The following is a 131,364-nucleotide window of genomic DNA, read 5'->3' on the forward strand; positions in this document are numbered from 1 at the left end:
TGAAAAGAAAAATAGATTTTTTTTAATGCCGAATGCTGTTTATTGAAGGAGGAAAGAGGTCTTAAATACAGTCTTACAGCACAATGGAGAACCCCAGAGGGCAGAAGTTCACTACCGATGTTTTACAATCTTGCATCTAAGCTGTTAACGCCCATTATGCAGAATACACAGACAAAGAACTTCCCTTAAGCATTCAGGAGGATGGAACCTGGCAGGGAATTAACATAGGGAGGATATCAAGATCAAGGTCAGCAAGCAAGGCAACAGTTACCCAAAATGGGGGCCAGGACCCTACAGGTCCCCCTTTTACTAATAAATGAGCTTCTGACTTAGATTGCATGGGAAGTCAGCAGGTCACCTTACCCATCATGGAGACGCCAGCCCAGGCCACACAGGTGCTCTGTCTTAGGTTGGAATTACCCATTTCTGAATACTCATTATCATACAGGCTCAATCGTGTGTGAGTTGCAGAGTTAACTGCTGCCAAAGATCTCAATGTGGCACTGGGCTTGCAATAAGTGTGTTTGACACAGAAAAGACCAACAGAGGTCCTATCCCACTCATAGCCAGTAGGCTAAAGGCAACTGAGCCATTCCCTTCCTTAACGAGCCTTACTGCCAATTGGAGTCCTTGTAAGATGGTATCCCAAAAGCAAATGGAACTTGAGTTTATAAATTTATATTTTTCAAAGCCAATCAAAATGTATATAACTATTGAATTAAATTTATCATGCCAATAGAATGAAAGATTAATTAACTGTTGTAACTACTTTTGCTGCCAGGGTCTCCACTGTGCTAGCTGTAGTAAGCAATTGTAAGATGGTAATCCCAGAAACAGTAGCAGCAGTGGCCGCCACTTCTATAACAGCGACAACAGCAGTAGCAATGTCAAATTCTCTTCTGGAGCATGTGGACATCCACCGGCATGGATAAAACTCCAGGAACATGAACCGCCAAGGCCCATTTTTCTTGATCCCAGCACAACTTAGGCTGGCAGCTCTTCTGGAGAAACCAAAAGCATGGCTACAGTTCCTAGGCTTATGTTAATGCTTGCCAAAACTGGCCATATTGGGCTCTCAATCCCCATTGGCATCAGAAGTGGAGAATTTTTCATTAAGGCCCAATAGGTCTCTGTCATGTTGGGTTTCAGCAGCAGTCACAGGGAGAACACAGCACTCAGGAATGCAAAGAGGAACCTCATTGTCCTGAGGAAAGACATAAACAGAATCCCGGGCCTACACCAACACCAGATTGGTCCTCCTTCAAGTGCTAGTAGAAAGATCCTTCCATCGTTCCAGAGGGTGACTTGCAACAGGAGACCTCCAGTGCTTATCTGCAGTGGGTACTCCAGCAGAAACCACCAATAAAAAATTTAAAATATATAAAACAAGGGAAAGAAAAGTATGTGGAGAGGAATGATGAGTACCCAGTTCCCCCACTTTTTTTTTTACTCCAGCAAAATATGTTAGTTTGGCTCCTTTTTAAACAGTTCAATTTTTTCATTTTTTGTTTTTTTCATTTTTCACTTTTTCAAATTAATCAATTTATCCACCTTTCTATTATCAGCTTGATACAGTATGTATTCCCATCTTAATTGTAAAATATTTCATTGAGTCTTGCTTAGTAATTGAGTAAAACCAAAACTTATTATAAGCCACAGTCGTCCTAGGGTCCCCCATGCTATATACATATAGTCTCCACGGTTGTGTGAGCTGTAGTCTGATTGTTCTTTAGAAAATTAGATTTTCTTAAATCAAATACACTGTACTTGCTAGTAACAGAGGCAAGTTATCTTTCAACTGTGTATGTGATTGTGACTAGAACAGTGACTTTGCTTCCAAGAAAAGTACTCTTGTTTCTAAGCAAAGAGGCAACATGGCTTTCAACTGTGTTTATGAATGTGAATATAACACTAAGTTTCCTTACAAGAAACAGCCTATGTTTTCAAAAAAGAGGCAATTTCTCTTTGAACTGCATTTACCAATGTGACAAGAAGAGGGACTTTGCTGAGGTAAAAATCACTGTGTTTTATAGTAAGAGAAGCTATTTCTCTTTCAACTCTGCTTGGCAATGTGGTAAGAGCAGTAGAATTTCTAAGATCCAATGCACTATACTTGCTAGTAACATATGCGGGTTGTCTTTAAACTGTGATTATGATTGTAAATAGAACAGTGCCTTTATTTCCAAGAAAAGTATTGTTCTTTCTAAGCAAAGAGGCAGCATGACTACCACCTGGATTTATGAATGTGAAATCAAGAATGAGTTTACTTACAATGAGTTTTCAATAAACAGGTGACTTCTCTATGAATTGCATTTACCAATGTGACTAAAACTGGTAGTTTTCTCAGGAAAAAACACTATGTTTTCTACTAACAGAGGCAATTTCTCTTTCTACTTTGTTTAGGAATTTAAGAACAATGGGTTTTCTTAGATCAAATGCACAGTACTTGCTAGTAACAGAGAGAAGTTATCTTTCATCTGTATACCTGAATGAATGTGACAAGAATACTAACTTTACCTCCATGAAAAGCATTGTTGCACCAGGCAGTGGTGGCGCACGCCTTTAATCCCAGCACTCAGGAGGCAGAGCCAGGTGGATCTCTGTGAGTTCGAGGCCAGCCTGAACTACCGAGTGAGTTCCAGGAAAGGCGCAAAGCTACACAGAGAAACCCTGTCTCAAAAAAATGAAAAAAAAAAAAAGAAAAAAGAAAAGCATTGTTGTTTCTAAGAAAATAGGCATCATGTCTTTCAATTGTGTTTATGAATGTGAATACCACAGTGAGTTCCCTTATAAGAAATATTCCATGTTTTTAATAAACAGGAGAGTTCTATTTGAACTGCCTCTACCAATGTGGCTAGAACAGGGAGTCTGTTCCAAAGGAAAGAACTGTGTTTTTCAGTAACAGAGGTGCTGTCTCTTTCAACTTTGCTTAGAAATAAGATAAGAACAATGACTTTTCTTAGATCAAATGCATTGTACTTGCTAGTAACAGAGGCAAGTTAGGTTTTGTCTCTGTAAGTCAATGTGACTAAAACAGTGAATTTGCTTCCAAGAAAAGCTCTGTTGCTTCTTTTTTGTGTTGTCTTTTTTCTATTTTTTTATTTTTTATTAAGAAATTTTCTATTCATTTACATATTAACCACAGATCCCCTCTCCTCCCTCCTTCTGCCCCCCAGCCTTCCACCACAACCAACTCTCCATTCCCACCACCTGCACGGAAAGGTCTCCCATGGGAAGTCAGCAGAGCCAGGTATATTTATTTGAGGAAAGTTCAAGCACCTCTTCCCTGCACCAAGGCTGCTTAAGGTGTCCCACCATAGGCACTGGGCTCCAAAATGCCTGCTCATGCACTAGACACAGGCCCCAATCCCACTGCATGGGGGCCCCCTAAACAATTGAAGCTAAACAACTGTCTCACCTAAACAGAGAGCCTAGTCTAGTACCATGGGTGCTCCACAGCTATTGGTCCACAGTTCATGCATTTCCACTAGTTTGGTTGGCTGTCTCTGTACATTTTCCCATCATGATCTTGATATCCCTTGCTCAAAGAATCCTTCCTCTCTCTCACGGACTGGACTCCTGGAGCTAGGCCTGGTGTCTGGCCATGGATCTCTGCAACTGCTTCTATCAGTCACTAGATAAAAACTCTATGATGACAGTTAGGGTAGTCACACATCTGATTACTGGAGTAGGCCAGTTCAGGCACCCTCTTGACTATTGCTAATAGTCTAAGTTGGGGTCATCCTTGTGGATTCCTGGGAACTTCCCTAGCACTCTGTTTCTCCCTATTCCCATGATGTTTTCATTTATCATGGTATCTCTTTTCTTGCTCTCCCAGTCTGTACCTGTTCCAACTTGAACCTCCCATTCCCCTATGTTCTCATACCCCATCCCTTGCCCTTTATTACCTCCTCACCCCCAATTTGCTCATTTACATCTCATCTATTTCTTCTTTGCTGGGTGATCCATGCATTCCTCCTAGGGTCCTCCCTGCCAGCTAGCCACCTTGGAGCTGTGGGTTGCTGTGGGGACCTGCCCTGCTGGGAACTTAGGTCACCTGTGAAGGGGTGGCCTGGAATCAAGGAAAAGCAAATGCATGCCGCTCGCCCATTTCCCAGCCTCCCTCTTACCGGGAGACAATCAGACGCAGCGGGGAGTCAAGTCAAGCAAAAACTTGTTTATTGATAGGCAGTAAGCTTCTTTTATACCAGAAAACCTCCAAACCTTAGGAGGGGGTAAAGGAAAAAACCAATAATTTTAAAGGGCACCCTATTTACAAGTTGTTTATGTCCTGACACTATCTCTTGTTTTTTAGTATCTTATCTTAGCATAAATAACTTGAGCTAACTTTCTTTCTCACCATTTGTATCCACTCTCTGTATAAACACCTTAAAGCCTAAGCTCTATTTATCTGAATTTCTCTTGGCACCCTCTTTGCAGCCCATGTATGCCCCACAGGTTGCAGTCTGGTTATACTTTGATTTACATCTAGTATCCACTTATGAGTGAGTACATATCATATTTGTTCTTCTGAGTCTGGGTTACCTCACTCAGGATGACATTTTCTAGTTCCATCCACTTGCCTGCAAATTTCATGATATCATTGTTTACTGCTGAGTAGTACTCCACTGCGCATATGTACCATATTTTCTTTATCCATTCTTTAGTTGAGGGGCATCTAGATTGTTTCTGGGTTCTTGGTATTATGAATAATGCTGCTATGAACAAAGTTGAGCATGGGTCCTTGTGGTATGATTAAGCATTCCTTGGGTATATGCCCAAGAGTAGTATAGGTAGATTGATTCTCAATTTTTGGAGAAACCACCACACTGATTTCCAAAGTGGCTGTACAAGTTTGCACTTCCACCAACAGTGGAGGAGTGTTACCCTTGCTCTGCATCCTCTCCAATAAAAACTGTCATCAGTGTTTTTGATCATAGTCATTCTGAAAGGTGTAAGATGGTATCTCAGAGTCATTTTGATTTGCATTTCCCAATGACTAAGGATGTTAAGCAATTCCTTAAATGTCTTTCAGCAATATGAGACTCTTCTGTTGAGAATTCTCTGTTTAGCTCTGTAGCCCATTTTTTAAAATTGGATTGTTCAGTATTACAGTGTCAAGTTTCTTGAATTCTTTATATATTTTAGAGGTCAACCCTCTGTCAGATGTGGAGTTGATGAAGAACTTTTCCCATTCTATAGGCTGTTGTTTTGTCTTATTGACCACGTCCTTCATCCTACAAATGCTTTTCAGTTTTAGGAGGTCCCATTTATTAATTGTTGCTTTCAGTGTCTGTGCTACTGGGGTTGTATTTAGGAAGTAGATTCCTGTGCCAGTGTGTGCAAGAATACTTTCTACTTTCTCTTCTATCAAATTCAGTGTAACTGGATTTATGCTGAGGTCTTTGATCCACTTGTACTTGGATTTTGTGCATGGTGACAGATATGGATCTATTTGCAATCTTTTACATGTTGACATCTAGTTATGCCAGCACCATTTGTTGAAGATACTTTCCTTTATTCAATGTACAGTTTTGTCTTATTTTCAAAAATCAGGTGTTCATAGGTGTGTGGATTAATGTCAGGGTCTTCCATTCAATTCCATTCGTTCACACATTGGTTTTTGTGCCAGTACCAAGCTGTTTTTATTACTATAGCTCTATTGTAGAGCTTGAGGTCAGAAATAATGATATCTCCAGAGGCTTCTTTATTGTATAGAATTCTTTTAGCTATCCTGGGTTTTTGTTTTTCCATATGAATTTAAGTATTGTTCTTTCCATAACTGTGAAGAATTGTGACATGATTTTTATAGGGATTGCACTGAATCTGTAGATTGCCTTTGGTAAGACTGCTATGTTAATCCTACCTTTCCATGAATATGGGAGATCTTTCCATTTTCTGAATTTTCTTCAATTTCTTTCTTCAGAGACTTAAAATTCTTATCATACAGATCCTTCACTTGTTTAGAGTATTTTATATATATATATATATATATATATATATATATATATATATATATATATATATATATATATATATATATATATAAGTATTTTATATAATTTGTGACTATTATAAAGGGTGATGTTTCTCTGATTTCTTTTTTAGCCCATTTATCAATTGTATAAGAGGGCTACTGATTTTGTTTTTAGTTAATCTTGTATCCTGCCACATTACTGAAGGCGTTTATCAGCTGTAGGACTTCTCTGTAGAATTTTCGGGGTCACTTATGTATACTATCATATCCTCTGCAAGTAGTGAAAATTTGACTTTTTCCTTTCCAATTTCTATCCCCTTTAATCTCCTTTCATTGTCCTATTGCTCCAGCTAGAACTTCAAGTACTTATAATGAATAAATATGGGAGAGTGGACAACCTTGTCTTGTTTCTGATTTTAGTTGAATTGCTTTGAGTTTCTTTCCATTTAATTTGATGTTGGCAGTCAGCTTGCTGTAAATTGCCTTTATTATGTTTATGTATGTTCCTTGTATTCTTGATCTCTCTCCAGGACCTTTATCATGAAGGGGTTTTGGAATTTTCAAAGGTTTTTCAGCATCTAATGAGATGATCATGTGAATTTTTCTTTCAGTTTGTTTATGTGGTGTATTACATTGATAGATTTTCATATGTTGAGCCATACTTGTATCCCTGGGACGAACCCTACTTGGTCATGGTGGATAATTTTTGATGTGTTCTTAGATTCAGTTTGCCAATATTTTATTGAGTATTTTTGCATCAGTTTTCATGAGGGAAAATTGTAATCTCATTGTTGCCATCTTCGTGTGCTTTGTGTATCAGAGTAACTGTAGACCTCACAAAAGCTTTTGGGAATGTCCTTTGTGTTTCTACTGTGTGGAACAATTTGACAAGTATTGGAATTAAATGTTTGAAAATCTGGTAGAATTCTGTGTTGGAACCATCTTGTCCTGGGCTTTTATTAGTTGGGAGACTTTTAATGACTTTATTGGTCTATTTAAATAGTTTGTCTGGTCTTGATTTAACTTTGGTATGTGGTACCTGTCCAGAAAATCATCCATTTCTTTCAGACTTTCCAATTTTGTGGAGTGTAGGTTTTTTAAGTATGACCTGATGAGTCTCTGGAATTACTCATTGTTGTTATATCTCCCTTTTCATTTCTAATTTTGTTAATTTGGATACCCTTTCTCTGTCTTTTGGTTAATTTGGAAAAGGGCTTGTCTATCTAGTTGACTTTCTCAAAGAACTAACTCTTTGGTTCATTGATTTTTGTATGGTTCTCATTGTTTCTATTTAATTAATTTCAGCCCTCAATTTTATTATTTCTTGGCGTCTATTCTCCTGGGTGAGTTTGCTTCTTTTTTTTTCTAGAACTTTCAGATGTACTGTTAATTAACTAGTGTCAGATTTCTCCATCTTCTGTATGTGACCATTTAGTGCTATGAATTTTTCTCTTAGCACTGTTTTCATGGTGTCCCATAAGTTTGAGTATGTTCTACTTTCATTTTCATAAAATTATAGGAAATCTTTAATTTCTTTCCTTATTTCTTCCTTGACCCATTAGTGATTCAATTGGGCATTATTCAGTTTCCCTGTGATCGTAGGATTTCTGTAATATTTGTTGTTGCCATCTAACTTTAAGCCATGGTAGTCTCCTAAAAATACAGGAGTTTATTTTAATTTTTCTTGTGTCTGTTGGGATTTGCTTTTGACCCAGCATGTGGTCAATTTTAGAGAAAATTCCATGGAATGCTGAGAAAAGTGTTTACTCTTTTGTGCTAGTTTGGAATGTTCTGTAGCTATTAAGTCCATTTGAGTCATATTATCTATTAATTCCCTTATTTCTCTGTTAAGTTTCTGTCTAGAAGACCTGTATGTTGGTGAGAGCAGGGTGTTGAAATACCCCACTACTAGTGTGTGGTGTTTAACGTGTGATTGAAGCTTCAGTATTGTTTCTTTTATAAATGTGGGTGTCCTTGTATTTGGGGCATAAATATTCAGAATTGAGACTTTATTTTGGTGGATTTTCCCTGTGATAAATATGTAATTTTCGAATCTCTTTTGGTTGACTTTAGTTTGAATCTATTTTATTAGATAATACCAGCTTGCTTCTAAAATCCATTTGATTGGAAAGTCTTTCACTAGCTTTTTACTCTGAGGTAGTATCTGTCTTTGAAGTTGAGGAGTGTTTCTTGTATGCAGCAGAAAAATGGATTATGTTTTCATATCTATTTTGTTAACCTGTGTCTTTTTATAGGTGAATTGAGACCATTGATATTAATGGGTATTAATGACCAGTGATTGTTAGTCTTATTAATTTTGGGTGGTAGTGTTCTGTTTTTCTCTTTTTTGGTATTTGTTGGTGTGGGATTATCTATTGCCTGTGTTTTCATGGGTGTGTCTAATTTCCTTAGATTGGATTTTTTTCTTCTAGTGCTTTCTACAGCTCTGGATTTGTGGATATGTATTGTTTAAATCTGGTTTTCTCATGGAATGTTTTGTTTACTTCATCTATGGAGATTGAGAGTTTTGCTGGGTATAATACTCTGAATTGGCATCCATGTCTCTTTCTGTCTGCACAATGTCTGTCCAGGAACTCTTTGCTTTCAGAATCTCCAGTGAGAAATCAGGTGTTATTCTGATGGGTCTGCCTTTATGTGTTCCTTGGTCTTTGTTCTTTGCTGCTCTTAATATTTTTTCTTATTCTGTAAATTAGTGGTTTAATTATTATATGGTGAGGGGACTTTTTTTGATCCAGTCTATTTGGTGTTCTGTAGGTTTCTTGTATCTTCACAGGCATTTCCTTCTTTATGTTGGGAGAGTTTTCTTCTGTGGTATTGTTGAATATATTTTCTGTGCCTTTGAGTTGGTATTCTCCTTCTTCTATCTCTATTATTCTTAGCTTTCCTGTACTTTGTTAGATTCAGTGTTTTCTTTGACTGACTAATCTATTTCCTCTATCATATCTTCAATGCCAGAGATTCACTTTTTCATCTCTTGCATTCTGTTGGTTATGCTTACATCTGTAGTTCCTTTTTGTTTACTCAGATTTTTCATTTCCAGCATTCCCTCAATTTATCTTTTTTATTGCCTCTATTTGATTTTCAAACCTTGAACTGTTTCCTTCACCTCTTAATTGCTATTTCTTGGCTTTCTTTAAGGGATTTATTGATTTCTTCCAATGTTTGGTTTGTCTTTTTCTCGATTTCTTTAAGAGAATTTTTCATCTCCTCTTTAAATACCTCTATCATCTTCTTAAAATCATTTTAAGGTCAATTTCTTCTGCTTCTTCTGTGTTGGGATGTTCAGGTCTTGCTGATGTAGAACCACTAGGTTATGATGGTGTCATGTTGGTATTTATGTTGTTAAGTATATTTTTGCACTGACATATACTCACCTCTTCCTCCACTCAGTGCAAGTTGTGTCTGTGTCTGAGGGAGCTACTCTTGGTCCAATTGACACTGTTGGCCCAATTAGAGCTCTTGGTCTAATCAAAGCTCTTGATCTAATCAGTGCTGATAGACTCTGTGCCTAAGGAAGCAACTCTTAGTCTAATTGGTGCTAGTAGGCTCTGTCTCAGGGAGCAGCTATTCCCAATCAGTGCAGGGAGGGCTAATGGCTCTGGTGGTCACTGGTGCTGCAGGGAAAAAGGGAGCTTCCTGGTCCCTAGGGCTCCAATGGATGTGGGGAAGGTCAAGGAATGTGTCCCTGGGACCTAGGGCTAGAGACCTTGTCTGCCCAATGCTGACATAGGGCCTTACCTGTTTCCAGTCAGTGCAGGGTGGAGCTATGGTTCTGGTGGTCACTGGTGATGTAAGGGATGATTGCTTTGATTAGTAGGGTGGGGAAATAATCTGCTGCCCAGTCTCTAGGGCTGCATTGGTTGGAGGTGGGGGTATGAGCACAGAATGTGCCCCTCAGGCTTAGGGATTAGAGAACTGCTCTGCCCAGTCTGGAGGTGGGGCCTTACCTGTCCTAATTGGTGCAGGGTGGGCTTATGCCTCCAGTGTTCACTGGTACCACCAGGGATGATTGGTTTGATGAGTGGGGTAGGGAAAGAATATGCTGCCTAGTCTTTGGGCCTGCACTCAGCTCTGTTGTTTCTAAGCAAAGAAGGAAAACGTCTTTCAACATCATTTATGAATCTGAATACTACAGTGAGTTCCCTTACAAGAAAACACTGTGTTCTCAATAAAGAGGTCACTTCTCTTTCAACTGCATTTCCTAATATGACTAGAACAGAGAGTTTACTCAGGAGAAATGAGCTGTGTTTTTTACTAACAGAGGTGATTTTTCTTTCAACTTTGCTTAGGAACATGATAAGAACAGCAAGTTTTCTTACGCACAGTGCATTGTACTTGCTAGTGACAGAGGCAAGTTGTCTTTCAACAGGCTATTTGAATATGACTAGAACAGTGACTTTGCTTTTAAGAAAATTACTGTTGTTTCTAAACAAAGAGCCAACATGTCTTTCAAATGCATTTATGATTGTAAATACAACAGTGAGTTCCTTTATAAGAAACACTGTGTTTTCAATAAATAGGTGATTCTCCTTGAACTGCATTTACCAATATGTCTAGAATTGAGCATTTACTCAGGAGGAAAGCACTGAAATCATGGTTAAGTCTTAGTAGAACTAGCTGCAACATTTGTAGTTAGTTTCTGAATAATGGGTAAAGCTTATATGAAGTTCTGGCTGGAGTGGTACAGGACAGTGGACCATCTCAGTTAGCCACCTTAGAATTGTATTGAGCAGTTTGTAGTCCAAAACCAATCTTTGGATGGTGTTTAATGGCTTAAAGGCATTATAGTGATTCAGGTAGTATCATTGTTGTGGGGTCTCATTATCCTTTTGTAGACTTCAGAGATCACTGTTAGGAAAATTTATTGTTCACTGTGGAAAACTTAAACTTCACTAATATCAGAGTGGAAAGTTTAATTTTTAAGATAGTAATATACCTAAATAAAAACTTTAAAGAGTCAAATTAAATTTGCAAGCAAAGAGATTTGTGACAACAATAATTCCTAGATTTTGGTTTTCACTTATCCCATACCAAGCAAATCCTCTGATGTGAGACAGGGACTCTGAATTTTCTTTTAACAAAATGCTTGGGTTTAAAGGAGAGAACTACACTCTAACTCTAAAGCCACTTTTAGTTTTCAATTGAGTTGGGAAAATAAATATTTCAAAAGGTAAAGAGATTTTAACCTGTAGAAGTAGTTATACCATCATGCCAGATTTTTTCTTCTCTTAGTAAAGTTTTCAGACAGTTCTCCCTCTTTCTTTAGATATCTATCTGTCCAAAGGTACTTAACATCTTTAAGATGTAATTTCTATTCTTCCATAAAGACAAAAACAAAACCCTGTCTTGACCCTAATTTGGTGAGTTTTTCCTTTCAACACAAATCACCATATTGGTTGATGAACAATCACTTCTCCTAATCAAGAGATCTGTCCTGTTCAAATCAAATCTTCATTAATTTTGATAGTATCCATAACTCTTCTTTGGAAACAAAAGCAAAACCCCTACCTCACCATAACACATATCCTGGTTTCCATTCTGAGGTTAACACATCTTTAAAGAACACAGGCTGATTTAATTCAGTCGTTTTTTTTTTCCTATTGCTCAATGTCTCTCCACAGCTTTTGTTCCTTTCTCAGTAGCATTTAGAAAATTTAGAGTTAATCAGGAATTATGTGATCTGTCTCTGTGAGGTTTTATTACTCCTTTCTGCTTATTTAGCATTTCTTTTAAAGTTCAATTTGATCTTTATACAATTGCTTTTCCTGTTGGATTCTGTGGTAAAACTATAATATGCTTTATGTTGTAATATGCAAAAAATATTTAATTTTATTAGAGACATATGATAAGGCATTGTCAGTCTTAATTTGTACAGATATTCCCATGATAACCATGACTTCTAATATATGTGTAATTATAGAACCTGCCTTTTCAGAATTCAAAGCATTTGTCCATAGAAATTCTGAATATACATCTATGGTATGGTGTACATATCTTAATTTTCCTAACTATGCAAAATAAAACACACCCATTTGCCAAATCTCATTTTTGAGTACCCTTAAGGTTGCACTCTGCATAAATTGAGTTTGATTATACAAGGAACAAGTAGGGCTATTTTTTCACAATTTCCTTAGCATATTGCCAAGTGATGGAATAATCCCTTTTCAAACCGTTGCTATTGACATGGTGTTTCTCATGAAATTTTGAGGCTTCCAGCACATTTCCTACTAATAGCTGATAGAGTTCATCATTACCTTGTGCTAGAGGGTCCAGCAGGAACATATGGGATCTGATATGGTTTTATATATATATATATATATATATATATATATATATATATATATATATATATATATATATATATTTCCTGTAATTATATAAATAGTGAAGTTAATTCTGATTCATCAAGAATAAGTTCAGCGGTTTCAGTGTGTAAAATATCTCTGTCTGCATATAGGGAGTCAGCAAGTATATTAAGAGGTGCTGTAAGGTAGATGAATACCATAAGAATAGCATATAATTCTGACTTTTGGGCAGAATCCTAAGCGCCTTGAGCCACTTTACTTAAATTTTCTGATTTTTATTGTGCCTTTCCTGATTTATTTATATCAATATAGAATGTAGGAACTCCAGCTATTAGTGTTCCCCATATAAGGTGAGAAAGGACCCAACTGTTTCTTTTTATGAGTTGAAGGCTCTTGCATTTGGGATATCTGTTATTAATCTCTCTCAAAAAATTACTGAAAGCTCTTTGCCAATGTTTGTTTTCTGCCCATAAAGAAGAAATTTCAGCATTAGTAAAAGGTATTACAATTTCTTCTAGGTTCATTTCTGTGAGGTTATACAGTCTTAATTTTCCTTTTAGAACCAACTCAGAAATCCTTTCCATATGTCTTTGATTTTTTACCCTGTTTGTGCAGTAGAAATATCTATTCTAAGATAATATCTTGTCTCTACATTAAAATCCCTGTAGTGAAATGCATAGACATTAATATAACCAGAATACAATCAAGCTCTGGATCCAAACAATTCACATGTGCATCCTATAATTTCCTTTACACCAAAGCTAATTCTCTCTCAGCTTCTGCTGATAATTCTCTGGGACTATTTAAGTTGTGTTTCCTTTTAAGGCTTGAAACGTGTTACTCAGTTCTTAAGTTGTTACTCTCAGAAATTTTTTGAAGTTATTAAGAGTTTGTCATTGATTTCTTCTAATTTGTACCTTTTAGGGTTGAATTTTTGTAGACCTATTTTATATCCTAAATAATTAATAGAATACCCTCACTGTATTTTTCAGGAGCAATTTGTAATCTCCAGCAAGGTAAAACTTTCTTTACTTCTATATTTTCTAAAGTGTCTACATTTGCATCAGCTAATAAGATATCATTAATATAATGGTAAATTATAGATTGAGAAAACTGTACATGAATTATTTCCAATGGCTGTCATATAAAATATTGTCCCATGGTAGGGATGTTTAGCATGTTTTGTGGGAGAATCTTACATAGATATCTTTGAAGAGGCTGAGAATTATAAGTAGTCACCATGAAGGCAAATTTTTCCTTATCCTTTTCTTGTAGTGGTATAGTGAGGAAAAACGTCCTATAAATCAATAACTATAATACGCCATTCTTTAGGTAACAGAGAGGACAAGGGAATTCAGCATTCTCTATTTTCCAGATTTCATTTTAATAACAAATGCAGGGGAATTAGAAGGGCTGGTTGATTCTCTTTAATTTTTCTGATGTCAAAGGCCATTGTTCTACCCAGACAAGCTTGTCAGTTAACCATTTTAATGGTAGGGCTGTTGATACTTTTGAAAGATCAACAGCTGTTGTGCTCTGTTTTTGTACAGCCTGAATGGTCAGTGACTGTTCTTTATAATACCTTTTAATATTTTTCTCAGAAACTTGTATTGGTTTATGGTCTGTTTCTGAAATTGGAAGAATATTAATTTGAGTATTCCATTGCTGTAAAAAGTCATGACTCCATAAATCCATTGCTATATTAACCCCATATGACTTCAATTTTCCTCTCTCACTTTCTGTACCTATACATTCAACCTATCTTGTACTTTGTTTTATCTGAGATAAGGATTAAATCCCTAAAAACTGAACATCTACCTCCTGAAGAGCCCCAATTTGGAAGCCATGGTTCTGATGTAATCATAGTTCCATCTGCCCCTGTGTTGAGAAGACCTTCAATTACAATGTCATTTATTTGTACCCTTAGCCTTAGTCTTTGATCATTTATTGAAGTTTCCCAAAATATTTACTTTATGGTTTCTCCTGGAACTTTTGCTTCATCATCTAAAGCCATTGTATCATTTAGAGCAGTATGATTTTCTGCCATAGGCACTAGGTCCTTCAATTGCTCTGGAAAAGTGTTTCCCCCCATGGTAACAGGAAATGACTGAACCATGTTCCACATGGGGGCCTACAAGAGGCCCAAAGGGCATTTCCCAAAGGTAAATGCCTTGCTTGTCCCTCAATGATCTGATTCATTGGTCCAGTGTTGGCCACTGCAGCATCTTCTGCATAATCTAGAAGATTAGAGCCTTCTGTTTGATTCATCCCTGGAAACATTGCCTACAATGCCCTGCCTACAATTTTTTCTGAGATGACCTTGTTTATCACAATTAAAATATTTGACATTTTGATTGTTCCTTATGCTGAAGCATTATCATAGTCAAGAGATTCAATATTGACCATGTCTTGGATCCATTCTTCTGTGGGTGCTGATCTGACTTTTAATGCCCAAAATATCCTTTTTCATTGCAAATCAGCATTCTAAAAGGCCAGAGATTGATTCAGTACTCACCTAGCCTCTGGGTCTGATATTCTATTTATGACTGAAGTGAATCTTTGCAAAAATTCAGTGGAGGGTTCTTTTGAGCCTTGCATAACCTTAGTATATGGCTCAATCCTCTTTCCAGATTTTTAAATATTGTACCAAACATTTAAGGCTGCTGTATGGCACAAGGACAAGGTATGTGCATCATATTTATATCAGCATAACTGCCTTCACCAAGTATTTAATCCTGGGAGATCTCAAAACCTCTAGCATTATCTTGCTATTCAATGGCCTTAGCTTCTCTAAGGCCATTCTATCTGAGGACCATATCCTAGCTGAGTACTGCTATGACTACTTGTTTCCAGTCCTTTGGAGGAATTTTGTTCTGAGAGGACCATGTATTCAACATCTGCCTCACATATATTGAATGTATATCATAGGAAACTATTGTTTCCTTAATACTAAGTCTAACATTGTATAGGATACCATTTATATTTTGTATATCCTTGGGGATACTTGTCACTTAGTTGCCTTCCATAATGGTAACAGTATAATGCTGTGGGATGGTCTGTATGTCAAGTGTGTTGCTGATTGGTCAATAAATAAATCACTGATTGGCCAGTGGCCAGGCAGGAGGTGTAGGCGGGACAGGGAAGAGAATAAAGCTGGGAGGTGGAAGGCTGAGTCAGAGAGACACTGCCAGCCACCATGATGAGAAACAGCATGTGAAGATTCTGGTAAGCCACGAGCCACGTGGCAAGGTATAGATTAGTGGAAATGGATTAATTTAAGCTGTAAGAACAGTTAGCAAGAAGCCTGCCACAGCCATACAGTTTGTAAGCAATATAAGTCTCTGTGTTTACTTGGTTGGGTCTGAGTGGCTGTGGGACTGGCAGGTGAGAGAGATATGTCCTTACTGTGGGCCAGGCAGGAAAACTCTAGCTACAGTATAAATATAACGGGTGATGTAGTAACCACCTTAGGCCACTATTCTGAAATTCTAAAAGGTAATGGTGTGGTTGATTCTCCTCTAAATTCTTCTGTTTGTGTTTGAATGTTTTTATTATAAGTTCTAATAAATTTTTCTAAGGCATGAAATTTTCCAGCAATTGTCTTTTGTAGGGTTTGTATCTCCTGACTAGTAAGCTGTTCCATAGCTTGCATATTATCAGTTACTTTTTTGTTCTCCTTGTTTATAAATAACTCTAAAGGTTTTGGCTTATCAGTCAAAGCTGTTTTATCCTTTTTGATGACTATCTGTAAGGCTTGCATATTATATTTCAAGACATGTAGTCTTTCAGCCCATTTATCATTATCATTTTCCAAGTTTTGCACTTTTTCAGTTAATTTCTCATGTTTAGCACTATTATCAAACCATTTTTAAAGAATAAGATATGAATTGCCAGATGAATAACAATTATGACTCAAAGTGTACTGATCCCAGCTATGTTGTTTATCTCTTCAGTAAGTTTTTCTAGCATCCTGTCCATAGGAACAGTGAGCACGGCCTAATCTCTTGCATTGTGATATTCATAGCCATTGACCTGGGAAGGGTTTTAGGATTGTCCTATCTCTTTATTGTTTCACCTTCTTTTTGTCTTTTTTAATTAATTAGTTAATTAAGTTATATACTTATTTGTTTATTAGTTTACCATTTAAGAGTCACTTACTACAGGTCAGATCCTTGAATAATTGTGGTAGATGTAACTTGATGTTTGACCAGCAGATAGAGTGGGAATGCTGACATCCACCTTTAAATGTTATTCTGCCAAATAATTTTGAAATGTTCTGCCAAGTTGCTATGTAACCAAAAACTCTTGGAAACTCCCTAGCACACAGTTTTTGTTTTTTGTTGTTGTTGGTTTTTTTTTTTGTCTATATAAGCCCATTTTTTTCTATGTTCAATGTTATTTTCTCAAATCCCATTTTAGGTTGAAAGCCCTGGCTGACAGAAAATAAAGCTTGCACATTGTTAATCTCATTTGGTTAACAACAACAACAAGACCTAAAGGAAAAAAAATAAACCAAAACATATAGTAAATTTACAACTGCAAATATTTAGAATATCGAACTTACTTATTTATTATAGCTGGGGTAGCCATTCTACCTTATCCAGAATATTAGTAGCTGTCTTAGTTAGTTTAATGCTATGAAGAGACAAGATGCCTATGGAAATTCTTATAAAGGAAAATATTTAATTGGGGCTTGCTTAGAGTTTTAGAGGTTTAGTCCATTATCATCATAGCAGGAATCATGGCACCATGCAGGCAAACATGGTGCTGGATAAAGAGCATAGACTTCTAAGATCCATATCAGCCAGCAGCAAGAAGGGAATGTGACACACTTCCTCCAACAAGGCCACACCTCCTTATAGTTAGGGAAGACTGCACCAAAGAAAGACTGATATACAAGGCAAACTGTAGATTTAATTCTAAATGGTCTTATTAAATAAGAAACACAGAGCCAAAAAAAGAGTTAAAAGCCCAGAGATTGAGCAGTAGCCAAGAGGTAAAACTACCTTATCTTACAACTCGCTGCTGTCCTTCCCCTGAAAGAGAGCCCTTATTCCTGTGTCCCAGCTTTTTATTGCCTTTCTGTTCTGCCTTCTCATTGGTTCTCAACCCAACAACATGACTTCCTCATCACTGCCTCTCTATACAGACCTCTAGATCTCGATGGTTCATACTGAGATTAAAGGTTCAGGTCGCCACTTGGCTGTGTCCTTGAACACACAGAGATTCTGCCTGCCATGTGATCAGATTAAAGGCATGTGCCACCTCCACCAGACTTCTGCTAAATGGCTTGCTCTTAGCTCTGATCTCCAAGAAACTTTATTAACATACAAATAAAATCACATTTCAGCACAAATAAAATATCACTATATTTCCCCCTTCTATTCTAATAAAAAGAAAAATTTATAACTAATATAAAAAAACTATATACAATAAGTACAATAACTATACAAGCAATAAACACCTAAACAATGTCTAGTCCATTTGCATTTGACAAATTCAGAGAAAGTAATTCCATTATCTATCCTATTTTGGTAAGTCCAAAATTTACCTGATTCACTATCTATCCTAACTTCTATGATTAACAGAACTATCTTATATAGTCTTTCAAATTTATACACTTACACCTCTTTAGTATATATATATATATATATAAATCTTCTAAATTTTGATATAAAATTCATACTTCAAGAAAAGTTTAAAGAATCAGAATAGAATCAAAGAACTGAGATTAGTAGTAATAGAATAGTCCCTTAAAGTGTTTTGTTTGTTTTCTCCTGTCCCATATCAGAAGATAGCTCTTTCCTCTGGCATAATACAGAGAGTTTGCATTTTCCTTTTAACAACATGCTTGGGTTTAAAGAAGGAGAGAGCCATTCTCCAACTCCAAAGCCAGCTTTAAATTTAATTTAACTGGGACTACAAGAAGACCATTAGTGTTAAATGCATTTAGAGAAGAGCAGAGACAAACATTTAGGAAGACTTATGAAATTTTAAAGATGATATACCAGTAGGCAATTTTACTCTTTTTCTTGGGAAATTTTTAGATGATTTCTCCTTTTTCTTCAGTTGTCTTATTTGTCCAGTGTTCTTCAGATTTCTTAGCCTTCATTCTCCTAAAAGACAAAAACAAAAACCTTCCCCCAAGACTAACTTTGGGGAGGTTCCTTTTTGGCAAGTTACATCTGATTAAATGAAAAGGCATGTGTTAATGATATAAGTTTAAATTGGATGGTCACTCGTTGATGAACTATCACCTCTTCTAATTAAGTGGTCTCTCTTTTTCAAATCAAATCTTATCAATTTGATGGTATCCACAGATTATCTTCTCCTGTAGAAACAAAAGCAACACCTTGTCCCATATGTAACACATATCCTGGTTTCCATTCTGAGGTCAGCACATTTTTAAAGTATATAGGCTGATTTAATTCTATAGTTTTTTTCTATTATTCAATGTCTCTCTGCAGCTGTTGTTCCTTTCTCATTAGCATTGAAAAAATTCAAAGTCAATAGAGCATTATGCAGTCTATTTCTGGGTTTTTTTATTACCCCTTTCTGTTTATTTAGCATATCCTTTAGCATTCTGTTTGATCTTTCTGTAACTGCTTGGCCTGTATGATTATGTGGTATACCTGTAGTATGCTTTATATTGTAATAAGCAAAAAACTGTTTCATTTTAACAGAGACATATGCTGGAGCATTGTCAGTTTTATTTTGTGCAGGTATAACCATGATGGCAATACCTTCTAGCACATGAGTGATTACAGAATCAGCATTTTCAGAACTCGAAGCAGTTGCCCACTGAAATCATGAGTAAGTATCAATGGTATGGTGCACATATTTCAATTTTCCAAATTCTGCAAAGTGAAACACATCCATCTACCAGATTTAATTCCTCTGACTACCCTTTGGGTTACATCCTGGTGGTAATGGCATCTGAATGTAAAAGGAACAAGAAGGACATTTCCTTACAATTTTTTGGCTTGTTGCCAGGTTGTAGAAAAGTCCCCTTTTAAACTTTTACTATTCACATGATGTTTCTTATGAAATTCTGAGGCCTCCAGCACATTTCCTATCAATAATTTATCAATCTCATCATTACCTTGTGCTAGAGGCCCTAGCAGACACATATGGGATCGGATGTGAGTTATATATAAGAACAGATGACTCCTATTCCTGATTATATCTTGTAACTGAATAAATAGTGAAGTTATTTCTGACTCATCAGGGATAAATTCTGCAGTCTCAATATGTAATACCACTCTTTCAGCATACTGAGAGTCAGTAACTATGTTAAGAGGTTCTGGAAAATCTATTATACCAACAGAATAGCATACAATTCAGATTTTTTAACTGAATTATAAGGACTTTGAACCACTTTACTTAAATTTTCTGATATGTAACCTGCCTTTCCTTGTTTGTTTGCATCTGTATAAAATGTACAAGCTCCAGATATGAACTCCCATACAGTTCAAGGCAAAATCCAATCAGCTCTCTTTATAAGATCAATACTACCACTTTGGGGATATTTGCTGTTAATCTCTCCCAAAAAATGACTACAAGCTCCTTGCCAAGGTTCACTTACTGCACATAATTTTCAATGTTCTCCTTAGTTAAAGGTATGACAATTTCTGCTGAGTATATTCCTGCTAATTGACGAAGGCTCTGTTTTTATTTTGAAAAAATAAAGTCAGAGATTTTTTCCACATAAGTTTTTAATTTTTTTACTCTTTTTATTTGGTAAAATTATCCATTCCAACATAATATCTTCCCTCTGCATTAATATTCCGGTAGGAGAATGCCTAGAGGGTAAATTAACCAAAATGTAATCCAGCTTTAGATTGATATGATCCACGTGTCCTTCCTGCACTTTCTTTTCAACAAGGCCAATTCTTTCTCAGCTTCAGGTGATAATTCTCTTGGACTATTCAAGTCCTTATCACCTTCTAAGGTTTTAAACAAATTATTCAGTTCATCATTTTTTACCCCAATAATAGTTCATAGATGAGAAATGTCTCTAAATAATCTTTGAAAGTCATTAAGAGTCTGTAGTCTATCTCTCTTAATTTGCACCTTTTGGGGTATAATTTTTTGTAGACCCATTTTATATCCTAAATAATTAATAGAATCTCCTCTTTGTATGTTTTCAGGAGCAATTTGTAATCCCCAGCAAGGCAAAAATTTCTTTACTTCTTCAAACGTTCTTTCTACAGTATCTGAATTTGAGTCAGCTAGTAAAATATCCATATTATGATAAATTTTGGATTTAGGAAATTTTTTTATGTATCACTTCCAATGGCTGTTGTACAAAATATTGGCACAGGGTTGGGCTATTTAACATTCCCTGTGGTAGGACCCTCCATTGATATCTCTTAACCAGTTGAGAATTATTGTAAGTAGACACCATGAAGGCAAATCTTTCTCTGTCTTTTTCTTGTAAGGGTATTGAAAAGAAACAGTCTTTTAAATCAATAACTATGAGAGGCCATGCTTTTGGTAACAGAGTAGGCAAAGAGGTACCAGATTGTAGAGAGCCCATTGGCTGAATTAATTTGTTAATTGCTCTAAGGTCTGTTACCATTCCTCATTTACCAGATTTCTTTTTAATAACAAATACAGGGGAATTCCAAGGGCTGGTTGATTCTTGAATATGCTGAGAATTTAACTTCTGCTCCAGCTGTTCTATAGCCTGGAGTTTCTTTGTTGTTACAGGCCATTGTTGAGCCCATACAGGCTTGTCTGTTAACCATTTTAAAGGTAGAGCTGTTGGTGTCTTTGGAAGATCATCAGTTGTTGTGCCTTGTTCTTGTACAATCTGGATGGCTGGTGACCACTAATTAGAATAATACTTTCTAATATTTCTCTCAGAAATATGTGTTAGTTTATGATTTGTTTCTGAGGTTGGAGGGATGTTAATCTGAGTATTTCATTGTTGTAACAGATCTCTACCCCATAAGTTCATAGCTATGTTTGGCCCATATGGTTTTAATTTCCCTCTATGTCCTTCTGGGCCTATACATTCAAGCCATCTTGCATTCTGTTTCACTTGAGATAATGTTCCAATCCCTAACAGCTGAACGTTTACCTCCTGATGAGGCCAAGTGGGATGCAAAAATTCTGGTGCAATTATGGTCACATCAGCACCTGTGACTTCCAGACCAGAAACCAAAATATCATTTATTCTTATTGTTAATTTTGGCCTTTGTTTATTTATGGAAGTTTGCCAAAAATTTTTCTTTATGGTTTCTCCTGAATTTTCTGTTCTCTCTGTCTCAGCTGTTCCATCACCCTGAGCAGCTTGATTTATTCCAATAGGCATTTGGTTATTTAATTGCTCTGAGAAGAGGTTTGATCTATGACTGCAAGAAATGTCTGAACTGGATTTGCTGTGGGGGTCTGCCTGAAGCCCCTCTAGGAGTTTCCTGATGGAGGCAAAGGATTACTGTCCCTTGTTGATCTATATTCTTTGGTCCAATGTTTACCATTACCACACTTTCTGCATACTCCTGAAGGAAGGGGCATTCTATTGCCATTATTCCTTAAAGAAACATTGTTTCTAGGAATGCCCTGTTTACAGTCCCTTTTCAAATGACCTTGCATTCCACATCCAAAACATCTGACATTCCTCAAACCTCTTGAAACTGCTTCTCCTATCCACATATCATCATGGCCATGAGACTCAACATTAATTTTGTTTCTAATCCAATCTTCTAAGGGTGCAGATCTTACTTTTAATGGCCTGATTATTCTCTTGCATGCTGCATTTGTGTTCTCAACAGCCAAAGATTTGATTGTTATCTGACTAGCTTCTGAATTGGGGACTATTCTATTTACTGCTGAAGTCAGTCTTTGTAAGAAATCCATGAAGGATTTTTTTTGGCCCTTATAACTTTTGTGAATGACTCAGTATCCTTTCCTGCTTCCTCAATTCTGTCCCATGCATTCATGGCTGCCATTCAACGTTGAATTAGGGTTTGGTTATCATATAAACATAGTATTTGTATTTCAGCATATTGGTCTTCTCCAAGAAGCTGATCCTGGGAGATTTCCACACCTCTAGCCCTCCACTAACTTTCTACGGTTTTAGCCTCATCTCTGAACCATATGCGCCACCGCAGTTGTGCTCCAGGTTCCAGGACAGCATTTACCAGCTCTTTCCAGTCCTGGGGAATAATCTTATTACAAGTTGACCAGGAGTTTAACATTTGCTTTACAAATAGGGAATGCATGCCATAAGATATGATTGCCTCCTTAAACCTTCTTAAATCTAACATTTCAATTGAAGTCCAATTATTTTGTACATTCACTTGGCCAGGTAGCTGCTGTACAGTTACCAGATAAATTAAGTGTGATTGTTTGAAAACAGGCTTTCTTTCTATAACCTTATAATACAATCCTGAAATAATTTCACCCTTAAATTCTTCTGTCTGAGTCTGAATTTCTCTATAATTCATTTTAACAGGTTTTTCTAAAGCTTTTATCCTGACACTTAATTGACTATCTTTTTAAATTTTAAAATAAGGATAAATAAAGTAATAATATGCATAACTGGTGTAATGTACATCCCATCAACATTAATCTTCTCATATAATTTTTCCATTTTCAGACTGCCTAAAGTTTTATCAAACAGAGATCAGTTTCCTTTTATTGTACAGATAATACCCATTTTTATGTGGACAAAATTTTCTCTTTTAAGTAATTTTTCCTTTTAAAATATCTGATATCTTAATTATCTTACCAAGTCTGTGTAGAACAGTAGAAATCCCAGGGTATTTCAAAACAGCTACCTAGTGTCCAAAATGGGAAGAGAGAGAGAGAGAGAAAGAGAGAGAGAGAGAGAGAGAGAGAGAGAGAGAGAGAGAGAGAGAGAGAAAATGAAAGAAAGTGTAGCCACAAATTCTGGCTAAAAGCTGAAATCCAGCCATGTGCTCCCACTTGAGCCAATTGGAGCCTAAGCTCTGGTGTGGCTTCCTTAAGCTCCGACCATGTGAGTTGGTGATTAGGCCATAAGCAGCTCCAGCTATAGCTGCTGCAGCTACAGTCAAGTGTAGTCAGACCAGTAGCTCCAGCTGGGTCTGGGGCCTATAAACTCTGGCTGAGCTGGGTTCGAGCTGGGGCCAAGCTGGGCTGTAACCACCAATAGTTTTTAATGAATTCTTGCCATGTGGGCACCAAATGTAAATGTAATTCTAAACAGTCTTATTAAATAAGAAACACAGAGCCAAATATGGAGTTAATAGCCCAGAGATTGAGCAGTAGCCAAGAGGTAAGACTACCTTATCTTACCACTTACTGCTGTCCTTCTCCTGGGAGAGAACCCTTCTTCCTGTGTCCTGTCTTTTTATTGACTTTCTGTTCTGCCTTCTCATTGGTTTTAAACCCAACCACATGACTTCCTCATCATTGCCTGTCTATACAGACCTCTATAGTTCTATTCAGGTCTCTATAGTTCATACTGGGATTAAAGGTTTGGGTCACCACTTGGCTATGTCCTTGAACACACAGAGATTCTGCCTGCCATGTGATTGGATTAAGGGCATGTGCTACCACTGCCGGACTTCTGCTAAATTGCTTGCTCTTAGCTCTGATCTCCAGGCAACTTTATTAATATACAAATAAAATCACATTTCAGCACAAATAAAATATCACCATAGCAAACACTGAAACAGAAGTTTTATTGTTTCAGACAACTCGGGCTTTAGTTTCAAAGTGTTAAGATAGCTTTTTCTGCATGCAGCTTCTCATGTATTTTCTCTTTGGTCACTTCCATTCCTCCTATGCAGTTCTTCATAGTAGCAAACCACCAGAATAGCCTATTCTCAGAATTTAATGGAGATGACTATAGACCTTGAATTATTGATAGTAATCTTTAAAATGAAATTTAAGTGTGTACATGTATTACAGTGTTATATAGGTATTATGTATATGTTATGTATGTGTATATTTGTTAAGTTATTCTTAATTATTGTATTGTGGATATACTTTTTCTTTAAAAAATCATTTTTATGCTTATGGTTGTTTTTCCTGCAAGCATGTCTGTACAGTATTGAGTATATCAACAATTATTAACTTCAAAACAGAATGGACAAGCTGGATGTGGTGACTCACACCTTTAATCCCAACACTCAAGAGGTAGAGAAAGGTAAATCTCTCAGTTCAACACCAGCATGGTCTCTGCACCTAGTTACTGGTAAGACAGAGGTACACAGAGTAAGACTGTCTGAAACCAACCAACAACAAACAAAGAAAAAGATGGAAAAAACTTGAGGTCTCTCTGGAGGTTCCTCCAAAGAGTTGGATGTTAACTCCAGTTTTGTACTTATTTTCCAGAAAACTGGAGTGGCCAAGTTTTAACTGTAAACCAATAAGAACCTACTAAAAGGGGATTTTTTTAAGTTAAAGCCTGGCAGATGGAAATATTCTCAAAAATATTAGCAAGGTACATGCTGATCTATAAGAAAAACAAACAAACAAAACACAAAAACTGGTCAGGAAAATAGCTCAGCAGTTAAGAGTACTTGTTGCTCTTGCAGAGGACCTGTGCTTAAATCTTATCACTCCATGGTATTTTACAATCATCCATAGCTCAAGGTGCAAGGAAGCTAATGCATTCTTCTAGTTTCAGTGAACACAGAACACACAGTTATTACACATCCATACATACAGGGAAATGTTACACATATATTTTAAAAACATTAAAATTAAATTCATACAGAAACAGTAGGTAGAATATTCTACAACTACAATTCCATGAACCAGGAGTCTGCAGCAGTATTAAAATCATGAATACAGGTCATCCTGTTAGAAAGGATGATAACTTTTGACAAATTTCAAAATTCAAGATATGGTTGAGGCTCAGTCCAACAGCATATGCTTGGACATGTAAATCATAACAACAACAAAATTACACTCAATGCCTATCAGCCAAAAATATAAAAAATAAATACAGGTGTTACAGAAAGATGGCTTACCAAGGAAAAGCAATTGGTTCTATTTTATATTATGTTATCTAGGTATAGAGTCTACAATGGTAATGAAGGCATGGCAGCAAGAAAAGGAAGATGGATGATCAGTTTCAACCATAAGAAAGTAGACACAAAGAACAGAAAATAGGGTGAGTCTATGTCCCAAAGCCCATCCCAAGTAATGTACTACTTCCACAAAGGCTCTCTCTCTCTCTCCCAAGCCACCTGAAAGAAAGACATAAACCAGAGACAAGTGTTCAAATGCCACTTTTGAGAATTTTAATTCAACCCAGAACATTCTTACAAAGGTCATGAAAAGCTCATGGTCACCCAGGATGCAAATGCACTTAGTCTAACTTCAAAGATCTTGATATTCTGTAGCAGTCCTAACATTGTTCCCAAGTCTCTTCTGATACTCAAGGCAGTCTCTTGACTGTGACACTTGCTAATTAAAAAATAAATTATATCTTACCAACATATAACAGCATAGAATATACATTTCCATTCCAAAGTAGAGCACAGGGGACATAGTGAGTGAAGACTGGACCAAAGAAAGACTGATACCAAAGACAAGACAAATACCAAAACAGAAGCTCTGTTTCAGACACCTGGGACTTCTGATTCAAAGGGTTAAAATATCTCTTTCTCCATGAAACCTCTCATACATCTCTCTTTGGTCACTTCCACTCCCTATAATGCAGTTCTCCACAGTGGGAGTCTCATAGCTTGGGTACCTCAGCATCTTGTTACCTGAAAAGGCAGCCCAGGCTTCACATTCACAGCTTGATTCAATAAGCTCTCACAGTCTCCACACTGAGGATCAAACACTACTAAACAAAGATGGCTGCAACAGTGCTGAACTGAAACCAAGAGAAAGAATCCATTACCTTTAAATTTGGGGTTTCCTTTCTTTGCAGAACCCATGTTGTAAGCCCCTGGAGTTGCAAGTGGCCAGGACCCACCCCAGACTACTCCAATGGCCATTTCCAGTCCCTTTCAACAATACAGGCCATCAAGCTCCACCCTACATAATAAAAAATCCCAATATAGGGCCACCGAATCCCAACAATCCCTGAACTTGCCTCCAAATCAGGCCACAACATCCTACCAATTCCAAGCCACCCTGCAAAGACCCACCATCTCACCAGTAAGAAACCCTATATAAAGCCTGCCACCTGCTCAGTTCTTTGCTTCTTCTCTCCCAAGCAAAGGCAGCCACCCTCTTGTGTCTTTTCCGATAAATTTCTTGTGTTAGTTTTATTTTTCAGTGTGATTTTGTAGTATTTATTGGCTCTCAACTGCCAGGATACCTTTCCTTTCAGAGCTGTAACACTTACATTGATTCCATGACTTGATAGCCTCCCCTCATGCCTGCACTCCCACTCATGGTCTGAGATACACTGGAAACCTATCCCTCATCTCTAGTTCCAGCTCATCAATTGCTCAGCATACCATCCACCAGTGGCAATTCAGTAAGTTCCCCCTTTGATCAGTGTATATTCTTCCCTGAATCTGAGGAAGTAATCATTGGATGTCCTGCACTCTCTGGTACTTGTGGAGACAGACATAGCCCATCCACAGTCATTATAGCCTTCTTCATCTGATCCTATGCCCCAACCCTTTGATCTGTAATCGTGCATTTTCCATAGACCCTGCCTGGCTATTGTTTCCCTTCCTGCCTTCTTTCCTCACCTTCCCTTTGGAGGTGTCCATAACCCAACAGCTCCTCTAGGCCCTGAGCTCAATTTTTCATTGCCTCTAGGCAAGACTTCAGACCTCGCTGAAACCTCAGAACCAAGAGCCAAGCCTGTTTATTCATTGAGTGTGGTGATGACCCACTGGATAGCCTGGTCCTCTTTCAGTCTTCCCTGAGCCCGGGGCAAATATTTTACTAAAGGCTACAGTGACCTTTTCCCCTCCCCCATTCTCATCCATGGCAATAGTGTCTTCCATAGCTTTTCATTCCTCCTTGGATGACTTTTAGAAAACTTGCAACCCTTCCACTTGACACCCAACCTGAAGGACCTTATACTTGCTTGGCTTGTATACAAATTTTGTATTTTTTTTGTAATTTTTGTAATTAATTTTTCTAACCAGAGGAAAGTTTCTGTCCTACCAGCAGCTCCCAAATACCTAGCAGCTGCTTCCCAAATTACCACACAGAGGCTTTCATTAGTTACAAATGCTCAACTAGTAGCTCAGGCTTATTAATAACTAGTTTTTACACTTAAATTAACTCAGAATTTTTATCTATATTTAGCCATGTGGCTTGATATCTTTTCTCAATATGATGTTCTCATCTTGATTTCTCTGTGTCTGGCTGGCAACTCCCAACTCCATCCCAGCATTCTCAGTTTGTCTTCCCACCTAACTTCCTGCCCAGCTACGGGCCTGTCAGCATTTTATTAACCAATGTAAGTGATACACATTCACAGCATACAGAAGTGTTCTTCCATAGCAAATTTTGGCCTCGATACCTTAGTTAATCCAAATAGCCACCTAATAGCATCTTAGATCCCAATATTATTCAGGACTTTCACAAATACTGTGAGCAATCCAGGAATGGAAAGAGATTCCTTATGTCCAAGCTTTCTCTTATGTCCACTCCAAGCTTTCCATTCTTCCTGTTCTCTACTCAGCTCCTTCTAGTTATGAAGCCTGAACAAGATGATTTCTTCACCACTTTTGATTCAGCTAATGAACCTTCCCCCCTATTGGTCTCAGCCCACAGCACCCTCTTCTTGTCTAGCCTCTCTGGTTTTCCTTTTGTCCTCCTTCATGATAAGCCACCCAAATCAACCCTCCCTAGGGCCTATCTTCAGTCCTGCTACTCACTCCTACTCTGACACGAGATCACCTTTACTTGCCCCTACCCAGCTTAAACAGGACATAATTCTCCCTTTGCAGGGGGTTGCTGGGATGAACAGCTTGGTAAGGATACATGTCCCCTTCTCATTAAGTGAACTCTCAGATGGAAAAGATATTGGGGTCCTACACTGCTAACTCCTCCACCTTTATTAGAGAATTCCAGTATATTGCCCTATTCTTATAACCTTACTTTCCATGATGTTTATATGACTCTCACCAACAGTTTCAGCTCTTTTCCCTGAGAAGCAAAGATAAGTCTGGGACCAGGCTAGGGAACATGCAGACAAAATCCAAACTAATGTTATCCTCCCAGTCAGAGCTAATTCCTTCTTTGAACAGAACCCTGAATGGAATTACAATACTCCAGGGGACATCCTTGCTAGGGATCAATTTTTAACTTGCCTCCTGACTGGTCTGAACAAGGCTATCCTTAAAGCAGTAAAATGAAAAAAATCTAAGAGGTCACGCAGGACAGATATGAAAATCCATCTCAATTCCTAGACCACCTTAACAAAGGCACTCTTACAATATACCAATCTAGATACGGAGAACCCAGATAGAAAACAACTCTTTATGGCAACTTTTTCTCCATTAGTTTTATGGATATTAAGGCCAAACTCAAATGCCTAGAGAGAGGATCCCTGACTCCACAAGTCTTGGTGGTGGTCTTCAAGGTGTGCCATGGGAGAGATGACAAGGCCCAAAAACAAAAATACCTGATGTTGGCTGAGGCCTTTCATCTGGCCATAGCAACTGCCTCGGCTACCTAGCCTCCCAAAGCCTAAGAACCTCTAGTACTATGCTTTAAATGTGGACAAGAAAGTCACTGGGCTCAACCCTGTCCTAGCCCAGATAAACTACCTCAACCATATCCAAGATGCCACCCAGAAGGACATTGAGTTATTGAATTCTCCATGGTCCTCACAGTATGGGGACAGTGAGCACAGATCACCTTCTAGCTGACCTCCTAGGTCTAGCTATGGATGACTGAGGAGGCCTAGGATCCCATAGTCTGACCACTCTCATCTCTTACAGGAAGACTCAGGTAGCCATCACAGTATCAGAGCAATCCATCATCTTCCTTCTGGACACTGGAGCTACTTTTTGAGTCTTGATGTAGTTTTTGGAACCTACCTCTCCTTCTCATTTCTCTAATGTCAGAGTATGAGAATCATCTTACCAGCCTCACCAAATCCCACTTAACTATATCTTTAGGCATATTACTTTCATCTTCTCCTTAATGGTACCAATTATGCCCAGTCCCCTTTTTGGGAAGGGATCTCCAACTAAAGTGGGAGCCATTATTTTCTTCATACTCTCATCCACTTGACCCAAAGCTCACCAGCTGTTTCACTCCTCCTCCTCCAAACCACAAAATCTGATGCACCTTTTGCTTTACTGGCCTTACAGGTAGATCTCTAAATATGGGACACTCAAAACACTTCTATAGCCAAACATCATTCCCTCCTTGTCATCCAATAGCAAAACCCTACTACATACATTACCCAGTCTCAATATTGACTCTCCAAAGCCTCAGGGGACTTAAGCATCTCTGATCGCTTAAGAAAAGGCCTTCTGTACCCCTTTTCTTCCCCCTTTAACATCCAATATTCTTAGTTATAAAAAAGTGACCAATAGAGGGCTGGAGAGAGCTCAGCAGTTAAGAGCACTGGCTGCTCTTCCAGAGTTCAATCCCCAGAAATGACATGATAGCTCACAACCATAATGGAATCTGATGTCTTCTGGCATGTAGGCAAACATGCAATTGGAGCACTCATATAGATAAATAAATAAAACTTTAAAAAAAATCAATGGAACCTACTTCTCGGTTCAGGTTCTCCAAGTTATCAACAGCCAGTGGTTCCCTTCCACCCTGTAGTACTCTGCTCTCCACAATCTCCTAAGAGACCTCCCATTTCTTTGTCCTAAACCTCAAAGATTCTTTCTTTTTTAATAATTTATTTATTTGTATGTGCATTAGCATTTTTGCCTGTATGTGTGTCTGTGTGAATGTGTCAGTCCCCTGGAACTAGAGTTACAGACACGTGTGAGCTACCGTGTAGGTGCTGACAATTGAACCCTAGTTCTCTGGGAAAGCAGTCAATGCTCGTAAACTCAGAGCCACCTCTCCAGTCCAAAAGATGCTTTCTTTTTCTATTCCTCTCAACCTCGAGTCACAAAATATCAGACTTTACTTGGACTGACCTGAATATATACATTTCTGCCCAACTCACTTGGACTATCCTACCCCAGAGGTTCCATAGCAGCCCAATCTACTTGGCTAGGCTCTGAGCTTTGACCTCTCTTTGTCTGTTGCTAAATCCAAGCTTATACAATACATAGATGATCTCCATTGTACTATCTCTGAAAATTAGACAGGCTGACACCTTATTAAAGTTGTTATTAAACTTTCTGTCTGGCCATGATACAGGTAGGGTCTCACCCTCTAAGTTCCATCTGTCTACATATTGGGTAATTTATCAAGGACTAGGTATTATTCCAACTGACAAGGCCATTACCTTTGATAGAAAACACTTCATTCAGGCTCTCACACTTCCCACCACCCAAGACAAAACTAAAACTCTGTCCTTCCTAGTGATGGCTGGCTTCTTAAGCCCTTGAATCTCCTCTTTCTTTTAATCTGCCCTTTTATGAAGCAGCCATTAGCTCCTCACAAAAGTCCCTCCTGGATCCCATTGCCAAGCCCTTTCATAAGCTTGGATAGGCCCTGCTCCAGGTCCCACCCCTAAATCTTCTAGACTTAATTCACTACTTCTCTTTATGTTACAGAACAGGAGTACTATGCCTCAGGGTTCTGTATCACTAAATAGGAACTCCCTTTGTGTGTGTTTTATACATATAAAAAAAATTAGACCATACTATCCAAGAATGGGCACCTTGCCTGCATGTTCTGGCCAAGGCCTAAATTCTTACACTCAAATAAAAAGGGCTAACCTTCAAGCCACCTACTACTGTCTTCTCTTATGACCACTATCCATCTTCTAACATACAGGGGTCTCCAAAGACTATTCCCTTCTCAAGTTATCTCACTTTAGATAGCATTGGCAGAGAATGCCACACTTACCTTTCAATCCAAGTGTAAATATAATTGTGGGACCTCTCCTGCTTTTGGAGACTTGAAAGGTCTCTGTTAGGAATGGTCTTGATTCACTGCAGAAAATATAAACATTTTAAATGTCATATGCAGCAGACCTTGAAGAGGTTAAAGGACCACAATTTGTTAAGTACATCCAGAGTACAAAAACTTAATATCCAGTTACCTGATAGATTCTCAAACCTGAAATCACTTAGAGGAATCTAGATGAAGCCTTTGCTAGAATTAGCCAGTACTCTACATAACCATTAATATCATGACAGAAATTTATTATATTATTATATATTATATTAATTTATAACTCTTGAGGTATTTATACCTTAAGAAAAGTTTTAAAGAGTTAAAATAAATCAAAGAATTATGAGATTAGTGACAAGAGAATGCTTAATTTTGTTTTTTCTTCTGTCCCATAACAGGTGGCTCTTCTGACATGAGACAGAGATTTTGGATTTTCCTTTGACAAACAAGCTTGGGATTAGAGAAGAAAGCCACACTCCAACTCCAAAGCCAGCTTTGATTTTTAATTGAGTTGGAAATACAAAAAGTCCATATATTTTATATGTCTGAAGAAAACAGCAGAAACAAACTTTTGGGAAGATTTATGAAATTTGATCCTGTTGGAAATGTGAAATACCATTAGACCAATTTACTCTTTTTCTTGGTATATTTTCTCCAGATGATTTTTACTATTTTTTTTTTTTTTGGTTTTTCGAGACAAGGTTTCTCTGTGTAGCTTTGCGCCTTTCCTGGGACTCACTTGGTAGCCCAGGCTGGCCTCGAACTCACAGAGATCCGCCTGCCTCTGCCTCCCGAGTGCTGGGATTAAAGGCGTGCGCCACCACTGCCCGGCTTGATTTTTACTTTTATTTCAGATGTCTCATTTGTTCAGTATTCTTCTGACTCCTTAGTTGAATGACTTCATTCTCCTGAAAAGACAAAACAAAACCCTGTATCAACCTTAACTTTGGCAACTTTCCTGTTTGACAGGTTACATCTGATCAAATGAAAAGCAATTGTTAGTCTTAGAAATTGGTTTAGATTGAATGGTCATGTTGTTTGAAAAACTATCAACTCTTCTAATCAAGAAGTCTCTTCTATTTGAATCTAATCTTTATCAATTTTGATTGTATCCATAGCTTTTCTTCTCCTGTGCAAAGAAAAGCAAAATACCTTCCCCAATGTTACACATATCTTGGATTCCATTCTGAGGTCAACTCATCTTTGAAATATACTGACTGGTTTAATTTAGCAGTTTTTTTCTATTATCTAATGTCTCTCCACAACTGTCATTCCTTTTTCATTAGCGTGCTAAAATTTTAAAGTTAATAAAGCATTGTAGAGCCTCTGGGATCTACTCCCTGGGACACAACCAGTCCCTGGGAACCCCACCCATCTCTGTCCTAGGTGCCAGCCAGCAGTTAAGATTCTTGCTGGCAGTCTCTCCCACCAAAATACCCCATTGGACCCTGCAATCTACAAGACCCATGCCCTACCCCAAACATACCCATCCTCATGTAACCCCAGTGGCTTCCCAAGACAAAGAATCTACCAGCTCTCATTGGAACAAGAAGTGAGTGACTCTTCTCCCACCTAGAATCCTGCTTCTAGGACCTAGGCCCTGGGACATGACCAGTCCCCAGGAACCCCCACCAATTTCTGCCCCAGTTGCTGGCCAGCAGAGAAGACACCTGTGGACAGGATCCCCCACCAACACTCCCCATCAGACCCTGCAATCTACAAGACCTGTGCTCTACCTCAAACCTACCCAACCTCCTGTAACCCTAGTGGCTTCCTGAGACACAGAATATGCCAGCTCTCATTGGACCAAGAGATTTCATTGGACCAAAAGAGGCTCCCTAAGACACAGAATCAGCCAGCTTGAATTGGGCCAAGAGCAGCTCCCTGAGACATAGACACAGCAAGCACAGATTGTACCAAGAGCAGCTCAATCACACACAGGCAACCTCTTGCACCTATTGGAGGAAGAGATGGGGAAATGCCAGTACAAAAATACACACAACAACATAAATAGCAATACAGCATCACCAGAACATAGCAATTCTACTACAGCAAGACTTGAACATCACAACGTAGAGTAACCAGAAGAAAGAGACCTTAAAAATAAATTTTTGAAGATTGCAGAGGCCTTTAAAGAGGAAATAAAAAATTCTCTTAAAGAAATTGAGGAAAATACTAACAAAAAATAGGAAGGAATAAAAAAATCCCTTAAAGAAAGCCAAGAAATGCATGAAAAAGCAATTACACATGTGAAAGAAACAGTTCAAGACCTGAACATTGAAATAGAAACAATGAAGAAGACATAAACCAAGGGAATGCTAGAAGTAGAAAATCTGAGTAAATAAACAGGAACTACAGATGCAAGCATAACCAAAAGAATACAAGAGACAGAAGAGATAATCTCTGGCATAGAGGATACAATGGAAGAAATAGATTCATCAGTCAATGAAACATCACAGCCAAAAAAAAAAAAAGTCATAACACAAAATGATCAGGAAATCTGTGAAACTACAAAAAGACCAAACCTAAGAATAGTGGGGATAGAAGAGGAAGAAGAAAACCAACTCAAAGTCACAGAAAATATATTGAACAAAATCTTGGAAGAAAACTTTCCCAACTTAGTGAAGGAAATACCTATGAAGATAAAAGAAGCTTATAGAACACCAAACAGACTAGATCTCCCAAAAAAAGTCAACTTACCACATCATTATAATTAAACCACTAAACATACAGAATACAGAAAGAATATTAAGAACAGCAAAGGAAAAAGACTATGTGACTTATAAAGGCAGACCCATCAGAATAACACCCAACTTCTCAATGGAGACTCTGAAAACCAGAAGGTCCTGGACAGAAGGTCCTGGACACCAAGAGACCACAGATGCCAATCCAGACTTAGTTCACACATGAAACCCCACACATTAATAGTGGGAGACGTCAATACCCCATTCTCACCAATGGACAGACCTGCCAGACTGCAACCTAACACAGAAATAAGGGACTTAACAGATGTTATGACACAAATGGACTTAACAGATAACTACAGAACATTCCACCCTAACAAAAAAGAATATGTCTTCTTCCTAGCAACCCATGGAACCTTCTAAAAAATTGACCACATACTCAGTCACAAAGCAAATCTCCACAGATATAAAAATATTGGAAAACCTCCTGTATTTTATAGTACCACCATGGCTTAAAGTTAGATTTCATAAATGACAAAAATTACAGAAAGCCTATAGTCACATGGAAACTGAATAATATTCAACTAAATCACCAATGGGTTAAGGAAAAAATAAAGAAAGAAATTAAAGACTTCCAAGAATACAATGAAAATGAATGTACTACATACAAAAACTTATCAGATACTATGAAAGCAATGCTAAGAGGAAAATTCATAGCACTAAATGCCCACATAAAGAAGTTGGAGAAATCTCACACTGGTGACTTAACAGCACATCTGAAAGCAGTAGAATAAAAAAAAGCAAACTCAACCAGGAGGAGTAGATGCCAGTAAATAATCAAATTGAGAGCTGAAATCAATAAAATATAAACAAAAAGAACAATGAAAAGAAGCAATGAAACAAAGAGTTGGTTCTTTGAGAAAAATCAACAAGATAGACAAGCCCTTATCCAAACTAGTGAAAAGGCAGAGAGAAAACATCCAAATTAACAAAATCAGAAATGAAAAGGGAGACATAAAACACACATTGAGGAAATCCAGAGAATCATCAGGTCATTCTTCAAAAACCTGTACTCCACAAAATTAGAAAATTTAAAAGAAACGGACAGATTTCTGGATAGATACCACATACCAAAGTTAAATCAAGACCAGAAAAACAATTTAAATAGACCAATAACCCCTAAGGAAATAGAAACAGTCATTAAAAGTTTCCCAACCAAAAACAGCTCAGGACCAGATGGTTTCAGCACAGAATCCTACCTGAATTTTAAAGAAGAGCTAATACCAATACTCTTCAAATTATTCCACACAAAAGAAACAGAAGGAATATTACCAAACTCCTTTTACAAGGCTACAGTTACCCTGATAGCCAAACCACAGAAAAGATTCGACAAAGAAAGAGAATTACAGACAAATCTCGCTCATCAACAGTGATGCAAAAATATTCAATAAAATATTAGCAAACCAAATCTAAAAACATATCAAAAAATTATCCCCTATGCATCCAAGAAATGCAAGGATGATTCAATGTTTGAAAATCTGTCAATGAAATACACCTTATAAACAAACTGAAAGAAAAAATCTATATGATCATCTAATTAGATACTGAAAAATACTTTGAAAAAATCCAACATCCCTTCATGATAAAGGTCCTAGAGGGACCAGGCATACAAGGAACATAGTAAACATAATAAAAGCACATGGCAAGTGAACAGCTAACATCAAATTAAATAGAGAGAAACTCAAAATGATTCCACTAAACTTAGGAACAAGACAAGGCTGTCCATTCTCCCCATATTTATTCAATACAGCACTTGAAGTTCTAGCTAAAGCAATAAGAAAACAAAGGAGATCAAGGGGATATAAATTGGGAAGGAAGAAATCAAACTTTCCCTATTTGCAGATGATATGAAAGTATACAAAAGTGACCCAAAAAATTGTACCAGGGAACTCCTACAACTGATAAACTCCTTCAGCAATGTGGCAGGATTCAAGATTAACTCAAAAAAAAAATCAGTAGCCCTCCTATATACAAATGATAAATGGGAAGAGAAAGAAATCAGAGAAACATCACCCCTTACATTAGCCACAAATGATATAAAATACCTTGGGAAAACTATAACTAAGCAAGTGAAAGATAGGTATGACCAGAACTTTAAGTCTCTGAAGAAAGAAATTGAAGAAGATATCAGAAAATGGAAAGATCTCCCATATTCATGGAAAAGTAGGATTAACATAGTAAAAGTGGTAATCGTACCAAAAGCAATCTACAGATTCAGTGCAATCCCCATAAAAATCTTGTCACAATTCTTCACAGTTATGGAAAAAACAATACTTAATTTCATATGGAAAAACAAAAAAGTCAGGATAGGCTAAAACTATCCTGTATAATAAAACCACCTCTGGAGGCATTACCACCCCTCACTTCAAGCTCTACTACAGAGCTAGAGTAATAAAAACAGCTTGGTATTGGCTTAAAAATCAACAGGTGAACCAATGAAATAAAATTGAATAACCTGCCTTTCACCCACACACTTATGAGCACCTGATTTTGACATAGAAACCAAAACTGTACAATGGAAAAACAAAGTGTCTTCAACAAATGGTGCTGGCATAATTGGATGTCAACATGTACAAGACTGAAAATAGATCCATATCTAATGCGATATACAAATCACAAGTCCAAGTGGATAAAGGACCTCAATGTAAAACTACTTACAATGAATCTGATAGAAGAGAAATTTGGAAATAATCTTGAACACATTAGCACAAGAGAATACTTCCTAAATATAACACCAGTAGCACCGACACTGAGAGCAACAGTTAATAAATGGGACCTCCTGAATCTGAGAAGCTTAAGTAAGGCAAAAGACACAGTAAATATGGCAAAACAACAGCCTACAGAATGAGAAAAGATCTTCACCAACCCCAGAGCTGACAGAGTGCTGATCTCCAAATCATATAAAGAATTCAAGAAACTAGACATCAAAGTAATGAACAATCCAGTTAAAAAATGAGCTACAGAACTAAACAGAGAATACTCAACAGAAGATTCTAAAATGGCCAAATGACATTTAAGAATTGTTCCACATGCTTAGTCATCAGGAAAATGCAAATCAAAATGACACTGAGATACCATCTTACACCTGTCAGATGGCTAAGTTCAAAAACACTGAAGACAGCTTATGTTGTAGAGAATGTGGAGCAAGGGGAACACTCTTCCACTGTTGGTGGAAGTGCAAACTTGTACAGCCACTTTGGAAATCAGTGTGGTGGTTTCTCAGAAAATTGGGAATCAATCATCCTCAACACCCAGCTATAGCACTCTTAGGCACATACCGAAGGAATGCTTGCAAGGATATATGGTCAACTATGTTCATAGCAGCATTGTTCATAATAGCCAGAACCTGGAAACAACCTAGATGCCCCTCAACTGAAGACTGGATTAAGAAAATGCAGCATATATACACAATGGGTTACTATTCAATAGTGAAAAACAATGACATCATGAAATTTGCAGATAAATGGATGGAACTAGAAAATATCCTGAGTGAGGTAACCCAGTCTCAGAAAAACAAACACGATATGTACCCACTCATAAGTAGATACTAGATGTAAACAAAGGATAACCAGAGTACAACCCATAGCTCCAGAGAAGCTAGATAACAAGGAAGACCCAAAGAGGGATGCATGGATTGCCCTGGAAAGGGAAAATAAATGATATCTCTATGAGTAAACTGGGGATGAGTGATGGGCAATGGAAGTTAGAGGATGGGGGATGAAAACATAAGGGAACAGGATGGTTGAGGTAGAAAAGGAATGGAATGGGAGAACAATTAAAGAGATACCAAGATATAAAGTGATTACATGGCAATAGGGAGAAACCAGGTGCTAGGAAAGTTCACAGGAATCTACAAGTATAACCCCAGCTTAGACTACTAGCAATAGTGGAAAGGGTGCCTGAACTGGCTTACCCCAGTAATTAGATTAGGGAATACCATAACTGTGATCATAGAGTCTTTCTCCAGTAACTGATAGAAGCAGATGCAGAGATCCACAGAGAAATACCAGGCCAAGCTTCAGAAGTCCAGTCAGAGAGACGAGAGATTCTATAAGTAAGTACATCAAGATCATGATGGGGAAACCTCAGAGACAATCAAACCAAACTAGTGGGAAATCATGAAATTTAGACCAACAGCTATGGAGCCTGCATGGGACTGGACTAGGCCCTCTGCATAGAGAGACAGTTGGGTAGCTTGATCTGCTTAAAGGGCCCCTTGATTGTATAACCAGAATCCATCCCTGGTGCATGAGCAGGCTTTTTAGAAACCCACTACCTATGATGGGACACATTGCACAGTCTTGAGGCAGGGGGGAGGAGCTTAGACCTGCCTCTACTATATGTACCTCCCCATAGGAGGCCTTACCTTCTTATAGGAAGGAATGCGGGATGGATTGGTAGGGGGAGGCTGGAGGAATGAGGGGTGGGAGAAGAGTGATTTTTTATTGGTATGTAAAATGAATAAATTTTTTTAATAAAGACAGAAAGAAATAAAAATAAAATGTCTTTCAGAAATATTAGTTAAATCAGAATAAAATGTTGAAAACAGAGGGGGGGAAATATTGTGCTATAGCTGGAGAGTTTTCTCTCCGGGTCTCACCAAGCCCCGGCAGTCCGACAGCCCATTTATAAAATAAACACATAGATGCTTATATTATTTAAACTGTTTGGCCTAATGGCTCAGGCTTCTAGCTATCTAGTTCTTACACCTTAAATTAATCCATTTCTATAAATCTATACTTTGCCATGTGGCTCGTGGCTTACCAGCATCTTCACATGCTGCTTGTCATGGTGGTGGCTGGCAGTGTCTCCCTCTGCCTTCCTGTTCTCTCAATTCTCCTGTCTGTTAGTCCCTCCTATACTTCCTGCCTGACTACTGGCCAATCAGTGTTTTATTTATTGACCAATCAGAGCAACACATTTGACATACAGACCATCCCACAGCATTGTGCCATCTATCTCTGAGGGTCTTTATTACCCCTTTCTGTTTATTAAGTATATCTTTTAGAGTACAATTACATCTTTTTTCAACTGCTTGTCCTGTAGGAGTGTGTGGTTGTAGTAGGAGTTTTTTCCTGTACCACTCAGCCCATGGTCAGGACAAATCTCTCTCACCCACCAGTCCTGTAGCCGCTTGGACCCAAGTAAACACACAGAGACTTATTTATTTATTTATTTATTTATTTATTTATTTATTTATTTATTTATTTACATATTTATCAGTTGTATGAATTCCTTGGTAGAATTTTCAGGGACACTTATGTATACTATCATCTCATGTGCAAATAGGGAAAGTTTGACTTCTTCCTTTCCAATTTGTATCCTCTTGATCTCCTTTTGTTGTCTTATTGCTCTAGCTAAAACTTCAAGTACTATATTGAATAGATATGGGGAAAGTGGACAGCTTTGTTTTGTTCCTGATTTTAGCGGAATTGCTTTGAGTTTCTCTCCATTTAATTTGATGTTGGTTGTAGCCTTGCTGTAAAATGCCTTTACTATGTTTAGGTATGTTCCTTGTATTCCTGATCTCTCCAAGACCTTTATCATGAAGGGGTTTTATAATTTTCAAAGGTTTTTCAGCATCTAATGAGATAATCATGTGAGTTTTTCTTTCAGTTTGTTTATGTGATGTATTACATTGATAGATTTTCATATGTTGAACCACTCTTGCAGCCTTGGGACGAACCCTACTTGGTCATGGTGGATAATTTTTGATGTGTTCTTAGATTCAGTTTGCCAATATTTTATTGAGTATTTTTGCATCAATTTTCATGAGGGATATTGGTCTGTATTTGTGGTGGTATTGTGTTTCCCAAAATATTGTGCACCCTAATAAACTCATCTGGAGTCAGAGAACAGAACAGCCACTAGATACAGAGGATAGAAAATGGTGGCACTCACACCTTTAATCCTAGCATTCCAGAGGCAGAGATCTACCTGGATCTGTGTGTTCAAGGATACAGCCAAGCATGGTGACTCACACCTTTAATCACAGAAAGTGAGAATTTAATCCCAGGGAGTGATGACAAAAAGCATAAAGATATATAAGGCGTGAAGCCAGAAACTAGAAGCTTTTGGCTGGTTAAACGTTTAGGCTTTTGAGCAGCAGTTCAGCTGAGATTCATTCTGGATGAGGATTGACAGGATTCCAGTCTGAGGAAACAGGATCAGCTGAGGAAGTGGCAAGGTGAGGAAGCTGTGGCTTGTTCTGCTTCTCTGATCTTCCAGTATTCACCCCAACACCTGGCCTCAGGTTTGATTTTATTAATAAGTACCTTTAAGATTCATGCTACATGTATTACTCCGTCTTTGGTGATTGAGAGTTTTGCTGGGTACAATAGTCTGGGCTGGTACCCATGGTCACTTTGTGTGTGAATAATGTCTGTCCAGGATGTTCTAGTTTTCAGTGTCTCGATTCAGAAGTCATGTGTTAAACCAAACTAGTGGGAACACATGAACTTTGGACCAATAGCTGTGGAGACTCCATCAGCCTGGACTCGGTCCTCTGTTTAAGTGAGACAGTTGTGTAGCTTGATCTGCTTGAGGGGCACTGTGGCAGTGTCATTAGAATCCATCCCTGGAGCATGAGCTGGCTTTTTGGAGCCCACTTCCTATGCTGGGACACTTTGCACAGTCTTGATGCAAGTGGAGGGGCTTAGACTTGTCTCTACTGAATGGACCAGACTCTGCTGACTCCCCATGGGAAGCTTTACCTTATTGGAGGAGGGAAATGGGGTGGCTTTGGGGAGAAAGACTGGAGGGGTGGAAGTAGGGAAGAGATGGTGATCTATGGTTGGTATCTAAAATGAGTAAAAACTTCTTTAATAAAAAAAACAAGAAGTCAGATGTTATTCTGATAGGTCTGCCTTTATCTGTTACTTGTCCTTTTTCTTTTTCAGCTCTTAATATTTTTTTCTTTATTCTGTATGTTAAGTGGTTTGATTATTATACTGTAAGGGGATTTCTTTTTTGTATCCAGTCATTTGGTATTCTGTAAGCCTCTTGTATCTTCATAGGCCTTTCTTTCATTAGATTGGGAAAGGTTTTTTTTGTGATTTTGTTGAATATATTCTCTGTGCCTTTGAGCTGTTATTTTTTTCTTTCTTCTTTCATTATTATTCATAGATTGGTCTTTTCTAGGTGTCCCAGATTTCCTGGATAGTTTGTGTTATGACTTTGTTGGTTTTAATGTTTTCTTTGACTGAAAAATCTGTTTCCACTATTGTATCTTCAATGCCAGCAATTCGCTCTTCCATCTCTCACATTCTGTTAGTTATGCTTGCATCTGTAGTTCTTGTTTGTTTACTCAGATGTTTCATTTCCAGCACTCCCTCAGTTTGTGTCTTCTTTTGTGCCTCTATTTCAGTTTTCAACTCTTGCATTGTTTCCTTCACCTGTTTGATTGGTTTTTCTTGGTTTTCTTGGCTTTCTTTAAGGCATTTATTGATTTCTTCCAATTTTTTCTTGTCCTACCTTCACTTTCTTTAAGAGGGTTTTCATTTCCCCTTCAAAGGCCTCTATCATCTTCTTAATGTAATTTTTAAGGTTATTCTTCTGCTTGTTCTATGTTGGGATGTTCAGGTCTTGCTGATGTAGAACCACTAGGTTCTGGTGGTACCATAATGCTCTTTATGTTGTTGAATATATTCTTGAACTGGCATCTACCCATCTCTTCCTCCAATCAGTGTAAGTGGTGTCTGTGTCTCAGTGAGCTGCTCTTAGTCCAATTGGCCCTGGAAGTGTTTTTGTTTCAGAGAACCCCTGAGATCTTGGAGGCCAGGTGGGTTTGTGGAGTTGAGTAGGGCTTGTAGGTTACAGGGTCCAGTGTGGGATGGTGGTAGTCATGTCTGCCTGCAGAAGTCCTGCCTGCTGGCTTGCAACTGGGGTTGCTATGGGAGTGGGCATGAGGGCACTGGTTATGCTCCTGGACCTAAAGCCTAGAGGCTGGGGTGATCAGCTAGGAGAACAAAGACTCACCTCTCATTCTAATTGGAGCTGGTAGAGTCTATATCTCAGGGAACAGTTGTAGTTTTGGAGGATGAGTAGGTTTGTTGGATGGAGTGGAGCCTATAGGTTACAGGGTTCAGTGGGGGGGGGGTAGTTAGGATTGCATGCAGGAGACCTGCCTGCTGGCCTGCAATTGAGGGGTTGTGGCATTTTCTTTGAGCCCTGTTCTGCAGCCCTTGAAGCTGGGCTCCACAGACTGTAATAGACTTCTTTCTGACTCAGACCTTGCAGGTGTAATTTTACTTAAGAGAAAGAAAGGGGGATGTCTGTGTTAGAATAGGCTATGATGCAGTGGTAAAGGACAAGGGAGAAGGGGAAGGGGACAACAGAAAGTGGGAATGGGTGTTTGTCCCAGAGTGAAAAAGGATAGCCTCTGGATTGAGGGGAAACAGACATGGCACATAGGCAAATGGAGGTTTATAAAGGTAAAGAGAAAAATCCCATATCGGGATGAAGTGTTTAATTTTAATTGGGCATGTTAATTAAGTGAACCAAAGGGGTTTTTGATTGCTGGGCTTTGGTAGTCAGCTTCAGAAATAGGAAGTGGTCAAATAAGGGAATAGACCTTGGTGACTAGCTTGAAGACTGTAATCTAAAGGTTTTTAGTAAGTCAAAGAGAATGGGGAGAAAGACAAGTCCTACAAAAGCCAAATGTTTGAGTGGGCTAATGTCCATTCACGTTGCTTGCCTCCATTTTATCCCACATGGGCACAGTGTTGGCTGAGAGCAGATGGATCTGTGATCCTTCATGTGGGCTGAAACTTAAGACTTTTGCAAACCAACTTGTTAATATAGTTCATTGTAATCTTGTGTCACACTATTACCCATTTAGAACAGCATCTGCTGCAGAAATCCATGGCCAGGCACAAGGCTGAGCACTAGGAATCCAATTGATGAGAGAGAGAAGGGATTCTGTAGGTGGGGGAATGTCGAGATCATGATGGGAAAGCATGCAGAGATGACTGGCCACACTAGTGGAAGTCCATGAACTGTAGACTAGTGGCTGTGGAGCCCCCATGGGACTGGACTAGGTCCTCTGGATACAGAAGAAAGTTATTTTGGCTCAAACTGTTTGGGGGTCACCCAGGCAGGAGGATAGGGACCTATCCCTAGTGCATGGGCAGGCTTTTGGGAGTCCAGTGCCTGTGGTGTGATGCCTTGGTGCAGTGGGAAGGGGCTTGGACCTCCCTAGGCTCAGTGTGCCAGGCTCTGCTGACTCCCCATGGGAGATCTTGATTTGGGGGATGTGGGGATGTATGATGGTTTGGGAAGGAGGGCTGGGGGTGGGAGGAGGTGGGACCTATGGGTGGTATGTATAGTTAGTAGAACATTTCTTAATAAAGAAATAAAATAAAATAAAAAGCATTTGTTAAATAGCATTGTGTAAGGCAGTCAGAGTTACTCACACCAAGAGCCTGCCTTTGTCTTTTCCATCAAATTTGATCCAAGGTTTCCCAAGTTCTCTGAGGAAACTAGGTAAGGGAAAGATGGGATAATGCCATGCCCACAGAAAGAAGAAAATAATTTAAACATGAGTGTGGGAGCCTGCTGTTGTTCCATTTTTATTTACAGGGGTTGGCAGTGTCTACATCAGCCAGAGGAGTTGGTTTCCTGTATTTGGAGGAAATGTTTACTTTCTTTGCTCTGTCTCTTTGGAGCTCTGTTTACTGAAATTATGTTCTCCTCTGAGGTACTACTTCAGATGAGCTAGGTTACTAGACTGAGCCCCCAAATTGGTGAGATAAGTTCAGGGTCACAAACAAAAAGACCTCCTATTAAAGTATCTATACAGACAAACTTTTTTTATAATCAAAAGAATGTTTTCATAGAGGTTGCCCACCTAAACTAGAACTGCATTTGGTTTATGTTCTAAGGAAGGTGGTGACTGTGGCTTTCCCCTTTTTATGTGGTCTAACCTAAATCTTATTCTATTGGCTAGTCTAAAAAGAATTGACACATAGAAATGGAGGAGGAAGTGGAAGCTAAGCATTGCTCCAAGGTTGAAAGTATCACTGTTCCAAGACCTCAAATACCTTGAATAGAGAAGTGGGCCTGCGAATGAATGTTTCACTGGCTTGAGAGATAAAATTGCTTGAATTCCTTGTTCCCGGAGTTTTGTAGTATTTGATAAATAAAACACATATTTTATATTTCTCAAGGTAATCAGTGGGGCTGGGGTTTCTTGAAACCACAAGGGGAAGTGTGGGTTGCAGAGCCATAGTAGGCCTTTCTGATCACCTGTGTGTCCAGAGAGAGCTCTAGAGAGTGGGTACTCTTGGAGAAAAATCACCTGCTGGAGGTTCAGTAACCTAAGGGTTTAAGGCTCACCTTTGAGTTAATTATGTGAGAGTTATGATGTCTGTTTGTACTAAATTTCAACATATAGAATCATAGGTAGTTGGGTAACATTTTTTCAAGACCCTATTTTTCCTGATTGAGTTTCCTTTGGTCACTTTTTTAAAAACTTGGCTTTATATTTGTGCTTTGATCTTGGCTTTTCTCTTGATCAGTTCATTCTTTCACAAAGTTACTGTTCTTCTGCACTTTCCCCTGTGTTCTTTTTTTAAATGGCTGGCTCCTTGGCTCCTTATCTCTATGGGTTGCTCTTTCCCCTTCATCCCTGCTTGAGTTGCTGCTACATTAGGTCACCACCTTGACACCCACTCCAGCTTCTATTGTTGTTGCAACCACCATGCATTCTCAGCTTACAACTACATGTGAGCAACTGCAGCTGCCCTCAGCCAGGCTATGCACAATCTATGTTCTCTGCCAAAATGTGATGTGGAGCGACATCCAGCCTCACACTTCACTGTCATTGTCAGCAGATTTGGTGAGATAACTGGGAATTCTTAAACGTGGGAATTATATTTAAAAAGAGGTATTTTTCCCTCACTAAAAATGACAATCAGTATTATGATGGAGGGAGTTAAGTCTCTGTATAATTCCACAATTAACAGTTTGAAAATGGCATAATTAAAAGAATGAATAATTAACTTAACTAGGATTTACATACTGTCAATTATAATCACTATCAGTTTGCTAATTCATGTTTTATGCCTAAAAAAGTTGTTTGATTTAGGTGTCAAATATGAAAAATTAACTGATATGATACAATCCTTAGAAAGACATATTAGGCCGGGCAGTGGTGGCACATGTCTTTAATCCCAGCACTTGTGAGGCAGAGGCAGGCGGATCTCTGTGAGTTCGAGGCCAGCCTGGTCTCCAAAGCGAGTTCCAGGAAAGGAGCAAAGCTACACAGAGAAACCCTGTCTCAAAAAAAAAAAAAACAAAAAAAGACATATTAATGAAACTAAAAAGAAATTCACACACCAACAGAGCAGAAACCACCACATCCTTGCATTCTGAGACTAAAGAGGAGTAGCCCAAGGTTATTAGAAAACCAACCTTAATTTATCTAGTTACCATTCAAGAATGACTACCACATGATAGGCATCCCCAAAGCTGTAGAAAATGAACAATTCAATCTTAGAATTGAAGAGTTTTAAGGAAGCAATAGTTTTATATGGTATGCATTCACGTTTTGTGAAGCAGATGTTAAATTCATGGGCCACTTGGAACAGAATTATTCTACAAAACTGGAAAGATTTAGTTACAGCAGTATTGGAAGCTGGTTTCAGTTACAGTGGAGACCTTGGTGGAGAGTTGAAGCTATGGCTATTGAACAATGAGGTAGGCTTACAGGTTGTGAAATTTCCCAAGATCAAATCCTTGGTGAGGACTATTATGCTTCTGTGGAAAGAAAGATTACATTTGATGATCACACTTTGGAGTTATGTCATATAGCCACTTTGGATGATTGGGACTAAACTGAAGAATCATGGAAAAGGACTGAGCCATTTACTAAAATTATACAAGGCCCAAAAGAAATCTTCACTGAGTTTTTTTTTAAAGAAAGATTGACTTCAGCTGTAAATAGAATGATATCAGATTCAGAAGTTAGATGCATATTAATTGAATCTTTGTCTTTTGGAAATGCTAATTCAGAATGTAAAAGTGTGATCAGGCTTTTAAAGCCAACATCAGCACAGATAGATGAATGGGTTAGAAATATAGCTGATACTGGTTCTCACACTTAGGAAGATATTTGGATAGAAGTGAATTCTAAAAATTTTAAGAAAAACTAAAATATTAGATGCTTTAATTGTCTTAAACCAGGTCATCTGAAAAGCGATTGTAGGTAAGGCTTTCCTAGAAACAATCTTTTTTCTAGGGAGAATCCAAACAGTTAACCCAGCCTTTTGGAATATGCAGAAGGTGTGGCAAAGGGTGACAATGCTTTGCTATTAGGAAATGCCATAGGGGGTCCCTCACAGGCCCCAATGTCAAATTTGGTTGAATCATTCCCTGTCAGCATTGGGGAATCTAATTCACAAAGCAATTAAAAGAGTTAATGCCCATTATGGAAAACCATACTGTTCTGGATGACAGAACAGTTTTGGAAGGTAAAATTTTCAGGAGAAACCATAAAGCAAATGTTTTGACAAACTTCTCTAGATGATGAAGGACAAAAGTTAAAAATACAAATAAATGGCACTGTAATTGAGAGTTTGGTAGACATAGGGGCAGATGTAGCAATGATTGCATCAAAATCCTGGCATCCAAATTGGCCTCTTCAGGAGGTAAATGTTCAGCTTTTAGGGATTGGAATTTTATCTCAGGTAACACAAAGCACAAGATGGGTTGAATGTATAGGGCTGAAAGGACAGAAAGGAAATTTCTGGCTAATAGCAATAACTGTAATTCTTGCTTGATATATGTAATTTTACTCAGTTAAAGTTGAAACCTTCCTTTTGTTTAGAAAGAAAAGGGAAAAGTGATTGGGGGAATGTTTTTTGTATGCTGTGAAAGTATGTTGCTCTGATAGGTTGATAAATAAAGCTGTTTGGCCAATGGTGAGGCAGAATAGGGTTAGGCAGGACATTCCAACTAGAGAGGAGAAAGAAGAAAAGCAGAACAGAGAGGATGTTGTCAGCTGCAGCCATAAGAAACAAGAGGTAAAGATACCGGTAAGCCACAAGCCACATGGCAAACTGTAGACTTAAAGCATTCCTCCAATTTCAGAAACAAACCACAGCTAACATGTTTCTGGGGAAAATATTAAAAGGAATTACAAAGAACAGTCACTGACCATTCTGATTGTACATAAAAAGGGCACAATAGCTGCTGATCTACCTTTAAAATGGTTAACTGACAAACTTGTCTGGGTGGAACAATGGCCTTTGACATTTGAAATATTACACTCCTTAGAACAGCTAGTACAGGAGCATCTAAATGTTTGACATGTTGAAGAATTGACTGGTCCTTGGAATTCTCCTATATTTGTAATTAAAAAAAATCTGGAAAATGGATGATAACAGATCTAAGAACTATTAATAAGGTGATGCAACCAATAGGATCCTTACAGCCTGAAATTGCCTTGCCTTCTTAATTACCTAAAAGATGGTCTATTATAGTGATTGATTTCAAAGACTACTTTTTTACTATAGCATTACAGTAAGAAGATAAAGAAAAATTTGCCTTCACAGTGCCTACTTATAATTCCCAGTCTGTTAAAAGATATCAGTAGACTGTTTTTCTAAAAGGAATGTAAAATAACACTATATTGTGTCAGTATTTTGTACAACAGCCATTGGAAATAATTTGTAATCAGTTTCCTCAATCTATAATTTACCAGTACATGAATTACAGCTTACTGGTTGATTCATTTGCAGATACCCTAGAGAAAATGTTTGAAGAAGTAAAGAAAATTTTACCTGGTTGGGGATTACAAATTACTCCTGAAAAAATACAAAGAGGAGATTCTATTAATTACCTAGGATTTAAGATAGGTTAACAAAAATTTCAACCACAGAAAGTAGAAATTAGGACAGACCAATAACGAACTCTTAATATCTCCCAGAAATTTTTGAAACCATTAACTGGCTAGAGCCCATAATTGGATTGACAACTCAACAACTCAATTTATTTTAAACCTTACAAGGACTTAAATAGTCCAAGAAAATTATCAACTGAGGCTGAGAGAGAATTGACTTTGGTAGAGATGACATTACAGGATGCACATGTGGATAATTTGGATCCACAATCTGATTATATTCTGGTTATTTTACCTTCTATGCATTCCCCTACAGGAATTTTAATGCAGAGAGAAGATAATGTCTTAAGATGAATAATTTTACCACACAGAATAAAAATTAAAGAGCCATATAGAAAAGGTTTCTGAATTGATTGTTTCTGAATTGACTGAAAATTAAGATTTGTAAATTAGCAGGAACAGGCAAATCAGAAATTGTGGTACCTTTTACTAATGTGGAAATCATTGGCTGCTGTGGGATGTCTTTCTGTATGGTTTCTGTCATAATTCATATTTTTTGGAAGTCGCTTGTTTGTACTTCCTGTTTTTCTAAATAATATTATTTCCTTCTTATGTCTCTGAGGGAATTGAAGATTGGATAGTTATAGTTATAGTATTCCTTGTCAACAATTTCAAAAAAGAAACTCACTAAGAGGTGTAAAGTGTGTAAATTTGAACTATTGCATAAGATAGTTTTTGTTAGGAATAGGTAGGATAGTGAGTGAATTAGGTACATTTTAACTTATCAAAATAGGATAGATAATGAAATATTTTCTCTGAATTTATAAAATGCAAATGGACTAGATGTTTTGATGTATTTATAGCTTATATATATTGTATATAGTAATTGTACTTATTGTATATAGTTTTCCTTATATTAGTTATAACTATTTTTAAAATTTTATAAAAAGGGGAAATGTGGTGATGTATTGCATCCCCCAATAAAATTTACCAGATCAGAGGAAAAAGCCAGCTACTATAAGTTAACATAGAAGTCAGGCAATGGTAGCACATGTCTTTAATCCCATCATGTGGGAGGCAGGGATCTGTCTGGATCTCTGTGAGTTCAAGATCACACCAGGGAGCAGAGCCAGGCATGGTGACACATGCCTTTAATCCCAGCCCTAACCATAGAGGTCTAGAGGTCTGTACAGAGAACAGGAAGAAAATACCAGAAAATGGAAAGATCTCCCATGCTCATGGATGGGTAGAACCAATGTAATAAAAATTGCAGTCTTACAAAAAGCAATCTACAGATTCACTGCAATCACTATCAAAATCCCAATACAATTCTTCACAGCCCTCAAAAAAACAATACTCAACTTCATATGGAAAAACAGAAAACCTAGGACATCTGAAATAATCCATTACAATAAAGCAACTTCTGGATGCATTACCATCCCTGACTTTAAGCTCTACTATAGAGCTATAGTAATAACAACAGCCTGGTATTGACATGTAGACTAATGGAATCAAATTGAAGATTCTGACATTAATCTACACAACTACGAACACCTGATTTTTAACAAAGGAGACAAAACTGTACAATGGACGAAAGAAAGCACCTCCAACAAATGGTGCCGGCATAACTGGATGTCAACATATACAAGATTGCATATAGATATATATTATCACCATGCACAAAACTCAAATCCAAGTGGATCAAAGACTTTAACATAAATCTAGTTATACTGAACCTGAAAGAGGAGAAAGAAGAAAGTAGAATAAAATGCATTGACACAGGAGACCACTTCCTATATACAACACCAGTAGCGCAGATATTAAGAGCAATAATTAATGAATAAGACCTCCTGAAAATGACAAGCTTCTGCAACACAAAGAAAACAATAAATAAGACAAAACGACAGCCTACAGAATGGGAAAAGATCTTCACCAACTCCACATCTGACAGAGGGCTGATATGTAAAATATACAGAGAACTCAAAAACTAGACAGCAAAATACTATACAACCCAATTAAAAATGGGGTACAGATCTAAATAGAAAATTCTCAACAGAAGAATCTCAAATGGCTGAAAGGCTTTTAAGGAATTGCACAACATCCTTAGTCATCAGGGAAATGCAAATCAAAATGACTCTAAGATACCATCTTACACTGTCAGAAGTGCTATGATCAAAAACACTGACAGATTATGTTGAACAGTATGTGGAACAAGGGGAACTCTACTCAACTGTTGGTGGGAGTACAAACTTGTACAGCCACTTTTGAAATCAGTATAGTGGTTTCTCAGAAAACTGGGAATCAATCTACCTCAAGACCCACTCTTGAGGATATACCCAAGGGATGCTGTAACATGAATTTCTAAATGGTCTTATTAAATAAAAAACTCAGGGTAGCCAGGTATTGGGGTGAATTCTGAAAGGTCGGAGAAGTAGAACAAGCCACAGCTAACCTCACCTCACCAACTTCTGAGCCAATCCTGTTTCCTCAAACTGGAAGCCTCTGAGTCCTCATCTGAATGAATTTCAAATGATTTGCTGCTAAAAGCTTAAAAGCCTAAAAGCCTCTAGTTCCTGGTCCCCATGCCTTATATACCTTTCTGCTTGCTACCATCACTTCCTGGGATTAAAGATGTCTTTCCCAGGCAAAGACATGAGATCTCAAATATTGGGAATAAATGTGTACCACCACACCTGACTCTGTTCTTAGTGTGGCCATGAACTCACAGAAACCCAGATGGATCTCTGCCTCCCAAGTGATAGAATTACAGGCTTGTGTGCCACCATTTTCTGGCCTCTCTGACTAATCTAGTGGCTATTCTGTTCTCTGAACCTCAGATAAGTTTATTAGAATACACAATATATCAACCACAGAATGCTCAATTATACCACAAGTACACTTGCTCAACTATGTTTATAGCAGCATTTTTTTGTAATAGCCAGAACCTGGAAACAATCTAGATACTTCTCAACCAAAGAATGGATAAAGAAAATGTGTTACATATATACAATGGGGTATTTACTGAGCTATAATAAACAATTACATCATAAAACTTGCAGGCAAATAGATGGAACTAGAAAATATCATTCTGAGTGAGGTAACCCAGACTCAGAGAGAGAAACATGGTACGTACTTGAAAAGGAAAAATCAGTAGCCATCTTGAGAGATGCTTCCTCCTCCCCTCCTCCAAAGGTGTTTGCTGATCAGTAGTTTTAGAAGTGAGCAGAAGTTGAACTTATAAGGCTGGGAAAATAAATCTAAGTATCTTGGACTTGGCAAAACAAGATATGAGAAGTAATGAGCTCAATTGATCAGAAGTTGACCTCAGAGGAGAGTAGGACTGGAACAATAAATCTGAATGTATATATCCTAGGTTCAACAAAAGCAGGACATAGGGAGTAAAAATTTGTCTCTGTAGATACCCTGAATTCTGTTAGCCATCAGTAACCTCATGCTTATAGTTCAGCCAGTAACTTCAAAGAACTGCCTCAGCCCCAGCCCCCTCATCCAATCCCAAGCTGCACATAAACTTTTCCTGTATTGTCCCCTCAAAGTTAGTGCTTGGGGCCATTCTCCTTCACCTGCTGTGTTGGATGTTGGATGTAGACCAAGCTTGCTTGTTTTGTTATTAAAAAGCTCTGTGTGCTTGCATTGGCTATTAGCTCTGTGGTGGTCTTGCTCGGGGTTCTTGCAACTTGGGCACAACATACTCATTCATAAGTGGATACTATAGGTAAAACAAAGGATAATCACACTACAACCTATAGCTCCAGAGAACCTAGGAAACAAGCAGGACCCTAAGAGGGATGTATGGATCACCTTGGGATGGGGAAACAGAGGAGATCTCCATCAGTAAACTGGGAATGAGGGGGAGCAATAGAGGAGAGGGGATGATGGATGAGAACATGAGGTAATAGAGTGGTCAAGCTGGGGTAAGGATGAAATGGGAGAACAAAATGATATGAAAGAGATATCTTGATAGAGAGAGAGACATTATGGGGTAAGGAAGAAACCTGGTGCTAGGGAAAGTCCCAGGAACCCATGAGGATGACCCCAGATTAGACTACTAGCAATAGTAGTGAGAGTGCCTGAACTGGCCTACCCTGGTAATCAGATTGGTGAATACTCAACTGTTCATCATGGACCCTTCATCTAGTAACTGATGGAAGCAGATGCAGACATTCACAGGCAAGCACCAGTCCAAGCTCTGGGAGTCCAGTCAAAGAGAGGGAAGGGGCATTATATTAGCGGGGGGGGGGGGGGAAGATCATGATGAGATCTGCAGAGACAACTAAACCAAGCTCAAAGGAACTCATGAACTTTAAACAGACAGCTGTGGAATTTCTAACACTCAGTAAGCACTTCCCTTTCTTTCTCTTGGACACAGGGTCCCTATCATGCACAGAACATTACAAAATGTGTAGCAGAGAGATCCTTCTGCACCACAGCTTGAAGATACCCAGCCAACCTAGGGCAACTTTAAATCATCTGATTGTTATTTACCAGGCATCAGCAATTTTTAAAAAGCACACCAATGTTGGCTCATGCTTCTCAGCTATATGTTGGTAGCCCAAGAATCAACAATTTCCAAGTGGGTTGACACTGTCCAGTCATTCCAGCCCTTGGGAGGTGAAGGCAGGACATCAAAAGTAAAATCACCTTGGGCTATAATTGGAAACCCCGGTAATTAGGGTCCCTATTAGTGTGCAGGGGAAGGATCAGGCTGAAAAAGAAAGTTTGGGATCAGTTGAACCTTGTATAAACTGATGACTCAGGCCCTGAAAGTTTTAATAAATATAGCTTCTAATATATTATTTACATAGAAAGAATGGGACAGAGTTAGCACCAAGCTAAAAAAGCAATGTTGCCTAGAAAACAGGATACTTCAGACTGAGCACATAATGGCCTTGGGACAGGTAACAAGAGCCCTTCAGGGGTAAGAGACCAGATCTAAAACCTTGACCCCCTTCAAGGCCCTATCCACAGCCCCAAGCCTGGCCTTACTTAGCCTGCACCTGAGCAAGGAAACAGAGCTAGTGCTCCCTTTGTCATTTCATCAGGGCATATGAGAAAGCCTGTGTCCCAACAAGCTACAATAAACTGCCCACCTCCAACCTAAACAAACAAAAACACATCAAAATGGAAACAAAATATTAATGCATGGAAAAGTAGAGCTTTGAAAGAAAGAATAGTGGAGATTATATGGGCAATCCACATAAGAGAGAATAATAAGAAACTATTAATGAGAGCTAGGTGATGGTGGTACACATCTTTAATCCCAGCACTCAGAAGTAAGAGGTAGAGATCTTTCTGAGTTCAAAGCCAGCCTGATTTACAGTGCAGCCTTTCTCCAGGACAATCACAGCTACATATAAAAACCCATCTTAAAGAAATGAAAGCAAAAATATTAATGACACTAAAAGTTGATTTTTAAGAAACATAAACATAATTGATATACCTTAAGCTATATTACTTTAAAAAGAAAAGCAGACTGAAATTGCCAATTTCAGACAAGAATTTAGAGTTGAGCTTAGCAGTGCAGCTCTGGAATCCTACCACGTGGTAGGTTGAGGTGAGGCAGGAGGATCTAGAAATTAATGCCTAGTAGGGCTACAAACTGAGTTCAAGAAAATCTTGGGCAACTCAACCAGACCCTACCTCAAAATAAAATATTTTTAAAGGTTCAGTGGAAAAATGCTTGCTTAGCATGTAAGAGGCTCTAGATTAAATACTCAAATACCCAGTACTAACTACCTACCTATACACATACACACACACACACACACACACACACACACACACACACACACACAAAACAAACAGAGCTACTACAATCAATCATACTGAAACAGATGGATTAGAAGAGAGTGCTATAACATGGACCAGCTGATTAGCTCAGTGGGAAAGGAACTTGGAACCAAGCTTGAGGACCTGAACTTCATACTCAGGAAACAATCCATTCCTCCAAGTTGACCTTCATACATGTGTCCACCAGTCCAAATTCAGAATTCCTTAATTGCTCACTATATGGTAGTACAGCAATTGATCACAAAAGAGCTTCTCTCACCACACTGCCAGATGACAATGGCAAACAAAGCATTCATAATTAACTCCCTATCAAATTATCACAGGACAACTTCCTTAGGGTAAAACAGAAATTAAGGATGAATTTATACATAGAAATTCATATATTTTAGGCACTTCCATTTTTGAGTAAACAATTACCTCTACTCTAAGTTACAGAGAGAATAAATAAATTAGTAGTAAAGTGAATAAGAATCTCGAATGTAGGGTCTGTCAAATGAAACCCTTAACAGTATGTATCAAGGTCTCTGCCTTGCCCAGCTAGGGCAGTTCTTACACAACCTCCAGAGTGACGATAGAGTCTGCTCTATTGCCACTCACTCATTATTGAACTCTTTTGTGACAAGAACAGTTTATTGTCAGCACTTTTTACCTTTGATAATCTCAAACCTCAAAGGTGGGCTGTTCATCACACATCTAAACCATGACTTTCCTCTAGGGCATAACATACTGGATGTCATGTATGAGTCACCCTCCACACTGCTGACTTGCTATTGGAACATCCCCACAATTGCCTGAGAGATGGCAACTACCCATTGCTATAGGTTCCTCATACTGTGGTGCTATGTGGATGTGAATGTCTTGCCCACATGCCTTCCAGCTGACATCCTCCTCACACAGCAGTACTATAATTCACCACCAAGAATCAGCAAGCTGTGCCATCTTACAACCACCACATCCTTAACTTTTACAATTCACTACAGTTGACCCTTATATATAGGCTATGCAAGTCTCAGGGACCTCTCTTTTCTGCCAGGTGAAGTGATTCCTCACTTTTCTTTCCAGCTCTGCTGAGTTCAATGACCTGTGGCTCTAGCACTTGATACATTAACTCCTAGATGTTGTGGCTAACATAATGAGGAAGGCCTTCCCAGTACCTGTAGTCTTAGGAGAACAGAACTCAGATATTTCCAGTAGGGCCAGAGTAGTGTCTTGTATGGGAGACTATAGAGATGGCTCAGCAGTTAAGAGCATTGGCTGCTCTTCCAGAGGACATGGGTTCAATTCCCAGCACCCACATGGCACATCACAACTGCCTGTAACTCCAGTTCCAGGGCTCTGACAACCTCACAGACATGCATGCAGATAAGTAAGTAAGCAAGTAAGTAAATAAATAAATAAATAATAAATAAATAAATAAATAATATGAAAGTGTCTTATATGGCAAGAACAACCCTGCTACCAAGATTCCTGTAGTACTATGGTAGTCTACACAATGAGGTGAAGGACAGTTGGGAAAATTGAAACCATATATGGCAAATATAAGAATGAATTTATAGGGATGAGACTTATTGTAGCAATGGAAAACACAGAATAACATTTCCCCAATCTCAGAAACAAACTATAAAATAAGGAACGCTTATGAAAGAAATATCAAAAGATACCATAAAGAACAGTCACAGACCATTCAAGTTGTACATAAGCAGGGTACAAAAACTGTTAGCATTTCAAAAGTACCAACAGCCCTACCTTCAAAATCGTTGACTGACAAACCTGTTTGGGTTGCCTTTGTCATTGGCAAAATTACAGCCCTTAAAACAGCTACTAAATGAGCAGTTAAATGATGAACATATTGAACAATCAACCAGTACTTTGAATTATCCTGTATTTGTTATTAAAAAGAACTCTGGAAAATGGAGGATGTTAACAGATCTAAGAGCCATAAATAAGGTAATTTAGCCAATGGCTCTTTACAGTCTGGAATACCCTTGCCTTATTTATTACCTAAGTGATGACCTACTATAGTGATTGATTTAAAGACTGCTTTTTTTACTATACCATTACAACAAGAAGATAGAGAAAAATTTGGCTTCACTGTGCCTAATTATAATAATACTCAGCCTAGTAAGTGATATCAATGGAAGGTTCTCCCACAAAAGATGTTGAACAGCCCCACCCTCTACCAATATTTTGAATGACAGCCATTGGAAATAATTTGTGTACAGTGTCCTCAATTTATAATTTATCATTATATGGATGATATCTTATTTGCTGATTCAAATTAGAAAATCTGAATGCTGATATGTTAGAAAAACTGTTTGAAGAAGTAAAGAAAATTTTGCCTTGCTGGGGATTACAGATTACTTCTGAAAAAATACAAAAAGGAGAGATTCTATGGATTACTTAGGATATAAAATAGGTTTACAAAAATTTCATCCTCAAAAAGTACAAATCAGGAGAGTTCATTTTGTAGAATTTGGAAAATAAAAGTATATATACCATACCATAGATACATATTCAGGATTTCAATGGGTACTTGAGTACTTGAAAGGCTGATTCTGTAATTATACATCTATTAGAAATCTTGGCTATTATGGGAATACCTGTACAAATTAAGACTGACAATGCTATAGCATGTGTCCACTAAAATGAAATAGTTTTTTGCATATTATAGCATAAATCATATTATAGGTACACCACACAACTCTACAGGAAAAGAGGTGTAGAAAGGTCTAATCGAACTTTAAGGAAGTGACTAATAAACAGAAGAAAGTAATGGAGACCCCCAGAGATAGATTGCATAATGCCTTATTAACATTAAATTTTCTAAATGCTAATGAGAAAGGAATGACAGCTGCAGAGAGACATTAGACAGAAAAAAACTACTGAATTAATTCATTAAAATGTTTTGTTAACTTAAAAGTTTTTCATGACAATGAGACACAACTGCTCCTGGCAGCACCAAATTATCTCAGAAAAGATGAGTCATTGAAGAAACTCCTCATGGAGTTTGCTTTCATTATGGCAAATTTAGGGGCAAAGAAACTCCTTTGACTCCTGACTCCAGTGCTGTGCAGACTGGACATGAGGGCACACAGGAAGAAGATATTGAACTTTGGCCAATACAATGCAGGACAGTCCTTCAGAATTTCTGCTTCACAAAAGAGTCTGTCAGATATTCTGCAGGACACAGAGAAAGGTGACTGATGAACTTTGCTAAAACAATGCAGGACAGTCTTTCTGCAGGACACAGAAAAATGACTGATGAACTTTTCCAATATAAGGCAGGACAGTTCTTCAAATTTTTTGCTTCACTGGGAATTCTAAAAAATACTATGGGCCTGTAGGCTGAAGATAAGATGTCCAATGTTGCAGAAGGAACTTTGGGTGACTGTCCAGGCAGTTAGATGTTTCTGTCATTGCTAGAGTTTTGGATGTTGTTTGTAATGCACTTTTTGTTTACTCAAATAATATTCTTCTAGGGTCTTTCAATGGAGCTGAAGACTGCTGTGGGATGTATGGCAAATGTGTTGCTAATTAATCAATAAAACACTGATTGGCCGTTGGCTAGGCAGGAAGTATAGGCGGGGCAAGGAGGAGAAAAAAGCTGGGAAGTGGAAGGCTGAGAGAGAGAGACACTGCCAGCTGCCACGATAACAACCAGCATGTGAAGATGCCGCCGGTAAGCCACGAGCCATGTGGCAAGGTATAGATTAATAGAAATGGATTAATTTAAGCTATAAGAACAGTTAGCAAGAAGCCTGCCACGGCCATACAGTTTGAAAGCAACATAAGTCTCTGTGTTTACTTGGTCGGGTATGAGAGGCTGTGGGACTGGCAGGTGAAAGAGATTTGTCCTGACTGTGGGCCAGGCAGGAAATCTCTAGCTACAAATGGCGTCCAACATGGTGGCAAGAGTTTCCACCTAAAAACTGAGAAAAAAAGATTCTAAAACCAGCTTCCTAATTGTCTCTCAAAAATGAGCGGCAGCTGCCAGTTGGAGCTACTGGCGGGAATGAGGCCTCTGCAAGTGGCAAATTAAGCTGCATGGTGGATTTAGACTTTGACAGTACAAAACAAAAAAAGAGGTTTCTGGACTACATGCTGCTTGGATAAAAGCATAGACCCATGATAGCTCCCAGAGCTGGTGGTAAACGTAGCCATGCTGGGAAGCTGAGGTGTGTGACGACCGTCCGCCATTACAAGATGGCGCCGGCTTCCTCTCAGGGTGTCGCCCTAAGTTGTTTGCCACATCAGCTCCGCCGTGCTGTTTGGCACTCTTCCGCCCGCCAGTCTGCCTAGCAACGCCAGCTGACCAATCCCAATAAGCCTCGGGTGTCAGGCCAGCTAGACACGCCTACAACCTGCATATAAGCACGCCGACATCCGTGGTCGGGGCCCCTCACCTTCAGCTCTCCCTCAACCGAGCAGCGCTTCAATAAACCGTGATTGAAGAAGGATCCTCGAGTCGTGGTGTTATTCCCTGCTGGTCAGGGCTCGCCGCAGCTGGTGCCGAAACCCAGGAACCTCCGTGGCAGCACCACGGTGGGGGGCCGAAGAGGATTCAGAACTTCACACGGGAAGCGGACGACGTCGGTAAGTCCCCCGGGCATGTTGATTGCGGGAACTGACCCTCTTATTGTTGCTGGACTGCTCCCTCTGATTTTTATTGCTGTTCTTTTGTGCTGTTTTTGGCTCCGGTGCCACAAGCCCGGGCAAGAGTGCCTTTGTTGCTGTGTCTAAAGCGAAAGTAAGTCCGCTGTAGATAAAGCGGCAGCGCACGCCCATGGATAAATCTTGTGTAGATAAATAAGTATCATGGGTAATAAGCACAGTTCGAATTGTGAGGCTTTCATACAGCCAGCCCAGGCGATTTTACGCCAGAGAGATTTAAAAATCAGTAACGGTACCCTTAGACAGGTTTTGCAGGATATCGATCGGACGGCTCCGTGGTTTACGGTCTCTGGAGACTTAACTGTCCCCAGCTGGGACAAACTAGGGAAAGACCTAGCGAGGGCCAGAGAGGAAGGTACACTTAAAGCAGGGACTTTTCCATTCTGGAAGCTGATGCGATCTTGTTTAAAAGACGATCGAAATATGGAGGCGCTCAGGGCAGGCAGAAGGGCATTAACGGCATATCAGGACAGTCTCTCAGGGACAGACAGCAGGGATGATGAGGAAAAAGGGGAAAAAAGGAAAAAGAAAAAAGGAGAAAAACAAAAACAAAAGGGAAAGACAAAAGGGAAAAAGGATGAAGGCACACTAGGGGTAGAACTGAGTGCACCGCTCTACCCGGTATTAGATGAGTTTGCTGCAATGCATCTTTCAGATGAGGAAGAGTCAGAGGACGAATTGTCAGAAGGGGAAGAGATAGATTTGGAAGAGGAAGCTGCTAAATATGAACAGGATAGATATGGTAAATGGGAACCGCCACTAGGTAGTAAGGCGCCACTGCCTGGCGGGCGGAAACCGCCACCATATGATGAACCGAGTTCCGGATGTCACTTTATTCGGGGAAAAACTTGGTCCAAATTAGCTTCTGCCTTCCCCGTATTTGAAGATCCTCAGACAAATAATAGATGGCATGAACCAATTTCTTATAAACAGCTTAAAGATCTAGTGCAATCGGCCCAAACATATGGCCACTCAGCAAGTTATACGCAGACTTTGTTGCAGAGACTGACTACTCAAGCTATGACTCCATCAGACTGGATGGAGGTAGCAAAAGCATGTCTTTCCACGGGACAGTATTTGGATTTCAAGTCCATTGTCACCGATATGGCCCATGCTCAGGCACGCATTAATGCTCAGCAACTTCAACAGCCTGCCTGGACAGCTGACATGCTACTCGGCCAAGGGCAATGGGCAGCTAATCAGACAGCATATCCAATACAAGTGTATAGCCAGATCAATGAGATTTATTTGAAAGCATGGAAGACCTTACCTAAGAGGGGGGAGGTGTCCGGTAACCTTACAAAGATCATACAAGGACCAAATGAGCCTTTTTCAGACTTTGTGGCAAGAATGATGGAAGCTGCAGGGAAGATCTTTGGCAGCTCAGAGGAGGCAATGCCCCTAGTTCAGCAGCTAGTATACGAGCAAGCTACAAAAGAATGTAGGAGAGCCATTACACCATGGAAAAGTAGAGGGCTTGAAGCCTGGCTGAAAGCCTGTAGAGAGATAGGTGGCCCTCTTACCAACGCGGGCCTTGCGGCAGCCGTTATGGCTGCTAGCAGACGAGCAAACAAAGGAACAGGAGCCTGCTTTAGATGTGGACGGACGGGGCACGTAAAGCGTGACTGCCCACAGTCCGGTCCTGGAACTGCCAGCAACAATGCCAAAACTCCAGGAACTTGCCCTAGATGCAAAAAAGGGAAACATTGGGCTAATGAATGTAGATCTGTCAGGGACATCAATGGGCAGCCCATTCCTGACTCAAACCGCTCCCCGATGCCAAAAAACGGGCAGCGGGGCCCCCGTCCTCAGGGCCCGAATGTATATGGGGCAATTCAGGAACCCAATCTGCGCCCGCCGCCGAAGTCAGGCGAGCAACCGCAGGCTCCGCAGGGCTGGACCTCCGTGCCACCTCCGGATTGGTACTGACTCAAAGCATGGGAGTACAAATACTTGACACTGACATGTCAGGACCCCTTCAAGATAATACTGTAGGAATAGTTTTAGGGAGATCTTCTAATACTATGAGGGGTCTGACAGTCTTGCCTGGAATAATAGACCCAGACTATCAGGGTATAATTAAGGTCATGTGTCACTCCCCTTTTGGGATCATATCGATTGCCCCTGGAGACCGCATTGCACAATTGTTGATAGTCCCTTCCATACATGAAAACTTTCCAACTAAGGCTAAACAACGAGGCTCTCAGGGCTTTGGCTCGACAGGTGTAGATCTAGCCTGTCTGTCCTTGGACCTTGGCAGCAGGCCAATGCTAACATTAAAGATTGAGGGCAAAGAGTTCTCGGGCCTTGTGGATACTGGCGCGGACAGGAGCGTCATGCGCCGGGAGGAATGGCCAAGGCATTGGCCTCTACAGGAGGCATCCCAATCTTTACAGGGCCTGGGTTACCAAGAAACACCTGAAATTAGTACAAAAACACTATATTGGCAGACTCAAGAACAACGAGGTACTTTTCAACCGTTTGTAGTGCAGATTCCTATTAATCTATGGGGCAGAGATATCCAGCAGCAAATGCAATTGAAGTTGACTAATGAATATTCAGAAGTTAGTAAAGAAATAATGAGAAGGCAAGGTTATTTGCCCGGGAGAGGGCTAGGACAATCATTACAAGGAAGGACTGAGCCCATCTCCGAGAAATTTAAAACAGATAAGAAGGGTCTGGGTTTTTCCTAGGGGCCACTGAGGAAATGTTATGCATTCCATGGACAACTGATAAGCCGGTATGGGTGCCTCAGTGGCCCTTAACATATGAGAAACTTTCGGCTGCTAAAGATTTGATTCAGGAACAATTGGAGTTGGGACACATCGAGCCCTCACTTTCTCCATGGAATTCCCCCATATTTGTTATTAAAAAGAAATCAGGAAAATGGAGATTATTACATGATTTGAGAGCAATTAACAATCAAATGAAGATTATGGGCCCAGTGCAAAGAGGGCTACCTTTACTTTCAGCCCTTCCTCAGGGCTGGCCTGTATATGTAATTGACATTAAGGATTGTTTCTTTTCTATTCCTCTCGCTTCGAGGGATAGAGAAAGATTTGCTTTTACTCTCCCTTCCATAAATCATGAAGAACCAGATAGGAGATATCAGTGGAAGGTTTTGCCTCAAGGCATGGCTAACAGTCCCACTATGTGCCAAATTTATGTAGCCAAGGCCATTGCTCCTATTCGGCATAGCTTTCCCTCTGTTCGTATAGTTCACTATATGGATGATATTTTGTTAGCTGCCTCCAATGTTGAGTTGTTGGACAAATCTTTTATAGCACTGCAAAAGGGTCTGGAGCAATGGGGACTGTTTTTCGCCCCAGAGAAGGTGCAGAAGACAGAGATAGTTCACTTTTTAGGAGCCCAGGTAGATGGCAAAGCCATAAGGTCTCAAAAAATATGTATAAATACCTCCCATCTTCATACCTTAAATGATTTCCAAAAGTTATTAGATGACATAAATTGGCTTCGCGGGTATCTAGATATACCTCGGCATGTCTTACAGCCCTTGTTTAAAATTCTTGAAGGAGATCCTGATGTCAACTCTCCCTGAAATATGACTCCCGAGGGAAGTCGAGCTCTGGCTATAGTGGAGGAGGCTATTGGTCGAGCACAAGTCGCTCGACTGCAACCTAAAAAGCCTTTGCTGTTATGCATCTTGCAAACAGCAGGAGTCCCCCTAGGAGTCCTGTGGCAGGATGCGCCTTTACTGTGGATTCAAGGACAATCCCCCGGGCTGAGAACACTCTCATATTATCCAGACTTGGTTGCTCACCAAGCCTTTGTGGGAATAAAATTAGCAATTCAACATTTTGGTAAAGAGCCTGACAAACTTATTATTCCTTATACTCAAGAACAGGTTCAAATTCTAGTGGCCTCTACAGAAAATTGGCCAGTATTAATAACCTCTCATTCTGGAGTAATTGATAATCACCTCCCTTCTGACAAATTACTTCTTTTCGTAAATAAAAATGAAGTTTATTTTCCAAAACAGGCTGCTTCATCACCTATTGTAGGTGCAGTGACGGTGTACACTGATGGGTCTAAAACAGGTCATGGTGCATATGCCCAGACAGGTCAAGATCCAAAAGTATTCCAGTTTACACCTGATACACCTCAAGTGGTGGAATGCTTAGTGGTTTTACAAGTTTTTCAGGACTTTTCAAACTGTGCTATAAATGTTTTTTCTGATTCTCATTATGTGGTCAATGCAGTTGCCCATTTAGAAACAGCTGCTGTTATTCAAATGCATAGCTTGGCAGCTCCTGTATTGGTACAGATTAGGCATGCTCTTTTAAAACGCAACCACCCTTTTTATATTGGCCATATAAGAGCACATTCCTTGTTGCCTGGACCTATGGCTGCCATGAACGATTTGGTTGATAAGGCGACACGCCTTGCATTTCTGTGTTTGAATGATTCTGTTTCTCAGGCAACAGAGTTTCATCGTCTTTATCATGTTCCTGCTAACACCCTGCGCTTGAAATTTTCGATTTCTCGTGAGCAAGCGCGTGCAATTGTTAAGCAATGCACTGGGTGTGTCCAATTTCTGCATCCCCCCCATGTGGGGGTCAATCCCAGAGGTCTTAAACCTCTTACCCTTTGGCAGATGGATGTAACCCATATTCCTGAATTTGGAAAGCTTAAGTATGTACATGTTTCCATTGACACCTATTCTGGGGTCATTTTTGCCTCACCACTGGCTGGGGAAAAGGTGATTCATGTGAAAACCCACTGCCTGGATGCCTGGGCTGCTTGGGGAAAACCACACATATTAAAAACTGACAATGGCCCAGCATATACATCCCGAGGGTTCCGCGACTTCTGTACTCAATTACAAGTCACTCACAAAACAGGACTACCTTATAACCCTCAGGGTCAAGGCATCATTGAGCGTGCCAACCGCACACTCAAGGAATTGTTAATTAAACAAAAAGGGGGAATAGCAGAATACGCTACCCCTAAAGAAAGGATTGCCTATGCCTTATTTACTTTGAATTTTTTAATTCGAGATGCAGACAATAGGACGGCCGCTGACCGTCATTCATGTCTGGCCTCTGCCCATCAACAACTGGTATTGTGGCGTGATGTGCTTGATGATAAATGGTATGGCCCGGATCCAGTTATAATGAGATCCAGGGGAGCTATTTGTGTTTTTCCACAGGAACGTCCGGATCCCATCTGGGTGCCAGAAAGGCTCACCAGGAAAGTGAAAGAAGCGCCACAGGATGATTCCATGGAAGATTCCAAGCTACTGGAAGATGGGCCTGCTGCTGTTCCTGATGACATGGAGCGTAGGGAAGATGGAGCCGAGATGGGGGATCCTGTCAGCCTACCCGAAGCCCATGCCAGTCCGCCATAATGCAGCTGTGTTTCCTAGATTCTTTACTACTTCTAAAGAGTTGGGCCTCCCCTCTTTATCATTAGACAAACAGATTGCCCCTTTAGGAGAAGATAGAAAATTTCAGGAAGAGGGTTCACTTTGTTTTGTGTTAACTGATGTAGATCCAGACAACGAACCCTGCCTGGCCTTTAGGAAACAAGGTTTAGCATGGTTTAAAAATGAGCAGCAACTTCGGAATCTTACTGGGGGGGATATTACATGTAATGCTAATCAAACCCAATGTTATTATCTCACCTATGCCGCTGTGTTTGAGAAGGCGGTTTGGTTCAACGGCACCTTTTTAAGCTCAAAGGATAATCTCCCGGATTCCGAGACGCCACCAGCCCAGCAAAGATTTGCCCCGCATTGCTGGGGTACTTATGAGCAGGAGATTTGGCCTTGGTCTGATTGTCAGTCAACCGCAGTTGCTTGGGCTGATGCTAGCAAAAATTTTACATTTTCACCTGATATGCGAGGTCCTAAGAGGGGTAGGGTTATGTATAATCAAGGTCTTTTCATCCAGAACCCACGAATGAAACCCTATGATAAATGGATACTCTGTGGTGTTAAGGGTAGTTGTACTGAGTTGAATGCCTTTTCCCTCCTACAAGGGGGAACAGCAGGTCTTTCTAATTTTTCAGGTACATTTGTTGTAAATTCGACCATGAAAGCGCAGGTTAGCGAGGAGGGCAATGTTACAGTTTTTCAGCCAAAGGGGCCACCAACTGGTGGATATAAAACAATAGTAGAACATCTTTATAACTATACATATTCTCCTGCTCCTGTGTGTGTTTATTCTCCATTTTTGTTTATATTAAGCAATTCTTCCTTTAGCAATTGCACTAATCAAACATGCTTTCTTTCTCAATGCTGGGATGCAGAACAATTTACTAGAGCCTTGGTGGCCAGAGTCCCACGGTGGGTCCCTGTGCCAGTGGAAGCACCTAGCACCATGACACTGTTTAGACCTAAACGAGATTTTGGTATCACTGCAGCGGTTATAGTGGCCATCTCCGCCGCTGCCACAGCCGCCACGGTTGCTGGCATAGCCATGTCTACTACAGTCCAGACAGCTTCCACCCTCAACAGTCTTTCTCAAACAGTGGCACAAGCTCTGGACTCACAAGCTGTTATTGATACACGCCTCAGAGGCGGAATACTAATTGTAAATCAAAGAATAGATCTTGTCCAAGAACAGCTGGACATGACCTGGCAACTAGCCCAGTTGGGCTGTGAATGGAAATTTAATGCCCTTTGCATTACCAGCGTTCCCTATGATAATTATACTAGGGCTGCGAATTTGTCTCGCTCTCTATCTCTTCATCTTGCAGGCAATTGGTCCCAAGACTTTGACGCTCTTCTCGCTCAACTCCGACAGGCAGTAGTGACCATTAATTCCACATGAATGGACCTTAGCCTGGCGGAGGGAATGACTTCTTGGATCACCTCAGCAGTTTCCCTGTTTAAGGAATGGGTGGGGGTTGGCATGTTCGGTTGTGCACTTGCTGCGGGCGTTATCCTGGCGCTGTTCTTGCTGTGTCGGATATCTCGAAGGCGTAAGGTGGAAAAAATGGCGATTGCTAAGGCTTTGGCAGCTTTGGATGCGGGCAGTTCCCCTAAAGCCTGGATTGCTGTACTCAGGGATGCATAGTGCAGTGCCCTTGCACCTGGAGGCGTTCATGCCATTGCACCCAGAGGGACTGTACTATTGCTCCACTAGTCCTTCACTGCCTTTGCACCTCCAAGGGTTTACACCCATTGCACTGGAGAAGGAGTGTTGGCTAGCTAAGGCCTCCTTCGATCGGTCTACGCATCATGAGGTGGAGACCTGAACAGGAGTAAGTCCTTTTCTGCCATTTTCTAATACAATATAGGGGGAACTGTGACGACCGTCCGCCATTACAAGATGGCGCCGGCTTCCTCTCAGGGTGTCGCCCTAAGTTGTTTGCCACATCAGCTCCGCCGTGCTGTTTGGCACTCTTCCGCCCGCCAGTCTGCCTAGCAACGCCAGCTGACCAATCCCAATAAGCCTCGGGTGTCAGGCCAGCTAGACACGCCTACAACCTGCATATAAGCACGCCGACATCCGTGGTCGGGGCCCCTCACCTTCAGCTCTCCCTCAACCGAGCAGCGCTTCAATAAACCGTGATTGAAGAAGGATCCTCGAGTCGTGGTGTTATTCCCTGCTGGTCAGGGCTCGCCGCAGAGGTGGGCAGAGCCAGCAGCCACAGCTGCTGCAGTTTAAAGCAATAGATTCACAATAAGACAGATTCAGATGTAATAGTTTAAATGTGTGTAAAAAATACGTAGGCTTGAAAGAGACAAAAAAAAAGGTGGTATATACAGTTATATAAAGAAATACATAGTTTTAAAAAGTAAAGTCTTTAAAGAGACAGTAAAGGTAGTATTAAAAAAAGCCACGTAAAAATGGATATTACACAGAGAATCTGGATTGTGTTGTCTTTGGGATTTTTAACTGCAGAAAAACATTTGATTGTAAAAGCTGTTGAGTTATGCCAAAATGTATATTTTAAAGATACCTTGACTTCAAAATTTGGATGTAAGGATATGTTACTTTGGAAAGGAGTCTCTGCTTTTGTTCCCACAGAAAGCCAAAGGCTCTGGATTTGTTCAAGATTAAGATACATCAGGTTTGACCAGCCAAGACCCCCTGAAGGTCTCCAATGACACCATGGCCCAGATGATCCAACATCCAGAATGGTTTGAAGGCATCTGGCTCAGACGATACAGCCTCATGGACTATTCCATAATTCTAAAATTTTCTTTGTTTCCCCATAAGATACAGCGCCCCCTTCCAGCAGGAAGTAGTAAGAGAAGCTACGCCCAAATTCCCAAATGATATGTAATTTTACTTTGTTAAGGTTAAAACCTTCCTTTTTGAAAAAAAAAAAGGGGGGGGAAGTGCTGTGGGATGTATGGCAAATGTGTTGCTAATTAATCAATAAAACACTGATTGGCCGTTGGCTAGGCAGGAAGTATAGGCGGGGCAAGGAGGAGAATAAAGCTGGGAAGTGGAAGGCTGAGAGAGAGAGACACTGCCAGCTGCCACGATAACAACCAGCATGTGAAGATGCCGCCGGTAAGCCATGAGCCATGTGGCAAGGTATAGATTAATAGAAATGGATTAATTTAAGCTATAAGAACAGTTAGCAAGAAGCCCGCCACGGCCATACAGTTTGAAAGCAACATAAGTCTCTGTGTTTACTTGGTCGGGTCTGAGAGGCTGTGGGACTGGCAGGTGAAAGAGATTTGTCCTGACTGTGGGCCAGGCAGGAAATCTCTAGCTACAGAAGACTAGTTTTTTTTTTTTTTTTTTTTGTTTTTTTGTTTTTTTTTTTTTGGTTTTTCGAGACAGGGTTTCTCTGTGTAGCTTTGCGCCTCTCCTGGTAGCCCAGGCTGGCCTTGAACTCACAGAGATCCGCCTGGCTCTGCCTCCCAAGTGCTGGGATTAAAGGCGTGCGCCACCACCGCCCGGCGAAGACTAGTTTTAGTTGCAGTTTTCCTTAGTTATGATAGAGAGTAAATTTGGTATAAAACTTTACCTTCATTAAGATAGGATAGATAATGGAGTATTTTCTTTTAAGTTGCCAAACACAAATATACTGGAATTCATTACATTGTTAATGCAATCTTTCCTTGATAATTGTTCTTATCTTGTACAGTCTTATGTTAAAGTTAAAACTTTTCATTTTTTTGTTTGGACAAAAAGGGGGAAATGTAAAATATTATTTCAAGGTGTGTTATTTTATTTATGCTCTGGAATGTTTGTGTAATGATGCAAAGACGTGTTTGATTAAATAAAGTTCACCTTTGGTCAGGAGACTGAGTCAGCAACTAGCTGACAAGAAGTGGTAGGGAGGAGCCAGGTGAGAAAGGGTTTATAAAGAGGGGCAAGGTGAAGCATGAGGTCTTATTGGAGGATGCAAGTGAAGAGAGAAAGTGAGATACTTACTATTCATCCTCTGAAGAGCAGAATTCTACCTTAACCTTCGAATCTTGAGTTCTTTAGAGAGAGAGAGGTTTAGCTAAGTTCCCTTCATAGCTTTTCAAGAGTTGGAGCTAGAGGGAACAGATTTCCCTCCAGCTATGGTGCTTGCAGTCTAACTGCTGCTAGTAGCAGCAGAATTGCAGTTGCTGATTCAGACAGCTGTGGCTTAAAAGGCAGCAACCATTTAAAGGACAACAGAATTCCCATGAGATTATTCCACCCTGGTTTTTGGCATAATGTCCAAGTTTCCCTGTTTTGACACCCTATCAACGATGGTGCTGAAGCAGCAGCCAGGAGCAGTAGCAATGACATGAAGAATCCCTGTCCAGATGGTTTTGTATAGGGATTTTATCCGGTGTCTTGCTTGTAAAGACTCCACTGAGATTTCTTGCAAAAAAATACTAATATTTGACTGGCACATTCCATCTGATGTACTACATTGTTTTCTGACTCAGGTGATCCCAGAACTACTCATTTCTACCTGTTTAGTTCCCAGCTATGGAAATTAAGTGATGAGAATTTGGAAAACAGCAGGTGGAGTCATGTGTACTGGCTATAGTGATTAGAGAAACGTCTGGACAATTGTGATAGCCTGTGGAAGCTGACAAAGGTTTCCTAGTGAGGTCTAAGCTTGCTTTACCCATCAGAGCTGCACTAGAGAATTGCTTGATCATATGTATGGTTACTAAGTGATTGGAAAGGTTTGCACTTATCTGTGCTAGGGGGAGGTCTTTTGCTCCACCCCTTGGCATTCCTATAAAAAGCCTTTTAGAAGAGACAGAAGGGGCCAGTAGATAATGATCCAAGCCCTCCCGAGGCTATCTCATGTTTCTATCTGTCTCTCTCTCCTTTTATTTGTATCTAAATCTCTTATCTTTCACTCCCCAAAAGCACCCTGGGGGAAAAGCGGGAGCTGATCTCCCACAATAGTCACTGGATAACCCAAGGTGCAAGTGGTCCTATTGTCACATCTTTTGAGTGATTGCTAAAGTGGAAACTTCAGGTGATGGATAGCAGAAAATAACATTCCCCTCCAGGAGAACACTACTGGGGTTGAGCATCTTCACACTCTTGCACACTGAGCCATCTAACAATTTCACCATCTTTCTTGTGAACATAAGAGTATCCATGATGATGACAACCTAGAATGCTAGTGACTCTTGTTCTTTTTTAGGGTACATTGAGTTGGATGCTTTTTGGCTGACAACTTTTCATCATTTGGAAATAAAAGTGAAGCAAAATATCATCCATGGTACCAGCTCATCAGCTTCAGAATCCTTCAGTGGTTACAGAGATGGCTCAGCAGCTAAGAGTTTGTGCTGCTCTCACAGATAATCTGAATCTGTTCTTAATATCCGGGATGGTTGGCTGACATTCCCACATTGGCTCTGGATCTGAACCCCTTTTCTGCCTGAAAACTAGGCAAGCACATACATGCAGGCACTCATATGACCTATATAGTATAAAAAGAACTCAAACAAAAACCTGTAAAGTACAGATAGTGTTAAAAAGGAGCATGTTAAGATAGTAAATTTACTTGATCTCTATAAAATAACTTGTTTTATTTACCTATCAGATTTTGGCATTTCTATTGAAATGTTAAAGATTATAAATATAATCAAGTATGGTGGAATATGCCTCTAATCTTAGCACATGGGTGTCAGAGAATAAATTTTTGAATGTTGGAAAAAATAAACCTGTTATTGCAAAATTACGAAAGTTTAATACTTTGTGTTTTGGGGCTGGAGATATGGCTCAGCACATACTTCTTTTTCAGAGGACCCAAGTTGGATTCCAGCACCTATATAAAGCAGCTATATAGAGAAACCCTGTCATAACAACAAATTGCACAACTATGGATACTTTTTGTAAATTAATTACTTTTTTTTTCCTTTTGCAGATAGGGTCTTACAATATAAACCTAGCTGGATTCAAATTCAGAGATCCACCTTCCTCTAACTGCCACAGTGCTGGAGTTAAAGTCATGTGTCACCAGGTCTGACCAATTTTTGTACTGTTTGAGTCATTTTCATTGAGTTTTGTACCATTTGAGTGATTTTCACTGAGTTTTAATTCCACAGAATTTAAATTTTACTTCACATTGCCATTACAATCTCTGAATGTGGAAGGAAACTCATGTACATATATATATGTATATATATATACACACAAATATATATTTATATATACATAATTTTACTCAAATTAAAACACTTGATGTTTATTTCAATTTCAAATACTATTTTTAAGTGACAGAATCTTATTTGTAGTTGAATTCAATGGTTAAAATTTGATTTTTCTACACAGAAAACCAGGGTTGCAATTCATGTGCTGTGTGCTTGTGCATGTGTTTTCCTTTCTTGCAAATATTATTACGTAGCCCAGGCAGGTGTCAAACTTGTCTTCCCACATCAGCCTCATGGCTGCAGGAATTATACACATGGGTCACCACTACAGTCTGGGCTGTACTTTTTATTTTGGAGCTTTTTTCTCTTCCCTTGTCATATTTTGACTGAGGAGAAATTCTATACATTCATGTTTGTCTGAATATGTTGTTGGCATGTCTTCATGATTCCTTAAAAAGTATCATCTTTGCTAAAACATTTTCTACTCCATCTCCACTCTGAGGGACACTATTTTAGTTTTTTGTTTGACTCTCTCTTGCTAGTTTGCATATGGTTATGTTTTGTTTTACTTTGTGTGTGTGTATGTGCGTGTGTATTTATATATACTATATACATATATATGTATGTATAATTGTTCATGTCACATGGACGACACTGGAGTTGGTGTGGCATGTATGTAGGGAAGCTAGTATTATTTTAAATATAAACTACTTCAATTTGAAAAGCTTAGCTGGGATTTAAACTGCCCTTGAATTTGATATTAACCAGCTGATGAAGAAGAAAGAGAAATTGAAACCTCAAACAGTAGAATACACACACAAAAAGTGAAATGACATTGAATCTGAAAATGAAAGAGAAATAAAAATGTACCCCCAAACCATCCAAAACTCAAAAAAAAAAAAAAAAAAAAAAAAACCCTGGTACTGGTGAAATGGCTCAGCAGGTAAAGCATCTGCCCCACAATGTGAGCAAAGTTCCATCTCCAGAACATAAGTGAAACAGGAAGAGAGAACTGATTGTACACAGTTGTCTACTGACCTCCAAACATGTATAGTGACATGAGTATGACCATGTCATAAATAAAAATAAGTGTGAAAAATAGTCTCATTCACAGGTAAGCTTCTAATAAAAACACACCCGAGAGTTAAAGCTGTCCTTCCTAGGGCCCCTCAGTGGAAAACTCTGTAATACAGAACTTCTAATTATTCTTAACCACATTAACCCCAGTTTATTTGTATGTACCCTATAACTAAACAGCAAACTGGCATTGTGTCAGAACAATGTATTCTGCCACACTGAAATGATCAGAAACACAATAGTTCTTTCTCCTACCAGAATTCTGGATTGTGGCTCCATTTCTGTAGAAGTTTTCTAATGAAATTCAAGTCGTTCTGTTGACAAGTGAATAATAATGAAAGGACAGTTTATATAGATACATACAGAGAAATGGGAGGGGGTGCTTTTTATGATCACTACTGCTAGCCAACACAATGGATTCTCTCCTTCCTGTGTTCAAGAAGAAAAAACAAACACAGCCAAGACAAATAGATTTTTTTACTAACAGGAGGCAAGGAGATCAGGGGCAGCATTTCCAAATCAATGCTTTTCCTCAAGAGTCTGAAAAAGTTCATGTAGAGGTCTGCCTAATCTTAACCATGTTCAAGTCCACTTTTGAACATGGTCACAAGGCAAAAGCACAAACATGTTGGGGTGTGCTTAGCTCAAAGTGATGCAGGAACATATGTAAATTATAACATGATTAACAGAAATGCCTATAGTATGTTCAGCATGCATCATGAGGTCTTAGCTGAAAATCAAGTAAAGGATACTTTGAAAGAGGATTGCTTAGGAGCCAATGCCACTTGTTAATCAAAATGTATGTTATAAAAAGTAGATTTATCAATGTCAAACTTCTCACCAATCTAAAGGACCAGAAAGAGTTCATTTTCATGATCCCTGGCTGCTGTCTCCAGAGTTGTGATATCAGTATAGAAAATCCCATTCTTTTTGTTTTTAATTTAAATTTATTTTTAAACATTTTCCTTAAAACACACTTGCATACTCATACACTCATAGATGTGTTTGTGGACTTAGACAAATAAATAAGTGTAGTTTTAAAAGATAAAACAATAAACAAAAATAGCAGGAGTGTGATGTATAATGTAGTGTATCCACAGGGAGGGGAAACAAAGAAACTGTCCTCAGAAGCATCTAGGGGCTCCTTTTACTGGGTGTTTCTATTGTAGGCAGAAGACAGTGTTACAGTGTCACACTGTCCTGGTTGCTTAGGCTGTATCTGGCAAGACACCTGTGGGCTCCTATATAGATTGCTATAGCCTAATGCCCATAACCACACCACACACAAACACTACAGAAAGGTTTGATAAAGTAGAAATCACATCAGCAGTGTGATGAGATGTACAAGTGAGTGATGAATATCCCACTTTGTTACCTACCAGGTAAGTGAAAATGCTGCTTCAGCTACACATGAGATAGTCATTGTTACCGGTATCCTGCTATTAATCATTTCAACATTTACATTATTAAAACTGGTTGAAGAATCATAAAATATTGGAGGTACAATTTTGGATCATAAATTCAAACGTAGCCCTGAGTAAATACTGACATCTAAGCCAGACTGGAATACAAGAAACACCATCTCAAAGGAATTAGTTAAGATAGAAAAAACAAAACCAATAAAAAAAACCCACCACTTTTTCAAAGACATTACTGGTTGAATAATATTACCTGGTAATTACATAAAAACTAGACCACTTTGATGATGGGCATCCAATTCTATACACTGAAGCAGAAAAATACCCATTACCAAGTAAAAGTGCAATAGAAGAACAGAAATCATAGAAGGAATATAAAAACTTCCAAATAAACTTCAGTAAATGTATGCTGCAGGCTGAAGGAATATATCATAAGAACTCAGCTGGTTATGGCAAAGTCACTACCTGGAGGGATCAAGGATTTCCTCCGGAGGAAGCCAAATTCCAAAGAGCTTTTGGTGTTATTTGGCTTGTTATATATCAGCTGTCTTCTGTTATGAAAATCATGTGTGCCTTCATAGTTTTCCCAATTGACTTTTCCCTAAGAAGGGCTAACAGTGTGGACTGATCACTCTCTGGACATACACATTCCAGGTGTTTGGAGAACAGCCTCAGGAAAGGCTTTCTCTGGAATCAGATATCTCCCTTGGCCACTTTCAAGAACTAGCAGTAATAACAGTCCACATGCAAGTCTCCTGATTTAAGATAAATTCCACAAGGAGACACCACCTAGATCAGGTGGACGTTATGTAATAGCTTTACACAATGTAGCTCGGACCCTCCTTTCTTACATCCTTACTAACTTTATAGACCTTTAACTCCTTACTAACCACTTCTAGGAATATTTAGATATATTTCTGTCCTGACAGCTATGCTCAGCCAGAACCCCAGTTCAAGCCTCCCTGTAATTATCATCATTGGCAGCATCCGATCAGGTCCATCCCCAGATGGAGGAAAGTACCTTATCAGAGATACCTCTGTACTCTCTAAGAACAGACGTAACCATCCAGGCTACCTGTTTGAGAAGGCCTGGCAGATATACCAATTAAGCTTTACTTTCTCCTTTCCCAAACCTTACCTCTAGTTCCAGATCTCCCTTTAACTATCACCAGAGGTATCTAGCTGTACACAGGTTGCCTAGCAACTGATCACACTTTCCCTCACCCTGCAGAAAAATGGCAGATAGCTTGGACAGATAGGAGCCACAGGAAAAAAGAAGACAGTTTTATTTTCTCCCATTGACCTAGCAACTTACAGATTCTTAACATTTTCTACTAATCATGTTTAAGACTATAGTTGAGCACATAAAATTCCCTCTTCTTAGATATTACCTGAATTTAGCCTTTAGTTAATTCATTTCCCCATTGGTCACTTCCCTTTGGGGTTGCAAATGATAAATAATGGTTATTGCCTCTCAATGATTCTTATCTTCCCTCCACTTGACCCTGGAAGACTGGCTTTATATACCAGGACTTCCAGGGCATGAGGGATGGAGAGAAAAGAGAATGGAAGAACTAGATGGGTAAGAACTTCAGAGGAACAAACTGAGATGGGGAAGAACTAGATTGAAGGGCTAGAAAAAAGTACTAGAGGAATGAGATGGAAGATGAGGAAGAGCCAGAAGGGGAAGTACTAGCTGGGTAAGAACAAGGTGAAAAGGACCTAGATGAGGCAGAATTAAGATGAGAGAATTAAGACAGAATGTAGAGGGAGCAATAGATAAGTAGAAAGAAATCAGGCAAGAAAGGAGCTAGACATGAGAACAGAACTGAAGCTGTGTATAAAGAATCTTATGCCAGAGGAATTAAAGCAAGTGGACTATAGAGCTCGGTGTGCTGAGATTCTATTTCCCCAAAATAGTCCTTGCCATTAGTAGTTCTCTCTCCTGAGCCCCTGGGATGTATAATATTAAGGCTGTTCCCTCTAATATTATACAAGAAAGGTATTTGTCACACATACTGCACACATCAATGTCTACTCTCAAGGTTTCAAACTATAGACATTAGAGTGATATGCACCCTAAGACTTCAGTGAAAATGAAAATTATCTATTTATTTTAAAGCTATGATAAAAGAGATGAAGCAAGAATTTTTATTAACACTGAGGATAATTGTGATGTCTAACATCTTTATCAAATTGTTCATATGAATAGGCTTTTTCTCATGTATAAGTTCCTTGCTATTTGCAGGCATCAAGAATATAATATTTAAATATTTCTTAAAATATTATTTCCATGGCTAGCAAGAAGGCCCAGCAGTTAGCATAAGTTAATTCTCAGGACCCAGGTCAGGTGGCTGGCAATGTCCTGTAAATTTCTGCTATAGGAAGATACACCTCTGGCTTCTTTGGGAATTAAAAAGCACATGCCCATCCTCACATGCTGACACACTGACATCACATATTTAAAAATAAATGAAATCTTTAAATAAACATTTCCACTCATAACTGTTTTTCTCCTGTATTCATTCCCCTAACTCAGATGTTGTAGCATATAAAGGCATACCTACAAATTTTCTCTAACATTAGTTTCTTCATGTAACTAAAATCAGGCATGCTGGCTGAAGACTTTTAACAAACAGAGTTTCTCTGCATTATTTCATGTATGTCTTTAAAGATAACAGCAACATGTAAAGGCATTACCTCTCTATGGTGATTTTAATGAGAAATGTCCTCCAAACTTTTGAGTATTTTGAACACTTAGTCCTCAGTTGGTGGTATTGATTGGGAAGATTTAGGAAATGTCACCTTGCTGGAGGAAATAGGTCACTGGGGTTGAGCTTTGAGAGTTTAAAGCCTCACGTCACTTCCAGTTCCCACTGTTCACTTCATGCTTCAGGTTGAGGATGTTAGCTCTCAGCTTCCTGCTTCAGTTGTCATGCCTCCCTGTCATGATGAACTCTGGAACCATAACCCAAAGTAAATTCTTTGATAAGTTACCTTAGACATGCTGTTTATCACAGCAACAGAAATGTGATGCATATCCTTAAAAGTTTTTCTGCTGTGTAAGTTAATTCATGTATCTGAAATGAAATTTGCTATGTACCTTGTTTATATTCATATGGTTTCACTCTAGTATGAGTTCATTCATGTCGTTGAAAATGATTGACTTGTAAAAGCTTAACCACATTGTTTACATTTATACTTTCTCTCCAATATGACACCTTCCATGATTTCCAAGGCTACTGTAACATTCAAAAGCTTTAGCACATTAATTACAGTTACAGAGTTACTCTTCAGTATGACATCATTCATGATTTCGAAGATTATTGTGCAATGCATAGGCTTTACCACATTGACTACATTCATAGGGTTTTTTTCTCTCTGGTATGAATTCTTTCATGCCTTTGAAGAATACTGGGAGACAAAAAGGCCTTGCCACATTGATTACATTGATAAGGTTCTTTTCCAGTGTGACTTCTTTTATGAATTTGAAGTTGACTATGATATACAAAGGCTTTACCACAATGGTTACATTTATGGGGTATTTTTCCAGTATGAATTCTTTTATGCCTTTGAAGATGACTATGATATGCAAAGGCTTTACAACACTGATCACATTCATAGGGTTTCTCTCCAGTATGAATTCTTTTGTGCCTTAGGAGATCACTGCGACATGCAAAAGCTTTACCACAATGATTACAATCATAGGGTTTCTCTCCAGTATGAATTCTTTCATGATATCGAAGATTACTAGGATATGCAAAGGCTTTACCACAATGATTACATCCGTAAGGTTTTTCTAAAGTATGAAATCTTTCATGTCCCCGAAGATCACCATGGCTTGCAAAAGTTTTACAACATTGACTGCATTCATACAATTTTTCTCCAGTATGACGTCTTTCATGATTTCCAAGACTACTGGGACATGCAAAGGATTTACCACATTGATTGCATTCATAGGGCTTCTCACCAGTATGAACTTTTTCATGCCTTTGAAGATGACTGTTACATGTAAAGCCTTTACCACATTGATTACATTCATAAGGTTTCTTGCCAGTATGAATTTTTTTATGCCTTTGAAGTTGACTTTGATGTGCAAAGACTTTACCACATCGATTAGATTCACAGGGTTTCTTTCTAATATGACATTTTTCATGCTTTTGAAGGGAATTGGAGGAATGCAGAAATTTACCGCACTGATTACATTCATAAGCTTTTCCTGTAGTATGAGTCACTCTACCTGTACCAAATGAACCAGGACAAATTGGAGGCTTTCCAGATTGCTTGTATTCATAGGGCTTTTCTCCAGGGTGAGTTTCCTGATGTGTTTCCAATGAAGGTTGAAAACCAATTAATTGTAAACACGTATCATATTCATCAGATCTACTCATAGTAGAGGCTTCTATATATCTCTGAACTGTTCTTGGAGAAAAAGAGGTACATTGCATATTTCCATATCCTGTATGCTCACATGGGTTGTATCTAGAGTGACATCTGCATCTGACATACCTACTAAAAGATAATAAAATAAAAGGTTTTAACATTGTATTCAGACCATTTAACTTCATAACAATTTTTCTTCCTAATATTGACAATTGGTACAGGGATTAAGGTTTCTCCACTATAACTACATTCTTGACTCTCATGGACTGCTCCTGTTACTGAATTTTGGTAGGTCATCACAAGCACCTTTCAGTAATGCTTGTTTTACTATGGTCTATTTGTATATTATAAGGTCTTGGACATACAATGATCCCCTAATCAAAGTCATACCTGAATGGTTTGAAAGTAAATAGGCTTGTTAACTCTATAGTTAGTTCATAGCTCACAGAATTATGACTAATACAGGGGCATTTTAATGGCAGGGTCCATCCATGTGTTGTTTCCTAATGAAATGTCTTGCAAATACCAAACAGCTAGCTACCTTACACTGAGGTATATAGCTTTGTGAAAACGTAATAATCATCAATACAATTAAAACTGTGCTTCTTTTTTCTGTTGATTGTACTGCAATTACAAGGGGACATTAAAATTCCTTCAGAGGGACATTTGCATCAGCTTGCACATGAGAATTACCTCTCATATCTTCTAGAACTTTCACAAGGTTCTTCAATATTATGGTCTTCCCATTTGTAGCCTAAAATACAGTAGCAGAAAATGCATGACATACTGTTGAAAATTTTGGAAAACTTGTTTCAATCTTCAGTGAACCATATAACCATTTCTGAACTATTCACCACATTCTTCCTTTTATGCAACATAATTTACAGTTGAGCACTGGTAACCAAGAAACACTTGCCCCCTTACTTAGAAAGTGGATGAAAATTGACATTCTTACCTATAGCAGTGAGGTTCTTGCAGGTTTCCAGCATCACATCTTTGTACAGACTCTTCTGGAAATGATCCAGCAAAGCCCACTCTTCCTGAGTAAAGTGCATATGCACGTCCTCAAAGGTCACTGAATCCTAAAATATCCCATACATGTGTATAACAGATGGATGAGACTGACAGGATTACAAATGTATATTTTATTGACATTATATCCACATTATTCTGTGTGCTTCACTCATTCACTTCATGACACAGAATTTCTAATGTAATCACCAGTTCATTTTAGAAGTAAACTAAAAATGGATGATCACCCCTGTCTTGTCTGGGTCCACTGATTATGTCATTGCAAGTGAACTGCCTACTAATAGCTATACAGAGAGACAGGCAAATAGATCAATAGTATTGATAAGAGCAACTAAATCAACCAAAACAAATTAAATGAAAACAAAAGACAAAAACTCAAGGCCTCACTGGAAATTCCTCCAAATAGTTAAACATTCATTCTAGGTCTGTACTTACTTCACAAAAAACTGTAATGTACCAGTTTAAACTGTAAGGCTAATAAGAGATCTTCATACAAATTAATCCCATTTAAAAGTTACAGACTGACAAATAAAAAAACTTAAAAAATATTACCTAAGTTGTTGTGGGATAATGCTCTTGTACACTGGTTTAATAAAATGCTGATTAGCCAGTAGCCAGGTAGAAAGTATAGGTGGGGTGAGAAGACTAGGAGAATGCTGGGAAGAGGAAGGGCAGAGTGAGGAGTCTCTAGCCAGACACAGAGGAAGCAAGATAACAAAGCAGAACTGAGAAAAGGTATACCAAGCCACGTGGCTAAATATAGATAACAATTATGGGTTAATTTAAGTGTAAGAGCTAGTCGGTAATAAGCCTGAGATAATGGCCGAGCAGTTATAATTAATATACACCTCTGTGTGTTTACTTGGAACCAAGTGGCTGTGGGACATGAGTGGGAGAGATTTGTCCTGACTGCAGGGCCGGGCAGGACCAGATAAAACTTGTGCTACAAAAGTAAATACTGGTCTTATTAAAACAAACAATGCAGGGTAGAAGAAATGGCTCAGGAGTTAAGACCATGAATTGCTCTTGCAAAAGACCTGCTTTTGATTCTCAGAATTCATACTGTTGTTCACAAACCACAGTAACTCTAGTTCCATGGAATGCCCTTTTCTGACTTATGTGAGTACCAGGAATGCACCATAACCAAACATACAGGCAAAAGAATCATATACATTTTTAATAAATTTTAAAAAATTAAAATAGCATACAGAAATGTTACAGAGAATTTTACACATTTGTGATACAATGATTCAGGAGACTCAGATAGTATTAATGTCATGAATACAAGCCATTCTGGTAGAAAAAAAGATACCCTTTACCAAAGTTCAAAAGTCAAAGTGGGAGTGAAGCTTGGGACAACAGTGAATGCTTAACATGTACAAAAAATTAATTCTAATGCCCATCAGCCAAAGAAACAAACAAAGAAATAAGTCTGGTCAGCAAGATGGCTTAGCATGGAAAAGAATTTTATCTTATTTATCTATTTTATCTTATGCTGTTTAGGGATACAGTCTGCAAAGGTGGTGAAGGCATAATAGCACAAGAATGAAACTGGCTGCTTAGTTTCAACCACAAGAAAGAAGTCACACAAAAAATGGGAAGTGGGTGAAACTTTTATCACTTATAGCCCATTTGCAGTAATCTACTCCCTACAGAAAGGGTTTTCCTCTTAAAAGGTTACAAAAGCACTCCAAAGACAGCCCCAGCTGGAGAGATGTTTTAGGAGTACTTACTGTTCTTCTGAAACATCTAAGTTTGGTTCTCAGCCCACAAATAAGGTGGCTCACAACCACCCTTTACTCTCACTTCCATTCCACAACAGAATAATAAAATAATAAATTATAAAGTATTTAGGGTTGGAGAGATGGTTCAGCAGTTAAAAGCATTTGGTTGCACTTTCAGAGGTGTTGGGTTCCATTCCCAGCAACTGCATGGCAGCTTACAACTGTCTGTAAGTCCAGTTCCAAGGTATCCAACACCCTCACAGAGACATACAAGTAGGCAAAACACCAATGCATATAAAATAAAAATAAATAAATCATTTGACGTTGGGCATAGTGGTATAGGCCTCTAATCTCAGCACTTAGGAAACAAAGGTAGGCAGATCTGAGTTTGAGGTCAGCCTGGTGTATAGAGAGAGTTCCAGACAGCCAGGGGCTACACACACACACACACACACACACACACACACACACACACACATGCACGCACGCACACATTCACACGCACAAAAAAACTATCTCAAAAACAAACAAACAAAAAAGAACAATAGTAACAGTCCCAACAATGTTCAAATGTTCAAGGCAATCTCTTGATTGTGACCTCTTGTAAAAATCAAAAAGAAAATTCTATCTTTCAAAAATATATTCAGACATTTCAAACAGAATATATTCCCATGTGCTCCCATTCCCCTCCTTTGGAATGGAAACACAGTGAGGAGAGATTAGACCAAAGCAAAACTAAATCCAAGCACAATTTAGATTTAGATCTAGTCACTCTGTCTTGGATATCTGGAGCTTCAGTTTCAAAGGGCTTAGATGGCTAGTTATTCCTACAAATTCTCATAGATCTCAGTCCTCGACTACTTCATCTCCCTCTCCAAGGTAGATGTTTCATAGCTTGTGTACAATATAAATGGTTTTTGTGAACATGATACATCAATATTAAGATGTCAGGGGTTCAATGTGCAGCATAAATTCAACACAACCCAAAGAAAATTCCCAAACATTCATAACAGAAAAGCTGACTCTAAAACTATACAGAGAATCTGGAAAAACTCAGATTGCTCAAGTGAATTATAAAGAAATAGTATACACATTGATACAATCTAACTTCTATACTTATCAAAAAGTGACATCAAGAAAGTATAATAAATATATTTGTGAAAAAATATACTGATCAAGAGAAAAAGCCAAAAACAGAAGCACAAAAACATAGTCAAGTTATATACAAAAAGGACCAAAGAAAACTCATTGAGGAAAGTTGTGATCTTGACAAATGTTGCCTGACTACCTATGATTTTACATGTTTAGATATTAAGTACACAGAGATTTCACAACTCCCACAAAATTAACTCAAAATGAACAACAATCTGTTCCACTACTGACATTCCAGCTGATGATCTTCCTCCTAATAAAGAGTCACCATCTCTAGATCTATCTCTGGACAAGAAGGTGATTAGATAAGCCTGCTATGGCTCTGCAGTCCACCACCCTCAGCATACATACTTTCCCTTGTGGCTCCATAAAAACCCAGTACAGATGATGCCTGTAAGAAATGTCAAACAGGAGTCTTTTCTATCAAATAGTATCCAACTTGGGTTTAGGGTAAGGAATTCAAATATTATCTCCCCCGTTCAGCAAAACCTTTCTTTACTCCAAGGCCCACTTCCCTATTCTAAGAATCTGATGACTTTAGAGCAGTGCCTCATTTCCCCACCACCTTTATTTCCTGTAGGCCAATTCTTTTCAGACTCATCTCATGAATAAGATTATGAGGTATAATCACAAATGCTGGGGAAACAACATAGTCACCACTTTGCTTACAATCAAAACTAAGTTCCTGTCTCTACCTCACCTTATCACTTCCTCTCTACACCCAACCATATCACTTCCTGTTTCCTCCTCTCCCAAGTGCTGAGACTAAAGGTGTGTGCCACCACTGCCTCAGCCCCACACTCTGATCTCCAGGCAAGCTTTACTTGTTAAAGAACAAACAAAATATCACCACATTTGCCCTTTTTTGTCTGAAATAAAAAAGAAAAGCTAGCCTGAAATTATATGTGCAGAAATTTACTATATTTCAGCCAGGGTTACTACTGCTTTGATAAAATATCATGACCAAAACAACTTGGGAAGGAAAGGATTTATTTGACTTACATTTCCATGTGACATTGTTCATCATGAAAGGAAATCAGGACTGGAACTCAAACAGGGCAAGAGGTAAGAGCAAATGTTGAGGCCATGGTGGGGTGCTGCTTACTGGCTTGCTCCTCATAGCTTGCTTGTTCAGCCTACTTTCTTAGAGAACTCAGGATCTCCAACCCAGGGTGAGTACCACCCACAATGGGCTGTGCCCTCCTCCATCAATTATTAATTTAGAAAAATCCCCACAGCTGGATCTCATAGAGGTATTTTCTCAATGGAGTTTTCCTCCTCTTAGATAATTCTAGTTTGTGTCAAGCTGACATAAAAGTAACCAGGACAGGTACTTAATCCAAAATTGCCTATGGTATGCTTTTGTATCCCAGTCAACCTGACTGGAGAATTTAGCCTGGCTGCTATTGTGCTCCTCTCCTATCTACATTGAGACATGTTACAGGGATTGACAGTTGATAAAAGTATAAGAATATCAGAAAGGGACTGTTTAAAGAAAATATTGGAAGTTTAGCCCATAAGGGAGACAAAGTCCTCCCTAGCTTACAGACATTTAAATTTACTGATTTTTTTTTCAAGGCAGGGTTTCTCTGTGTAGCTTTGTGCCTTTCCAGGAACTCTGTAGCCCAGGCTGGCCTCGAACTCAAAGACATCCTCCTGTCTCTGCCACTTAAATTTACTGATTTATTGGCATGTGAGGTTCCATATACACATTCCACAAGTTTTGCTTGATGAAAATCCAGCAAAAAGATTGTAAAATCAGACAGAAAAATACAGAAAGAATTAAGTATGTCCACAGGTACTAAAGAGTCATATCTGAGAGAGTGCAAAGTAAGAGCACACTGTCTTCTTCATTGTTCCTAATGAAGAAGTGGAGAATACAGATATCCAAGCACACACCAGAAAAAAAGTCCATAGGACACTATGAAGAGGAACAATATGGGTGGCTGTCTTTAAAAACTCATCCTCATTGTATTCTCACACTTTGGGATCTCTTCCATCCCTGGGCCTTAAAAAAATACTGTCTGACAATTTCCTATAAACAGGCCTAACTTGAACATAAACTAAACTATAGGATATAGGGTGGCCTTTTGAGAAAAACAAAGGTCAATGTACTGTTTTGTCTTATAACTTAATCTCTTTATAGGAGGGATGGTATGTGCTAACTTTCTCAGGTTGTCTGCCTCCATTTGCTGATGAGCCTAAACTGAAGATGGGTATTTGTCTCCCAAATTCTACCCAGGGAGGGTCAACGTGGACATTTTAAGGCAGACACTTTTGGCACGTTGATCCTCATTGACCATGAGTACTGACTGCCTCTCACCTGTAATAAGGGTATCAGAAGATAACATATTCAAATGTTTTCTCTGGAGGTGTACTCTAATTTACATATTCTGTCAGTTCATCTAGACAAATCTATACAGGTTATAAAGAAATAATGAAGAGGAGTGTACTTGGTCCAGCTAGTTTTCACTGAATTCAACAGCAAGTCTCTTTATGTAAAACAGTTTACAAAGGGGTAATACAATTTTCGTTTACTATTATCTTTCACCTAAGATCAAAATGTCAGTGGTAAACTGGGTAGTGGTAGCCAGAACACACCTTTAATCTTGGCACCCAGGAGGCAGGGACAGGCAGATATCTATGAGTTCAAAGCCGGCCTGGTCTAGAGAGTGAGTTCCAGGACAGCCAGAGCTATGAAGAAAAACCTTGTCTCAAAAAAAAAACAACAAAAACAAAAAAGGAAGAAAAAGGAAGATGTCTGTGTGTTGTGGAATAGAATATTTAACTATGTAAAGATGTGTTGCATTTGTTTATTTTGCAGAATACTTGCTTAACTATGTAAAGATGTGTTGCATTTTTTATGCTGCATTTGTTTAACTATGTAAAAATGTATTGCATTTGTATATGCTTCATTTGTTTAACTATTTAAAAATATGTTGTTTCACCTTGCTTACCTAAGGCACCTGATTAGTCTAATAAAAAGCTGAACAGCCAGTAGCTACATAGAGAAGGGATAGGCAGGGCTGGTGAGCGGAGAGAAAAAGGGAGCCAGCCAGGCGGGGGCTAGTCAGCCATGGGCAGCCCGCCATCCAGACACAGAGGAAGCAGGAAAGTAGGACATACAGAATGACAGAAAGGTAAAAAGTTCTGAGGCAAAAATGTAGATGAAAAGAAACAGGTTAAATTAAGTTGTAAAACCAAGTGGGACATGCATAAAATAAGGCCAAGCATTCATAACTAATAACAAGTCTTCCTGTCATGATTTGGAGGCTGGTGGTGCAAGAAAGCTTGGTACATCTGTAGTAAAACAGCAACTAGGATACTCAGCCATGAAGAAGATAGGGAGAACCTTCTGTTTAAAGATCTCTGAATAGTAACTCCAGGATCAGAGTTTTAAGACAGATTTCTTAGTTGTGTTGTGCTAAATGTTGTAAACATCTATTCAATGATCTTTTGCTACATATTTGCTACTTCTTTTTATCTGCAACATACACTCATTAAAAACCAAAAGCACAGTTATAGCAGTGATGCCATGTATAACATGAAAACTGTCTTGTGTTTTCTGTAATGTTTAGTTGAACACTATGTACCTAGGAGATATTTATTAAATTATCTTGTTATATAGTTTCTATTCAGCTTCCTTTTATTAATGTGGTATTACACAGCACTATCCTAAGCCTAGCATATTCTTAAGATGTGTCTGCTTACAAAGGATGACCACCACCAGGTTTGTTGACTATTGATGTTCTATCATAGAAGGAGGAGATAAGGAGGGTCACTGGACACACATTCTGAGTATCTAGCCTCTTTCTAAGCCAACTATATTTAATTCTGCCCTATTGTGGCCTTGTGGCTTTGGGGAGGAACTAGAGCATATAGCCTTGGAAAGACAAGGGAGAAAGGTGAGCTACCCATAAGCAGCTATGAAAAAGCCATCTTTCAAAATGGAAATTTAACTTGAGTGCTTTCAGGCTTGCCTCCTATCTAGACTGAGAAATGTACTGTAATGCCAGAGTATATGGGCTGTGAAAGACAAGGGAGGTGAGCTCCACATAAGTACAGCTATCATATATCCATTATACATATTGGGTGGAGACTTTTCCATGTGGCTACTTTGAGTACCCACACTACTTTCAGTAGCCCAACATTCATGCTTAGTAACTAAGCCAAATAAACTCATTGGTTCACCAGGGTGGACTTTTTAAAATTGTACTTTGGTTTGTCATTGGAACTTTATGAGTGTTAGCTCTCAAACCTGAGACAAATCTCCAAGTGAGGTGTCTATTAGCATATCAAAACAGATGCTGAATGCCAGGTTCTCCCAGAATCCCTCAGGCCCTACCGGTTACAGGGTCCTCCCTGAACTCTCCACCCCAGAGACTGGGCTGGGTTTCCCTTTCTTCAGTTTCTCTGATTCCTACAAAACCCATCGATTTTGGCTAAACAGGCCTTTTTGGTCTCTTCCTACTTGGTCTCCTGGCTCTCCCCTCTCCCCTCCTCTGTCCTCATATGGCCTGGTTCAGTTTGCTGGTCATATTCAGTCTGGACCCTTCCAGATGCCTCAGGCTATGCTCGCCTTTATATCTACAACAAACCTTCTCCTCTACCATACCTAGGAGCAGTCATGACCTTTTATTTTTTTTTTCATTAAATGAGGGAATAGACATTTCTTAATCCCTCTCTACCAAGGAGAAAATTCTTAGAACAGATCTTGAATTTATTTCTTACTATTCCTAAATCTCTTGGTATTGAGAAAAGTAATCAGTAAGTAAAAGAAAACATTAGAAAATGTAAATATGAAAATGGCCTTAGTAAAAGACTTAGATATATGAAATGAAAATGGGTGGATATCTCCAGAATGAAAAAGACTAGAAAGCTTTTGCAAGTTATGAGAATCTGAGTAAGTTTCTTAAGGTATATAAAAAGTGAGATTTAAAGATGATGTATATTGTATTAAAGTTTGTAAAGTCAGAGATCAATTACAAAGATTAGCTAAAATGTGTTATCAAATCAAAGTTTATTTAAAAAACATGTGGCTATTGAAATACTACATAGTATTATATCAGACTGGTGTAAAATTGATCTCCTGGGTGTTGAATAACTATACTCAGAAGCTATTCTAATGTGGTCAGATGAATTAACAGGAAGAATATATTCCCTTTTACCCTCCAAGGTCAGTGAGGTCCCAGGGGACTGTACACCATCTCTTAATGTTCTGTTACTGTGGAACATCACCTGTTCTCTTGTTCAAGGAGAGCATAGAGAACCCACTCAACGAATTCTAAACAGTATGCAATCTACAAAGAGGAGACTGAATAGAGGCAAGATTTCATCAATGCTTCAACAGAAGATATATTGACTTATCCTCACATTGATGGACAACTTGTAAAAGAAAGGCTACAAAGTCTGATGTTCCTCTCAAGCGGAAGTGACCCCTGAGGAAGGAACCCTGTGGGTTCATCACTCTGGAGAATAGCCTTAGAGGCCAAAGGAAAATAAGGAGTTCAAAAGATAGGGGCTCTTGTGAGCCCATCAACAGTGTCTTTTTAATCCTTTCCAGACACTTGTCAAGGATTTTCTTTGTTCTCTACATCTGACAGTTGGAGGTCATTTACAGAGGCCCTCTGGAGGGGTGCCCTAATACTTGGACAACTGACACCCCAAATTCAACAGAAAAAAAACAGATCAGTTGTAACCCCAATCTCATTAGGTTGACCTCTTCAGGTGGAGAAGAAATAAAAACTGGAGGTAGAAATCAATCAACTAGGTAATTTAGGGTAAAATGACCCCACAGTAATCAGTTTCTTTCTTGATTAAAAGAGAGAAATGTCCTTGGGACTCTAAGTAGTTTCCTCTTTGCCAGAGGCCAATATGCCAAAAGTATTGAGAGAGCTCTGATTTCTGAACCCAAGGCTTTAGAAAAGTAGATATTAGTCATGAAGGCCTGTTAAAAGAAAGTGCCCCCTTGTCATGAGAACAGACTCTCTGGCTGGGTGCCAACCTAACATTCCAATGGGGACAAGTTAATTTGGCTGGTTAAGCATTTGACTGGATAAGCATTCAGGCTTTTGAGCAGCAGTTCAGCTGAGACCCATTCTGGATGAGAACTCAGAGGCCTCCAGTCTGAGGAAACAAGACCAGCTGAGGATCCGGCAAGACTCTTTAAGGTTACTTCTACATCTGGCGCCCAACGTTCGTGGTACGAATTCACAAAAAAGGCTCTTGTCTGTAGCCTTGTGGGCCCCAGGCTCAGGCCTGAGCTACACTCAGCCGGTTGTGGTGGTGCACGCCGGTTGGATTTGCTGAAGGAGGCAGAGGCAGGAGGATCCTGAGTTTGAGGCTGGCCTAGGAGACTTGGGAGAAGCTTCGGCCTGGGCGGAACCACAAACGGTGGTGGGACCATGGAGCCAGCGGCAGATGCTCCGAGTTGCTGGCTTCTTCTCATCGTGTTGGTAACTGCAATGATGCTGCTACCTGGGACAAAGGGTTTACTGATGCTTGTTCAGAGAAGAACTGCCAGGACCATTGTGTTACAAGAAAGTATCAGCAAAGGTCAGTTTGGAAAAGTTTGTCAAGATAAATGGTAGGGAGAAATTGCTGTGAAGATTTTCCTTTCTAGGGAAGAATGTTCATGGTTCCGAGAGACAGACATTTATCAGACTGTGATTGCTCCAAACCACAGAGGAGGCACAAAAAAAAAAAAAAAAAAAAAAGTCTGCAGGGAACCATGACCATGCCTAACAGTGACTTTGAAATCTTCAAAAGGATGACAGGATCCCACAATGATGATTTCACATGGACTATGGTAAAGCCATTAATCTGATTAACACCATGGAAAGACTGCTCAGGACAATTTCGAGATGACTAGCTGAGGTGATCCAACCTGACAGACTACTCGAACAAGGACTTGTGACAAATGATACAGGACTTGACAATTAACCTAATTTTTTTCTTTTCAAGATTCCCTAAAGATATCTTCACCCCTAGAAAGCAAAAAGGAAAAGAGAATATAGATATGAGATACATCATTGAATCTACTCTGAGAATAATGATAAAGAAATAACAGGATAAATAGGTAGATCACTGAATCTACACTGAAAAGAAAAAGGGAAAGATATAAAAATGACAAAAAGTAGACTACTGAATCCATTATGAAAAGAAAAAAGAGAGAATATGGTCATGATAAGATAAAAAGGGAGATTATGAAATCTACTTTTAAAAAGGAGCTACTTGTTTTAAATAAGATAAATAATGAAAATTTTTGTCTGAGTTTATCAGATGTTACTGGACTGGACATTGTTAATATATATAATGGAGTTTTTATCTGAATCTGTCAAATGTTAATGGACTAGACATTGTTAATGTAATTTTGACTGTGTATATTGTATATGCTTACTGGACATAATTTTTCTTGTATTAGTTATGAGCTTTTTTAAATTTTAGACAAAACGAGAGGAAATGTGGTATTGTATTCTCCCAAATATTGTGCATGCTAATAAACTTATCTGGGGTCACAGACAGAGCAGCCACAATATCAAACATAAAGGATAGGCAGTGGTAGCACATGCCTTTAATCCTAGCATTCCAGAGGCAGAAATCCATGTGTTCAAGGATACAGACAGGCATGGTGACTCATCATGCCTTTAATCCCAGAAAGCAAGTCTTTAATCCCAGGAAGTGGTGGTAAAAAGCAGAAAGGTATATAAGGTGTGAGGACCAGAAACAAGAAGCATTTGGCTGGTTAAGCATTTGGCAGGATAAGCATTCAGGCTTTTGAGCAGCAGTTCAGCTGAGAGCCATTGGGATGAGGACACAGAAGCTTCCAGTCTGAGAAAATAGGACCAGCTGAGAAGTTGGCCAAGTGAGGTTAGCTGTGGCTTGTTATCTACCAGCATTGACCCCAATAACTGGCCTCAGGTTTGATTTTATTAAGACTCTTTAAGATTCCTGCTACAGCAGTAGTTCCTCTACATAATAAGATGAGATCAAATAACTCAGACAGCACAGGCCATCCCTTTCACCCCAAGGGCTTACAGAGCCCCTTGCTTGCATTTACATAGAAATTCTACAAGTCTCCCTTAGTACTTCCAGTTCCTCCTCCTAGATGCATGGTCCTTTGTGTTCAGGTCCATTATACACTCAGTGTCCAATACAGCCATTCCTTTGCCTCAAAAGTAGGAAAGTCCTGCAGCCAAGCTTAGGTTAAATTCAAACAATAACAACAATTAAAGCAAAAAGAGGACATGGATTTGAAAGCAAGGAAAGGTCATAGAGAGGGCTTAGAGAGAGAATATGGAAGGCTTAAATGCTGTAATCATAATCACAAAAAAAGTTTAAAGAACTGAAACAGGCTTTTATGGACCCATGTGCTCAAGGGATTAACACTGTATTAGAGAATTCCAAACGTTAACTCACACCTTTTCTCAGGCTGTACATTTTCTGCCAGAAAAATAACAGACATGGTAGGTAGGGCCACACCAATTTGTCCAGTTCTTCTGTTTTGGTTGAACTAGTATAGCTACAGTATTTTGATTTCTAGAAAAAAATTCACTTCTTTATCCAGGTTCTTGATTGCCCTATCTGTGGAAAATCAGAAATAGCCAAATCACCTAAGATTGATAAAATCATGACTCATTGGTAATCCAAACTACTGCAAAACAGGAAAACTTTCATCCTCCTTTTAGCCCCCTCTAATTCTGTACTATGATTAAATAAAAGTTTTTAAATGCACTCTAATTCTGACACAGGTCCCTCAGAATTCCCATCTCCCAACAAAGGTCTGTGCTGTTGCCTGATATTCAATCCCTTGTCTCTTTTTCCTGCTCACTGGCCCAGTCAAGGCACAGTCTGGAATGACTTGCAACCTCTTCTCAACACTGGATTAGCAGAGACAGGATTAGTCATTTGAAGCAATTCTCAATTATTTTGTGTGAGGTGGGCCTGGTCTATAGGAGCTATATCTCTAAACGTAAATAAATACCACTTGAGAAAAGTAGAATGAGTTTTTTAATGGCTGGGAAACACTGGACAGTAGGAACAAACAGATTAGAGCAGTGGTGCGAGTACACAAAATTGAATTTAAAAAGTGGTACCAACACTTGATTTTTTAAAAAAGACAAAAAAATGATTGAGCCAGGTGGTAGTGTGTGCCTTTAATCCCGGCATGTGGAAGGCAAAGACAGGCAGATCTCAGTGATTTCAAGGCCAACCTGGTCTATGGAGTGAGTTCCAGGACAATCAGGGCTACACAGAGAAACCCTGTCTCAAGAAAACAAAAGAAAAAAATGATTGAAAAAAAAAAACACCCTGTAACATGAATTCTAAATGGTCTTCACAATAACTCCTGAAGCCAGAAACTGGAGTAAATACTGAAAGGTCAGAGAGACAAAGCAGCAAGTCACCTCTTACCTCTAGAACTCCTCAGCCTGAAAAGCTTTCCTCAGTCAGAAGACTTTTGTTCCTGTCTCCTCACTCCTTATATACCTTTCTCTACCCACCCATATCATTTTCTGTCTCAACTTTCTTAGTGCTGGAATCAAAGGCATGTGACTCCCAAGTATTGGAAATAAGGGTGTGTGCCACCACTGCTTGGCTCTGTTTCTCTCCTAGACTGAGTCAATCTCATGTATGCAGTCCAAGTTCACTTTGATCTCACAGAGATCCAGATTCATCTCTGCCTCCCGAGTGATAGGATTAAAGGTGTGTGCCACCACTGCATGGCTTCTATGTTTAATCTAGTGACTTGTTCTGTTCTCTGATCTTCAGACAAATTTATTAGGGTACACAATATATCACCACAAAAAAACACTTAGCTCTACTGACTTTGAAAAAGAGTAGGCCCTTCCCTGACAGAGGGAATGCACTAATAAGAGGCTGTCTTGACTATAAGCAAAATGCTAACTGCTGAGTGCAGTTCAGGCAAATTTATTAGGGTATACAATATATCATCACCAAAAAAAAAAAAAAAAAAAAAAAACTTAGATCTACTGGCTTTGAAAAAAAAATAGGCCCAGCCAGGCGGCAGTGGTGCATGCCTTTAATTCCAGCACTCAGGAGGCAGAGCCAGGTGGATCGCTGTGAGTTCGAGGCCAGCCTGGTCTACAAAATGAGATCCAGGAAAAACAACAAAACTACACAGAGAAACCCTGTCTCGAAAAACCAAAAAAAAAAAAAAAAAAAAAAGAGTAGGCCCTTCCCTGGCAGAAGAAATGCACTAATAACAGGCTGTCTGACTACAAGCAAAATGCTAGCAGCTAAGTGCTATAAGATGACAGATGGAGTTAAAACCAAATGACTTGCATGTTACACCTGAGTAGACTTCATTATGTCTGCCAGGTTTACACTTATTGCACAGGAGAGATTATTAATTGGAAAATGAATATCCACCAATTTGGTCTGCCTTCATTCACATGCCATACATGCTTAGTGAAGAGTCTAGGGATAGAAATATAGAAACATAGGAATATAAAATTGTAAGGCTAAAGAGATGGAAGCTGACAGTCACCAGCTCTAGGGATTAATTTTTAACAATGGTTTTCTTTCCTTTACGATAGGCAGCTCTGCCAGCAACCAAAGGTTAGCTTTTTACAATGGCTCTCTGCAGCCAGAGGTTAACTTTTTACAAAAAGCCCCCTGCCACTTATAATCGACAACTGCTGTGGACCATAGTTAACTTTTAATAGTGGTTACCACACAACTCCTAACATACATCCCATCCTATAAACTTAAACCAAATGCCCCTACTTGACTTTCTGCTTTGCATTGTTTCATATCCTTCCCTGCTATTGGGAAAACAGCTGTGTCAGGATAGTTGCAGGTTTTTGCAAACACTATTTGCTGTGTCAGGAAAGCTGCAGGCTTCTATAAACACTATTTAGCAAGAATCTTGTTAGCAGGAATTGTAAATCTTAAAATGCAATATGTTTCTTACCTTAACCTCTAAATTATAAAAATTATCTTGTTTATACCTAATGCTTACTTCTTACTATAAAAAGGGGCACAAAACCCACCCACACTGCCACAGTTTCAGAAGCCTGAACTCTGGCTGTGGTCCCAGTTAGCTGGTAAGCTTCTTTTGCCCGTGGCAATTTTTGGAATAAAGTTTAGTTCTGGTTCATAGACTTTGGTGGTCTGTTCCCCATTATTTGTGTGTCCCTGGGACCCAACACCTAGAAATTACACAAAGTCACTCACCCTGCCCCTTCAGGTCCTTCTTCATAATGGAGACCACTGCAGTTTAATGCCTTAAATTACAGGTTGTGGTCTAGCCATTGCCTACCATTCACTGTGTGGTATACACAATAAACTGTTCCTTCTATTCTGGTCTGAAGTGAGAAGCCATGCCCCTCCCCCACAAATCCTTTTCCTGTTACTGCAATGAACAGTCCACTAGGTGACTCAAAAAGGTAACTTTAGAACTCTGTGGTGCTACACACATTTAATCCAAGGAATTAGGAGGTTTAATCAGAAAGATAGTAAGGTCATATCCTGTGGGGCTACAGGCTAGAATCAAGGCCACCTGAGCCAACATAAGAAACCTTATCTCCAAAGTATTTTTCTGAAAGGCTGGAGGTGTAGCTATTCTAAAATTAATGTCTTCCCAGGACGATATCACTTAAAATACTTGGAGATTAATAAAGAAAAAAAATCTCTTTAATAACAGTACACATTCAGTTCTGGCAAGTGCTCAAAGAGGGGCTGACACATCATAGATTGTGTTAGCTTATATACACCTTATGCATTCCACATATGCAGTCAGTCATCCTTAAGTTTCCTTCAATTCCTGGCCCGTTTTACTTTGAAAAATTTAAACAGAGACAGGATACATAGATGAATGATTTACACCCCAACGATATTGCCAAAATCATTCCTTAAGTATTCCAGTGTTGTCTGCTTTCAAATAATTGTTACCTGGGGTCATCTCGTACACCTGACACAATTAATGCTTTTCTCAAGAAGGGAACTGGGCCTATGGCAGACCAGGACTTCATGATGGCTGTGATCCTGTACTTTCCCCCAGAGCAGCCTGTTAGGAGACCTGGTTATAAATCTGGGTTGTCTCCTTTGTTATGGGAATGGAGCTTAACAGTTAGTCAATCCTGGTAAAAGAACATTTACATCATAGCATCCTAAATCTCTTACAGGCCTGGTTTGCATATTACTTATATTTGGGGTGTTTTGGAGGCAGTCCTCCCTTAACTACATTCTACTTTGTGTGAGATAATGTCTCCCAAGCATAAAATCCTCTATAACATCAATTCTATCACTTGGAGTTTCTTCTATATCACAGCTTAGTGGTGAAGTGCTAGTCAACACAGGAGAATCAATTGACCATACATCTTTAAGGGGACAACTCAAAGTAGAGATAGGACCAAGCTAACAAAAATCTTAAAGAATTAAAAAGGAATACTATGGCACAAAATATAATAACATACACATAATTGACAAATCTCTTCTTAATCAGAGATAATTATTCCTCACTTGGCCAGAACCACAGATTCTTTTGTTGTTGCTGTTTTGTGGTTTTTGAGACAGGGTTTCTCTGTGTAGCCCTGGCTGTCCTGGAACTCACTCTGTAGACCAAGTTGGCCTCAAACTGAGAGATCCATCTAACTCTGCCTCCATAGTGCTGGGATTAAAGGCACGTGCCACGACCAGCAAAGATTCTTAATTCAAAATACCAAAATCCTGTTTAGAATAATTAAGGGGCCGGGCGGTGGTGGCGCACGCCTTTAATCCCAGCACTTGGGAGGCAGAGCCAGGCGGATCTCTGTGAGTTCGAGGCCAGCCTGGACTACCAAGTGAGCCCCAGGAAAGGCGCAAAGCTACACAGAGAAACCCTGTCTCGAAAAACCAAAAAAAAAAAAAAAAAAAAAAAAAAGAAGAATTAAGGGAATTTCACACTTCCCTCTGAAACTTCCCAAGCCAGTCCTCCATTACCTACATTGCTATCAATATTCTTATCTTCCAAGCTCCCACAGAAGAGCCCATGGAGATCTGCCTTCATTGGCTTTTCAAACACAAAATACACAGTCCTCCCAAAAACACATGTTCAGCTTTGTCACAGCAATATTCCAAAAGACCTGGTAACAATTTCTATCTTAGTTAGGGTTTCTTTTTGCTGTGAGAAAATAAAATAGCCAAAAGCATCTTGGTGAGGATAGGGTTTATTTCAGCTTACAGCTTTTACAGCTCAGGACTATCTGCCCAACAGTGGCACTATCCCCTATGGGATGGGTCCTCGAACATCAATCATTAATCAAGAAATACACCACATCCTGTAGTTCTTCATCTAGGGTTATGACTTCATAGAGATTCCCGAATCCACATTAGCATATCTGTTGTGGCAGTCCTTGTTTAGGCCATGTTTAGGTACCCTATTGGTGAGACTTCACAGGTATAGATGCAGATATTTCTAGGAGACACACTCTCACAACAAAATCCCTGTTCCTCTGCCTCTTACAATTTTTCTGCCCCCTATTCTGAAACATTCCCTGAGTCTTAGATGCAGGAGTTGTGTTCAGATGTATCTCTTGGGACTGGGCTCCACAACACCCGCATTCTGACCAGTTGTAGTTTTCTCTTTATGGTGTCTCTGTCTGTCACAACAGAAATTGCCTTGATGTGGGGTGAGTGCTATACTAATCTGTGGATGTAAGGATAAATATTTAGAATGTAATTAGAGATTATGCTAGTTTAGGGAAGTGGTACTTGTAGATCCTCCCAAGATCCACGACTAATTAATGTCTTCACTAGCCCAGGATAACTGGGTAAGTTTCCAGAACCAAGCATGATTTCCCTCACTGATAGGGTCCAATCAGAGACCTGGTAGTTCCCACTACAGTGTGATTGACACAACTGCACTCTAATAGTTGTCATGCCATACTGCTATTAAATCGTATGTATTGATTGGCACATGCCTTTAATCCAAGCACTCAAGAGGCAAAGGCAGTTGGAAATCTGTTAATTCAAGGCCAGTCAGGTCAACACAGAATTCTAGATAGCAGGACTATACAGTGAGATTCTGTCTTAAAGAACAACAAAGCTACATATAAGGGGGGGGGGAGATAATCATGAGTTTGGTTATAAGTATATATTATACCAACAATGCCTAAAAGAAAAACAATAAATCAAGCCAAAGCACACAGTAGAGTTACAATTCCTGATAAATTCAGAATATAGAACTTACCTTTTTATTATTGCTAGGATGGCTATGACTGCCTTATTTAGTAGCCCATACCCAGAATTTAAGGGGGTGGACTATGGTCACTGTATTATCAATTGTTTTGTTTTTAAGTGTGTATGTGTGTATTATTACCAATTATTCTACTTTGGGCTATACTTTAAAAAGCCTCATTTATTCACTATGTTGATACAGGGCCCAAGGATGCCAGAACTGTGATTATAGATGTTTATAAGCCTCAATCTGGGTTCTAGAAATTAAACCCAGGTCCTCTGGAAGAGCAGTCAGTGTTCTAAAATGTGGAGCTATATCTCTCAGCCTATACTTTCTTGTTAGGTGACTAAGACCATGTAAGTGACCAAGCATTAACCTTTTGTTGTTGCATTTGTTGTTAAGGTCATTTGACACACTTACTGGATTATTTTTTAAGAAAATTAGGAGTCTCTTGTCTCTCTCCATTTCTCTCCATGAGATGTGCCACTTGTTAAAATAGTTCAGGGTCTTGTTGGTCATGTGACTTTGCTTCAAAACAGGGATTAAACTCTGTTCATCAGGCTCATGCCACAATCAATTTTATATACTGAGCTATCTTGTCAGCCAAAAGATAGATTCTTCTCCTTCTTTTTTTTTTTTTACATATATTTGTTTGCTGTGTATGTATGTGGGTATATGCACACCAAAGCAGAGAGAAGCCTAGTGCCATAGTTTGGTTTCTGCTAATGTGATTAAATACTGACCAAAGCAAAAGTGGGGGAGGAAGAGTTTATTTGGCTTACAGGTTATAGTCCATCAAGAAGGAAAGTCAGGGCAGGAACCTAAAAGAATGTTGCTTTATTCATCTGCTCTTATGACTTATCCAGTTTGTTTTCTTATACAACTCAGGACCACCTACTAAGGGTGTTACTGCCCACAGTGGGATGAGCCCTACTATATCAATCATTAATCAAGAAAATGCCCTGCACACTTGCCTTCAGGTCAATCTGACTATAGCTTATTATAGTTGACAAAACTGACCTGCATACCTACTGAGCTATCTTGTTAGCCCCAAAAGACACATTTTTAGTTAATTTCAACTCTCTTAACACTGCCTTTTTAGCCTGTGCATGTACATACACACACATACACACACACACACACACACACACACACACACACACAAACACACACACACACACACACACACTAAAACTTAAAATCTGTCAAGTTTAGGAGTGGAGAGATAGCTCAGAACTTAAGGGTGCTTCTGCTCTTGCAGAAGACCTGACTTTGGTTCTCAGAATCCACATGGTGGCTCACAATCATCTCTAACTCCTGTTCCAGGGGATCTCATGTCCTCTTCTGTCCTCTGTGGGCACCAAACACAAATGTGATTGTAGGTGGCACAGCTTAAACAAGCATTGGAGGAATCAGATAAGCACACAGGCCTATTTTCTTCAAAGGAAGAAAAACAACTAATGCTTGGTGACCCAGAAGTCTGGAGTGAATGTTGTCTAACAACCTGGGGATCTGCTATTCTATGGAGCCAGCCTTCCTGAAAGCCCCAATATCCTGAACATTATTTAGGCCCTTATCCTGAGCTTACTCTTATAGTGAATATAACCCACTTTTATGAAAGATGTTCCCATGTACTTTGCAATCTCCATCAGTAGAAGGATACTTATGCTTATTACAAATCCATCCTCCTTAGGTCCTTGCCCTGAGATCTGTTTATCAGCCAATAGTACTCATTTTTACTGTAAAGGTCACAGGTGCTTTGCTACATTGCTAGGGAGATCTCATGTAGGTATGCCTGAAGCTTTGTTGTGATAGTTGTCACGTGGAAACCTTTTTCCAAAGTTTTACTGTGTTTAAACATGTAAGAAAAATAAATCCTGGGGTGAGACGCTAGAAGTTTTTGCTCAAGTACCTGCAAAGGTAGTGCCAACTTGAGTTTCATTCTTTGCCTAGCATGGATCATTTTCCTACAGGATGTGAGGCTTGTGGGGTCCCCAACACATGGTGAACATACATACATGCAAGCAAAACATCCATACACAAAGTAGAATAAATATGGAAAAATTAAAAACACATGCCTCTTATTCACCATGAATAAAACAGTCAGAAATACATAGAATTCTAAAAAACATCAGTAGACCGAACTATTAAATTTATGATTTAAAAATTCAAGAAACATCATAAAAGAAGAGAATTTCTATGACTATAGAAAGGAAGCCTCAATATTATGTCATTTAAGAATTTGAACTATAAAACTAGAGGTGGTGCCACACATCTTTTAATCTCCACACTCAGGAGGCAGAGCCAGGCAGATCTCTGAGTTTGAGGCCAGTGTGGACTACAGAGTGAGTTCCAGGCCGGCCAGGCCAGAGAAACTCTGTCTCAAAAAGTAAAAACAAAAAAAAAAAAAAAGGAAAAAAATTTAACTTGAACTATAGATTCAATAAAAATCCAGTAAAAATACTAACAATTTATGCTATCAATTACAGAAAACTGAAAACAAAAGGTCATATGGGAAAAAAATAAGATCAACTAAAGATTGAATAAATCGTACATATGTGACACCATCTAATTTCAAAACTTCTCATACAACTAAAAAAAAAGACTGTACTATTTGGGAAAGAATAAAAGATCAGCAATGTATAACAGCAAATTTAGAAATAAAAACACAGTCGATTTTGACAAATGAGTCAAAGACACTCAATAAGTATGGAGTTACAAATGTCACACACACACACACACACACACACACACACACACACACACACACACACACATTAGACACAGACTTTACAACCTCCAGGAAGTTAACTCTAATTGGACAAAAAATGTTAAATCCGAAGTGAAAAATTTCTAGAAGTCACTAAAGAAACTAGGGCTCTTGGGATTTAGAAACTTGCTTTACAGAGAGAAAGCATAAGCACCACAGGAGCGAAAGCAAGATCAACACAATCACAGTTCATCAACACATTGTCCCTGCTTTCTGCGCTCTGAGCCGACCCAGAGCGAAGTGATTCAGAGGCCTCAGTCAGGGCTCCTAGAGTTGCAAGCACGGCACAGGAAGCCACATCTGGCCGCCCGGTGGTTCCCACCACATCCGCTCCCCCGCTCAGTCAGCCGATCCTCTCAGCCTGGGGACAGTGGCCCCTTGCTCACCATGATGTCGCTTCCCAGTTCGCCCGTGCTCTCCCCACAGCTTCCAGCAACAGCGTTCACAGCGCTGCACACGCACCCACTCACAACCGCTCAGCTACAGACAGAGCTGAACCCTCAGCATGGAGACCCGGAAGAGCCCGCCGCCCATTCTGAGTGGCGGGTACACCCGGAGGCCATGATTGGGTAGTGTGTCCTGAGTGACAGGACACGCTCCCTAATGACTGCGTGCACTGAAGCGACAGATCTGTCCTACAGCTGCAGAGATTTAAATTTCAGTAAATAGAACTTGATCCTACCATAACACCTGAAGCAGCGACTACAGGAAGTTGGAGTGGCTCCATGATGGAGGGTCTCCTTGGAATTACATCATAAAGCTGTAAAGTGTCTGGTGGGCCAAGGCTAATACTGTGCTTAGGCCCTTTGTTTTTCTAAAATAGCCTACAGGATGAGGTGAGGGAGGCAACCATCCCACCTAGAAAGAGAGTTGAGGTTGCTGGAACCTCTATAGTGAGAGACCTCAACTTTGAGGAACGTCTACGGGCTGAGGACTCATTTCTGGGTTGCTAGCACGGTTTTGCTTTGAAACCAACAGAGGGAAAAACAAACCTACCTGTTTGGGTTTTTTGGGTTAGTGATACCACAGACCAGCTCTGGGAAACATGTTATGATTTTCATTTTTGCAAAAAGAAAGTTTAATTTAAATATAGTATACACCAAAAACTTCAATCTCGCAAATCATTATTCTGTATAAAAGGCCAAACATTGTAAATACAGAATTTTAGTCAACTAAGTCTTCTGGAATCAAAATGGATCTTTATTTAATCACTCAGATTAAATAAAAATCATTTAGTATCGAGGCTCTTAGAAGTCTGACAACTACATAGAACATGTATTATTTCTTAATTGATTATATCCTTCTTAACTATACAGGAAGATATTAATATTTACACTTAGCCAAACTTAAAATATCTTATTTATGAGAACTTATATATGAATCTACTGATTTATTTTTTCCTCAGTGTTACATTATTAGAGAAACTAAGGAAACCAAATTAAAAGCAAGTATTTTAAATTGTGCTTCTATTCTTTTTTTCTTTCAGTCAGCTTCTAACTATGAAGACATGGCTGAACCGGAATTCACTATTGTAGACCAGGCTAGCCCTGAACTCAAAGAGATCAGTTTGCCTCTGCTTCCAGGGTACTAGGATTAAAGATCAACACTACTACACCTGACTTATATTAATTCTGCATTTTTTAAAGGAAGTTACGTATGGCAGACAGTTGTAATCTCCAAAGTGAGTAGAGTGAGTCAGAATCATCACTGTGAAGTTTAGGCAAGCCTCTGTTGTAAGCCATACCTTGCTCAAAAAAGCAAATAGCAACATTTGTGCAGGGCTCCCTGACCCCCTGTTACTTGGACCATTGGAATTGGTCTTTGACATGGAGTCCACATGGGATGACTCCACCCAGACATTTGCCCCCAAATCCATATTCCCTTCCTGACATTCCTGCCTTATATCTGTGACACTGCAGAAGCAGCAGCCAGCAATAAAGGCAATGCTTGAGGAATCCATGTCCAGCTGGTCTATTGCTATGCTTCCCTGATTTTGTGAAGGGATTTTATCCAGTGTCCTGTTTGCAGAGATTGCACTGAGTTTTCTTGCAAACCATACTGTTCTTTTACTGGAACGCTCAATCTGCATAGTATATGGTTTGGGGGCGCAGGTGATATAGTTTCTCAGGGCTATTCATTTCTACCTGTTCAGTTCTCACCCATGGAAATAAAGTGACCAGAACTTGGAAAATAGCAGATAGAAGCAATTACAGAAGTAGCTGGACAGTTGTGATAGCCACTGGAAGGTCTGAGGTGTAAGTGGTACTATTTTCACAGCATTTGAACATTTACTGACAAGACTGGAAAACAGAAAGTGATGGATTGCTGAAGATGTCTTTCCCTTCCAAGATCACCCTGCTTTGTCCAATGATCCTTGAATTCCAGAACACGAAGCATCTGGTAATTTCAAAGCATAATCTTATGCTTCTTTTCATCATCTTACCTGTGAACAAAAAGGAGCGTTCTAAAAAAACTGAGTAAGTTTACTTGAACTCTAGAAGGCAGTTTCTTTTCTTATTTCTGTCATATTTTGATATTCATTATGTAGATGTTAAAGATTATATATATATATATGTCTAAGTGTGCTGGCATATGCCTTTGATGCTAGCATTTGGGAAGCAAGGCAGGTGGATCTCTGAGTTTGAGGCCAGCCAAGACTACATAGTGAGAACTTATCTCAAAATAATAATAATTATTATTATATATAATAAATGAAGGTAGTAAAAATAAATTCTTTATTTTAGAGAAATTCTATGCATTTATATAATGGTCTGAACATGCTGGTGGCATATCATCATTATTCAGTAAAAAGTATCATCTTTGCAAAAACAGTTCTTCCTTTTTCTCTGATCTAGTGCACACTACTTCAGGTTTTTGTTTGACTATCTTTTCTTAGTTTGATTATAGTTATGATCTACAGGTATATATAAAATTGTAGCAGGAATCTTAAAAGTTCTTATTAATAAAATCAAACCTGAGGCCAGTTATTGGGGTGAATGCTGGAAGATCAGAGAAGCAGAACAAGCCACAGCTACCTCACCTCGCCAGTTCCTCAGCTGATCCTGTTTCCTCAGACTGGAAGCTTCTGAGTCCTCATCCAAATGTGTCTCAGCTGAACTGCTGCTCAAAGCCTAAAGGCTTATCCAGCCAAATGCTTCTAGTTTCTGCTTTCTGCCATCACTCCCTGGGATTAAAGGCGTGAGTCACCATGCCTGGCTTTTTCCAATGTGGCCTTGAACTCATAGAGATCCAGAGGGATTTATGCCTCTGGAATGCTAGGATTAAAGGCGTGTGCTACCACTGTCATTCCTCTGTGTTTAATATTGTGGCTGTTCTCTTCTTTGACCCCAGATAAGTTTCTTAGCATGCACAATATTTTGGGGAACACAATACCACCACATAAAATTAGTTTTATTTTAAATAAACCTACTTTAATTTGAAGTGCCTGACTGTGATTAAAGTTATCCTTGCACATTTGATATTAACCAGTTGATGAAGAAGAGAGAAACTGAAACTTCACATGGTAGAATACTTAAATGAAGTAATATGAAATTAAAACTGATTTCTTATACACAAAATAAAAAGCAAACAGAAAATGTGCCCAAACAAAACAAATTAAAAAACTGGTACTTGTGAGATGGTTAAGCAGGTAAAGCATCTGCCCCACAGTCCTAGTTGTAATGATACAGCAATGAGAGAGGGACCTTGGTGAGTTTAGAGCCAAGGTGCCCTGCGGAGGGTGAGAGACAGAAATGCCATGCAGGCAGCGTTCAGTGAATAGTTTTATTTTGTGGTGGGGGAAGAGAGAGGGAAAGGGAGGGAGAGAGTGGGAGTACATCTCCTGGCTATAGAGAAAGAGGAGGGAGGGGGAGTTTTCTTTCTTAAAGGGGACTTTATATTAGATGCAGAATGGGACCCCAAGGGGCAGGCCAGAGTGCCAACACTGTAACCCAAATTCCATTCCTAGAATCCAAGTGAAAAACAAAGGAGATAACATCACACACAGTTGTCTACTGACATCCAAACATGCATGGTGGCATGAGTGTGCTCCCTCTTACAAATTAAATTAAGCGAGGAAAAATGTCTTATTCACAGTTAAGCATCTAAAGCTAACACATGCTAGAGTTAAAACTATCCTTCCTGGACTCCTCTTCTGACTACTCTGTGACACAACTTTCTAATTATTCCTAATCACATTACTACCAGTTTAATCTGTATATACACTGTAACTAACAGGAAATTGGCATTCTGCCAAAATAGTCCATCCTGCCTCAGAGAAAGGAATTAGCATGTTTATTGATCTTATGAGATATGCTCTTTTTTACAAATGAGACACAAAAAGTCAGAGCTGACCCTCATAAGATAGCAAAGAAAGAGACTAACCCCATCTGACTCCAGTGCACAAACAGAACATCACTGTAACAGACATCGTTGTCAACTTGACAGGGCTTACAGTCACTGTGGAAACACATCTCTGGATGTATCTTCTCTGAGGAAGTTTCGAGAGAGGATAAAAATCAGGAGGGATGTCCCACCCTGAATCTGGGTGGCACCACTTCATTCTCTGGGGTCTCAGGTGAAACTGAAAGAACAAACAAGTTGAGCTCAGCTTTCTGCTTCCTGACTGGAGCTGAAATGTGAAGCACTGCCTTATTCTTTTGCCAGTATGCCTTCCCACAAGGGACTGCACCCTCTAATTGCTAGCCAACCTATACCATTCCTCATTGAGTTCTTCTGTCACATGTTTTATTACAGGTAAAAACTTATTTGTTCAATAAATAATATGATGTCTCCCCAGCAATCTAGGTATGAACCCAACATAGGTGTCCTGCCATATAAAACTTGCACAGCCAGGAAACTTTATCACTAAAACACTGCCTGTAAGTATGTATGCATAAAAATCTTTAAAAGGAGTTTCCAGATGCCTTTACTCACAGTTTCTCTCTAATGCCTGAGTTCCCCGGCTTGTACTACAGTGGAGATAATACAGTTGCTACTTCTCTTTTACTGTCTTTTTAAAAGCTACAATAATTTATTTATGTATGTGGATCCACACCTAACTCTGAGTGCATGTGTATCAATGTTGGGAGATAATTTGCAAGGAGTACTTCTGTGTGTGTGTGTGTGTGTGTGTGTGTGTGTGCATGCACACTTGTACACTTGTAGTAATCATAGGACAGCTCATTGGGTCTGGGGTCACACAGTAATGGGGGGGGCACCACCAAAATCTATTAAACCAGAAGCAGACTTTATTCCAGAAAACAAACAAACAAACAAACAAACAAACAAAGACAAGAATCACCATGGGGCACAAAAGCTTTTCAGCTAGCTGAGCCCACAGCCAGAGTTTGGGATTCTGAGGTTGTAGCAATGAAGGAGGTCCTCCCCTCCTTTTTATAGCAAGAAGTAAGTAACTTCAAAATTATAAAAATTTTGAAATTAAACTTTTAGAGACAAATTGCTTTTTAGGTTTTACAATTTTCCATTAACAAAATTTCAGAGGGCTTCAGCTAAATGTTATTTATATATCCCTGCAGCTCTTCCTTACACAGTTACTTGATGTTTGCCCAAATCTGCGACTTTTCCTGACATATCTGTGTTCCCATAGTGGGGGCAATACAAAACAATGCAAAGCAGGTTGTCACGTAAATTTCATTAAAAGTTAACTTTGGTTTCAGTAGTGAGTGGTAGGGGGGTATTGAAATTAACTAACCCAAGCACTACAGAAGGTGATCTTTAGTTAAAAAATAAATAAATAAACCAACGTTTGGTTACTGACAAAGCCACTCATCATAAAAGAAGGAAGGGCCCAGTTAAAGGTTAATCCCTATTTGTTGGCAAAACTGATGGCTGTCAGCTTTCGTTTTTTTAGGTTTACAATTTCATATTTTTCTATTCCTGGACCCTTCAAGCTCATGGGAATTGTTCTCTCCTTCTACCATGTGGATCCTAGCTATCCAGATCAAGTCATCTTCGGTAGTGGCAAGGACCTTTACCAGCTGAGCCATCTTGCTGACTTGACTTCTGCTTTTTTCTGACTCTGAAGAATTCTTTCACTGCTCATGTCACCAGACTCTCACTGTCATTTCACATATATCAAATACTATGGTTTTCATTGTCACAGCCTTCATCACTTCACAGACCTAGACTATTATATACATGACCTTCCAAAATTGTTCAATGAATATAGCACTATTCATTAAAAACAATATAAAAAAGTTAGCAAAATGGCTCACAAGGTAAAAGTGCCTGACACCAAACCTAAGAACCTGAGTTCAGCATGGTATCCACATGGTAGGAGAGAATAAGTTCCTAAAAGTTTTCACTGACCTGCACACTTCTGTAGTGGCATGCAATCATAGAGAGACAGATAGACAAATGCACACACACACACACACACACACACACACACACACACACACACGAGAGAGAGAGAGAGAGAGAGAGAGAGAGAGAGAGAGAGAGAGACTACTTCCTCCCACCATCCTACCATGAGAAGGAGATTCCTGTCTTGTGGGAGTCCAGCTCCCACCTTTTGAAGGGTTCTTAGGCAGGAAAAAGAGGAATCAGAAAATATTAGGTAGAAAGACAGAAAGAGATGATAAGAAAGACAGAGACACAGGATAGCTTTGGGAGAGCCCTGGGTCAATACACAGCCGCCCTAGGCATTTATTCAAAAGGGCTTTTTATACAAATGCCAAGGGAAGAGGAAAAAGACCTCCCCTTTGCTAGATCAAAGCACACTGTACAGCCAAGTGTAGACCCTTCAAAACACCTGGTAACCATGCCTGTGGTCAAATCATTCCATTATGCTGCCCTGCTGGGTAAAGCAAGCATAGATTCTCTGACCATGCATAAGTTCTCACTAGGAATCCTCTGTGGGTCTACATACTGCCCATCTTCTTTTCTGTTTCATTGGTAATCAGATAAATAATTTCTTTATTTGTATTCTCTCTTTTTTAGACTTTTAGGAAGTTTGGCATCAATATATTCAGCTTTTATATCATAAATCTTGATTGACAGGTAGTAATGGCTGCTAAGCAATCTACTTTTAAAGTATCCTTTATTTTGCTGATACTGTTTCCACAACTCTCTTTACTATGTGAACACTAATGGACACAGCTTGACCCCCTACTAAAAAGACTGGAAGTGTATTACTGGTTTTACAAAAGAGAAGAACATGACATTCCAAAAAGCATAGAACAGTTAATTCTAGTAACAAAGCATTGCATATATTCATTTGGTCAACAATGGTAGCTTTGAATGACTGATTTCCTAAAGCACAGAATGTTATGCCACAGCCTCATCTTACTGACAAGTAATAACACTGCTGTGAGTGTTGTGCCCAGATCACGACCCCCAGAGAGACCACCAAAGACGAGCATGCTGCAATGCAAAAGCAAAGTTTAATTCTGGATATACAAGCCTAGGCAGAGACTTCATCCAATACATCCAACGCAGTGGAGGCTGGAGGAAGTGCCCACCTATCTGCAAGCTCAGCTTTTAAAGGGAAAAAATCACAAGGTTACATCATTTAGGGGTGCTAGTAAGGGTACAATTCTGATTGGCTCGCTTCTAGGGACGTCTAGAAATTACTTCTAAGGGAGAGGTTGCCCGCCACCATTTCTCATTGGCTGCCCTCAGGTGGGGGCATTTCTGTGGTCAGTTACCCTGGAAACCAGGGAGAGGACATTCCATAGTCCGGCAGGCATTACCTCGTGACTGTCTTGTGACTCTGTACTTTTACACTTCCTGGTTTCTGGAATCTGAACTGACTGGTTTCAGTAACTAATGACCTATTCCTAAAAGGAGAAATTTTAGGCCTTAATTTTAGGGTGAAAGCATTTTGGTCTTATTTCTAAGATGGCTCATTTTGGTCTCACAGTGAGTATTAATTTGGACTTCTAAACTATATTGACAAAAAAGAGGCCAACCTGAAATCATACTATATGGGCAGAAATTTACTGCATTTAAATTAGAATACATAGGTGTGTAATTCTAAAAACTAGGACAGTCTAGTACCTGAAATTTCAAAGCCACTGTGTGCTTTCACTTAGACACTGCCTCGAAAAAGTTTTAAAAATTAATAATAAAGTTAAAATATCTTAGGATTTGCTTTTTTCCCAATTTTCATGTCTTAGTTTATTTTTTATTTATGTATTTATGTATTTATTTATTTATTGAGGTAGGGTCTCATTATGTAGCTTTGTCTAGCCTGTAATTCATTCTATAGATCAGGCTGGCCTCAAACTGAAAGATATTCACCTGCCTTTAGCACCCAAGTGCTGGGCTAAAGTGGTGCATCAACATAGCCTGCAAAGTTTTTGTTTTTTTTGAAGATAGTGTTTCCAATAATCCAATATTATTTGGAATTAGAGCAATGATAGCTCTAAACAAAACAGTTTACAGTGATACCTTTCACTGTGTAAGTTTTATCTCAGTATGGTAAAAACAGTACAGTAAACCTGTGATCTTACTATTTTATTTCAGTGAAACTGTTTTTTTGCAAATGCCAAGAAAAGCAGAAATTAAAGAGTCTACTTCCTGGTCAGTGAGATGGCCTAGCAGGAAAAGGCCCTTGCTGCAAAGTCTGAAAACCTAGGTTCATTTCTTGGGCCTATAGAATACCAAGTGTTGCCTACCATTTTCTCACATGTGCACCAACTTCCCACCTTGCTGCATGTGTGGACATACATACATACACACACAAATACCCATCCAGAATAAATAAATAAGTATTAAAAAGTCAAGTGCCTATCCTTTGTGAACACAGGTATACATATGTGGAATTATGATGCTCTTACTTTCCTCAGTAATAATAGTCTTTACACACCAACACTAGTGCACCAGGATTAAAACTAGTTTTTAGTTCTCAGTTCTGAAAGGTTAGACTCTTTCCATTTATCTATTTGCTTATTTTTTTTTGTTTTTTTGTTTTGTTTTGTTTTTCGAGACAGGGTTTTTCTGTAGCTTTGCGCCTTTCCTGGAACTCACTTTGTAGACCAGGCTGGCCTCGAACTCACAGAGATCCTCCTGCCTCTGCCTCCCGAGTGCTGGGATTAAAGGCATGTGCCACCACCGCCTGGCTCTATTTGCTTATTTATTTTTACACAGAATATCACACGCCATTCTAAATTGGCCTGATTTTAGTATAACCCCCCTACCAGCCTGGACCTCATGGAATCCTCCTGCCTCAGTGTTCTAAGTGGTGTGACTGCAGGCATGAGAGAAAGTGCCCAGATTCTACATTGTTAAATGGTGTGGACCACATGGTGACCATTGCTGCTTGAAAAAGTTCCATCATTTCAACTTTGCAGACCATACTTCTCCAGCACCTTTCTACTTTCATTTTTACTGATTCTCAATATTAATGCCTTTCCCTTTGGGAAATTTTGTGCAGGTTTTGGTAAAAGATAATAATGTGTACAATGGTAGCCTCTCTAAGGAAAGTAATTCTTTGGAAAAATATCCCCACCACCATGGAACCATGAATTCTATTGTGCCCTCCTAATTACACCAAAAAAAGGAATGTTAGAGATTTACTAGACACACTTTATCCAAGGACACAAGGCTAAGGTGTCTATTTAACATATTAAAACTGGACCTGGCTGTCAGTTTCTCTTAGCATCCCCCAGTCACAATTTGGATCCAAGGTATGAATTCATTAAGAGTTCAGTTAATAAATATAGAAAAAAAAAACAGAATGGTAATGGAAAAATCTTCCATTTCAGGACCATAGTGAGGGGAATAGGACCATATAAAAAGATGAAGAAATTGTAGTAACCAGTCTGCTCTCCAGAACAAGTCCTTTTCCCAAGGTCAGGCATTTGAATAAGGGTCTCCATTCCCTTGGGGAGTTGAGGAAATTACCTGTTTAATAAAGCAGTCATTCTCTATTAAGGAGGAACTTGTGGCCCTTCATTAACATATGAGAGGTACCTATTACCCTGATCAATGCTAGATTCTTCAGATTCTAATCTCTAGCCACAACCCAGCTCACATTCCCCATGTCTCTCATTTAATCTTATATGCAACTATAGAGTATAAAGAGTGTAGTCGCCGGGTGGTGGTGGCGCACGCCTTTAGTCCCAGCACTCGGGAGGCAGAGCCAGGAGGATCTTTGTGAGTTCGAGGCCAGCCTGGTCTACCAAGTGAGTTCCAGGAAAGGCGCAAAGCTACAGAGGGAAACCCTGTCTCGAAAAAAAAAATAAAGAGTGTAGTCTTTTTTCAATTAAATGCTGCTAGCAGCCATCCTGATTAATTCTCAGCCATCCCAGTTAACCCTCCTTCTCCTTCCCCCCACCATGCATCCTCTTTGAGACCTGAACCCCCTGCCAAAACAGGTTTCTGGCATTTAAAAGCAACAGGCTAATAGCTTGAGGGAGGAACATATCTAGATTTGATCATTTATATATTTCCTAAGAAAGACAAAAAATATATATATGACACATTTACCACTAATACCAACATGGCCAGGTATGGTGCATTATTAACACTATAGCAGGTGAGAATCATTGTACAGAGAAAAGCATAAAGATTAACATATGAAAAATGCCAGGGCTAAGGTTCAGGTGGTAGAGATCTTGCCTAGGATGCGCAGAGCCCTGGGTTCCAATCTCAGCATGGAATAAATTAGGCATGGCAGCTCATACCTATCATCTCAGTGCTCAAGAGTGGGAGATCAAGAGATGAAGGTAATCTTCAGCTTCCAAACTGAGTTTAAGGTTGCCCTGTGTTACATCAGACCCTGTCTCAAATCAAACAAGAAAAGCCAGTTGGTAGAGAAAGTCTGGAAACCTTTCCCCAGCTAAACTCCATATAAAAAACATGTGTAAGAAAGGCCAGGAATGAAGCATAAATGGTGGGTGTTATGTAAATAACCTATAAAATATCAGGAGCTGAGTGTTGTGAAATGGAGTGCGAGAGGCCTTGGTAGCTTGAGCCAAGGTGCCCCATGGATGCCATGCAGCAGTGGCCAAGGAGGCACAGCAGAAAGTTACTCACACCATGCAGACATGGCATCCACATGGAAAGTTTTATTATTAAAGGGGAAGAGGAGAGAGAGGAAGAAAGAGAGAGAGAGAGAGAGAGAGAGAGAGAGAGAGAGAGAGACAGAGAGACAGAGAGACAGAGAGACAGAGAGACAGAGAGAGACAGAGAGAGACAGAGAAGGAGAAGGAGAGGAGAAGAGAAGAGGGAAAACAGGTGTGCACTACTTCATGGCAAGCAATAGAGGAAGGAAGAAGGTAAAGAGTTTTTTTCCTCTTAAAGGGAGCTTTATGTAAGATGATGTCAGAATGCGGGGTGGATCCCCAAGGGGCAGGCCAGAATGCTAACATTCCCTAATGCTGGGGAGATAGCTTATAGGGAAAAGTACATTTCTGTAAAATGTATGAGGTCCAGAGTTCAAATCCCCAGAACCCATAAAAATGCCATAAGTGTATGATGGCCCTAATATAACGCCAGTACAATGGACACTGGCCAAGTCCATACGCAGGATTTCGAGAGTATGTCACCAAATTTCATTAGTCGGAGGCTTATAAAGGCAAAACACAGAAGGCAATGTACTTGTGGACTTCGTCCAATCAGGGGCAAGCCTATATCCTGACATGCTTCTTGCCTGCATACCTCTGGCCTACATATGATTAAGAACATCCTGTGCAGTTGGGGCAACAGAGTTTGTTTATAGAAGTAAAATACATGGCTTGTTATCTTACATGAACAATGGTCCCCTGAATTCCAAGAAGTTATCTGTCCTTGGGCAAGTGAGGCATAAAAGTTAGAGGCATTTTTAATTCATAGATCTCTTGAATACAGTAATTTAAACTTAAAACATAAGTTTAGCCATCACACTGGCCAGTCACTATGAATGCTGTGCACTTAGAATTTTCAACAGGAGGTACTAATGCATCTCAGGGCTCAGACTTGAGCTTCAATACCTCAAGGAAAATGAATATATGCAAATTGCTGAAAGGTCTTAATAAAAACCTAGTTCTTACCCCCACTAAATCCTTTGCTGAAAGAGAGTGAGCTCCTCTCTCCTCCCCACCTTATTACTTCCTCTCTCTGCCCTGCTCTATCCCTTCCTGACTGTCTGTACAGACTTCTGTGGTTAACAAGTTGCTAGCTTCTCCATCTGATTTTCAGGCAAGCTTTATTTGTTAGAGCACAAATAAAATATCACCACATTTTCCTCTTTTTTGTCTAAAATAAAAAAGGTTATAACTAATATAAGAAAAACTATATACAACAAGTACAATAACTGCCAGGCGGTGGTAGCACACACCTTTAATCCCAGCACTCGGGAGTTAGAGGCAGGTGGATCTCTGGGTTTGAGGCCAGCCTGGTCTAGAGAGTGAGTTCCAGAACAGCCAGGATGACATAGAGAAACCCTGTCTCAAAAAACTAAAACAGAAAAAAAATTAAAATTGTCCATCAAGTACAATAACTATATACCATATATATAGTCAATAACTACATGAACAATGTCTAGTCCATTTTCATTAGACAAATTCAGAGAAAATATGCCATTATCTATCCTATCTTTGTTAATCCAAAGGATTGTATCTAATTTACCTTCTATCCTAATTTGCATTACCAGCCCCAAACATTCTTTTGATGTCTTTCAAACTTATACACTTTATACCTCTTTACTGAGTTTCTTTTCTGAATTTTTTAACAAGGAAAACTATAACTATGTAATCTTCAACTCCCTCAGAGACATGAGAAGGAAATAATACTAACTGAGTAAACAGGAAGTGCAAACAAGCGATTTCCAAAAAATGTGAGAAATGACAGAAACAGCTGGCTGCCTGGACAGTCACCCAAGATTTTTCTGAAATGTTGGGGCATAATCTTTGGCCTCCAGGCCTAGCATATCTGAAAGACTCATCTGTGAAGCAGGATTTTCTGAAGAGCTTTCCTACCTTCTCTTGGCAAGGTGCAACAGTCCTTTCTTTTATGTCCTGCTTGTCCATTTTGGACAGCATACTGTCATCAGTCAAGGCAAGGGTACTTTCTTGCCCGGTGGCTAACCTTTGCCACCTTTCTATGGGTCCTACATGTCCAGTTGATACAACGTTTTGTCAAGCAGTCTAGGCAAGAACAGTTTCTTGTCCAAATGACTATTTTTGTCCACAAGAAGATAAAATCCATTTGGAATGTCTTTAATGCCCATCTTCCTCTCTAGTGACCCAACGTTTGAGGCATGAATTCAAGAAAAAGCCATAGTTGAAATTTCCCTGTGTCCCACCTAGTCTGCAGCCACTCAGACCCAAGTAAACACACAGAGGCTTATATTAATTAAAACTGCTTGGCCATTAGCTTAGGCCTACCACTGACTAGTTCTTACATTTAAACTCAGCCCATTTCTGTTAATCTATATGTCACCACATGTTCTGTAGCTTTACCTGTGTGCCATTACATGCTGCTCTCTGGATCAGCCTTCCTATTCCCAGAAGTCTCATTGTCTGCTTATCCTACCTATACTTCCTGCCTGGCTGTTAGCCAACCAGCATTTTATTTATCAACCAATCAGAGCAATGCACATTCACAGCATCATTTCCCCTCTTCTTTCTGTTTAAAAGGAAGAATTTAACTTCAACATAGTAAAGAAATACAAAAAATACAAAGAAATACAAAAAAATACAAAAAATCCATTTGCCTGCAAATTTCATGATATCAATGTTTTTTAGCACTAATACTCCATTGTGTATATGTGCCACATTTTCTTTATCCATTCTTCAGTTGAGAGGCATCTAGGTGGTTTCCAGGTCCTGGCTATTACGAATAATGTTGATATGAACATACTTGAGCATGTGTCCTTGTGGTAAGATTGAGCATTTCTTGGGTATATGTCCAAGAGTGGTATAACTGGGTCTTGAGGAAGAATTATTCCCAACTTTCTGAGAAACCACCATACTGATTTCCAGAGTGGCTATACAAGTTTGCATTCCCACCAACAGGAGAGGAGTGTTCCCCTTGCTCCACATCATCTGAACATAAGTTGTCTTCAGTGTTTTTGATCTTAGCCATTATAACAGGTATAAGATGGTATCTCAGAGTTGTCTTGATTTGCATTTTCCTAATGACTAAGGATGTTGAGCAGTTCTTTAAATGTCTTTCAGCCATTTGAGATTCTTCTGTTGAGAATTCTCTATTAAGCTCTGTAGCCAATTTTTTAATTGGATTGTTCAGTATTTTGATGTCTAGTTTCATGAGTTCTTTGTATATTCTAGAGTTCAGCCCTCTGTCAGATGTGGAGTTGGTGAAGATCTTTTCCCATTCTGTAGGCTGATGTTTGGTCTTCTTGACTGTAGCTAGAGTTTTTCTGCCTGGCCCATAGTCAGGACAAATCTCTCTCACCTGCCAGTCCCACAGCCACTCAGACCCGACCAAGTAAACACAGAGACTTATATTGGTTACAAACTGAATGGCTGTGGCAGGCTTCTTGCTAACTGTTCTTATAGCTTAAATTAATCCATTTCTATAAATCTATACCTGGCCACGTGGCTCATGGCTTACTGGCATCTTCACATGCTGTTTGTCATCATGGCAGCTGGTAATGTCTCTGACACAGCCATCCACTTCCCAGCTTTATTCTCCTCCTTGTCCTGCCTATACTTCCTGCCTAGCCATTGGCCAATCAGTGATTTATTTATTGACCAATCAGAGCAACACATTTGCCATACAGACCATCCCACAGCACTTGACCAAGTCCTTTGCTCTACAAAAGCTTCTCAGTTTCAGGAGGTCCCATTTATTAATTGTCATTCTCAGTGTCTATGCTATTGGTATTATATTCAGGAAGTGGTCTCCTGTGCCAATTTGTTCCAGACTAATTCCTACTTTCTCTTCTATCAGGTTCAGTGTCACTGAACTTATGTTAAGTTCTTTGATCCACTTGGACTTGAGTTTTGTACATGGTGATAGATATGGATCTATTTGCAATCTTCTGCATGGTGACATCCAGTTGTGCCAGCACCATTTGTTGAAGATGCTTTATTTTTTCTGTAATTGTTGAAAATCACATGTTCATAGGTGTGTGATATTAATTTATCAGGGTCTTCAATTTGATTCCAGTGGTCCACATGTCAGTTTTTATGCCAGTACCAAGCTGGTTTTATTACTATAGCTCTATAGTAGAGCTTGAGATCACTGATCATGATGCCTCCAAAATTGCTTTATTATACAGGATTCTTTTAGCTATCCTAAGTTTTTTTATTTTTCCATATAAAGTTAAGTATGGTTCTTTCCATGTCTGTGAAGAATTGTGTTGGGATTTTGATGGGGATTGCATTGAATCCGTATATTGCTTTTGGTAAGATTGCCATTTTTACTATATTTATTCTACCTATCCATTAACATGGGAGATCTTTCCAGTTTCTGATATCTTCTTCAATTTCTTTCTTCAGAGATTTAAAGTTCTTATCATATAGGTCTTTCACTTGCTTAGTTAGAGTTACCCAAAGGTATTTTATATTTTTTGTGGATATTGTAAAGGGTGATGTTTCTCTGATTTCTTTCTCAGGCCCCTTTTCAATTATATATAGGAGGGCTACTGATTTTAATGAGTTAATCTTGTATCCTGCCACTTTACTGAAGGAGTTTCTCAGCTGTAGGAGTAGCCTAGGAGAAATTTTGTTGTCAATTATGTATACTATCATATCATCTGCAAATATTGAAAGTTTGACTTCTTCCTTTCCAATTTGTATCCCCTCGATCTTGTTTTGTTGTCTTATTGCTCTAGCTAGAACTTCAAGTACTATGTTGAATAAGTATGGGGAGAGTGGACAGCCTTGTCTTGTTCCTGATTTTAGTGCAATCACTTTGAGTTTCTCTCTATTTAATTTGATGTTGGCTGTTGGCTTGCTGTATATTGCCTTTATTTTATTTAGGTATGTTCCTTGTATTCCTGATCTCTCTGAGACCTTTATCATAAAGGGGTGTTGGATTTTGTCAAAGGCGTTTTCAGCATCTAATGAGATGATCATGTGGCTTGTTTCTTTCAGTTTGTTTATATGGTGTACTACATTGACAGATTTTCATATGTTGAACCATCCTTGCATCCCTGGGATGAAGCCTACTTGGTCATGGTGGATAATTGTTTTGATGTGTTCCTGGATTCAGTTAGCTAGTATTTTATTGAGTATTTTTGCATCAATGTTCATGAGGGAGATTGGTCTGTAGTTCTCTTTCTTTGTTGCATCTTTGTGTGGTTTGGTTATCAGGGTAAATGTAGCCCCTTAAAAAGAATTTGGTAATGTTCCTTCTATTTCTATGGTGTGGAACAATTTGAAGAGTATTGGTATTAGCTTTTCTTTGAAACTCTGGTAGAATTCTGCACTGAAACCATATAGTCCTGGGCTTTTTTTTTTTGGTTGGGAGACTTTGAATGACTGTTTCTATTTCCTTAGGGGTTATTGGTCTATTTAAATAGTTTATCTGGTCTTGATTTAACTTTGGTATGTAGTACCTATCCAGAAAATCATCCATTTCTTTCAGATTTTCCAATTTTGTGGAGTACAGGTTTTTGAAGTATGATCTGATGATTCTCTGGATTTCCTCATTGTCTGTTGTTATGTCTCCCTTTTCATCTCTGATTTTGTTAATTTGGATGTGCTCTCTCTGCATTTTGGTTAATTTGGATAAGGGCTTATCTATCTTGTTGATTTTCTCAAAGAACCAACTCTTTGTTTCATTGATTCTTTGTATTGTTCTCTTTGTTTCTATTTTATTGATTTCAGCCCTCAATTTGACTATTTCCTGGTGTCTGTTTCTCCTGGTTGCATTTGCTTCTTCTTGTTCTAAAGCTTTCAATTGTGCTGTTAAGTCACTAGTATAAGATTTATCCAACTTCTTCATGTTGGCATTTAGAGCTATGAATTTTCCTCTTAGCACTGCTTTCATGGTGTCCCATAAGTTTGGGAATGCTGTACATTCATTTTCATTGAATTCTAGGAAATCTTTTATTTCTTTCTTTATTTCTTCCTTGACCCATTGGTGATTCAATTGGGCATTATTCAGTTGCCATGAGATTGTAGGATTTCTGTAATTTTTGTTGTTGCTGAAGTCTAACTTTAGGCCATGTGTTCTGATAAGACACAGGAGGTTATTTCAATTTTTTTGTATCTGTTGAGATTTGCTTTGTGATCGATTTTGTCTATTTTGGAGAAAGTTCCAAGCTGAAAAGAAGGTATATACTTTTGTGTTAGGGTGAAATATTCTGTAAATATGTATTAAGTCTATTTGAGTCATAATGTCTGTTAGTTCCCTTATTTCTCTGTTAAGTTTGTGTCTGGCAGACCTGTCCATTGGTGAGAGTGGGGTGTTGAAGTCTCCCACTACTAGTATGTGGGGTTTGATTTGAGATTTAAGCTTTACTAATGTTTCTTTTATGAATGTTTGTGCCCTTGTATTTGGGACATAAATATTCAGAATTGAGACTTCACCTTGTCATATTTTCCCTGTGATAAATATATAGTGTCCTTCCCAATCTCTTTTAATTGATTTTAGTTTGAATTCTATTTTATTAGATATTAGGATATCTATACCAGCTTGCTTCTTAAATCTATTTGTTTGGAATTTCTTTTCCCAGCCTTTTATTCTGAGGTGGTGTCTGTCTTTGAAGTTGAGGTGTGTTTCCTGTTTGCAGCAAATGGATGGATCTTGTTTTTGTATACATTCTGTTAGCCTGTGTCTTTTTATAGGTGAATTGACACCATTGATATTGATGGATATGAATGACCAGTTATTGTTAATTCATGTTATTTTTGGTGGTAGTATTATATGTTTCCCGTCTTTGGTATTTGTTGGTATGGGACTATCTATTGCCTGTGTTTTCATGGGTGTATCTAACTTCCTTAGACTGGATTTTTCCATCAAGTGTTTCTGTAGGGCTTGATTTGTGGAGAGATATTGTTTAAAACTGTTTTTCTCATGGAATATTTTGTTTACTCTGTCTATGTTGATTGAGAGTTTTGCTGGGTATAATAGTCTAGGTTGGCATTCATGGTCTCTTAGTATCTGCATAACATCTGTCTAGGGCCTTCTGGCTTTTAGAGTCTCCATTGAACAGTTAGGTGTTATTCTTATGGGTCTGCCTTTATATGTTACTTGGCCTTTTTCCTTTGCAGCTCTTAATATTTTTTCTTTATTCTGTATGTTTAGTGGTTTGATTATTATGTGGAGAGGGGACTTTTTTTGGATCCAGTCTATTTGGTGTTCTGTAACATTTTTATATTTTTATAGGCATATCCTTCTTTAGGTTGGGAAAGTTTTCTTCTATGATTTTGTTGAATATATTTTCTGTGCCTTTGAGTTGGTATTCTTTTCCTTCTTCTATCCCTATTATTTTTAGGTTTGGTCTTTTCATGGTGTCCCAAATTTCCTGGACATTTTGGGTCATGACTTTGTTGGTTTTAGTGTTTTCTTTGACTGATGAATCTATTTCTTCTACTGTATCTTCAATGCCAGAGATTCTCTCTTCCATCTCTTGCATTCTGTTGGTTATACTTGCATCTGTAGTTCCTGTTCATTTACTCAGATTTTCTACTTCCAGCATTACCTCAATTTGTGTCTTCTTTATTGACTCCATTTCACTTTTGAATTCTTGAACTGTTTCCCTCATTTGTTTAATTGTGTTCTCTTGGCTTTCAAAGGATTTACTGATTTTTCCCATTTTTTGTTTGACTTTTCCTTGATTTCTTTGAAGGAATTTTTCATTTCCTCTTTTAAATCTCTAATATCTTCTTAAAGTCATTTTTATGGAAGATATCTTCTGTTTCTTCTGTGTTGGGATGTTTAGGTCTTTCTGATGTAGGTTCTGATGGAGCCATATTGGTTTTTATGTTGTTGACTGTATTTTTGCACTGGTGTCTACCCATGTCTCTGACTCCACTTGGTGCAAGTGGTGTCTGTATGAGGGAGCCTCTCATGGTCTAATTGATACTCTTGATCCTGTGGGAGCTCTTGGTCTAGTTGATGCTGATGGACTTTTTGTCTCAGGGATCAGCTCTTAGTCTAACTGGTGCTAGTGGGCTCTGTCTCAGGGAGTAGCTGCAATCTTACTGTGTAGTAGACGGTGGTAGTCTGACCTGTCTGCAGGATGTCTGCTTGTCAACTGGCCTCTTAGTCCAGTTGGGTGCTGGCAGGCTCTATCTCAGGGAACAGTTGAAGTCTTGGAGGGTGGATGGGATTTGGGGGAGGTGGGGCTTGGGTTATAGGGTCTGATGGAGGATGGGAGTAGTCTGAACTGTGTGCAGGAGGTATGCCTGCCAACTGTCCTGAAACTGGAACTGCAATGGGTGAGGGTGTAGGGGTGCAGGGTTGTGCCCCTGGGCCCAAAGCCTGGAGGCTGGGATGTTCGGGTGTGAGGATAAAGACTCACGTCAGTCTAGTTGGGTGCTGACAGGCTCTGTCTCTAAGAACAGTTGCAGTCTCAGAGGGTGGGTGGGATTTGGGGGAGGTGGGGCTTGGGTTACAGGGTCTGATGGGGGATGGGAGTAATCTGACCTATGTGCAGGAGGTCTGCCTGCCAAATGGCCTGAAACTGGAACTGCAATGGGTGTGGGTGTAGAGGCGCAGGGTTATGCCCCTATGCCCAAAGCCTAGGGGCTGTGGTTTTCGGGTATGAGCATGAAGACTCACCTCTTAGTCCAGTCAGGTGCTGGCAGGCTCTGTCTGGTGGCTCACAATTTAATTCAGCACCCAGGAGGCAGAGGCAGGTATATCTCTGTGGGTTCAAGGCCAGACTGGTCTACAGAGTGAGTTTCAGAACAGGTAGGGCTGTTACACACACACACACACACACACACACACACACACACACACACACACACACAAAACCCTGTCTCAACCCCCCCCCCCGAAAAAAGAAAGAAAGAAATGCTGTGGGGACCTGCAAAGCACTCCTTTAGTGGTTGGATCATCTTGGGGGTTGAAACATGTATTTGACATAAAAAGTTGGATGCAAAGAAGTACCATAAAGGAGCATCAAGCATAGTATTAACCAGGACTGGATAATAACCTTGGTAAAAAGAGAACCTTGGAAACCTTGGATCAGATCCTGTGCAAGGGACAAAGGTAGGTTCTTGGTGTGGGTAACTTGGACTGCTTTATACAATGCTGTTTAGCAACTGCTTTTCTAACTGAATAAAAGTGCCACATAAGGCTACTCAGATTTTAAATTAGGATGAACTATTTTAACACGTTGTTTTCCAAAAGTCTTAAATTCCAGCCCACATGGAGGGTCACAGATCCATTTGATCTTAGCCCATGCCACACTCAAGTGCAATAACATGAGGCAAAGCAAAATCTTGTGCCTGGGGACTAAAGAGAAGGTAAATCATCTGTAAGAGAGCAGGCTGAGCAAAAAATTAAGAGCAAACCAGTGAGCAGCTCCCCTCCATGACTTCTGCATCAGTTCCTACCCTGTATGAGCTTCTGCCCTCACTGATATTGATGATTAACAATTACATGGAATGGTGAGGAAAATAAACCCTTTCTTCTCCAAGTTGCTTTGCTAACGGTGCTTCATCTCAGCAGTAGTAATTCTAAGACAACTTCTTACTATTGCCCTAGCCCACCCCACCTGGAATCTTTCAAACTGTTTTTGTCTAAATTAATTGGGACTCTTTTGATCCACCTTTGCTGTTCACTCTTGTGTCTGCACTAGCATGCCTTGTAAATCAAAGCTTTTGTTTTCCTTTTCTAGTTTCTTTGACAGCAACACACTAAGGAAATAGGAACATTTTAATACTGTTCTTTTCCCCTTATTTTAGATGTTTTCTGTATCATCTAAAGTATGAGTGCTTAATTAAAGATTGTTTATGATAAACTATATATGCTTTTTCTAACCAAGACAGTCTGACTTATAGAAAGCCACTTTTAAAAAGGGAGATTTGGTCTAGGTGCTATTTTGCTTGTCTCCTATCTAGATTGAGAAATGCAAAGATGATTGACAGTTGATAGTGCTGAAGATCATCATCAAGGGAATTTTTAAAGAAGATATTGGAAGTTTAACATGTAAAGGCCAGGACAGAGAAACTCCACTTTGTGATAGGCATTTATCTTAGTACTTAATGACTGTTTGCCCTAGACTCAAAATTCCAGAAAGATGAGTTCCCATAAAACCTTGACTTGGTGACCTCCCAGAAACATACAGCCATGACTATCTACTTCTTATATGATTAATTACCATTTTGGCTTTTGTAACTTGCTTCTGCAGATACTCAAAGATTAATTTATTACATTGTCTTATGTATATGATGTAGCAGGAATCTTGGAGAGTCTTATTAATAAAATCAAACCCGAGGCCAGTTATTGGGATGAATGCTGGTAGATCAGAGAGACAGAACAAGCCACAGCTACCTCACCTCACCGGATCCTCTTCTGGTCTTGTCTCCTCAGACTGGAGGCCTCTGAGTCTTCATCCAGAATGAGTCTCAGCTGAATTGCTGCTCAAAAGCCTGAATGCTTAACCAGCCAAATGCTGCTGTGTTCAAAAATATATACACCACGCCTTATATATCTTTCTGTTTTTGCCATCATTCCCTAGGATTAAAGGCTGGCTTTCTGGTATTAAAGGCATGAGTCACCATGCTTGGCTGTATCCTTGAACAGATGGATTTCTGCCTCTGGAATGCTAGGATTAAAGGCATGTGCTACCACTGCCTATCCTTTATGTTTAATATTTTGGTTGTTCTGCCTCTGACCCCAGATAAGTTTATTAGCATGCACAATATTTTGGGGAACACAATACCACATTTCCCCTCTTTTTGTCTAAAATTAAAAAAAGCTTATAACTATTACAAGAAAAATTATATCCAGTAAGTATATACAATATACACAGTCAAGATTACATTAATGATGTCTAGTCCATTAACATTTGACAGATTCAGATAAAAAACTCCATTAATATATAACAATGTCCAGTCCAGTAACATTTGATAAACTCAGACAAAAAATTTTCATTACTTATCTTATTTAAAACAAGTAGCTGCTTTTTAAAAATTAGATTCCATAATCTCCCTTTTTATCTTATCATAACCATATTCTTTTTCTTTTTCTTTTTCTTTTTTCAGAGAAGAAAGCCAAGAGGTCAGAGCTAAGAGCCTTACGGTTCCTGCTTCAGGGATCCTCTTCAGCCAAGAGAGCTCTCTGAAAGGGGCCTACTTCCTGTGTGTATGTCTTTAAATAGTCTTTCTGTTCTGCCTTCTCATTGGTTGTAAACCTAAACACATGACTGCCCTCGTCACTGCCTGTCTGTAGAGACTTCCAGGTTTTCTATGGTTGGTATTGAGATTAAAGGCATGTGTCTCCAATGCTGGCTGTATCCTTGAACACACAGAGATCTACCTAGCTTTGTCTGCCAAGTGCTGGGATTAAAGGCATGCGCCACCACCGCCATGCTCTTGCTATGGCTCTAATAGCTCGGACCCCCAGGCAACTTTATTTGTTAACATACAATTAAAATCACATTTCAGTACAAATAAAATACCACCATATTTCCCCTTCTCTATTTTAATAAAAAGAAAAAAAAGGTTATAACTAACAAAAGAAAAACTATATGCAAAAGTACAATAACTATATACAATATATACAAATAATAAATACCTAAACAATGTCTAGTCCATTTTTATTTGACAAATTCAGAGAAAATAATTTCATTATCTATCCTATTTTGGTAAGTCCAAAATGTATCTAATTCACTTTCTATCCTAATTAATCTTCAACTATAATTAACTAACCTTCAACTATAACTAACTAATCTTCAACTCCCTCAGAGACCCAAGAAGGAAATAATATTAGCTAACAAAAATAAAAACAGGAAGTGCATGCAAGCAACTTCCAAAAAATTTGTGAGTTGACAGAAACAGCCAGCTGCCTGGACAGTCACTTGAAGTTTCTCTGCAGTGCTGGGGCATCATCTTCAGCCTATAGGCTTAGCGTATCTGACAGATTCATTTGTGAAGTAGGATGCACACAAGGTCAACAGTTCAACCTCACATTGGGTGAGAGCAGTCCATGTACCAGAAACACCTGAATTCCACTAGTGTCATGTCATGATTCAGGATTTTAAATTCTGGAAATTGTTGATGGTTTTTGAATTCAGCTGTCCATTATTCTTGGCTGTGTATATATGGCTTCATCTCAGCATCCCGTTCTTCTCCACATCCCTCTATCAAATGCCAGTCTACTATTGAGAGGCGTGAGCTTAGTTACTCTTCAAGAATAACTGTTTCAGCTGCTGTTCCATTGCACATCAGAAGCCATCGGCCCACTGCCTGTTCAGCTGCCTTCGAAGAAAAGGGCACTGTACCTTTTCCGGCCACTTCAGGGATGGTGCCATATTGTCCTGGCCTCAGAAGATGCCTTTTGATAAAGCCATAACTGTAGATGTAAACAACCGTCTTATTAAATAAGAAACAGAGAGCCGATTCAGAGAAGAAAGCCAAGAGGTCAGAACTAAGAGCCTTACCCTTCCTGCTTCAGCTATCCTGCTTCAGCCAAGAGAGCTCTCCAAAAAAGAGGCCTACTTCCTGTGTGTATGTCTTTAAATAGTCTAGATGTTCTGCCTTCTCATTGGTTGTAAACTAAACACGTGACTGCCTTGTCATTGCCTGTATGTACCGCCCTCCAGGTCCTTAAAGGCGTGCGCCACCACCGCCACGCACTTGCTATGGCTCTATAACTCTGACCCCCAGGCAACTTTATTTATTAACATACAATTAAAATCACATTTCAGTACAAGTAAAATACCACCTTTCCCCTTTTCTATTTTAATAAAAAGGAAAAAAAAGAAAAAGGTTATAACTAACAAAAGAAAAACTATATACAAAAGTACAATAACTATATACAATATATACAAATAATAACTGTCTAAACAATGTCTAGTCCATTTGTATTTGACAAATTCAGAGATGATAATTTCATTATCCTATTTTGTTAAGTCCAAAATGTATCTAATTCACTTTCTATCCTAATTAATCTTCAACTAACTAACCTTCAACTATAACTAACTAATCTTCAACTCCCTCAGAGACCCAAGAAGGAAATAATATTAGCTAACAAAAATAAAAACAGAAAGTGCATGCAAGCAACTTCCAAAAAATTTGTGAGTTGACAGAAACAGCCAACTGCCTGGACAGTCACCTGAGGTTTCTCCGCAATGCTGGGGCATCATCTTCAGCCTATATAGGCTTAGCATATCTGACAGATTCATTTGTGAAGTAGGATACACACAAGGTCAACAGTTCAACCTCACATTGGGTGAGAGCAGTCCATGCACCAGAAACACCTGAATTCCACTAATGTCATGTCATGATTCAGGATTTTAAATTCTGGAAAATGTTGATGGTTTTTTAGTTCAGCTCTCCATTCTTCTTGGCTGTGTACATATGGCTTCATCTCAGCATCCCGTTCTTCTCCACATCACTCTATCAAATGCCAGTCTACTATTGAGAGGAGTGAGCTTAGTTACTCTTCAAGAATAACTGTTTCAGCTGCTGTTCCATAGCACATCAGAAGCCATCGGCCCACTGCCTGTTCAGCTGCCTTCGAAGAAAAGGGCACTGTACCTTTTCCAAGTTGCGAAGGCCACGTCAGCGATGGTGCCATATTGTCCTGGCCTCAGAAGATGCCTTTTGATAAAGCCATAACCACGCTTGTTTAGGCAAGAATCAGTAGTCCTTTGTTTCATGTCCTGTCTGTCCATTTTGTCATCAGTTGATTCGAGGATACTTTGTTGTCCAGTGGCTAACTTTTGCCACAATGAAAGCTAACTCCATACGCAGTTTCTTCAATGCCCATATTTTCTCTGAAGTAGATTGGTACTGCCAGGAGCCGACATGTCTCATAGTCATAACAAAAAAGAAAAATTTTCTAAGTTATTAAAACATTTTAAATGCCATATTCTGTAGATCTCTGAAGGGTTTGAAGATGACCTGTCTAAAATATATCTGCTCAATTTTTAAAACATATCTAATATGACTACAAGTTCTATTGCAATGTCTAACTACTAACTATCATTTCTTTATATCCTAATAGTTGGTAATAATATCATTCAAGGATCAGAAAATAGCATTGTTAAATGAACGATATAAGTACAATTAGAAATATACATATAGCATTTTCTAACAATATCAATTTCAATATATATAATTTGTATACAATATAAAACAATCCAATCCAATGTAAAGTATTTAAAACTAGTAATTGTCTTTTTCTTCTTCTTTCTTTCTCTCTCTTTTTTTTTAAATAAGAACCTTAAATCTAATCTGCTTAGTCTTTTTCCTAACCCTTGACAACAACTTGCAACCAACCCCCCTAAACAATAAAAATTATCCCAGACCCAAAACCCATTAAAAAGACCAAAAAACCACCCGCCCCACACACCTCTTTGGGAATGTGGGCGTCGTATTCTTAAAATTGTTTCCTGCTGGGTATGGGCGAAGTTACCTTTATCCTGAAAGAAAAATTTTAGATTAATTGTCAAGTTTTAGGAAAGGTAACTATATCCTTCTTTATCCAGTCTGTGTATAATGCCAAAGTTCAGGGTTTATCTCAAGTCCTTATTCAAGTAGTCTTTGAGACTGGATCATCTCATCTAGTCATCTCAAAATTGCTCTGAGCACCTTATAGTTCAAAGCTGATCTGTAGATGATGTTTGTCAGCTTAGTGATGTTATTATTGTCCACGTGGAATTGTTGTTGTTGTGGGGCCCCAACATCTTCCTGGAGACTTCAGTTGATGTTAGGCCTGGCCGTGAATTCCTGCAGAAAACTGATAAGAGACTCAAACACAAAGACATATATATGCAGCTAATTGAAGCCTTTTTTCTAGAATTAATTAGTACTCTATATGACCATTCATATCTTAACAAAGTTTAAAATGTGTGTATATATATATATCTATATATATATTAATCTTGTAAGTTTTGATATAAAATTTATACCTTAAGAAAAGTTTAAAGAATCAGAATAGAATCAAAGAGTTGAGATTAGTAATAGAATAGTCCCTTAATTAATTTGGCTTTTCTCCTGTCTCATAGCAGAAGATGGCTCTTTTATTCTGGCATGATACAGGGAGTTTGCATTTTCCTTTTAACAACATGCTTGAGTTTAAAGAAGGAGAGAGCCATTCTCCAACTCCAAAGTCAGCTTTAAATTTTAATTGGACTGGGACTATTAGAAGACCAATAGTGTTAAATCTTTAGAGAAAAGCAGAAACAAACATTTAGGAAGACATAAAATTTTTTAGATAATATATACCCATACGCCATTTCACTCTGCTTCCTGGGATAGATGATTTGCCCCTTTTCTTCAGTTGTCTTATTTGTCCAGTGTTCTTCAGACTCCTTAACCTTCATTCTCCTAAAAGACAAAAACAAAAACCTTTCCCCAAGACTAATTTTGGGGATGTTCCTTTTTGGCAAGTTATTATCTGATTAAATGAAAAGACATGTATTACTGGTATAAGTTAGTTTAAATTGGATGTTCATGTTGGTTGATGAGCTATCACCTCTTCTAATTAAGAGGTTTTTCTTGTTCAAATCGAACCTTTATCAATTTTGATGGTACCCACAACTTATCTTCTCCTGTAGAAACAAAAGCAAAACCTCGTCCCCAATGTAACACATACCCTGGTTTTCATTCTGAGGTCAGCACATCCTTAAAGTATATAGGCTGATTTAATTCTGTAGTTTTTTCTATTATCCAATGTCTCTCTGCAGCTGTTGTTCCTTTCTCATTGGCATTAAGAAAATTCAAAGTTAATAGAGCATTATGCAGTCTATTTCTGGGGGGGTTTGTTACCCCTTTCTGTTTATTTAGCATATCCTTTAGAGTTCTGTTTGATCTTTCTATAACTGCTTGACCTGTAGGATTATGTGGTATGCCTGTAATATGCTTTATATTGTAATAAGCAAAAAACTGTTTCATTTTAACAGAGACATATGACGGAGCATTGTCAGTTTTGATTTGTGCAGGTATACCCATGATGGCCATAACTTCTAGCAAATGAGTGATTACAGAATCAGCTTTTTCAAAACTCAAAGCAGTTGCCCACTGAAATCCTGAATAAGTATCGATAGTGTGGTGTATATATTTCAGTTTTCCAAATTCTGCAAAGTGAAACACGTCCATCTGCCAGATTTCATTCCTTTGAGTACCCATTGGGTTACATCCTGCTGGTAATGGCGTTTGATTGTAGAAGGAACAAGTAGGACATTTCTTTACTATTTCTTTGGCTTGTTGCCAGGTTATGGAAAAATCCTTTTTTAAACCTTTACTATTGACATGATGTTTTTTATGACATTCTGAGGCCTCCAGCACATTTCCTATTAATAACTTATCAATCTCATCATTGACTTGTGCTAGAGGGCCTGGCAGACCAGTATGGGATCGAATGTGAGTTACATATAAAGGATGACTCCTTTTCCTGATTGTATCTTGTAATTGAATGAATAGTGAAGTTAATTCTGAAGCATCAGGGATAAATTCTGCAGTCTCAATATGTAATACTACTCTTTCAGCATACTGAGAGTCAGTTACTATGTTGAGAGGTTCTGAAAAATCCATTGATACCAACAGAATAGCATACAATTCTGATTTTTGAACTGAATTATAAGGACTTTGAACCACTTTACTTAAATTTTCTGATTTGTAACCTGCCTTTCCTTGTTTGTTGGCATCTGTATAAAATGTACGAACTCCAGATATGGGTTTTTCCCATACAATTCGAGGCAAGATCCAACCAGCTCTCTTTATAAGATCAATTCTATTGCTTTGGGATATTTGCTGTTAATTTCTCCCAAAAAATTACTGCAAGCTCTTTGCCAAGGTTCACTTTCTGTCCATAATTTTTCAATGTCCTCCTTAGTTAAAGGTATGACAATTTCTGCTGGGTCTATTCCTGCTAATTGACAAAGTCTCAATTTTCCTTTCCAAATCAAGTCAGAGATTTTTTCCACATAAGTTTTTAATTTTTTATTTGGTTTAATTGGTAAAAATATCCATTCCAATATAATATCTTCCCTCTGCATTAATATTCCTGTAGGAGAATGCCTAGAAGGTAAAATAACCAAAATGCAATCCAGCTTTGGATCAATACGATCCATGTGCCCTTCATGTACTTTCTTTTCTACCAAGGCCAATTCTTTCTCAGCTTCAGGTGATAATTCTCTTGGACTATTTAAGTCCTTCTCACCTTCTAAGGTTTTGAACAAATTATGCAGTTCATCATTTTTTACCCCAACAATAGTTCGTAGATGAGAAATATCTCCAAATAATCATTGAAAGTCATTAAGAGTCTGTAGTCTATCTCTCCTAATTTGCACCTTTTGGGGTCTAATTTTTTGTAGCTCTATTTTATATCCTAAATAATTAATAGAATCTCCTCTTTGTATCTTTTCAGGAGCAATTTGTAATCCCCAGCAAGGCAAAATTTTCTTTACCTCTTCAAACATTCTTTCTAATGTATCTGCATTTGAGTCAGCTAGTAAAATATCATCCATATAATGATAAATTATAGATTTAGGAAAATTTTTACGTATCACTTCCAATGGCTGTTGTACAAAATATTTGGCACAGAGTTGGGCTATTCAACATTCCTTGTGGGAGGACCCTCCATTGAAATCTTTTAACTGGTTGAGAATTATTATAAGTAGGCACTGTGAAAGCAAATCTTTCTCTGTCTTTTTCTTGTAAGGAAGGGTATTGAAAAGAAACAGTCTTTTAAATCAATAACTATGAGAGGCCATCCTTTTGGTAACAGAGTAGGCAAAGGAATTCCAGATTATAGAGAGCCCATTGGCTGAATTACTTTGTTAATTGCTCTAAGGTCTGTTACCATTCTCCATTTACCAGATTTCTTTTTAATAACAAATACAGGAGAATTCCAAGGGCTGGTTGATTCCTCAATATGCTGAGCATTTAACTGTTCTTCTACCAGCTCTTCTAAAGCCTGGAGTTTCTCTGTTGTTAAAGGCCATTGCTGGACCCATACAGGCTTGTCTGTTAACCATTTTAAAGGTAGAGCTGTTGGTGTCTTTGGAAGATCATCAGTTGTTGTGCCTTGTTCTTGTATAATATGGATGTCTGGTGACCACTCAGAATAATGCCTTCTAATATTTCTCTCAGAAACATGTGCTAATTTATGATTTGTTTCTGAGATTGGAGGGATGCTAATCTGAGTATTCCATTGTTGCAACAAGTCTCAACCCCACAAGTTCATAGCTACGTTAGCTACATATGGTTTCAATTTTCCTCTCTGTCCTTCTGGACCTATACACTCGAGCCATCTTGCACTCTGTTTCACCTGAGATAATGTCCCAATTCCTAACAGTTGAATGTTTACCTCCTGAAGAGGCCAAGTTGGATGCCAAAATTCTGGTGCAATTATGGTAATGTCTGCACCTGTGTCTACCAGACCAGACAACAAAACACCATTTATTTTTATCGATAATTTTGGTCTTTGTTCATTAATAGAAGTTTGCCAAAAAATTTTCTTTATATTTGCTCGTGAATTTTCTATTCTCTCTGTTTCATCATCCTGACCAGCATGACTTATTCCAATAGGCATTTGGTTATTTAATTGCTCTGGGTAGGGGTTTCCTCTACGACTGCAGGAAAGGTTTGAACTGGATTTGCTATTGAGGCCTGCATGAGGCCCCTCTGGGAGTTTCCCGAAGACTGAGGCAAAGGATTACCCTGTCTGTCCCTTGTTGATCTACATTCGTTGGTCCAGTGTTTTCCCTTACCACACCTTCTGCATACTCCTGAAGGAAGGGGAATTCTGTTGCCATTGTTCCTTGAAGAAACATTGGTTCTAGGAATGACCTATTTACAGTCCCTTTTCAAATGTCCTTGCTTTCCACATCCAATACATCTAACATTCCTCAAACCTTTTGAAATTGCTTCTCCTACCCACGTATCATCATGCTCATGAGCTTCAACATTAACCGTGTCTCTAATCCAATCTTCCAAAGGTGCAGATCTTGCCTTTAATGGCCTGATTATTGTTTTGCATGCTGCATTTGCATTCTCAAAGGCCAAAGATTCAATTATTATCTTACTAGCTTCTGAATCCGGGACCATTCTCTTTACTGCTGAAGCCAGTCTTTGTAAAAAATCTGTGAAAGATTCTTTTGGGCCTTGTACAACCTTTGTAAATGACTCAGTTTTTTTTCTGGTTCCTCAACTCTGTCCCATGCATTCAAGGCTGCTGTTTGACATAAAATTAGGGTTTGGACATCATATAAACATTGTGTTTGTGCTGAAGCATATTGACCTTCTCCCATAAGCTGATCCTGGCAGACTTGTATTCCTTTATCCCTCCACTGTTTTTCTATGTTTTTAGCTTCATCCTTGAACCAAGTTAGCCACTGAAGCCTTTGACTGGGTTCAAGAACAGCTTGTGCCAGCTCCCGCCAGTCCTGTGGTACAATACTGTTATATGTTGACCAAGAGTTTAACATTTGCTTTACATATGGGGAATGCATGCCATAAGATACTATTGCCTCCTTAAACCTTTGTAAATCTAACATTTCAATTGGAGCCCAAATATTTTGTGTAGTCATTTGATCAGGCAACTGCTGTACGGTTACTGGACAAACTAAGGGTGACTGTGTGAAAACAGGCTTTCTTTCTGTAACCCTATGATCCAATCTTGAAGCAACTTCACTGTTAGTTTCTTCTGTCTGAGTTTTTACAGGTTTAACAGGTTTTTCTAAAGCTGTCACCCTGGCACTTAAATTGACTATCTTTTTAAATAGTAAAATGAGGATAAGCATAGTAATAAAATGCATAATTCGATCAACATTAATCTTCTCATATAGCTGTTCCATTGTCAGACTGTCTAAAATTGCAAACAAAGCCCAATTTTCTTCCAATGTACACAGAAAACCCATTTTTTTTAATATGGAAAAAAAATTTCTTTTAAATAGTTTCCTTTAAAATATCTGATATGTTAAGTGACTTACCAAGTCCTCATAGAACAGTACCAATCCGAGGGAATTTCAAAACAGCCACCTAGTGTCCGAAATGTGAGGAGAGAGAGAGAGAGAGAGAGAGAGAGAGAGAGAGAGAGCACACAAGAACCGTAGCCGCAAGTTCTGCCTAAGAGCTTGAATCCAGCCACGTGTTCCCGCTTGAGCTTAGTCAAGCCTTGGCTCTGACTACCTTAAGCTCCAACCACGAGTGTTGGCTTTACAGGCAGGGGCCCTGTTGGGCAGGGCAGGCCTGAGTTGTTTGTAGCACTGGCTTTAAGCAAGTAGCTCAAGGTTGGTCCGGCCTGAGGCCAAGCCGACCTGGGCCCGGGCTACGGAGCCGGCCACCCTGGCGGGAACCCGGACCTGCTGCCAAGCCAAGTTAAATGGTTTTTAATGGATTCTTGTCACGTTGGGCGCCAAATGTAGATGTAACCAACTGTCTTATTAAATAAGAAACAGAGAGCCAATTCAGAGAAGAAAGCCAAGAGGTCAGAACTAAGAGCCTTACCCTTCCTGCTTCAGCAATCCTGCTTCAGCCAAGAGAGCTCTTCGAAAAAGGGCCTACTTCCTGTGTGTACGTCTTTTTATAGTCTAGCTGTTCTGCCTTCTCATTGGTTGTAAACCTAAACATGTGACTGCCTTGTCACTGCCTGTATGTACCGCCCTCCAGGTCCTTAAAGGCGTGCGTCACCACCGCCATGCACTTGCTATGGCTCTAATAGCTCTGACCCCCAGGCAACTTTATTTATTAACATACAATTAAAATCACATTTCAGTACAAGTAAAATACCACCACAAGGGTTCTGCTATGACCAATGATTTATGAATCAAACATCACCTCTAGGTTCTCTTAACATGGTGCTGAGTCTTCAGGATATGAGTATTTATTATATCAGAAAGTAGATAATACTTCTCTGGCTCTCTGTACATGTGGAAATAGCCTTTCCTTTCTGGTTCATACTGAGCTTATAAATTTCTCTGCTTTTTATTCATTTTATTTATCTTGAGTGTGCATGTGAATATAAGATATGTGATGTCTAATCTGGGCTGTTAGTTTTACACACCTAGGAAGAGGAACAATTATGATTCTGTTATAACTACTTCTAGCAGATTAGCCTGTGGGCATGTCTGTGGGACACTTTTTTTATTGGCAATTGATATAGGAGTGCCCAGTTCACAGTGTGTAGTACTATCCTTCTGCAGATAGACCTGGGCTGTATAAAGCTTAAGGTGTGACTACTTAGAAACTCTTTTACAAAGTACATGGGACCATGAGGGTGGGTTCTATAGCTAAAAGGCCCAGAATCTAGTGTGGTCTCTGAGGTCAGTAGGCCAAAAAGCATAGAGGTCAGTAGGCCAAAAAGCATAGAGGTCAGTAGGCCAAAAAGTGCATGTGGCATCTCCCCTATGGATGAATTTTAATAACCGAGAGCTAGATTCTGTGATAAACATTCTGGGGAATTTGGGTGAGGTCTACCGCTATAGCAAAAGATGGATGATATCTGCCTCCACAAATAACACAAAGGTCCATTCTTAGCCTGCTCATAAAGAAAACAGATGTTTTATCTCATTCATCAGGGAGAGGCCCCTATGTGCTTAACATTCCTGGCTCCCTACTGCTCTGGGGGTATAAGGACCTTTGTGCCCCCAACATGCCCTGATTTCCCCCAAAGATGGACTGTAACTTATAAACCAAATAAACCCTTTCCTCCCTGAGTTGCTTTTGGTAAATGTTTAAACACATCATCAGAGAAGCAAACTAGAAGAGTGTGGGTTAGCTATGGGATATAATCTTTTTGCCACACTCCAAATGTGCATTAAAACAGAATCAACACCAGACAGAGTGGCGCAGAATTACAGAGTTGAAAGGTGTAGCAGGAAGACTGCAACAAGTTTAAAGCTATTTAATGAGTTCCAAAAAATTCAAAAAGGAGCTAGAGAGATGGATCAAAGAGTAAGGGTGAATTCTCAAGTATAAGACCCTGAGTCTGAATTTCTAGTACCCACATAAGAATGTTGGGGGCTATGGGAGAGACAAGGGAATCACTGGGGCTGGCTACTTGCCAGCCTTACTTTAGGTTCAATGAGAGACTTTGTCCCAAGGGAATAAAGCAAGTGTGTCATAGAATATGATACTCAATGTCCTTCTCTGGCCACACACATATACAATATATACACTGCATTAAAAAAAAAAAAAAGGTTAGCCGGGCGGTGGTGGCGCACGCCTTTAATCCCAGCACTCGGGAGGCAGAGGCAGGCAGATCTCTGTGAGTTCGAGGCCAGCCTGGGCTACCAAGTGAGTCCCAGAAAAGGCGCAAAGCTACACAGAGAAACCCTGTCTCGAAAAACCAAAAAAAAAAAAAAAAAAAAAAAGGGTAAAGAAAAAAACTTGGCCAATGAGTTCATTCAGTGGGTAAAGGAACCTACAGCCAAACCTGATGGGCACTCACACGGTAGAAAAAAAAAGAACAATTGTCACAAGTTATCCTCTGAACTCTATAAGTGCATGATATATGTACCCACACATAAATAAATAAATAAATAAATAAAATGCAAAAACAAAAAGGAAAATAAAAAGCAAGAAAAGCTTGCTAATTAAATGAAAAGGATAAAACAAAAATATAAAAAACACAGTTACATATTGGTTTGTTAGCCAGTGGCAAATAGATTATTTTCCACATCAGTGCGAAGAAATTACTTTCACTCCAGAAGCAGTAGAATAGGATAACTTGGATGTGGGTATTCCACAGTATGCTCAAGCAGTGCTTCTTGTAAAGTGGTACAT

The 131,364-nt window shown here is 39.0% G+C and overlaps 1 protein-coding gene across 1 annotated transcript; it reads right to left on the reverse strand.

Annotated features, from left to right (window-relative positions):
- Window positions 1–18,057: 18,057 nt before the first annotated feature.
- On the reverse strand, window positions 18,058–102,662 carry LOC131895034 (zinc finger protein 120-like). The gene is made up of 8 exons (XM_059245416.1): window positions 101,975–102,662; window positions 97,978–100,034; window positions 77,690–77,816; window positions 77,428–77,488; window positions 31,222–31,307; window positions 26,019–26,128; window positions 23,042–23,090; window positions 18,058–18,634 (listed from the first exon to the last, which is right to left on the reverse strand). Exons 2-8 carry the CDS (start codon window positions 97,978–97,980, stop codon window positions 18,603–18,605), a joined length of 468 nt encoding a protein of 155 aa, XP_059101399.1. The 5' UTR covers window positions 97,981–100,034; window positions 101,975–102,662; the 3' UTR covers window positions 18,058–18,602.
- Between the last annotated feature and the right edge of the window lie 28,702 nt (window positions 102,663–131,364).

Source organism: Peromyscus eremicus, chromosome 1, assembly GCF_949786415.1.
Source record: "Peromyscus eremicus chromosome 1, PerEre_H2_v1, whole genome shotgun sequence".
Classification (NCBI taxonomy): domain Eukaryota; kingdom Metazoa; phylum Chordata; class Mammalia; order Rodentia; family Cricetidae; genus Peromyscus; species Peromyscus eremicus.

Coding starts and splice junctions, on each gene's coding strand:
- LOC131895034 (XM_059245416.1), bottom strand. Junction 23,091..26,018: donor AGCCTGGGCTGCCTTTTCAG/GTAACAAGATGC, acceptor TTTGGACACTAG/GTAGCTGTTTTGAAATACCC. Junction 18,635..23,041: donor TACTGTTCTACACAGACTTG/GTAAGATAATTA, acceptor TTGTTTCTACAG/GAGAAGATAATCTGTGGATA.